The 139,936-nt window shown below is 39.2% G+C and overlaps 9 protein-coding genes and 1 non-coding gene across 12 annotated transcripts; 8 read left to right on the forward strand and 2 right to left on the reverse strand.

Moving 5' to 3' along the window:
* The first annotated feature begins 871 nt into the window (after window positions 1-871).
* LOC116260816 (cyclin-D3-1) lies at window positions 872-2,582 on the forward strand. Its single transcript, XM_031639322.2, has 4 exons — window positions 872-1,322; window positions 1,431-1,731; window positions 1,852-1,982; window positions 2,101-2,582. Exons 1-4 carry the CDS (start codon window positions 948-950, stop codon window positions 2,389-2,391), a joined length of 1,098 nt encoding a protein of 365 aa, XP_031495182.1. The 5' UTR covers window positions 872-947; the 3' UTR covers window positions 2,392-2,582.
* An 11,596-nt stretch (window positions 2,583-14,178) lies between these two features.
* Window positions 14,179-20,748, reverse strand: LOC116260445 (protein DCL, chloroplastic). Of its 3 annotated transcripts, none has more exons than XM_031638790.2 (4): window positions 20,372-20,748; window positions 16,002-16,116; window positions 14,791-15,003; window positions 14,179-14,605 (listed from the first exon to the last, which is right to left on the reverse strand). In XM_031638790.2, exons 1-3 carry the CDS (start codon window positions 20,650-20,652, stop codon window positions 14,839-14,841), a joined length of 561 nt encoding a protein of 186 aa, XP_031494650.1. In that variant the 5' UTR covers window positions 20,653-20,748; the 3' UTR covers window positions 14,179-14,605; window positions 14,791-14,838. The 3 variants fall into 3 exon arrangements, 2 of the variants coding, with proteins under 2 accessions (XP_031494650.1, XP_031494649.1); XR_004174105.2 differs by having other exon boundaries at window positions 14,180-14,605; window positions 14,767-15,003; XM_031638789.2 differs by lacking the exon at window positions 14,179-14,605 and having other exon boundaries at window positions 14,641-15,003.
* Window positions 20,749-23,836: 3,088 nt separating this feature from the next.
* On the forward strand, window positions 23,837-23,918 carry TRNAS-GCU (transfer RNA serine (anticodon GCU)). Its single transcript has one exon. It is a non-coding gene; the product is annotated as a tRNA-Ser (tRNA).
* A 3,999-nt stretch (window positions 23,919-27,917) lies between these two features.
* On the forward strand, window positions 27,918-29,992 carry LOC116261358 (F-box protein At1g47056). The gene has a single exon (XM_031640082.2). The coding sequence runs from the start codon at window positions 28,143-28,145 to the stop codon at window positions 29,799-29,801; it is 1,659 nt and encodes a 552-aa protein (XP_031495942.1). The 5' UTR covers window positions 27,918-28,142; the 3' UTR covers window positions 29,802-29,992.
* A 12,255-nt stretch (window positions 29,993-42,247) lies between these two features.
* LOC116261189 (polyribonucleotide nucleotidyltransferase 2, mitochondrial) lies at window positions 42,248-71,397 on the forward strand. Its single transcript, XM_031639825.2, is given in 19 exon segments — window positions 42,248-42,439; window positions 42,757-43,004; window positions 44,060-44,238; window positions 45,673-45,828; window positions 46,657-46,827; window positions 48,641-48,766; window positions 48,847-49,008; window positions 49,329-49,448; window positions 52,421-52,558; window positions 52,670-52,832; window positions 53,913-54,038; window positions 54,396-54,526; window positions 54,617-54,836; window positions 54,940-54,980; window positions 54,983-55,022; window positions 55,161-55,243; window positions 65,203-65,346; window positions 68,444-69,130; window positions 70,727-71,397. Coding segments are annotated over 18 exon segments (2,976 nt in total). The 5' UTR covers window positions 42,248-42,439; window positions 42,757-42,829; the 3' UTR covers window positions 70,841-71,397.
* Window positions 71,398-73,617: 2,220 nt separating this feature from the next.
* LOC116261597 (mannose-P-dolichol utilization defect 1 protein homolog 2) lies at window positions 73,618-79,180 on the reverse strand. Its single transcript, XM_031640435.2, has 8 exons — window positions 78,919-79,180; window positions 77,505-77,658; window positions 77,303-77,375; window positions 77,122-77,188; window positions 76,978-77,037; window positions 76,171-76,231; window positions 76,024-76,065; window positions 73,618-73,982 (listed from the first exon to the last, which is right to left on the reverse strand). The coding sequence occupies exons 1-8, from the start codon at window positions 79,069-79,071 to the stop codon at window positions 73,879-73,881; spliced, it is 714 nt and encodes a 237-aa protein (XP_031496295.1). The 5' UTR covers window positions 79,072-79,180; the 3' UTR covers window positions 73,618-73,878.
* Window positions 79,181-81,700: 2,520 nt separating this feature from the next.
* LOC116259944 (mitogen-activated protein kinase kinase kinase NPK1-like) lies at window positions 81,701-89,139 on the forward strand. Its single transcript, XM_050079782.1, has 17 exons — window positions 81,701-82,300; window positions 82,406-82,447; window positions 82,867-82,932; window positions 83,022-83,132; window positions 83,230-83,310; window positions 83,419-83,496; window positions 83,626-83,708; window positions 84,566-84,647; window positions 84,757-84,857; window positions 85,347-85,386; window positions 85,469-85,528; window positions 85,607-85,656; window positions 85,742-85,952; window positions 86,039-86,239; window positions 87,362-87,699; window positions 87,781-87,842; window positions 88,708-89,139. The coding sequence occupies exons 1-17, from the start codon at window positions 82,013-82,015 to the stop codon at window positions 88,809-88,811; spliced, it is 1,998 nt and encodes a 665-aa protein (XP_049935739.1). The 5' UTR covers window positions 81,701-82,012; the 3' UTR covers window positions 88,812-89,139.
* A 6,636-nt stretch (window positions 89,140-95,775) lies between these two features.
* LOC116260392 (cysteine proteinase RD21A-like) lies at window positions 95,776-98,467 on the forward strand. Its single transcript, XM_031638710.2, has 6 exons — window positions 95,776-95,936; window positions 96,153-96,631; window positions 97,066-97,301; window positions 97,380-97,520; window positions 97,612-98,064; window positions 98,189-98,467. The coding sequence occupies exons 2-6, from the start codon at window positions 96,166-96,168 to the stop codon at window positions 98,282-98,284; spliced, it is 1,392 nt and encodes a 463-aa protein (XP_031494570.1). The 5' UTR covers window positions 95,776-95,936; window positions 96,153-96,165; the 3' UTR covers window positions 98,285-98,467.
* Window positions 98,468-102,273: 3,806 nt separating this feature from the next.
* On the forward strand, window positions 102,274-103,027 carry LOC116260394 (MFP1 attachment factor 1-like). Its single transcript, XM_031638711.2, has one exon. The coding sequence runs from the start codon at window positions 102,344-102,346 to the stop codon at window positions 102,809-102,811; it is 468 nt and encodes a 155-aa protein (XP_031494571.1). The 5' UTR covers window positions 102,274-102,343; the 3' UTR covers window positions 102,812-103,027.
* Window positions 103,028-109,451: 6,424 nt separating this feature from the next.
* Window positions 109,452-111,364, forward strand: LOC116260972 (transcription factor bHLH113-like). The gene is made up of 6 exons (XM_031639527.2): window positions 109,452-109,992; window positions 110,069-110,203; window positions 110,292-110,357; window positions 110,462-110,527; window positions 110,952-110,999; window positions 111,066-111,364. The coding sequence occupies exons 1-6, from the start codon at window positions 109,789-109,791 to the stop codon at window positions 111,225-111,227; spliced, it is 681 nt and encodes a 226-aa protein (XP_031495387.1). The 5' UTR covers window positions 109,452-109,788; the 3' UTR covers window positions 111,228-111,364.
* Window positions 111,365-139,936: the final 28,572 nt, after the last annotated feature.

A 139,936-nucleotide genomic window follows, 5' to 3' on the forward strand; every position in this document is an offset into this window, starting at 1 on the left:
ACCGAAACTCAGCTCCGAAAAGAATCAGATCCAGTTATATGTGAACTTCTTGTCTTCCTACTCTTATATCCAAAATTATTTTCAGAAATTCAAGTCCAAATCCTAGACTGAGTCCCTGCCTGCTGGAATATAATGATTAGATCCAAGTCTAATCTGGCATTGGGGGATCAGACTCAATTTCATATTGAAACTAGTTTTAGCACATCTTTCATTTTTAAGATAAAAAAAGACGCAAACGTGATATGCAATCATGTTTTTTGAACATGCAAAATCAGTATTAGAAGCTAAAAAAGTTCAGACCATTAATTTTAAGGCCTCATACAATTTTATCTACATGTTTGAAAACATCCGTTTTTTACAAATTCATTATGAAACCAAAGATATTCAGACTCGTTAATTAGAGAGAGAGAGAGAGAGAGAGAGAGAGAGAGAGTTGAAATCCAGACTAATCTTTCTTTTCTGTTGATTTATCAATGAGAGCGGAGGCCAAAAAGTGAAGATCTTCATGATTGGTGGTAATTAGGATCGAGAGAGAGAAAGAGAGAATTTTATATTCTTATGCACATATATACTGAGAGATTGCGTATAAAGTATAGTGAAATTTATTGTTGTCCGTTATGATAACAATAATGGTGCATTAATATACTGTTCAAACCTTCTTTAGGGAAGTGTACTAAACGAATTGTTTGTTTTAATGTTCATGCGGTCCGTGTAATGAAGTCGAAAAGGATAATAGAGGTTTAACAATTGGGCAGTTAAAGCTCCTTCTAAGACCAAATAAAACTTTTTTTTTTTTCCTTTGCATGGTTCAGAGTGCTGACTTTTCTTCCGTTCTTTTTGTGTGTTGTTATTTAATGCCCTCTTCAGCTGTGGAGAGAGAGCGAGTGAGATAAAAGGAGAAGCAAAAAATGCCTTGAAAACAAGCTTTCTCCTCTACCCAGAGGATCATGGCTCAGCTCAATCTTTACTGTGCAGAGGATGGTTGGGATGAGGAGGAGGACTACCAAGAAGAGAGTTTCTCCTATAGCAGCCATGCCCCTTCTCTTCCACCTCCTCTTCACAATCTCTCCTGCACATTGGTGGACGAGCAGCTCTTCTCGGAACACCATGAGTTGGTTTCCCTGTCAACAAAGGAGAAAGCCCAGAAAAAGCTTGGCCGGGACTACCTTGAGTCCTTAAGAACAGACCCTGTTCTGGCCTGTGCTAGAAGAGAAGCTGTTGAATGGATCCTTTCTGTGAATGTCCATTATAATTTTACAGCACACACTGCTGCGCTCTCTGTCAATTTTCTGGACCGTTTTCTTTCTAGTTTTCACTTCCAGGTTTGTAAAGAGAGAACCCATCTTTTGTTCTTTTCTCCAAATTTTACCGCTGTTGTATATCTGAACTTTGGCACCGTTGGTTCTTCTCTTTGTTTTCTTTTCTGGCAGAGAGAGAAACCATGGATGACGCAGTTGGCTGCTGTGGCTTGTCTCTCTTTGGCTGCAAAGGTAGAAGAAACACAGGTCCCTCTGCTTCTAGACCTGCAGGTGGAGGAGGCCCAGTATGTGTTTGAGGCGAAGACTATTCAGAGAATGGAGCTCTTGATTCTGTCATCATTAGAGTGGAAAATGCACCCTGTAACACCTCTCTCCTTCATTGATCATATCATCAGGAGGTTGGGCATGAGGACTCATCAGCATTGGGAGTTCTTTAGAAGATGTGAACGGCTGCTCCTTTCTTTGATCACGGGTGTGTACATGGATGGTTATCTCTGTAAAAGGAGAGGAGAAAAAGAAAAGCTTCACTAGTTTCCTAGTATCTTTTTGTGTTTGTCTTTACTGATTTGTTTTTTGCTTGTCACTGAAACAGATTCCAGATTTACACGCTACATGCCATCAATTGTTGCATCATCTATAATGTTGTATGTGATCAATCAGTTGGAGCCTTTCAACCCCATGGAGTATGAGAATCAGCTTCTAGGTGTCATGGAAATAAGCAAGGTAATCAAATTAACGCTTACCCATTTGAAGTGTCAAAGAAAATCGGCAAAAGAACAAGAATCCATCTTTCTTCTGAATTGAAGTCCTGAAAACCTCTTTTCTTTTTTAAACCGAGCAGGAAGATGTCAAAGATTGTCTTCAACTCATCAACGATACGTCGATGGTGGGAAGGCAGAAACGCAAGTCCCCTTCAGAACCAGGCAGCCCAAAAGGAGTCTTCGATGCTTCCTTCAACTCTGATGGCACAAATGATTCATGGGTATCATCGTCCGCATCATCATCGTCGTCGTCATCGCCTATGGGGTTACATGTGAGTGCATCAAAGAAAAGCAGAATCGATGATCGACACCAAATTTCTCCTTTCAACCAAGTATTCGTAGATATCTTTCCGAGCCCACAACCCCTATAAAAGAATCTGAAAGAAAAAGAGGAAGAGGACTTCGGTACCAGCATATATGTTCTATCCAGTATCCACCACTCCAGTTGCTGTTCTGTCCATGTCTGTGTTTTCAAAAGGAAAGGAGGAAAAAAAAAAACAATTTGTTCTTAGTTATATATATAGCTATATATAAAAGTGCATAATATCCGTTCCGTTGTTTACGTTACAAGTCTCCTGCTCTTTCCAATTCTCCTGAAAAATGAGAACTTCTGGTCTAAGGCTCTACTGTCGCCACCTATCTCTTTCTCTCTTTCTCTCGCTCACTCTTACATTTATACCTAGAAGATGGGTATAAGGAAGTGTTTAGCATGATTCATTTACCATGTTTGGCTCATAATGACTTCAATAATCTCTGACGCACCTTCAAAACTCAGTTTAAATTCATTACTGAGATCGCATTTTATGAAGATGGGTAGCTTTTGTTTGCAAGTTTTATATAATGTCGGGGCTCTGTTGCTTTACATTTCCGACCCTTGCTGCTGCTGCTACTGCTTTCCAACTCTACGGATGGTCTCTCGAGGTCACTGTTACCAAAACCTCTCTCTCTTTCCCTGTCTCTCTCTGAAAGAACCCCAACCGCCCTTCTCTCTTCGTAAACTGAGAAAGCACCCCCACCATCCTCTCTCTCTCTCTCTCTCTCTACATGGCGAGTACCAACCACATGGATCGAGAGCAGATGGCCATAGAAAATCATGGCTTTGTTCTCTTGTGCAGTGAAGGTTTAGCTGTCGGCCATTACATTTTCGTTTTTATTTGGGTTGACCTCGTATCGGGGGCCCTTTTCGCTCTTTCTCCCTCTCCGTTAGTGCCAATGAATTATATGTATGTTCTTAATTAATCACGTTCCATATCGAGAAAGCATTCCAGAGTTCAGACGGCTAGGTGTGCTCCCTAGGGCCTCCTTAATCTCTGGTAGCCTGTGGAATCCCAACCTTTTTGGTCCTAAAGATCTTTGCCTGTCACTTCATGCTTTACTACTCCTGTCCTGCCAATATATAACCATAAATGTCATTCTCTACAAAATATGTAAAAGAAAATTCGAAAGTTAAAGACGCCTTGCCATTTCAAAAAGAAGGTTGGCTCGAAAAGGTCTTGAGGAATTGATTCATAAACAAAAAAAGACGAAATAGATGAACGATTATGTGACAAAATTAACTCAAATAATAGAAAAGCTGGTCCAAATTTTTCTTCTGCTTCTTCTTTTTCGATATTGGTTACAGGCCAAAGACTACCATTGATATACTTTAACTGGTTTTATTTTCAGAAATGATTTCCTTTTTGGTAATCAAAAAATCTTTATTTTATGTTAACATTAAAAAGAAAAGAAGGGGATATTTGTCACTGTTACCGCAACATTGTGGCGCCCTAAAGGTGAAAGGAATCAAGCTTCTTCAAATGTTTTCTATGTAAAGTCAGGCCAAAGTTGGTGGTGGTCGGGGTGATCGGTTTAGAATTATTGAAGTGTGCTTCCAAATTTCAACCTCATATGTTGGTGATGTCTTACTCTGCAGGACCCAACAAGCAGCAGATTGCAGGGGAGGGTCCCCACCTTAAATAATTGTCGAATAATATGATTGCTTCCATCTTTTTTGACCAAATGGACGATATCTTTTCTCATATAACAAAGCAAAAATATGAGTATAAAATGGGCATAAAGAGAGCAATCATCTGTAAAAGAGAAAAAGGAAGAAAAACAGAGCTTGTCAATACACTGTGACTGCTCATACTTTTTGGCTTGAATATATATATATATAGGACGTGATCCGTTGTTGGTAGATGTGGTGGCTGCCCACTTTTGACATCGAGAATTTATGGGTGTTCGAAAATTTTGTATGGCTTAGGAGCCGAACAAGATGGGATTCACACATCTAGGTGGCTTGGTGGATCAGCTTACAAACTCTTAAAAAAAATGGAATAATTGGTGCGCGAAGCCTCGAAATATGTCTACCTTTGTTGCTTAAAGAGATCTTAGCAATGAGTGTTTTAAGGGAGAAAGTGCTTTCAAATGTATTACATCAACTATATATAAGCAGCCGCAAGAATAGATTGAAGCAAGCGCAATGATTTCCCTTAAGCCAGTGACTCAATTGAATTTATGTATAGTCATGTAAAGAATATATATATATATATGTATGTGTGTGTGTGTATGTGTGTGTGTAGGCTCTTGTCATGATCTCGTGACTCCAGCTGGGCATACCGGTGGGCTGGTGAAAGTTCCTTCAATTCAATTTTCCATAGATTTTATTTTTTTGGACTGCAAACAGTGAATGTGTTGTACTATAGTTGACAGATGTCTCTCTTCCCAATTGTCCCAAAGTAGCGTTAAACTCTATGGACAAAATGAAGGATGGAGAAGCTTAGGCCTGTTGGAGGCACTCTCTTGGTATCCGGCACAGCCTATCAAGTAAATGACCGAGCCAAGCTCGTGCTTTAATAGGCTTGAGGCTAATTTTTTGTTTTTTTTTTTTTACCCAGGCCGGGCCTGATGTCTAGTCTCTCCTCGCATATTGGTAAAAGCCAGTTGTTTGGATCTTTTAGGAAAAAGAACTTCTCATGCTGAAGAGGAGCCATGATTGATCATGGCCTAGTGATAGGCTACCACCAAGAAACCTATGAGAAGATATTGCTATTTGCGTCGGCTTGAGAAGTGGATTTAAGGGAGATCAAAGAATAAGGACCATGCTTTTGGTGAGAATTCACTCTTTTCCAATGAAATTATAATGTCAACTGCCAATCAATTCACTATTAGAAAAAGCAGTGGCTGTGCTAGGCATAAAGGTCTTTTCTAAAACCTCAAACTACACTCTGTAAACTGGTTCATATAGATGCCGCTTATATGCATTGTTTAGTGCAAGTTCAGCATCAAAATATTCTCCAAACACAACTTGTGCACGAAATCTTTCGTCCATAAAAAGAAAATCGATCGCGAGTCTTCCAAGTATTCTTCTTTTTCTCTCCTTCAGACGAATGGAATCAAATGAAACAATGTGTCTAAATACAGTTCAGAGTTTGGCTTGACCAAAGTTAGCGACAGTGCATTCATAAGAAGATATACATGAAGGCGGCGATGGTATGCTAAGGTTTGGTTTCCACCGTATCTGGTGGGGAAGTTTTTCCTACGAGTTTCTGATACTGTGGAAAGTTGGTACTGCCCCGGCATCAAACTCGCAGCCCCTGTCGGCTTCAACGCCTCAAGCTGACCCACCTAGCTAGATGTGCAGAGACCTTGTGGACAAATATGGACAAATATGATGAGATCGATGGACCTTGTCCCATTAAATCTCATAAAAGTGAACAACTCAGATGGTAAGGACTTGTTTCTATCTTTGAAGTCTGCATGCCTCTTCTACACAGAGAAAATCATGGACTCTCTCTCGATTGAAATTTCATCTCTTTTTTGAATGAAGGGGTTAATGTGCGAGCATTTAAGGACGCAGAGGGAGAGTTGAGAAGAGTACACTGACCTCTTAAAACTTTTCTCATATGGCCACCTCACTGCTGCCATTGACTTGTCCTACCACTTTTTACATCAGAAAGGGCAAAAGATGAACAGATAAATAAAATATTAGACATGTCCAACCATATACCATAAAGAAGCATTAAGCTGGCATGAATCTCTTGGTTGAGAATTGCTTTGATTATTAAGAACAGAAGAGGAAGCATAAATTATGGGCACAAAAAAAATGTCAGTAAGGAAGAGGATATTTCCTATTAAAAAACTAAGATTATGATGAAAAGAACGTAGTATAATGAAAGATCTGCTTATGAACAAGATCTGTGTTTTTTTCTTTGTGGATGAAGAAGGGAGGAGAGCGGCTGTAATGGCAGAGAAGGCCTGACAAGGAGACCAACCGAGTTGGGGCCCAAAAACTGTGCTGATTGAGCTGTCATACTGAACCCATTTAGGGATTGCCTGTAGCACCGATCGTGCTATTTCACCAACATAGCGCTAGAGGCTAATGAATACGTACACTTCGGTCGACTCTTTATTTTTCAGGAGTGCAGATGAGAGGGAAAAGTAGATCATGTGATCAAGCTTTATTAATGGTAAGCGAGCAGAATGAAACGAGGCTTTATTGTGCTGGGTTATTTTCCTGACAAGCCAAGCTAAGCTAAGCTCAGGCCTACGATGAAACCAAGCCAATCGAGCCGAGCTCGTGCTAACTTGAGTTCAGACATACACACACATCGCGAGCAAAGAATCTGAATTATAAATTTACCTGTTTACAAGAGAAATATTTCAGTACGCAAGTCATTTGAGGTGTTTAGAATAAGCTGATGGTTAACAAACAAGGTTATAGGAGTCAAAGTGGGAGAGTTATCTTTCATTTATCTATGGCTTTCCGGGCTTATTAATTTCAAGATTAAGTTCAGATAGATTCTTTCTGAATCCAAATTGTGGGTAATTCATCTCGTTTTACAGCCTTGTTACTGAGCTACAGAAAATGAAGCAAAAATAGACCAGAACTCTGTGAACTCTAGTAGGGGAAACAGTCTCTCTTGTGGTAAGTACAACTGTTAAAACTGAAGGAGATCACTGGAGTGTTTGCTTGTATGATGTTGGTGTTTTATGTGACAAGATCTTTCATGTTAATCAACACCAAAGATTAAAAAAAAGGACGTGTTTCAGCTGCCACAGGCCAAACTGGGGGTCGGCAGAAACCTGGCCTGATTCACCATGATCAGAGGCATCCTCGAGTGCGCCCTTGTAGATCCATATTGTACCAAAATAAGAATTGACGGACACTAATTTGATGCATCGAATTAAGCCACCAATTCCAGCACTTCTCCCCAGCCAGTTCGATACTGGATCTGAGGATCCGAGAGAATTCAGACCTCTCTCTACAGTAGGAAAGAATTCAGAACTGAGGATCTGAAATCCAATAAATTGATGGACCAGGCTTCGACTGGTTAGTTGACCTCTGGGCCAGACCAATAAAAAAAAAAAAAGTTATTGGGCCGGGTATATTAGAAACCCGACTCGGCTCAGTATGTACACTTTAACCCCACCTCTCCATACTCTCTCTCTCTCAGCCGGTTTTCTTCAAAACTCTTGATGTGTCACCGAATGTTTCCAAGATATTAAAAAACGAAATGTTTATGGTTTTACATATGGGTAGACATCGAATCGAATACCCTACAGGTATAAAGATTGCCGGCCGGGCTTGGCCTTATAACTAAGAGAGTTGAGCTTGGACTGCCAACAAGGTTTTCAGGCCTGCCCAACCTAGCTTTGTCAAGCCTAGGACCTAGCCGACCCAGCCCGATGCCCACGAACCCATTTGCAACCCTGACTTACTTTTCGGATTGCCCACGAACCCAGCCGGATACAGTCTCCTATAGTCCGCGACCTGGATCTGATCATGATTATCCAAAAAGCTTTCCTCTGGGTTCTATATGTCTGCTGTCAACAGGGTACAAAAGACACCCTGTCATCACCGGCTTCTCCTCTCAGCAACCCTCGAAGCGGCCGGTACTCTCTCTCATTTAAACACTGCCCAGATTATTTATTACTCGTATCTTCGTTAGGTGCCCTCCTGTGACCATTGTCCTGCAACATTGCATACAATTATCTATCAACTCTCTCTCTCTCTCTCTCTCTGGTGAATTGCCTAACAGGCTAGCTCCAAAACGAAGCTGCCATGATTTAATCAGAGAAAAGGTTGGCACCCATTATAATTTTCTCATGTGATTGCCCAGTCAAAAAATTTTCATGTGAATTCACATTGGCAACTACGCAAGCGCAGATGTGTCATTCAACTACACACGGATGTGGAGACCTGATCTGATCTATTCACCATGATCATGTAACTGTAAATGTTTAGACAGTGAGCATACATTGCCACTTGACTACTGTCGAATACGAGCATGCATTGGCAGTGGATCGGTACTATTATTGACGACCACATTATATCAAAAGATTCAAAATCTTGTCTTGTTTGCCATCCCCGGCCCTAGCAAGTTGCATGAAGTAGATGGTATCAGGTTTTTTTACAAAAAAATGTTATTTTCTATCTATAATTTTCTGAAACATTTATGACAATATTCCATAAGAGCGCAAGCACCATAAATGGTTCCCAGGAGTTAGTTTATGATCATGCACTGCATTGATTCCTTCTAGGGAGGTTAAAAGAATGGTAGCAGCATTTATGTCTTTTTGAGGACCCCCATTTAATGGTTCTTTCAATTGGAATTTTCGGCTGAAGGCAAAAGAGCAGAGGCGAACATCATTCAATGGCCAGTGTGGCTTCTGTGCCTTCAATTTTTTCTCTGATAGATTCTCCTTTCCATTCACGAGCGCTGCCGCACCTTCATGTTCTTCTTCTACTGCTTCGAATTTTGTCTTTGGAGTTATGCAATTGCTGAGTGCTTACAGCAGCTCTTATTCCTCGATAGAAGAGGGAAATTTTTGTAAGAAATGATAGCGTTGTTCGTGGGCTATCTTCAAGACAAGAGTAATACCCAAGAATATAAATAGGAAAAAAAAAATCGGCGCTGGACAGATCTCGTGATAAATTGGAATATTACGTGCAAGAAAGAAAAAAATTCTTCAAAAAAGTTAAAAAGTTGATAAAGAACAAAATATCATTTCACAAACTACAGCAATTTTTTTATATTCTTTTCTGGTTGCAGGGAACAATACTTGTCCCCAAGGAACAAATAATGCATATTGATCTAAAGATCCGGTGTCCATGAGGGGATTCGCTAGTTCCAATGGTTGAGCCCTTGCAATCAGTGCAGGTATTCATATTCTGCTTCTGTATATAATTAATGTAATATTCACCTTGGTTTTCGAACTCGTGATCTTTCACTCGAAAGACCAAACACTATTTGCAGATATCCATCTTCTCTACGTACGATTTCTCGGCATGTTTCATAAAAGCATTATGTGTCTGTGTGTGACATGTAAAACTTGACAAGTTTGTGAAAAACCACAGGGATTTAATTGGTGCTGAATACCAGAAAAAACCACGTGTATGCATGTTCATATAAACAAATGTAAGATGTTAATTTGATCTTACATACACCCTCATGAATCATAAAGAAGAAAAAAGAATGTAGATATGTGCTTGTGTGAGTACATGCGCGTGCAGATGCAAGGGATAATGCATGAAACACTTTGCAGATCTAAACAAAACCTTGAAAGGATTCAAAATTGGACTGTGTTTGTTTCCTCATGGATCTAATTTATTTCACCGAAGATTTGAGGATCTCAGATCCATGGATTTAAGGCGGACACTCCATCATCTGACCTTAAATTCACAGTTTTTTACATGTAACATGGATTTAAAATCACACTACTAAATTCCTCTGTTTGTGTAAAGTGAAAATCTTACAATGCACACCTTTGAATTCAGCGTCGGATCTGAAATCCAAAGCTAAAGAACACTACCCAAAGAACAATATATGTGTGCATGCCTGCACACATGCATGCGACCATGCACATGGCGCGCACGCACACACACAGACACGCACAGAAAGAGAGAGAGAGAGAGAGAGAGAGAGAGAGAGAGGAGTTGGTGTCTGTGTTACAGCCTACAAGAGATGTGAACCAAGAAAGCAGAAACTGCAATGCAGACAGAACATTAAGTTCCATTTATAACAAAAGACTTACATTTCCCCTCACTCCCCAATAGAAAACAGTCATCACTTATGATGCCTTGGGGGTCGTAGGATCGGCAAATTCAAAATACCCGTGAACCCACCCACCAACACCTGACGCAAGGGAAGAGAAGTTTCTGATCCATCTCATTATATGCAGACAGGGGGAGAAACAGAAGAGCAGAGAATCACCCTTCTAAACAAACAGCAACAGAGCCCAACCTACCTATCCCAGTTCTCTTTATAATGATACTCATCGCATCTCTCCTGGAAAAGATTGGGAACAGCAAGATGTATAGACAGCAGCCCAGACTGCCCATCATTGCATTCAAAAGCCCAGAGGGGAAGAACACTTGACTCACATGATAACCATGACCATGATTAATATCATGAGCCAAAATGTCTCGGCGGGTCAGCCATTAAAGGCACCTTGGATCCTGCTTGACAGCTTTTCAAGTTGAAGAAGATCAGAGTTGCATCCCAAAGATATCTTTCTTAGCATAATTTAATGTTTCCTACCAAGAAGAAGAAGAAGAAGAAGGGGGTTAGGATGCTGCCGGCCGGCGGGATGCATGTGGGTCGACTGAAGTTGGTTTATTTAAATGGTCTTGCTTGAAAAGGGTGCTTGATTATTTTGTTGGAAGATGAGTGTAATCGATCGAGACTTTGCCAATCACCTTCCTCCATACATATGCGCCCCTAGACTTTCAACTTACTGCCTCTTCTTCTCCGGCCGGATATTAATTAATCCACCCGTCAGCCGGACGAGGAGAGCTCTTCCGGGCTGTGTTTGTGGTCCAATTGCTTGCCAAATTAACTATAGTAATCCTTTTAAAGTTACCGAAGTAATGTCCGCCTGCATATGCCACATCAAGGTCGACAGACATGGAAAACGACAGGGTCATTAAGACCGCGTGACGACGCTGCTTCCTCTTTCAGGCTTCTTCTTCTTAGATAATAGGACATAAGGACCCTTTTTTAAATTTTGTAACACTGACTTAATTAATCAGAGGAACAAATCCTTTGAGGTTTTATTTTAAAAAAAAATTACGTTCTTTTGAAACATCACGAATGTTTAGTGATGGTCCATGTTGCACATGCTGGGATCGAGATCCATGTGTCCACACGATTCATATCATCAAGATATTAGAAAATTCTATTGATAGGAGCTGTATATATTTTATATCATTGATTTTGATTTTTTGGATGTAAGATATTGGATAAGATTTTACATGTATGGAAAACCAAAGAGAAAGTTCTTCATAAGGTATCACGTGTTTCCAGGTCATCGAGACCTGTAATATGCATAGATACTAATGGCATTGATCTTGATACTTGTCTGGCCGTGGGAAGCAGCGTTTATTGCAAAGCCTGTAATATAACAACAACAATGAAGAGGAAGATGCAGATCCATGAAATCACGAAAACCATGTGATCTCTTGTTCGGGTTTAATGAAAACGATCACGAACGACAGCTATATATACATCTAAGCATCCAATTAATGATCGCTTTTATCAATCATACTGCAGGTACTTATGAGTTTTACATCCTGCCCAGACCTACAAAAAGTGTTTATTTTCATATTAAAACTTCACGGCAGCTTTTCTCATTTACATACAGATACCCTTTAAAAATTTAAAATTATACAACTAATGCTGCTTAGCTAGAACTTTTGGCTTCGCCCCTGCACCCATTTGTACATGTTTAATGATGCACGCAGGCACTTTGTCAATGCAAAACAAAAGTCCTTGTGCTTTCATAAGTGGTCAGTGATTCATTTGTGGGATCAGTTCATTCCCTCTCAAATTCAATCAAGAGGTAATTGAGCTAGCATTAACGGCATTGCCTGCCATGTTGTGTCTTTAATTGTTTTTTCCATAATGATCTGAAGTGTTACTGCAGCAAGTACAGAGAGAACTCTATTTCCGAATTCAAGGTCACCGTTAGAAGTAAAATTCTGCTCAAATGTGTTCAAGCGATTAAATGCCAATCAGTGGAAAAAGCAAAAGCATTTGCAAGGATATAAAGTGTCACTAAACAGAGTTGCTTGAATTGAGAGCACGTTGGTACGTTGTCCAAGAATAGTTGGAAACTCAAGAATATCCAAATGGGTCCCGCATTGGATTGGGTATGTACAGCCATTAAGACCCAATATACGAGGCTTGGGTGTGTTGGAGCCCTAGTCATGTGGGCATCTCTATAGCCCTTCACATGCACCGTCAATGTGCAGCCCGGCCTAACAGGCAGCATGGAATTTCAGGTAGTAGGTGTCTAACAAAATTTTCTGTTTCATCTTGTAATACACGTTCCGATGTAGCGTAGCTAGTCAGACTGATGAGTTCGTAAAAATCCATTAATCAATCAGTTGAATTCTTGTAGGTGCTACTCATTTGAACCATGCGATACTTTAGTTGATGAGTGTATTGTTTCTCGTTCATGTTCAAAAATGGCTTAAACTCCAGGAAGAAAAAGAAATGAGAAAGAGCTTGGGTCTCTTAGGAGTACCCTAAACTGACTCTTTGTAATAATATACGAGTGAAATCCAGCATGGCAGTTGGACGAGAAAATATCATCTCTATTTAAAGCCACACTCATGACAAACAGCAGGAAGCCTTCATATTAGGGAAGAAGAACGGTAATAATAATAATAATATATATATATATATATATATATATATTGAATGTACACTCCAGTGTCGGAGACGTCATGCAACTACAAAAAGTTAGAAACTGTTCTGAGCCTAAGAAAGCCACGGATTTTTCACAAATATTGGCTAACTTTGGCTTGTGCTTTTGTCATGAAACTGCCGCAAGGCTAATTCATTGCACATCTGCCTTCTTGGTATTTCACTTGTGCCTTTAGTTATTTTTAAAAGTTTAATTTGCAAAGAAAATCCCCACAAAAGTGAGAAAGCAATTACTCACTAGATTTTTCCAAGCCAAACTTGGTTGTGCATGGAACTGGTTCCCACTGTATGCCGTCTTAAAAATTCATGTATTCCATTGAGCTATTTCAATTTCGACCGCATCCTGTTTGGCCCAACAGTGAGTGAAAAAAGAAATTACTCACAAGATTGAACATGTCTTTCTCATGGTAGCCGGCCATCAATTAATTAAGTTCATTCCCGAATTCAAAATGTACCGAGTCCCAATCAAGTGACTTTTTTAATCAAACAGAAAACCTAATATAAGCCACGAGCAAAGAGTTTCACTGCGGTTCCACGAGGAACCCAGCAGTTTTTTCCAATCCCGTTGGCAGAATTATGCAGCAAAACCAGTACAAACCATGTGAGGCCTATTTTGACTATCTCCTTAGGGACAATGACAGGTACAGAGTCTCCCGCTTTATGCACACCTCCCTGTTCTGCAACGAGTTTGAAGTCTGACCTACCTTTTCAGGAGGATGACACGAGATGCTTGAAGTAGCAGATATGGGAAATATCAAGGCATGCTGCTCGCCTGTTTGAAGCTACAAATCTGACCTGGAAAATTACCTCAAAAGATTCATATGTAATTTCTTCAATCGCAGAAAGGGCAAATTGGCAGCCATCAGCTAGCATCTTAGGCCATGCTTTAACATTGTTCTGGGGGAAAGAACCATTTTTGTCTTCTGGTCCCACGGTTCTGAAATACACCTTCAGTTAACCTTGGTGATGCAGGATATGAATTTATTTTAAGTATGTTGATTACCCAAAATGTTGAACTGGTATGTTTCGTTCCTTATCCAGAACAAGTTTTAACCTCCATTGAAGAGATTGCTGAAAGTTAGGCTCCCGTCCTATAGTGCCAACAAATAATACAAACGGCAAAAAGGTTGCGCATCAAAATACCACATACCACAACACATTTTAGCTTATTTATTTGCCCGGGAGAAGTGTTTATGTGAAAAATTGGAATGGTAGCTTCCAGAGCATAGGTTAGCATCAGGCTTAATGATCAATAAAATTTGTAAATATACAGAAATTATCTCTTAAAAACAGAAACAGCATCTGGCCAGTATGTATGGGAGTCTAGAATTGGAAGGGTGTCGGTTACAATGACAGTCTGCTAATTGGAAGCAATATATTGTAAGTCCCGCAGAAACACATGGCTTTTGGAAGCAATCGTAAAGGCATAACAGTGAATTCATGAGCTGGACAGGCGACAGGCAGAAAAGAATACATTCAAGTTTCAATTCTAGACAGTATGCTTAGGCTACAGAATATTTTTGGCGATGCCATTTCTTGATAAAATCATATTTTGATAACATACAGTGTTCTATTTGCAGTTGCCGCCTGCTGGCTCCCACAAAGGTAGAAGTTATTTACTTCCTGATCTGGACACTTTCTTACCCATTTTTCAAGTTGATTCATAACGAAGAAATTGAATCTCAACTTTGATTTGGTAGACGTTACATTTTTTTCTTTGAAGCAGTCAATGTTCCATTCATGCATGTGAAATGATACAGGAGGACCTCCTTTCGTATGGTGGTTCATGTACAAGTGGAGGAGGGGAAGTTGGATGAAGTTTTCCCTCCCAGTTTAAACTTCATTATTCACGAGTCAAGGAAACATCGTTACCGATGATGAATAAAATCAATTCCTACGAAAAAAAAAATCATTTCTTACAAGTCAATATCAAGAAATGTAATCAATGTCTCAGATGAAATTGAAGATGTACGCTGCAAATGCCTAAATAGCTCACAAATGTTTAGCATGATATGGTATGTACATGTACACTTTTGCACAGGAAAAGAATTGTACCAACAGAATAGCTGCCAAACATACTGTGAGAAGTTGCAACCAGAATTTCGGTGGATGACTGAAACAACTCAGCTACCTTTGCTTAAAATATCCTTTAATAAACTTTTCAGCACAAGATGGATATTTCTCACGGATATATGCCTGAAGGCATTTCTTATATGAAAAATCTATCCATCCACCATCTGTCCGTACAACAAACAAGCACCTTGACTGTTTGAATGTTGGATGCCTATCAACCTTCAGAAAGAAAATTCAGTTATTCATTCCGAACACCACTTCATCAGAGAAGGCACCAGAAAAGACTAGGATTACTATACATTATTCATTAAATAGCAGAATTTTCTAGTTAGCAATTAAGCCAGCAAATGCAATAAATTTTCACACCTTCAAGGATGATTGCTTTAGTACTAGCAAAGCAAGGTATATGCAAGATCGCTTTCAGAATTGACACGACTTTACATTTAACTTCAGTCAGAACTCAGCAAAGGAGATTTTAACCAAGTTTCTGAATGAGCTACTAAAATCCAGTTACTGGACAATTAACTGGTCAAGAAAAGACCAGTATGAGACCCAGAATATTTTTGTTTATCCAAACCAATGAGCTGCAGAACGTTTTGTTATCTGACTAGTGAAAGAAAATATACCAAAATAAAGAGATAGAAGAATGAGTGAATTGTCAGCGGATTAGCTTAATTATTTGACAATAAAAAAAAAAACCACTTGACCAGTTCAACAAGTATCTAAATTCTAATTCCACAATCTTGGCAAAAAGATTGAAGCTTTGAGCTTTTGCTTTCCAAACTTGTGAGTCTCATATTAAGTGAAGCATATGAAAGCATTTCATCTTGAAAAGGATAACATAAAGATAGTTCATTCCCTTTTCTTCAACCATAAAGCATCAAACGAACAAACATCCTTCTACAATAAAGAAAATTATTAGGCAGCTACGTATTGGAAAACTATAGATCATCCTTCTGAAATTTGAAGATGCATAAAGAATGGTTAGTTATTAATATAAAAAAGTCAAGAGAACTAAAGATGTTTTAACCAAAAAACCAACTGGATAATAGGTGTGTGACACATGGTTCTAGAGTCCTAGACGTAGCCGCAAATATGTGGATGTGTAACGGAAAAGAGTTAAAAAAAAGTCAGAAGTCTATCATTGAAATTTGAAATACTGTTCTATGACTATAAGTTGCAAGAGAAAAATAAACAGATTCAGATTTTTCGGTTACCATAATTGAACTTAAGCCGCAGCCAATTTTATCATCTGCATTAGGGTGATATGCCAGAAGATTCTTAACCACCTCTTTCTCATCTTGAGCTGTTAGGAAATCACCATCTGCATACCTGCCATGCGAAAAATGAAACCACGAGTGAAGGAAAATGTACAACAAAACAAATAACTACTGTCATAACTGTAGGACGAAGGCAGCAGCAAAGTGTCACATAGTCTACTGTGTTGCCCTGCAACTCTAACTAAAGCAGCTTATGACCAAAGAGACTAAAGCAGTGCTAGGTGCTTAACAAAGGTCTCATGTTCAATCAACATCATCTGCTAACTAGAGCCTTCTTTCTTTAAAAGCAAAGGTAGAGTCTAAAATTTTGATCCAGAAAGTGCTATGAAAATACAGCTTCCAGGATTATGCATCTTTGTTAATATAAGAAAACCAAACAGCCAATAGAAGACCTTATTTCAATAAATGAAAGCTGACCCAACAAAAAGTTTCAGATAATTCTAGGGAAGGTGGTTATTGCTATCTAATTTTTTTAAAGAAAAAGTCTTAACATATTTCCTTTGAACAAGCTTATGTTACATATTAAGGGTAAAGGAATAAACACATAATGTCCGCGACATTAAAAGTTAAAATGTCACCTAATAGACCAAGTAAATGCATATATAAGAGAACACCTTTTATTGTTCGAACTCATCAGCTGACCTAAAAGGTTCTGAGACATCTATTCATAATGACGATTGATTTAACCAATGTTACGTGATATAAAAACAAAAAGGCAAAGCGCAAAATGTATCTCTAACCATAGAAGGAAAGGCATGCTCCTACCATTCAATCAGGATTAAAAAGTGAGGTAAGAAACAGCACAGCAGCTTCAGACACTTCCAAGAAGAAGGAATCAGCTTCTGACTATCGACTAGTATCATAAATGTGAAAGTCTTTCTATTAAGTGATCATTTCTTGAAAGTTTAAGTCTGAAGTTCAATCCTGTACCCTGAAAAAGGTCTATAGAAATGCAGGCTATACTTTTTTGCTATCAATTCTTAGACTCTGTCAATCACTTATTTCTCTAATCATCATGTAACAGATGAGCCTCCATTTATATCAGACAGAGTGGCTCATAATTACTGTCGCATTAATAAATAAAGTTTGTTAGGGTGTCAAGTTGAAAAGCATATCGTCAGCAATAAGAGTTTATCATATGCACACTTGAAAACGGTAAAAAGTCTTGCCTTGGCAAAACTTAGGCTGAAAGGGTTCAATGTTAGCTCCCATAAACAAGCCAGAGTGGCTAGCCAATTGTTTAGGTGGTGGCATTTTAGCCATTTCTTTCCTTCTAAAGGTTTTTAATATTCTAAAACACTAATTGTTTATGATTTTCTATGTGCATATTTATCCATTTATTTTACTCTTTTTGGGTCTAGGCTAACTAAGGCACTAAGGCATTTAGGAGCTTGGTTGCAGCAACTAGCAATTGAACTGTTCACTGCATGTAAATTGAGAAATTAGGCAAAATTACGATGGACATATACCAATTACCAACCATATTGTGAGTTCCACGTCAGTGTCCAACTTATGTAGGCTACCAAACTAGTGTTTGCTTGTTATAGGTGACATATCAAGGTTGGCGGTTCAGAGACGGTTTTGTCATCATCAATAGTCACAAGGACATTAGAATCTAAGTCACCCGGACTCTTCTATTTTACTACTGCACCCGAGTCGCATCGAGTCGGGTGCACACTGGACATGGGTGCAGCTCCGACTCACACCCGAGCCCAGTTAGAATGTCATATTACTAAAGTACTTATATAATATATGTTGTTCTGATATTTTCCTATGCAATACAATTATTCAAGTATGTTATATACATTAATAACTAAATTGTGATAATAATATATACAAGGTTATTCTGTTATATATATAATAAATTAAAAATAATAATAATAATAATAAAATACCCTCGCCGCACCGACGCACCTAAATTTTTTGGGATGTGCCGCTCCGGCACCCGCACCCCGCACTCCAGTGACATAGATTAGAATCATCCTCTACCAGCTCCCATGTTCATGGGCTGTTTGCTATAGGTTACTTATGAAGGTCAGCCATTCAATACATACTTTTCTCATCTTCGATAGCCACCATACTCATGGAATAATCCTCGACCCTCGTCAGTGTTCATGAGGCCTCCTTCACAAAGTTGAGATCAAACTCACATTTTCATCAGAGTGCAACAAAAAAAATTGAGATTAACCTCCCATTTTCATCAAAGTGGAGATTTCGCTAATTTGACAACATGGCATTGAAGAAATTGGAGGACAACCTTCCATTTTCAACAAAGTGGAGAATCCAATCCTTCATGTATAATGATTTGATGGTATAGCACTGAAAAGCACACGAATTTGGGATCAACATTCAACTTTGACTAATATTGTAAGTCCTCCTTCATTTCCATGAGTCCTTTCTTCGTCTTCTGAATATGCTGCATGGCACCTAAGTTGATCTACCATCCAAAGGATCATTGTTGCTTTATGACTTGTGTAATATAGATGGTCTCATGCTTTTCTAAAAATGCTAAATTGGAAGGAGAGTTCAAAATTTTCGCACCGTTAGAGAAAAACATCAGAAGCGGTTACCAAGCAAAGTCTGAGATGGAGAAAATGAAACCCACATTTTTCTCATCCTGGCTCCTTTGTCAAAGCTAAAGTTGCATCCCACCTGCGGTGGTGTGGTTCCACTTACACTTCTCACTTGACAAGGTGTAGGCTGGAGAACCTAGTGCACGGAACATGAATTCTTCTCCCACCAAATGAAACAACCAGGGGCTAAGAGCCTAAGGCAACTCTTTTCATATTGAGAGAACTTCTCTTCAAGCATAAGACCTTTTGCATGGACAAAAAAGAGCAACTCTTTATAATTTTGCTCCATAGTCTATACATTATGTCCCTCGTATTCTTAAACTTGTCCAATCTCTCAAACCTTAGGACCTTAGGACAATACCCTCAAAGAGATCCATCAAGTGTTTCTTTCTCCATTCTTCATTCATGTGCTTTTGTGCAAAGCGAATTGCAATGGGAGTTTACCCATTGCTAATCTCATGGTTATGGACCATTTCCATAATGGAGGTAAGCTATTGATATGGTAGACACTTGCACAGGGAGAGGCACTCATCTCCCATCTCTGGACGGGCATTAGGCAGCGCCAGGACAGCCTGATTGTTGGCCTGTAAAAGGCTAACTACTTCCTAAGAAAGAACATTGACCTGGATTGCCCAACCCAATGATAATCAGTCTCGGTTGGACGAAACTTCTACCAGGCCCAAATTTTGAACCCTATGGATGATACACAAAATGTAATTAACTTGAATTCACAAGTAAAAATATATGTTTATATATTTTAACTTTACTCAACAAATATCTAAGAGTAACAAACAATGGAACACAAGAAAATGGCCATTAGAAGCCAAAATAGACAACAACAAACCTGAAATAGAAGATATGACCTTTCTATTTGTTAAAAGGGGGACACACTACACTTTAAGTGAACAGAAAGAATACATTATGAAACTCAGGGAACCAAAAAAAGCCCGACAGCCTGCATATTGGACTTAAGTTGGGACCATCTCTTACCGTCACCGAGTCTAGTCCTAAGTTTATACGCAAGGCCAGGTCTTTACCGTCGCCTACCCCTGGCCAATTTATGATATTCCACCATCATAAACATCCAACTTACATGATCTATAACATAATTAGAATGCTCAAATTTGTAAAAAATAGTACACCTTGAAAAAAGGTTAAATATATGTTTCTATTGTCAAGTCATATTTCTCCATGATAACCTCAATCTGATCTGCAATTATAATCCTAATATGTTCTCGCAGCATTGGGCATGCATAAAGGTTAAGTTATGCTATTTTCGTTTCTAGTTTTATGCATCATTTACGTAAAATGAATGGTCTTGCTACAGCGCCCAAGTGCTAAGTATTGATTCAAGCATATACTTTCTGATGAACATTTATCCCCTTTGACAAACCAATACTACATAATTTAGTTGACTGCGAAAATTAAATATTCAAAATGCATCTATACACCATGAGACCAGTTTGAACCACAAAATTGACGATAACTGTTCATACTGAAACAGACTAACAAGGGAAGTGAAGAAACAAACCGTGGCAATTATCCATACAGAACATGAGCACATTGGAATAACAGAAACAAGTAAAGAAAAAGGGGCAAAAGAACGTGCATCGGCAAAGTGGGTCTCTTTCTACTACCCATAACCATCTCCATCTCGACTAAGTAATAATTCCCCAAACAAGAAGATATGTGCCTGCGCGTATTAGAGAGAGAGAGAGAGAGAGAGGTGGGCACCGGTCCGAGTGGAGTATGTCCTTGGCGAGCAGAGTTATGGGCTCAATGTCATTGAGGATCTCCTCCTCGTGCTCCTTCCACCTCTTGTACTCCGCGGTATAATCGGAATGGCTCGCCCCTTGAACAACCACCCCGGAGCTCCGACTGGCCTCATCCACAGATTCTGCGCGTGTGCTCACTCGAGATCGTTTGGCGCAGAGGCCGCCGGAGAGTAGAAGATAACGGAGAGAGGTGAGGTGCTGCGCGCGGACTAGAGTAATTGGATTGAGGAAGCGAGCCATTCCAGAGTTGGAGAGTGAGAGAGAGACGGAGAGGGAGGAGGGAGCGAGACGAGGGACGCTCCTGTGGGGCTCTAGGGCTGTGATGCACCGGGTTCGGGTTGATTTCAGATTGGACCATAAAACTCACACCCCCATAGGCGTTTGGGTCGGTCTGGATCTAAGCAAGATCTAATATGGACCTCTATCGGATGCAACCTTAACATATAAACAGTAGGTTCATTGTTCAACCAATCTTTCACGGATTAAGAAAAAAAGAAAAGGAAAAGAAAGCTACGTATTCTCAGGGTAAACCAAATTCTATACAGCTAAAAAAGCTAGAAACCTTAGTTGTTGCGTTTGATAGCTCCCAGATCTGGGGTTGACTTCAGATCCGTAGATCTTAGATCATTTTTCCGTGGATCTGTGATCCACACTACAGATCAGAGAGGGGGTCGGATCTGAAAACCACATATTTCACGTTTATAATGGATTTGAAATTCATGGCTTTGATATCTGAAGTTTGCCAAAACTGTGGATTTTAACATGAAATCCAGTTTACTGTTTAGCATAAAACTTGTACCTTTTATGTCTATAAGGTTTTATTTTGTTTCGAGGTCTGAGTGAAACTATAATACATCAACCTCACACCATTTGAATGTGAGCAGTAGCATAGCGGGCACGCCAACAACAAAATTTTTATTTATTTTTACATAAATTTTTTATAATTATTTACTTATTTATATATGTTGTGCCTTTTCAAAAATGAAAAATTTTATATAAGAGTGCCCCATAGTCAAAAATTTCTGCCTTCGCCATCAAATGTGAGCTGTCTTCGCGGCCGCTCGATTGCACCAGCCCATTAAGGCGAAATTTAAGCAACGTTAGACTTTAGAGTTCAGTTTGGGGCCATAGAAATAGAATATCCGATGACCTACAAAGGCCAGCTAAGTGTTCATCAATGATCCTCTCTTCTTCCGAGCTAATTAAATTAAATTAAATTAAAGCTCCTTCAAATTCAAATCACGTCATCACCCTTGCTTAAGTGTTCCACAATTTTATTCTTCATTAAATTTCTTAAGGCCGGCACGAGAACCAGGCCCCCAAGAAAACCTTTTTTTAAAATTGAATCACCAACTGCGCATTGGATGGCCTAAGATTGATCGCACCCTTGACCATTTCTCTCGATCTTGTCCAACGGATGGTGTGCACGCAATTTCATTCAAGGCAGATCCAATGCAACGTACTTGTATGAATTTTAAAAATGCTTCTTTATGAAACTTTAGTGACCTCTGCATTCAACTTTATTTGATCCAGTGCGTGGATGTGATCGATCGTTTGGTATAGAGCGACAGAGAGATTATTCATAAGAATAACATAATAATATTAATAATAATACTAGAAAGGGAAAAGTTGATCTAAGAAAAAATGAAACATGCCAAATGTGATTTATCTTTTTTAAAAGCATCAACGAATAATTTGTTTTGGGTTGATGGGGGAGTCATCCAAATACCAAACCACTTAGCACATGAAAAAAAAATAATCCGAAAACTTGTCATTCGATGATTGTGGAACGTCCCAAACTTTGAAAATCTCGATTGGCAGATGCTCAACTCGTGCAATTTTTTATCATTAAACAATACCAAAATTTCGTGACTCGATATTCCGGGAGAATATTTCGATAATATTGTTCTTGTTTCTTTACAATCTTCCATGATCGAGATTATCGGTTTGAGATCCAAGAACCAATTAATCCCATGGAAGTTGTTTGTTATGTTATTTCTCTAAACATCAAATCTTCTTCAATCTTTAAATGATCCATATTTTTGGGGTACTTAGTTCAGGACCTGGGTGGGGATCGGTATACCTGTTAACCAAAGAGTGCCAAAAAGCAGCGCACTTTAAAATTGAACCGACAACCAGACTTTCATCTGTCCTGTTTAGATTGTCTCGGGATCGGATCACATCTTACTTAATTCCCAAAATTACCGAAAATATATTAAAATCTGACCCAGAACCAGCTTCAATTTGCTTATCGTCCAATAATAAACTTTTATTACAATTCCTGAACAATCCGATAACCCTGAATATGTGGAAATGTGGTTGGGATCTATTCATAAACAGAATTCAAATCTAAATCAACTGATCCAATCGGATCGGACAGAGCATGATCCAGACCATTATATCTACCAGGCAGTACAAAGAAGGTATGTGATCAATTCAGAACCATGGCTGCCTAACTACTCAAAAGACAGAAGAAATGTTAATTATCTCAGTTTTGATTATAAAACAAAGTTAGGCACTTAAACAATGTTAAGAATCTAGGCTAATTTGGATGATCGAACCAATCATTATCTCTCAGTTGGGTCCACTAGTTATTCTTTTATATCCCCTCAGCCAATGCATCTCCAGAGTTAGGCTAAGTGGTCCAATCATATACATCACTGCCGAATTTTTATGATTAAAAAACTTTGATGCAGGCTTCCCAAAAGGTTATATTATAAGAGGCACTCGAGCAAATAATAAATAATTTGCCCAACTTTTAAACTAGGCACTTACATTTTTTCAAGCAAAGCTGATTTTTTTTTTTTCCAGTTATCTAAACGTCAAAACTAGGTTTTAGAAATTGGGTTTTTAACCAAATTTTCACAAACAAGTTTTTTTTTTTTTTTTTCTTTATAGTGTCATCCAAACACTACTCCTGTAAATGGTCAATATCAACACGTACAATTTCTTCGGTTTGCTATGCAAATTGACAAAATGGGTGCCTTGTGACGTCCTTTATCATGACTTCTGTTCGTTGCGTACCCTGGTCTACTGCCACACGAATAGCATTTCCTAGTGCGGTTTGAGCAGCAAATGGGGTACCCTGTCTTGTGCCCTTGAATCCACATGTACCCGTGGAGGGGGACCTCAAAGGCTTCACCAAAATCCCAAAGCCTTGTATTCTGTGGCTGGTGATGTTGCCAATTTCTTGGCCAATAATCCTACAAAAGAAAGGTCAACAGTAGCTGTTGGTTTGGTTGACGAAAAGTTCATTCGTATGGATGTTGTGTTTGATTAATTTAGAAGCAGAATTGATTTTAACAAAAGTGTAGAGATCTGCAATCCAGCTGAATTTGTGAGAGGTTTGTTTTTCCAAAGGCTGATTCAAAAAATTGGTACCAGATTTGGTATGTAGGCGGTAAAAGGATATGGGTCATACACCGACGCTTTGGCCGAGTGGTTAAGGCGTGTGCCTGCTAAGTACATGGGGTTTCCCCGCGAGAGTTCGAATCTCTCAGGCCTCGCATTTCGCAAAGCCCTTTTTGGTCTTTTTTGCTTTTTCGTCCCTTTCTGCCCACAACCATTCTCTTCCTCGTGACTAAAAAAGTTAATTTCCTTCGTTTTGGATCGCTTAACCAGTGCTGCCTCCGTCGGTGTGATTCTCCAACCACCGACTCACAGGAACCAGAAAGAGGAGCAGGATTCTCTACCAGACGTCCAAAACCCACGAGGTCCCTCTCTGCCTTAATATCGAGCTCGCCTGCTTCAACTAAGACGACATCCTTGCGGGTTTCCTGCTTCATAATATCGTTAACTTGGTGACCTAACTTTACAACTAACCGGCGACCAAGACATACAGCGTTAGGAGTATGTAAAAATGTCAGGTAAGAACCACCGGAACCGGATGTTATAGTTGGTTTTAGAATAGTCAGACTTGTAAATCGTGCTTTCTGGTGAGAAAATAAGTTTTGTTGAACTACGATGAGCGTGATTAGTTCTTACCGAATCAGTTATGTTAGATTATATATCTGTGTCGTCAAAGTTGATCGAACAACTTGCAGTTTGAATATAACATCTTATTCTACCACAACCACCAATGTATGATCGGTGAGCCCTTGTGACCGCCTGATCACCAACCTACCTCTCTATGTTGTTTATAATTTATCTTTTACTTACCTTTAATACCTGATGAAGCAAGAGGGCGAGGTACAAAGCCCCTCTACCCTTAGAGTCTAGGGAGGCTGCTTCAAGGGAGCGGTATACCATGCGAATTGAACTGATGACTAAACTTTTACCACCCTACCAGTCCGATCAGTTGTGCTATGTCCCTTAATGAGTACAGTTTTTAATTAATAAAGAGCTAATCTAAAGTCTCAGCTAAGTTATAGTAGCAATTAGATTCAACCTGCCTGCAATTTTAAAACATTCGAGTTGAAGGACATCGAGTTGTCGAGATGTGGTCAGACATGTTAGTTTGCGACGACCAAAGAGGTGGAAGACATTTTCAGACATGGCAAAGAAAAGTCACTTTTTTAATTATTTTCTAAATAAAAATTTGTAATTTTTTGCCCACAAAATTCCCAAAGAAAAAATTTAAGTTGGATTTTGTTAACATGGAAAGGAGAAAAAAAATGCTAATTAGCTACAATTTTCTTTCAACAATGTCCTGAATCATTAAATTACATTCTTATAGTTTTAGCTTACATTTTTCAATTTATTTCGACTTATATGAAAAGTCTGGTGTTCATTAAGAAAATCACAAAAGATGGTCTAATTTTTAAAATTACAGTCAAATGCTTCCAGAAATCATGTGGATTGAAATTTCATGAATGAATTCATACCACTTTCCACCACATTTGCAACTATAAAAACGGCTTCTAGAAATTTGACTATGCAGAAGTGACCCTTTGAAATACTTCTTCAGAAAAGGAGGAAGGGACAAAACAGCGGGAAATGAAGACAAAGTTTTTCAAGCGGATATTTGATTTGGATGCAATAAAATTGCATAATCTTTGTGCACCTATATAATATAAAATCTGTTTCTTGGAACTGCCTTGCAAAAAGTAACGATTTACGTGAATAGAAGCCTAAAGTCATGTTCGATCGGTCGTTTTATGGTTTCTCAAATGAAGTTTCAAAGAGTTTGAAAAAAAAAAACTCAATAAAGTCATGTAAACGGCATTAACTATAAAGAGTTTGAAAAAAAAAACTCAAAAAAGGTGAATACTTTTATAAAAAAAGTGGAATAATAAATTTTCAAAACTTGAAATCAATTTCTTAATCTTGTGTGATTTTTCATGCAAATGCTTGTCATATTTGAACAAGACTAATAGTAACACATATCTTATTACATACAAAATCTTAAATAGTTTTTTACTCAAACCTGTCGATATAGGTGTGACCTACCTAATTAAGTTGCAAGTAATAACTCCAAGTAGTATTCCACAAGCATGCAGATAAGGCTTGTACTTGATCCAAACCCTTCAACCTCTCACTTATGTCTAAGTCCAACCAATACGGCACCGCAAACGCATGCCATGTGACATAAGGCTGCCAATTTCCACTCGGTGAAGGGTTCATTGGATTGATTCAAACCACTTGCTTCAAAAGAAAACACTATTCTCAATGTAATTGGTTGGATTGTAGGCTGATGAAAGTTTGATCGTCAGTTCTATTCACATAGATGTTAATGTTATTTTCGACTGCAAACAATGAATATGCAACGCTATAGTTGATGGGTATACTGCTTATATTCAAATTCAATTAGAGTTCGGTTCGGTTCAGATAATTGAATCCCTACCCACTGAATAAATAATAAATAAATAAATAATAAATAGCTGGGAGGATGGGTTTAGACCATAATTCTCGAGTCAAAACCCGTATCCAACTCCAAATCCAACTGCAGATCTCGTCAAAACCCGACTCTCCAAAACCAACGACGACTTCTCTTCATGTATTTCCGGATCTGGGTCCCAGTCCGGTTAAGCTACGTGTACCAGGTGCAACCCGATCCATGGGCATAAAACTCTTCCAGTGTGGTCCCCGAAAAAGACAAGTAGGAAAGAAAAAGGGTAAAAAGGAGATAAACGCCGACCCGAAAAGGACAAAAAGGGGAAGAAAATAGAAGGGGTCGGTTATTTTGACCGAGAAAAAGAAAATTCTCAGCCGTCGGACAGCTATGCCGTTGCATCTGGCACGTCGAGAAGTCCTAAATGCCCTTTCCTATTTAGAATATGCCATTCGTGTCGCGAGGCTCTGAAGTGAGGAGGTTGCCGACTCCTTAGAGCCTACGCCCACATGAGGAGTGGGGACCCCAACCCAATTTGGATATGAACTTGGATCTCTTATTATTATGGCCCGACCCGCATTACTGAAGGCAGATCGAGTCGGATCCTACTTTTATTTGTACCGGATTACTAATTATATCCAGTTTGGAAGGAAACATATGCAAAAAAAAAAAAAAATACCAATCTTTTGGATAAAAACGCGAGATCCAATGTCAGATTATCTTTTCATGATATTGTAGTTAAACAAAGAAAGGATCACGAGAACATTTTCGGAAAAGCGAAAGAGACGAGTTAATGGAATAAAGAGATAGTCTTCTAACTTAATTAAATCATGCAGGAATCTGTGATCCTAAACTTCCCGGATCCACCGGCTACAGCAATCCATGATTCAAAAGCCAAAAAAAAAATCATGTAATAAACTTTCCGATATCACGGTGACAAATTTTTTTAGACCTCCATCATATAACTCGAATATTTCGAAAACGAGAAATTTTTAGTTGTGTTCCTTGTGTGTTAAATTTTCCAATGCGCTCAAAGTTTCAGTTCAAGATAAAAGCGTCCTTACGATTTCGCTGAGAACATGAGAAGACATTCCTGGTGCAGGAAACAGGTGATGAAGCGATTAGGAGACTACTTTTTAAAGTTTGAAACTTTAAAGTAGGGGAAAAAGTAAAGGGAAAGCACTGAGAAGAGGGTAGGAAACAAAAGGAAAATGGTAAGAAAGCAAGAATGAAGTGGAACTAACGTATATACTTACAGAGATAAGCTCATTAAGTACAAAAGCATAAGAAACGAAGGAGTTGAAGACTTGAGGAGGCAGAAGAAATAGAAGGAGACTTTCGGATCATTTTCAAACTCCGGCGTGTTTGAATATGGCCGCCGGCATTTAGGGCCAGTCCGAGACCGTGTCCAAATTGAACGGCCACGGGGTCCAGACTTGGATCCAAACGCAGTTTCTGCCCGTGAATCTAACGAGAATTTAGCGGGGGAGAAAAATAAGAAACTTGTAAATATTTTGTGGCGGTTAAATATTGGTGATCAATCGAACGTACTGATTTTAACTTCTGCCGAGAAACTAACTATTTGGTTTTACAGCTTTGGTCTAACGTTCGGTGTCGCCTTTTTAACGTCAGGTTACGTTTTTAATGGGAAGGAGGCATCGGTTATTAACCTTTTTCCCTAGTGGCAAAACTGACCTTTTGTTCTCCATAAAAGCTGAGCCGTAATTGAAAGAGGAGAGAGGGGAACTGTGTGAGGAGGACGGGAGAAAGGAAGAAAGAGAGAGAGAGAGAGAGAGAGAGAGAGAGGGACGGTTGTGGTGGTGGTAACTGGTGAGGGGGGTGTGAGCAGAGAGCACAGATGCGAATTGAAACACGACTTGTATGGAGATGAATTGGTTATAGAAGAAATCGGTGGTGGAGTTGGTGGTTTGTAGCGCTGGTGGGTGAAGTAGGAAGGTTAATGGGACAAGCGGCGTCGACCACCGGATTCTCGTGGCCGGACCGGCGGGATTCTGTCAACAGGCGGTCTACCAGAAAGCGCGACTTGGCGGCGGCTCCGATGACCGCCACGGTGCCGGCCCTGGCCCTGCCCCCGGCCCCGTCTATGGCAAAAGGGGGTGCAGATCCCGGCCGCTCCGTTGAGGAAGGGCCGCGGGACTACACCTCCGATCTGCCGGACGAGTGTCTTGCTTGCATCTTCCACACGCTGCCGTCGGGAGACCGGAAGCGGTGTTCACTTGTCTGTCGGCGCTGGCTACGCGTCGAGGGCCAGAGCCGCCATCGTCTCTCGCTTGATGCCCGGTCGGATCTTGCCCCTTTCGTTCCGGCCCTCTTCTCGCGTTTCGATTCTGTCTCCAAACTCGCGCTCAAGTGCGACCGACGGGCCGTCAGCATCGACGACGACGCGCTTGTCATCGTAGCGGTCCACTGCCGGAATCTTACTCGCCTGAAGCTCAGGGCTTGCCGAGAACTGACGGATTCTGGTATGGAGGCCTTTGCGATGAAGTGCTCAACTCTGAAGAAGGTTTCCTGCGGGTCCTGCACCTTCGGCGCCAAGGGGATCAAGGCACTCGTCGACCACTGCCCCGCCCTTGAGGAACTCTCCGTCAAGCGCCTCCGCGGGCTAACGGACAGCAACGGCGAGGCGATTGGAGCTGGATCAGCCGCTACTAACCTACGGAGCGTCTGCCTCAAAGAGCTCTACAACGGGCAGTGCTTCGTCCCCATGATTGCCGGGGCGAAGAAGCTGCAGACTCTGAAGCTATTCAGGAATTCCGGTGATTGGGATCTCCCTCTCAAAACGATCGTCTCCGGGGCAAAGGGGTTGACAGAGATCCACCTCGAACGGCTGCAGGTGAGCGACCGTGGGTTGGAGGCGGTGGCCGAATTGGAGGAGCTCGAGGTTCTGCACCTGGTGAAGACACCGGAATGCACGAATGCTGGCCTTATCGCGGTCTCTGAACATTGCAAGCTCCTTCGGAAGCTCCACATAGATGGGTGGAAGACGAACCGGATTGGGGACGAAGGATTAATTGCCATTGCTCGGAAATGCCAGAACTTGCAAGAGCTGGTCCTGATAGGAGTGAATCCCACGTCTTTGAGTTTGGGAATACTGGGGAACAATTGCTTGAATCTGGAGAGATTGGCCTTGTGTGGAAGTGACACTGTCGGAGATCCGGAGCTCTGCTGCATCGCAGCAAAGTGTGCATCACTAAAGAAGCTGTGCATCAAAGGGTGTCCTGTTACGGACCAAGGGCTCGGCGCGCTTGCAGGCGGATGCCCCAACTTGGTGAAGGTGAAGGTGAAGAAATGCAGAATGATTACAGCTGAAGGTGGGGAATGGTTGAGGACAAGCAGGGGAACCGTTTCGGTCAATCTGGATGTAGGCGGGGGAGAAGAAAATCTGGATGCGAGCACAAGTGATGGTGGAGCCGGGCCGGCGGAGAACGGGGAGCAACCAGTTCTCGCTGCTCCAGAGATGACTCCTGGGAGCAGCCAGAGGGGAGGGGGCTCTAAATCGAGGTTAGGGCTGTTCGCAGGCCGAAGCTTGATCGCTTGCACGTTCAGAAGGTGGTCTGGTTCTTACGGAAATCCCTCTGATGGAACAAAAAGGAATTAAAAGGGTCTGATTTTAGTGATGAAGAGGACAGGTACGCCTGTAAACCATTTGTTTCCTGATGTTTGAAAGTGTGGTGTTTGCTTGTTTTCCTTAATTGGCAAGGATGCTGTTCTTTGCCCATTTTAGTATAAACAAATGTAATCCTTTTCTCTCTTTACTGGAATGAATGAATACAATAGGCTTTCTCTTCTCTTTGCGAATTTGGATACCGCTTTGCTTGCTCACCTGATGGTTGTCGAATTCGGTACGTGATGTAGTACTTGGTTGTTTGAAAGAGATTTCACCAAGAATGTGCTTATAATTCTTGACGCGGCATTCTCTATTTTATGACCGAACTCCAAGGATCATAGTGTTCAACTTCAGTGGGGAAGGTTTGAGCGTCCCATCTCACTTCCTATTGTAAGATCCCAACTGCACACGAGGTCATTCCCTTTTCCGGGCATAATTTATTTTAGTTTGGGGAATTTTTAGATGCTGTCACCTCCGAACTGTTGGTAACATGCTTAGTGCTCCTTTTTATTAGGAAGTCCCCTCAAGGTGTCTCTGTTCTGCTACAGTGATTGATATGAATTAGATCTTTTGTACTTTATCACTGTCGTATCTTGGGTACATGGGCTTGAATTTGGGACGTTATTGAGTCGTTCAGGTTAGAAGATGGAAGCATTTCTGCAAAATGGAATTCCTCTCATTCACTTACGGTCATTTTCTTTATAGTCCAGTCAGTGGTTACTTGTGAAACACACACTCTCTCAGTCAATTCATCAGCGAGTAGTCAATTCACTCTCAATGGACTTCTTCAATAAAAGTTTGTCTCTCAGTAACTGTCTCTTCTCAGGATTCGAATTGAACACATTTGGGACCTTGTAAACTTCCGCCATTTTTGAGCTGCATATTGGATTCATGCCATCGCTGACGAGAAGCTTGTTGGAATGCTATTCCCAAGCTGGATTTGGCTATTGCTGCCAAGAATAGGCAGACGCGATACGATGATCAGGAGGATATCAATTCGGCAGCACTGATTGTGAAATGACCCTGGTATAGTATCTGATGTTAATATATTTGTTTCAATTCTCGGAGTAGGAGAAACTTCTAGCTAGTAGGTGAAGTTGGGTTTGTGTAGCAAACATCTCATCTGCTAAAAGTCCCTTTTTCATTTTTAGGTTCTGCATTACGGTAGTAGGAACATAAAGCGATGTGCCATCTAGCTCCGTCTACGTTGTTTTATCAATTGATCAGCTAATAGTTTATGGTGCTGTAATGTGCTGTCATGTATTCAGTTCGAATGTCATTGCATCCATTACTATTAGGGCGATTCTTATGTAGACATTTCTTTAGCCTTTACAGTAACTTGTCTCCCTCCTGTTCAAGTTTGCCGTCAAGTGGAAACTGGATTAATTGTGGATTGAGTTGCTAGCCTTGTAATATTAGTTCGTTTGTTTATGCAAGAGAAAGCACCATATTCATCCAAGGCCTTCTGGTGAATGGATTTCCTGTAGAGGTACCAGCATCTTGCTACCAGACCAAATTCACATTCACAGTCATCCACACTAAATCGCTCTTTGCTGTGTAAATTTCTCTGGCCATAATCATCGTCCACCTTGAAAGTTCTTACCAGATGTATACCAACTCTTATGCTCTGTCGTGTTATCTACTGCGATGACAGTTGACACACACTGCTGTCCTTTCACACCGTCACAAATTTCTCAGCTGGTTCAAGCCATTCAAAGTTAGTCTGGACACTTCCAAAAACTGAATTTCTTCATAGTGTCCAGCTTTGCATCACATGGAGCGATACTTGCTTATTGTATCAAAGTGACCATGAGCTGCTGTGTTTCTTCTGCAGTCCTCTGTCATAGTTGGTCCACCGTCCGACTAAGTTGGCCATTGGGAGTCCAACGTTGTCCTTCACGTTGGTCCATTGCCCAAATTTTGGTCGGCATTATATCTTTTCCTCGAAATGAATCCCCTTTTATCACCTCATCTAGCAAACTGTTCTCTCTTTGTCCTCTTCGTTGCTGCCTGACAAGCAGAACTCTACGGGTCCTTCAAGCGGCAGACAGCGCTTATTTCATCTGGGCTCTCTGAGTCTCTGTACCATGAAGGTGTCGCCCTTCAGGCATTATCAGGACTATTTCCCTCTGTTTCACAATCAATAGTTTCTGTTCACAACAGTACATGCCCATCCATTTTGATTCTACCGCACGTGCTTGCACATTGCCATTCATTAAGATGCCTCGGAATCCATAAATCTCGTTTGAGGCTTTTATTACAAGCCCTCTTGTGGCGCTCTCTGCTCATGAGCATTCATTTTCAGTAAATTGTTTCTTCTTTGTTCCACAGGAGCAATGCTGCAAGTCAATTGGGCGGCTTGCTTCCTTCTACCTCTTTTTCTAAGAGGCTCTCCAGAACTAGCAATTTCTTTTTTCCTTATTTATGGTAAAAAAGAAGGAAAATGATCCAAAAACGAGCATTTTTTTTGTCCTGAGGAACTGCGCCGACTCTGCAGAGATTCTTGGTTTGATATGGATTTGGCATCAGCCCCTGTTTGGAGGAAGGAGTGCTGAACTGTAGGGGATTGGGAATCCCCATGCCAACAAGTTCCTGAGAACTAGCCGACGACGTAATGGGAGTTGGGGGGCGCCTCGTGATTGGTGGCTTCTAGTGAATCGGATTTCTCGTCTCTCTCACAATACTGCTGCGGAGCTGCAGCTCCGCCGGCCACCCCCACCAGTCTCTTTCAATCAGTTTTAAATATTCGCTCTTACACATCGACTCGATTTAAACGGGCCGCACAGATGGATTCAATGTGCTCGAATCGCTGTAATCTGACATGGGCGTCTTTTTTTATGCGTGTTGAAAAATACTTCGCTAGTAGTTTCACAGAGATTTTGATTTCTTATTGTAATTTTTTATTCAATAATCGATTTGTATGAAATCTCTTCCTCTCTCTCTCTTTCTTCCCCGCAGGAAGAAACGTGAAGCCATGGTTGGCGTGTGGTTCTAAAGTCTTAGCTAGCAATGGCTGTCTAAAATTTTGTGGGGTGTAGCATTATTGGTTAGGTTGGCAGGTTAGTGAGTGTTAATTTTTTGGATTGTAAATGTAAACGGTAACAGTGCGACACTCTCAAAATCTTGAAGGGAAGCGACTTCCAGGAGGGCTGGGCATCGGGCCGGGCCGGGAAGGAGAGGGGAGAGGGAGAGAGAGTGAAGGAGTCGGGTTGGGCCGGCCTATCGGGCTCGGGCCAGGTTTTTCCCGGCTCGAACCCGGGTCTGATAGGACCGCTGTCGGGTCGCTCGGTCCGATGCCCATGCCTACTTCAGAGTTGGGCTCACTCTCTCTCTTTCTCTCTCCCTCTCTTTCTCTCTCTCTCTCTCTCTCTCTATATATATATATATATATATATGTTTGAAATATTTTTTTAGGTGGAACCCAATTTGCTGCCCCTAATTCAAAAAAAAGGCGCTTGACGCTGAATTAATTTCTTTATAAGAACCACTTGTTCTTGGAGACTTGGGCGACTCACATTTCTTCCATCGTCTGTTTACAAGTGAAAAAGATTCGCGTCTAATCTTTTTGGAAGAAGATGGTTTCTGTGTGGTGCGCGTGGAATACGAACAGAGTCTTGACGTGATGATGTTGTTGCTTGAAGCCGCCTTGTTGAAGGGTTTTTTGTGCAACCACTGGATCATATTGAAAGATCATCTATGCGGTTCGTTGTCTTCTTGGCAACATCAACTACCTCCGCCTACCTTGACCTAAACGGCTAAAAAAATCAATGACAGGTCGGTCTTGATGAAAGACTGTTTTGAAAGTGGCAGGTTTTTTTCTTCATAAAAGACAATTTTGAAAATAATGTTTCGTTTTATTTAACATTTTTGCCAAGAATAGACAAGACGACCAATTTCTTTTTTATTCTATAAAGTTTTTCTTCAAATAACGATTTCGACTCAAAATCCCATAGTTCAATCTTAGGTTCTCGACTGATTTTTCTCAAGTGGTAGGATGTGACCTTCGTGGCATGTCTGAAACTGTGAAAATGCATACTTTTATTATTTGGAAGAACATGTGTGTTATGTAGAGCTTTTCGAACCTGGAATGTCATCTTGTTATATGGTTCCTTTTGTGAAATAAAACTTAAGAAATCACGAGCTGCGACTAAAGAATTTAAGCAAATACTTTCGTTTAAGAGTGCAGCAGTTTTTCTTTATAATCGCGTATAAAACGACAATTAACTTTGTTTATATTCAACTTACCATGAAAATATGTTGGTTGTTATCATTTCACAACTTTTGACACGAAAACTGAGATGTACTAACGATGCAAAAGACGCGGACGAATATGTGAAACCCATTGGCTGGTCCACAAGGTATGGGAAATCTGCAGCAAACATTTGTCCCAATCAACGTTCAGCGCACCAAGCTTGACAAGAACAATATGAAAAAGTTTAGGGTTGATACTTGATTTATGGTGTAGTACCTCACTTTGAGAAGTTTGGTCTCATATCTAAAATTGAGAGAAATCTCGAATGGCTTATAATTACATTGAAACAGAAACTTTTAGGGGGCGAGTTGGGATCTGTCAGTCGAGTTGTTACAGTGGTATCAGAGTTAGTTCAATACTCTGGTTTGGAGTTCTACACATGCGGACATGTGTATCCTAAGGAGGTAGATTGTAACGCTCTATTTTGAAAAATTTAGTCATGTATTTAAGATTGAGAGAAATGTTAAGGAGTTTATAAATGAGGTTGTTAAGTGATTGACTATTATGATTTTCAGCCCTTTTAGAGTAAAAACAAAAACTGTTAGAGGGTAGGTTAAGATCCATCAGCTGGGTCGTTATTCATGGTTTTCAACTTGATACCTTTCATATACAATGCGAAGCTTCTAGACTAATGCCTTTTATTAGGTGGACATACGTTGTACTTGCATGATATGACTTTGAGAAACTATAAATTTGCAAATATCTTAAGCTATTTAGAAGCTCATTTGGATTTAAAAATCACTTTAGGCTTCCAAAACATGGCGCTTGAAGATCATTCTGTTCCCCTTCTAGAAAGTAATGAATTCACAACAAAGAAATGCATGTATTACAAATGACTGCCTATTTGAAATATGATCTTAAAAACAGGAAGCGATTGAGAAAAACAATTCCATGAAGCACTTCTGGTCGCATTCAAATGTTATTCCATGTATTGCCCAAATGCTATTAAGAAAACAGGATTTTCTTGCTTTCTCAAAAGTGTGGATTTTATTTATCAAAATAATTTTCTCTTGGTTCTTAAAAATATCTCTGCTCTGCGTGCGAGTTCTGCAAACTGCAAGTCTTCGTTCAAAAAGGCAAAGAATGTTTGGTGGGTCAATACCAGACTTAACGTGCTTCGTCTGTTCTAAAGCTTGCTTTGGAAAATTGAGCACCCAGGGTCAGTGGGAGAATTCGTGATGCAGGAGACTCGTCGAGTCTTCTTCTTCTTTTGTATGCAGATGACCAGCAATGCTATCAGTATCGGCATGAAAAGCATATCTTTTTTGAAAGCACAGAGAATCCGCTTTTCACTCTGTCTCATCGTATGAGATGAGCAGAGCTGAATCCCTCTATTCTCGTTATTAATGCAAACAAAGTAAGAACTACTTCTTTCTCTCTCTGATTGCGATGACCAAAACTTTTCAAGGGAATTCTTTTTCCCTAGTGAGCAGGAGGAAAATCTTACCACTTTGAATAAAGATTGAACTTCTTATACTTTGGCAACCAACCGTAAAAATTTGTTATTGGGATAAATTCATAAAACACTATATCGCGTTGTTGTATAACCTTTCATAAATTTGCCTTAATCTTTTATATTGGTTCATGAAACAATAACACTTGTTACAATGGGGCCATTTGAGAATAGTAATAGTGTGTTATTGTTGTATACATCTGTCCTAAAAAGTAGAAAAGATTAATGAAACACATTTTAAACTATTCGACTAATCTAACCAATTTTTTAGTTAGATGCATGAGACAGTAACATAACGTTATTATTTCCAAACAGTCCCTTAAAATTAAAATTTAAGATTGTGTTATTGTAAGCAGTGGGCTGGTGCAACGTGAGGAAAGACACGAAGTGATGTCTCTCTTTTTGCAGCTTCATATGGCAGGCGTCCCAAGAATAACAATTAAACAAAAAAAATCAGATAACCATGATTAAAATTTCAAAAAAAAAAAAGCCAAGATTATGTGTGCACACAATTGTTAACAAAAAGTGACTCATTCCCTTGTCAGTACACAAATGGAGAAAGTAAGAGTAAAGAAGAGGCATTTATTGAAAGTTGGGATATTGAAATAATTTAAAAGAACGGCCCACTTAGAAGATGCCAATATTAAAATCCACTTGTACACAAGCCTTGATAGATCTCATTTCGGTTTGTAAAACATAAAAGGAGAGACTAAGTCTAATCCATGTCACCTTATGCTATGAACCACAGTGATAAAAGAAAGAAGGAGAAACTTCGGCCTCTTCGGGTATTCCCCTCCCCAACCCATGTTATCTTATTAAAGCCATCCAACAATGGGGCCCTCAATCCAATTGAGGGCACTGACAGCTTTGACAGCAACTCATGGTGTGGTGAAGTTGTTATCTCTCAATGAAGGCATGGTGGTTGCATTCATTAGAAAATATGGCCTCAGAGTGACCTGATCCCTTGTCTCATTTAGGGGTTTAATAAATGAATGCCCTAAGGATGATTTCAAAGAAAATACTTTAAAGCAGAACCCAAATATTTTAATTTTGGTCTACACGAGCCGTTTATGTGGTTTCTTTCTTGCATCAAAATGAAAGTCAAACACCCTGAGCTCAAAACCGAAGGGTTGTTTGCCAGTTGGAACACTCTGTACACGAGTCATCATAATGAAAGTCAAACATCCTGAGCTCAAAACCGAAGGACTGTTTGGCAGTTGGAACACTATGTGAATTTTTTTTGAATCCAGTAAAATTAGGACTAAGTTAAGGCAGATTCATTGAACACTCTGTGAGTGTTCCATTTATTAAACAACCCTAAGAGATTCATTCGTTGCACAAATGAAAGTAAATAAAACCAACCACTTAGAGGTAGAGGAAACATAAGTGTTTCACATGCAACACTTATGTAATGATAAGAATATTCTCACTACTAGGTTGTTAATATAGAACCGCAACATTGTTATTGTTGTCAAACACCATTTTAGTTCTACTAGGTTGTTAATGTAATGATCATAATATTCTCACTACTCAAATAAAATGGTCTCCCCGGCATTTCACATCAGAACAACTCAAATGAAAAGGTCACATAGTTATGAGCCATAAAACGGTAAAGCAAGTGATAATTTCTACTTGTCTATCATCACATGCACTTGTGTACTAAACCACCGGCTAAGTTGTGCCAAGGAAACACCATGACTATTGAATTTTTCTTATCTTTATAGTTTTTTCTTTGCTCTAAAAAATCGATGCTTGCTCGTGTGCACAAAATAATGCAATTTATATATGCCAGTAATAATGCAATTTATATATGCCAGTGGGCTCGTCCACAAATTAAGACCTGTTTTGGCTTTTATAGGAAATTAATGCTTGTGGGACTCAAATCTTCAACCCCTAGACTAAAACGTAAAGAATTAATGTCTCGAATTTTTCTGGCTCTGCCACTTATGCTACGATTGTTAAGGTCAAGGGTGCGAAATTTAAACACGGCCAAATGAGATTGTTAATAGTTATATATATATATATATATCACTATCTTATGTCCTCAATTTGCCTCAAAACGTGACAAAGATAACATTGTAATTAACCCATAGGTGCAATTGAAAATGATCTGAAGGTTGCTCTTCTATTTCATGAAGTTGAATAGAAAAGGATGCTTGGATTAGAAATTAGAACAACTTTGTGAATGCATCCAAGTTGATGTGGACATGCATTTTCAAATTTCAAGATGAAATCCTTGCGTTAGAAATTAAGCAAAGTTCTGTGACGTTTTTTGTGGCAAGGACGAGCTTGGATGTTTTAATAATGAGGAACGCCTGACCTAACAAACATTGGATGAAATCAGTAATCCTAACATACTTAGTTAAGGTTTATTTGGGCAGTAAATAAGTTTTTAAAGTTGGTAAATAACAACTAATTAACTTTGCATATTGAACTAAATCAACAACTGAAACCATTTTCAAGTACATTTCTTAACTCGTTTTTTTTATGAACCACTTTTAGTTTCAACTGAGTAATATTAGTTTTATTATTTTTTCACACTACAAAAATTTTGATGCGATTTTCAGTTATAATATAAACCGTACGTGCATTTTCTAGAATGTGATCACAGTCAGGTGTGTGGTAAATGCTAACCGAAAAATGCAAGCGGCCTTTATACACATCTACGATGATAGACAAAATATTAATTTTGACATTGACTTTATAGATATATTAAATATAACCCACCTTCTTAACAGATCATGAAGGTAGTATTTTTTCTACCAACATCATATAAACTAATTTATCTGTCTCCGTAATTATCACAAATAATATTTCCGAAAAAAATGAAGAACAAAGGTTGGCCATTGCTGTCATTTTCTACTAATGGACAGGCATGCATGTGGAGAGAATGAATGATTTCACTCCCCACAAGAACCTGTGGGTTTGGTTCCAAACCGTGGCGCATGGCAAAGGCAATGGCGTGCAAGGTTTGAATTATTTGCTGTTCCGACGTCCACAGCAGTCGTTATCATCATCGTCACCCGCACCGCACAAGGGGTTGTCCTTGTCCCACCTCCATACTTCATGCATAATTTTTGGCAACCCAATAATTTGCGAGGTGCAGATCAAGGTCCAGACTGGAGAATAAAATTCTCTGTAGCAATCCGTCCTTCCCAACGTCTCCTATGCAGCTTGATGTGATGTATTGGGCTGCATCTCCAAGCCATCCAGAACGAACGGTTGAAAAAATAAGAAAACGAGTTGAGTCGAGTTTGAATGAGTCGAGTTTGAATGAGTTGCGAGTTCAAGTCGAGCTCGAGTGGGTTTGACTCGTTGAACGTCCCTACCTGCAAGGAGCTTTGACGGCTCTTCTCCCGTCATCGTTGATAGGGTAGAGTTCGCCCGAACTGCCAGGTAGTGTCGAACCTGCCGGTGTCAACAAGGGGATCAGCACATTAGACCACTTTGATAAGAGATGAAAACTACATGATAAGTTTGTTTTCCAAAGTGATTTGAACAAAATATGAGCATCATTGTCTACGTTTATTTATATAAATCATGTTTTATTTCAATTTATTTTTATACAAAAAGCAATATTTTCTACTCTCGAAATTTTGATGCTATAAGAATTATTCATTTTTTATTATTAAAATATTATTAAAGTATAAAACAAATTGACTAACTTAATCTATGGTTCTTAAAAAATCACTCTTAAGATGTAGTGTTAGATTACAGAAAAAAATACTTTAATATTTAATTTTAATGAGTTCGGTTTTTTATCTCATATATATATATATATATATATATATATATATATATATATGAGAAAGAAAGTGTTTGTGGGATTGTGTGCGTTGCTCTTCCTTGCTGTAGGTAAACCTCAGGACAAAGGACCGGGATAATTAGGTGGTTCATAAACGAATGTCAATGGACTGGTTTCTAATTAGATGTACCTTTTACAATGTAGGATTTATTGGATGTCCACATATTGAGATTAGAGTTTGTATGCAAATGTAAATGTAGAAAAGTTTATACCAGATCCCAATTTGAATTCCAAATTTAAAATCTGAATAGCCAATTTGAATCAGACTTAAATTCACAACTGAATCCAAATATGACTTTTACATATGCAACTGAATCCAACCCATGTTATTACAAATAGAACACAAACTTTCAAAATGTGTGAATATTCGATATAAGATATTTATTTAAAATTAAATACGAATGAACATAAACAGATATTTATTTAACACCAAATCTGATTGGACGTCATCTTATAAATCCAAATCTGATACGATTTCTCAAGCAGATATGAAGTTTCTTTCGTATATTACGCTTTTGAATTCCAAGTCAACTGGATTTCCAATCCTAATATGATCCACCACATCCCTACCTGTCTACATATACATTAACACTCCTCAATGCCTGCCACCCCTTCTTGAGTGTGCCTGGACCCCTAGAGTTTAGACAACCAACCTGAAATTTTGGTTTTTAGATTGGATCTAAGTTAATAAAGTTAGATTTTTAGATTGGATCTACGTTAACATAATCTTTTTTTTTTTTTTTTTTACACATGATGTTCATGAATTTTTTTACCAATCATATACATTTGAGTAGGGGTGAACACCAACTGAGTCGAGCTCGAGTTCAGTCAGCTCAAGCTCGGCTTGAGCTCGAGAATAGCTCAACGGAAGCAGCTCGAGCTCGACTTGGCAGTTATGTGTTGAGTTTGAGTTCGAGCTTGACTTGGCAGTTATGTGTTGAGTCCGAGTTCGAGCTCGACTTGATTAAGGTTCGACAAACTCGTTTGAATAGAATTGATATTCATCATTACGTGATGAGCTTGACTCGATTAAGGCTCGACAAACTCGTTTAAATAAAATTGATATTCATCGTCACGTGTTGAACTCGAGTTTGACTCGATTAAAGCTCGAGCTCAACTCGGCAGTTACGTGTTGAACTCGAACTCAACTCAATTGTTTGAAAGAGTGACTCATGAACTCGAGCTCGACTCGTTAAACAAATGACTCGGCTCGAACTTGTTCACGAGCTGAGCTTTAATGAGTCGAGTAGCTTGACTCGTTATTCACCCCTAGATTCGAGTGCGCCTTAAGACAATAGAGGGCCGTCCACGAGAACGGTTTCTTCAATATCTTTGGAGTCCAACCTCCAATTATGGGCCTTCTAGTCCCTCATCATCTTCCTGGCCTCCAAAAAAAGATCTCCGGCCAGAATCAAGGCGTACGCAGTTTCCCCGATTGGTTTCTACCGTTCAACAGCTCCGGCGGCCACCAAGATTCAGAAACCCTAATTTCCGGTTGGAATTCTGTCGAGGCATCATGGATGTCTCTCCACATTAGGGACAATTTTATGCCAAATCAAGTTACTTGCATGCAAAAAATTCCCTCCTTATTGTTTAAAACATATTTATGTATAGTATTCAGCTCTATAGTTTTTTATGTACAAATACATATGCAAATGTTTTATTGTTGTCAGTATTGAACACTTAATAGTTAGAGCTTCCGTTTTTCAAGAGATTAACAGTCTAAACGAATCTACGGTTATTCTGTTTAACATAAGCTTTTAAATAATGAGTTATGTGGGGTGTATTTTCCACCTATCTACGCCTCTGCAGTGGCTTAGCAACATGGTGACAGGTATGGACAGTTGTTTACACTAGTCTCTTAAAAGTTCTTTATTTTTAAATAAAAATCTTAAATATTTATCTTGATATATATATATATATATATATATAAAAGTGCTCTATATTTGAGTATTTTTAAACAAGTGCATCTCTAACCAATTTTTTGGACTCCACGACTGCACCGTTGATGTGTAGTCATCTCCATCTCTTCCAGTCTATGCAGAGACATTGTGAGTTCATCATGAATTATGGAGACCTTTATAAATGTGGTGAAATGATGGAATACATCAAGTGGGCATGATCAAACACACACAGATTGCATCGGGTGGTGTGCTGTGAGGATTTATCCTTTTAAGCCTCCATACACATTTGTTAAAGACTGTGTATTCTTGTTATGTAACACGTTGTGACTTTATGTCAAACGTTAAATTGTTCAATTTTAAAACAATATCCATAATAACACAATGTTTTAGAAAGCAATAACTTTGTATTGTTGGAACAAGTGTTTTTCGAACATTCATTTTTAGAATACAGCGTTATTCTTGTCAAATAGCTCCGTGCCATAAATTAGAAAATAGACTTTACTGTTCCTAATTTTCTTAAAACAAGCCAGCCTCTTTTATTAAATGGATTTACTTTCAAAATGCCATCACCATTTGTTCGTTTCGATGATAAAAAAATGAATTTGATAAGAATTTATTTTTGACAAGACCTTAAAAAAAGAAGTGAATAATCTGGCAACCCCGCGTGATTAAAAAAAAATTCTCATCGTATCACAAAAGCAAAGTTTTTCAAGATTATTGAACAAATCAATTTTTTAAAAAACTAGTTTTCATAAAATTCGAGTTCATCACCCAAACGCTACCAAGTCAAGCGAGGTGGTGCAATGATATAAATATTTGTTCATCCTTTGAAAAATTGTCGAACGATGAGGTGAGGCGATACTAGATTTCGGTGCGTATCACAAATTCCACAAACTTATTTTGAATAAAAACCTTGACATCCGCCCGCTGATCTACGTGATGAACGGTGGACATTGAAAATCACCATTAAATGGTGAGATGCAGTATCACCTGGCTGGAGACGTAGACCCCCCGCCCTTTCTCCTCGTTCAGTCTCTTAAGCGCCGACCCGCCTTTTCTTTCTCCATTTCGAGAGAGAGTGAGAGTGAACCAAATGATGTCGCGGGAAGGAAGCACGTTTCACGTTTCGTTCTCTGAGAGAATCATTGCCATCGACGTCGTCCGCCTTCCTCTCGAGGAGTTCCGATGAAGCCGCCTTTCGTGTTTGCGTCAAAGGCACGAGAACTTCTTCCTATTCCTAGGGTTTTCTTCTTCTTCTTCTCTTTCTCCCCGTAGGTTTTTCCATTTTCGGTTCCCCCTGAACCTCCTGTTCTACTTGGCATGCTCTCCTGTTCTTTTTTTTTTTATGTTCATTTTGAGGAGAGTATGTTAGAGAATCAGGGTTTCTGCTTCTTTGATTCTTTTGGCGGCTCCGCTTTAGGTGAATTGCCCTTTCAGTTAAATTGATTGTTGGTAGGATGTTTGTTTGAAGGTTTTCTTAGGAGGGTGGGTTCGAAAAACTAACCGCGTGTATTGGCTTGCTGTGCTTTCAGTATAATCAGAAACGGCTGTAGTAGCTATTAGAGTGATCCTTGAGTCCTGACTGTGGAAAGAGGACGTGCAGAGATGTCACAGTGTAGCTTCCTAAGGTTTCGGAAGGCGCTTCGGCACCTACATTGCAAAGATTTCTGGGCAGCTCGTCCCCATCGTTTGGGACTCGCCAGTTATAGCTTCTGTAGTGCTTCTGAAGCAGTTACTCAGGTTTCGGTAGCGGAACCGTCGTCATGGCGTCATTTGCCTGGTTAGTTAATTGTTTTTCTGCAGTTTCGTTTTGCATCATATCTGTATTTGTTTTTGGAATGGCTACATTCCAAGAATTGAGTGTATATTTAGTTCATTAATGCCTGTGGATTGATTGGTCGAGGTAGTTATAATTGTTTTGTCGTTGTGAACTTGTTTCTCTGTTTTTTGCTGGTGCTGTATGGCATAAGGACAGCATCATGTAGATATAAAATGAATTAGTTTGTTAATAGCAGTTCATCCAATATTTGAATGGTAATAATAAGTTCAGTGCATGAAGTCATGCCTTGTACTGTTATTAGGCTGTTGGGAAGTCCAAGTCACAACAATGAGGCTATAGGATTTTTTTTTTAATTCATGTCCTATATAGAACTAAACCTATTAGCATTCGATCATGTGGTCGCTGTTATGGTGCCTGGATGGTTCAGGAGGGTTGAAGTGGTTATAGTCAATGTTGTAAATCATAATTACGATTGACAACTGCTGGTCATATATGATAACCATAACGGTGAAAAACTTTCCAACTTGTCTAATATGGAGGAGGCTTCTAATTCATTGCAGAAATATTTGCGACGGCATAGGTTTGTCTTATCCTTGGCATGCTAGAACTAAGGGATTTATAAAGTAATTGCATCTTTTTAGAACAGAATATCATGGCAATATCTCTCTCGGTAGCTGCTGCTGTTTTGAATTTGGATTATGCTGAACCTCGGCCATCTGGATCCTGAATTATGAGAATTTTGCATATTCTAGTACTGCACCTTATGCAAAAAATCCCCCGAGAAAATGCAAAAGATGTAGGACTGACTTCACCTAGTCTGCGCCACACTGAATTGAACCAACGGAACTAAAAATAAATGCATGATAGAATCATATTTTGCTGATTGTTCTGCACCATGCAACTACTGTCTTTTGACCAAATATATGGGTGCCTCAACTTTCTCATCATGTTGTATGGCTAGAAATCAATGTCATTTATGTGGAATTTATTTTCACATTTTCCTGCAAAACATTGTACACTACACTGTATGCCTGTTATTTCTTGTTATTTTTCAGACATTGGTGATGTGTATTCTGAAGGAGTCGAGGTAGGATCTCGTCTTATCACCTTTGAAACCGGAAAACTTGCCAGGTTTGCTGCTGGCGCTGTTGTGTTAGGGATAAAAGAGACAAAGGTGCTGTCTACTGTCGTATCAGCAGAGGGAGATGGAACCCGTGATTTCTTGCCTTTAACTGTATGATTCTATTGATTCTACATGATTAATCTGTGTCTTCATTATATTTGTTCCAACTTTCCATCATTTGGATATTAATAACATATTTGTGTACTTGTTCTATAAATTGCTTATATATTTCTTACTAATATCATGTTATTAAGTTTCTGTCTGCTATTAGTAGCATATCTCTTCAATCTATCTAGCATAAGTGTGCCTTATGGAGGCCAAGAGAGTTTGGAGCTTAAGTATCAGTTATATATTTAAATCAAGAAGAATTTATTGTGTGCGTTTTTTTTAAGCAAATTTCTGAAGGGACCCCTTTTTTGCTAGTTTTTTGAAGTGCTAAATTCTGATTCAACCCTTAAGCTGACCTGCAAGTTCCCCAAGATACAGATTAGGAGTAACCAAGATGATTTTCTCACTGTGGCCATCAGAAGCAATAAGTAAATGAATAAATAGATAAAATAAACTATGGGTCTACCTCCTGTCCATTATTGTCTACCACTCTTCATGCCACCAAACGTTGACACTATTAATGCCTAACCTAGCTCAGGTTTCTTGTTTAGCCCTTGCTTTTCACTGAATGCCTCATATGGCACACCTACATCTGAAAGGGTCTTCAGATATAATCGTTGGGTAGGGCCGGTAATTGGTTAGCATGTACCTTGAGACTCAAATGGATGGAGCTGCTCAGCAGCTCCTCATAAGTTATACATTGACTTTCTTGCGTTCTTATTCCCTCTAACAATAATATAAGCATAAGCAACTTAAATAAGTCTCTAATTTTCATTAAGATGCAAAATTTTGGGTTAAATTTATTGAATATTGATGCTTGCTGAAGTGCAGAATAGTCATTTAAAACATGGGTTTCACAGTGAGTCAAAACTCAAAAGGGACTATCCCTGTGACACAGGTTTCACTCCTTATCCTTGCCAAAGGAAAAGAAGGTTAAAAATCAGACTGTTTCCCCCTCCTCGACAATCAAGAACCAAAGTGCAATGGACATGGTTAAGTATAGATGTATTTAGTTGTTTCAAACTTTCAAGAGTACCCATGCTCGTGTTTATCTCATCTTTCATGTTGTCACTTGGGTGGGCCGCACCCTGAGCAAGATTCAAACTGTTGATACCTTCCTGTTAATGGTCGCTTTGCTGGAAATATGTATATTTGTGTGTGTGTGTTTAAGTATGAAGAGTGAGAAAGGGATGAAAGTAATGTATTTTATTACTTTTCGTCTTGCCATCTTGTGTTGATAAGTGAAAAGCTAAATTACTTTGTTATTCTAAAATGATTTAGAAACTAAATGCCCAAAGGCCATGAAAACATGGTAAAAATCCTTTATTGATTCTTCTATGAAAAACAAGTATCCTGTTATAATGGTGAATGATTCAGCATTTGCATAGTGTGATGCCATGAAAATGTTTACATTGTTGATTGTTTTTTCATCTAAAGGTTGACTACCGGGAAAAACAATATGCTCAAGGAAAAATTCCTAATACATTCATGAGAAGAGAAGGTGCACCAAAAGAGCGAGAACTCTTATGCGGCCGAGTCATAGATCGATCAATCAGACCTCTATTTCCTAAAGGCTTCTTCCATGAAGTTCAGGTTAGTTTCCTTTATTCGTCTTCTGTATAAATAGCCGGGGTGTGAGAAAGAATAAGAGTGTATGTTTACTCTCCCTCTCTATAAACACACACACACACACACACACACATACACCATCAGCCAGCCTATGGTTGGTGGATCATTTTGGGTGTGTGTGTGTGTGTTTTTTTGAGTTCTCTTCTTATACTTCACTCTACTTTATGTTTCGTAGAAAAAAAATCATGATTCTTAGCCCAAGAAATTGTGAGCTCTCTTTGATTTTCTTTGTTATGGATTGGGATCCTGTGGTTTGAAGCTTGTTACTTGTTACATAGTCATGTAGACGAACATCCTTGAAATTGATTTGGCCATCTGTTTACAGCGTCAAATGGTTTTGGACTACGGGAAACAGAGGCACATAATACTTGAGGCATGTAATCACTATATGTATGTTGGATACACATGCAGACTAACATAGGTGGTTGGAGAACACTACACAAAATTTTCATCTTTCTCTTTTTCCTAAAATTATTAGTGTGTAATCTCTGCATTTCTTTGGAAGGATCAGCTTTGGGGCCATCATATCTGATAGATGCATAAATATTGTAAAGCATCTAGTACCCAATTGGCTATATCTTTTTATGGTTTCAAATTAGAAATCATGTTTTTTTTTTCATTAGAGAAATGTACCAACATTAATTTCCCAGTGTTCAGCAAAGAATAATAGTTTTCTTTTTTTTTTTTTTCTTTTTTTGTTTTGGGATCACTAGATAGATTTTTTTATATAATTCATTTTGGATTTTAGAGAGAGGGAGACAATTGCTTTATGTGACTGTTGCTGTTTTGTAGGTGATGGCCAATGTTATTTCTTCTGATGGTGAGCAAGATCCAGATGTGATGGCTGCTAATGCATCGTCTGCTGCTTTAATGATATCAGATATACCTTGGTGTGGTCCGATTGGAGTAGTGCGTGTTGGGAGGATTGACGGAAAACTGGTTATTAACCCAGACATGGATGAGGTAATTCTTAACTATCCATATATGAAGCATGGAATCACATGGAAACAATCAGCCATATTATTTCAAGTTCTGATATGCCTGTGAACTTTTGCATCCCTGTCCTTCTTCAGTTTGTTAAGACTGTCAATATGTTGCACTAATTTATAGTTATGTTTGGTGAAACTTTTATGTGCCTTTTGAAAGAGATTTGATGTTTCTTGAGATTGTGAAGAATCTATACTGAGATGGTGACCTGGATCTGGACGGCCTAGATCCGGTTTGCACAAATATCCTCCTCTAAATTTTTGTGGTCTCTCACTATGGACAACTTTGTCTTCAACGTCCAAAACCTCCACTTTGTCAAACATTTTGTATAAAGACGGATAAGAAGATCTGAATAGTTTGAGCAACAAAAGAAAATTAAAAAAAAATATAAATATATAAAGGAAAGGTGGAAGATTAAAATAAAAGGAGTATCTTGGAAAGAAGGTATAAAGAACTGAATGGGCATCAAGATTTACTGATTCTTTAGCTGATCATGGCTTTGACCATGATAATTGAGAAATATGTGGCAGAGATATTCTGTGGAGAACTGAAGGAGAACAGATTCTTTGGGGGCTGTAATGAGTCACAATTCACAAATCTGATTGAGTAGAATGGATGTTGCATTGACACTGATATGAATGTCAAATGTGAAATAGGTGCATTGTTGGAACACTTGATGGTGCTTTATCCTAAGGAAACTCTCTCTCTCTCTCTCTCTATATATATATATATATATATATATATATATATATATATATTTGTGTGTGTGGAGAGTCTGGAGACAGAAAGTTTATTACTCTTATGTGCTTAATGTCAACAAGATCTTAAGGTTCTATTTCCAAGTCCTTTACAACTTCAAATGTAAATGAGCTTTTAACTGTGTTACACATGAGATATTTGGTATTGGACACTCTGGGTATGACACACTTAGGGGTTCTGCACACACAACATGTAGATACTTCTATATTCAAAAAGCTGCAGTGTTTATGAAATGTCAGTGTCCAAAAGTGTCCAACTACCACCTTAGCGGCTCAGCCTTGAGAAGTATCAATGCGCCAATGTATCAACACATTTGGCAGGAGATAAGACGTATCTTCAAGTTCAAACATGCCTCTCTTATCAATGTACCCTAATCACATTTTTACATCTTTAGTTGTCGTCTGGATTAATTAGAAGCGGATCCAATCTTGACCACAAGACATGCCTCTTGTGACAATGTACCTCACATTTGTACATTTCTGGTTGTCATCTGGATTAATCCAGAATCAGATCAAGTCTGTAGATTCTGGACCACATTTCCTGTGATATATATGATGTGGCTACTGTTTTTCTGATTTAGAATATGATGTAGATTGTAAGGTGATGGTGCAGCTCCGAAGGTTTATTTGGCAAAGAAGGCCATGTCATGTTCTGCGGCTGTGAATAAAAATGTGGCAGATGCTGTTAAAACTGCTATCCAGAGTTTCAGTTCTCTTCTAGTCACCTTTAGGCTGGACAAAACTATTGGAGAAATTGATAGGTTGATTTGAGAAATCGGTGGATCCGAGCCTCTTTTGGCAAGATGATGCATATTTGAGAATGATTTTAGCTACATAAATTTAGAATATGTTTCGTCGTGTTGGTTGACATATCAATGAATAGGCCCTTTTGAATCCTCTACGGCAGTGCTAGCTTGATCAATGTGGTGATTGCATTATTTATGCCTATTCTAATTTGCTAATGTTTCTTTCCACATGTAGGCTGGTCTCTGTATCTTATGATTTTTCTTTTTTGCTTTGTATTGTTCCAGCTTAGCTTAAGTGATCTCAACCTAGTATACTCATGTACACGTGACAAGACATTGATGATAGAAACCCAGGCTCGGGAGATCTCAAATCAAGATTTGATTGATGCTCTGCATTTAGCACATGCGGAGGTGGGAGACTTGCTCTTGGGAACATCATTGCTGTTAGACTGAATCTTATGCTAATGAACTTTGATATTCTGATATATCAGGCTAACAAATTGATTGATCCCCAAATAAGACTTGCCAATAAGGTGAAGAATCAGAAGAAGGCTTTCAAGCTGTTCACCATAATGGATGGTACACTTGAGAAAATCAGAAACTTGTCGCAAGCATCTATCGAGAAAGTTTTTGCTGACCCAACATATGGCAAGGTGGTCTGTTTACTATTATTGATTTTTAATGACTCTACTTTTGTTAATTTATTTAATCCTGTGCCTAATATGTGATTGTTGTTTTAGCATCATCCTTGTTGTCATCGCCATATTTGACTAGCTCTTTATCTATTCCATGATCCTTTTTCTATCGAGTTGTAGATTAATATGCTCCTTCAAGGCTATACCTTGATTATGTAGTGGTAGAAGTATGTTAACGTTGGTCTAAATGATGAGATGTATATTTGCTTATTAGTTTTATATTCAGTTAGTTACTAGGTCAGCATTGGCTTATGCATGAATTTGTTCCTTACTGACAGTTTGAGCGTGGAAAAGCTCTGAATAAGATTACAGATGATGTGAAGAAGATACTCGAGGAAGAAGCTGATGAAGAGAGCCTAAAAGTTCTGCCAAGGGCAATTGACACAGTCCGTAAAATGGTAGCTTTTACAGATATCCCTGTTTTGTACACTGCAGTTACACATCTGATGATGGAGGTTTCTCGTTTTCATTAGTTTTATGGAAATGCTTGTTGTATTTATTGATTTTTCATTATCAAGTAATACTAGGTCTGCACAATTAATGATTTAATTACTTCATCTGAAATGTTGGGGCCTTACTCCCCTTTGGAAGTTACCACAGCCCATTTTCCTCATTCCTGACTAAAATTGTCAGACTGGGAAGCATAAGCAAGAAGTCCATATGCAACATGGAAGCAGAAAGCGAGGCATTTAAGAAAATTTCCAATCGAGAAGCTACAGGTCCACAGGTGGCTTAAAAACTTGGTACTAAATTTTGCATTTCATACAAAAGAGATTAGGTGTTACTAATTATATCAAAGTATAATGTCATAATATATTTTCATTTAAGACAAATGAAAATTAGCCAGTTCTATTTGTAAATTTCATCCTTTTATTATCAATAAGTTAGTGCTAGCTAAAGGAGACATGCTTATCAGTGTGCCGACTTGGAAAGGTACTTCCACCTTCGGACAACAAAATTCCTGAAAGAAAATGACACTTTGGTTTTGGGCATAATCTCATGGAAATGGGGTTTGTCTGTGACCTGAAAAAGGGGCCCAATATGTGGACGGACTTGCGAAGATTAGTGTTGTCTCATTTTCAAAATAAAATTTTGTCATGAAACAACCAGTAAAGTACATTTGGCATCTTGGCTATAATCCAAGCTTGGCGCTCAAGCTGGTTGCTTAATAGGTATAGGAGTCGAGATAGAAAGGAGGATGGGCAGGTAAGTTGCTAATAGATGCAGAGTGTGTGCAGCCAGAGAGAAACAGTAATCAATCTTTTTATCATGAGTTTGCCAGATCAGTTTGGTCTTGTATTGCAATGTTTTTATGGTAGAAGGACGATCCCTAAGGAAACCTAGTGAATTAAGTTTGAGAGGTGGAATTTTTACAAAATCCTCTAATTTGTCTACCAATGCCATGTGGTTGAATGCATTCACACCATGTATCAAATTTCTCCATATGTAGATGTGTCTATGTTGATAAGGAGGCTAACGTTATTGCAAATAGTTTGTCTAGATTAAGCATGGTGGTTGGAAATCAACTGTGGGAAACCTAACCTCTAATGCATTTCCTTCTTCGTTTCATTTTGAAAGGTCCTTGCACTTTTTTGTTTATCTTCTATAAGAGCCTTTTTTTTTTTTTTTAAACTGCTGTCTGGGTTCTGTCTAACCACATTTCGCCAATCCACCCAAGACAATAAACCCTAAAAGACATAGTTACTGATTTAGGAGAAGTATATGGGGTGTATGAAAGAGCATAGGAGGAGCATGGGAAAATACAATAGAAAGTGAAGGAACATGAGGGATGCATGATAGGAATCATAAGAACAGCTAATAAGCTTGAATTTGGTTCTTTATGTTGAAGAAGTGAGGAACACCTTACTTTCAAGTGAGCTTTCCTCCTATATCCAGTACCTTGATCTTAACCAAGCTTCGAAAACAAAGGACTTGGGATGTCGGTGTATTTTGCAAATGTTAGTATTTTTTTCCCCCATCTCACTGATCCTCTCTGTATTTCTCTCACTGTTTGGCTATGATTTGGGTAGAAAAGGATGGATGAGTATGGTGCTTCCCAGGTCTGAACTTCTCTGTATGTGGTAGCAAATTGTAGTTTAAGATCCTTGCCTGATTAGTAGGCTGTGTTCATAAGAAGGTAGGTATGGTGCTTTTTGACTCTGTGGATGTTATCTTAGTGAATCCTAACATATTGATGATTATGACAATGATTATTAATATGGTGATATGGGAGTTAGGTGCTCTTCGATTTCAGTATTTTTCATAACTCATAGGGAAGTTCTTATTTATGCAAGTACTTTGTGCAGAGAAATGCATTTCAACTCTCAAATGAACTGAATTGCTTATAGGAATTCTATTCATCTTGGTCATATGAGGCACGGGTCTCTTTTAGTTATAACTATCTTAAAGTACAATAATGTAAGGAAAAAAGTGTTTCCAATCTGGAAAATCTTTAAATCCCATACATAATGAAAAATTAGCTTACTAGGCATTATGAGAGCAAGAAAATTTTCAGAATGGAACTTAAGTAAATACTTGGTTTGCCAAATGAAATATATTCCATCAAACAAGATGGAAAATTATATTTAACAGATAGTATTTTCTATGTGCATTTTAGTTAGAATCAGAGGAAACCAATAACTATGAAGTGTATGAACTATAGCCTGCAAAATGAAGAGGATAAAAACCTATATATTGGTCAAAACAGCACCTGAGCACCAACTAAGCTCCCTAAGTTCATGTTTGGTGCCTAGGTGCCAAGGCACCAACCAGATATGAATCGTCAAATTTTTTTTTTTTTGGCATTTTATTTGAAAAAACAACATAACATGTGGGATTTTGTAGTTGTTTTTCTCACAAGTAATTTGTTATTCCTTTTTCACTTTTAGCGTTACTTTACATTTTTAACCTCTTTTCTTGTATTTTTTGATTGTCAACGAAGGCTAGATCTAGTCCCATGTAGATCTAAGACTTTGCTTTGAGATGCTTGTTTACCTAGCAACTTGGTCACATTTTTAACTGTTTGACCAAAAAATGCAATTATTATCCTTGAATAGTGTGCAACTCTCTGAAATGAAACACGTGATGGAAGTGCACTTTACTGATAATACGATTCATAATTTGACTTTTTAATGGCTTGGCTAAAACAATTTTTTGTCATGTTGATTCGTCAAGTACTTGAGCAATGGAGTTTATTTGTGAACAATAATCTCATGGAAAGCTGACTGTTGAAGTATCTGTTATATGAGACTGAACCCTGTGTTCCGGATCTAATCTATGTTTTCAAATTTCATGAGTATAGCAATTGTTTAATTTACCTATCTACTTGTTGGTTTTATAAATTAACAGAATTTGTTCGCTTTGATTTCAGGTTGTTCGTCAAAGAATTTTTGAGGAAGGTAAAAGGGTTGACGGCAGACAACTCGATGAAGTTCGGCCTTTGTATTGTGAAGCTGGCCCATTTCCAGCCCTGCATGGGTCTTCAATATTTTCACGTGGAAATACTCAGGTATATCCCATCCATTAGTTACATATTGAAAACTGAAAATTTTTGTGTCAGTAAACTACTTTTTTTTGGCCGTTTGAAATAATTTGTATGTTCAATTGAAAACATGAGCAGGTTTTATGCACAGTGACACTTGGTGCACCCAGTGATGCGCAAAGATTGGAATCTTTGGTCGGGCCTCCAACAAAGCGCTTCATGCTCCATTACAGTTTCCCACCATTCTCAATTAATGAGATTGGTAAACAAGGTGGCTTGAACAGAAGGGAAGTTGGGCATGGTAATTTTTGCTTTCACTCCCCCCTCCCTTCTTTTTGATTTTTAAGTGACAAATGTGATCATGACATTTTAAAAGAAGAGCTTCAACCTGACATAATGACAAAGTGGTCAACAAGATGCGCTACTGTCAGTTCAGAATGACAAAATGAAACTACAATGATATTTTATTAGATCCAAGAGACTTGGTGTAGGTGTGTGAGGGCTCCTTTTTTAAAGGCAATTTTCTGGAGTTCCGGCTATTATTTCCCCCCATCACCAGATCTGGGCTGTCTGCATATTTATGTATGTATGCGGTCATGAAGTTATGTGGTATGAACTTGTTTTTACATGAATAGGAGTGCACATGTTGGCCTGCAATGCTATTTAGTTGGCATATCCTTTTTCCCTCTTCTTTGACCAGAACATTTGACCCCAATAAAAGGTACTTGTGGAACAAAAGTTTTGGGTGATTTATCTGGCATGTTTGGCTTAGCTACAGGAAGCACAACACAGAAATAGGTGATCTGGTTTTTAAGAACGTCCATCAAAGCGCACGATGTTTAGCTTCTGAAATGTGGAATCTTGTTCTCCCCCTGCACCCACTCTGATTGACTCCTAGCATTTTGTGTCACGATAGTTAACTATCCAGGTAGAATAACTGCGAGCTTTGTTTTTTTTTTTAATGGTATTGGTGATACCGTGAGTTGCTTATTAACAATCTTCCTGAAAGTTGCATGAATTTGTGCCTTGCTTTCTAATTTCTGCTCTTTAAATATGAATTATGATAATTTAATTTCTTTTGCATCTACCATGTAATCCTTTCCCCAGATTTTCAAGTTTTCTGATATTTGAGTGAGTAGGTGTTGGAAAGCTGTTTACTCTATGGCTCCGTCCAAATAATATCTGTTTAACTTTTAGAATATCTACTAAAGATTTGGATCTTGAGTTCTTGGCTTGAAATTTGACCGTTTAATAGTCTTATTCTTTCTATTTCTTAGTGATCAACACCTTAAGCTACCATGTAGTAGGTATATAAAGAAGGAGCTTTAATTGGATGTGCAATCTTCTCAAATATCAGTCTTTCTATTTTGGGGGTAATTAGGTACATTAGCTGAGAAGGCATTGCTAGCTCTGCTGCCACCAGAAGATGATTTCCCATATAGTGTTCGGATTAACTCTGAAGTGATGGCATCTGATGGATCTACATCTATGGCAACTGTTTGTGGAGGTATTATTCTGTTTATGTGATTTTTTTAGCAATGTGTATTTGATCTTCCAACATCTTATTGTAGTTTAGTTCATATGCATGTTTTGCACATTTGACTGGTCTTGGTAATAACTTATGTCAGCAATGGTATGCATGACATCTTGTTCAAACTCAAGAAGTACATTCAATTGTTTGCATTGTAGTGTTACTTAAGTCTTCAAATTATTATAAATCTAGAGTCATTGCTTGGGTCCTATGGTTATATCTTGTCCAAGTATTGGATGTTACACATATGTACTTTTACTTTTAAGGCATTTTTTTATTTTCGCCAATGTGGTTGCTTTGCTGCTTAACAAGACTTTGCTCATGTTTTTGCAGGCAGCATGGCATTGATGGATGCAGGTGTTCCATTGCGGAAACATGTAGCTGGTGTTTCTGTTGGCCTAATTAGTGACGTGGATCCTTCTACTGGCATTATTAAAGATTTCCGGATACTGACTGATATACTAGTATAAACATGACTTGATGCTTATTTCTGTTCTCTGTTCCTCTTGCAGAGTTATGAACCAATATGAACTTATGTTTTAAAATTAATGCAGGGCCTTGAAGATCATCTGGGTGATATGGATTTTAAAATTGCTGGAACGAAGGAGGGGGTAACTGCCATACAGTTAGATATGAAACCTGCTGGTATTCCTCTCTATATAATATGTGAATCCTTAGAACCTGCTTTAAGAGCTCGCACGCATATCCTTGACCATATGGAGCGGGAGATAAATGAGCCCCGCAATCAAGTAGATGGAAACTCTCCACGCTTAGGTTGGACTTCATTATCTTTAAATATTATGTTTTTTGTGTGATGACATGTGGCACATTTTGTCAGCCTAAATGAAATTTTCTGAGCAACCTTATATCATGGCAGCAACACTTAAGTACAACAAGGAATTTCTTTGGCGTTTGATTGGGCCCCAGGGTTCTCAATTAAAAAAATTGAGCAAGAAACAGGTACTTGTTCATTCTTAGTGTAAGATTGTGCGGTATGTGGATAACTTCTTATTTTGGTGACTCCATGGTGAAGGTCACATATGATGATATGAATATGTATTTTAGTAATTTATGCTTGCAAATGTGACTCACCTGCAGGTGCACGTATTGCTGTCAATGCTGATGGAGGAGTCACCATACTTGCAAGAAACCAAGCAATCATGGAGAAAGCTCAAGAAAAGGTAAATTTTCAGTTTTTTCTAGTTACAGTCACTGTTCCTTTTGTTTGCACTTCCTATCCCTGTGGATTTGGTTGAATTCCTTCATTTTTTATTTATGGAAGCTGACTATCCATGCTCGTTAGATATCAACCTCTACCACTGGTTATTCTTTGGAATTCATATTTGTGTAGAGGTCTCTGAAAAGAAGTGGTGTTTTGTGTTCATATATTGGGTTCTATCCAATTGGTTCTGATCAGTCCCTGTTTGTGTTGTACTAGTTGGTGCATCATTAATGGCCCTCTTGTAATCCTTGTATAATGTCTAAAGGTATTTCAGTACCCTGATAGTTGTATAAGTTTATTTACATTGTGGAATAGATCTGCAATCCCTGCGGCTGGAATTTCTGATTGCTTTGCAGCTCCTTCTCTATGTCTTCTCTCTTCTTTGTGGGTGGTCACTAGTGGCTCCCTTGTAGTTCTTTTAAAACATATAAGAGCATTTCAGTACCCTAGTAGTTGTAATAAGTATATATACATTGCAGAATTGATCTGCCATCTCTGCCGCGGGGATTTCTGATTGTTTGCAGCTCCTTGTCTAAGTCTTCTCTCCTCTTTGTGACTTGTGAGTGAATGTTGAATGAAGCGAAATTTCGCAGTCTCAATGCTCATCGTTTAAACATGATCAATTTATCATTTGCTTGGTTTTGCCTATAGCAAGAAGCTTGGTTTCATCTCATTGCCAAATGTGATCTTTAAATATTGAAAATTTGGCAGAGGATTTTCTTGAAATATGTGTAAGGATATGAACATATCATATGACAATAATATAGATGTGTCGTGTGAGTGTGTTGATGGTTGTACTTTCTTATATTTGCTGTTTTATATTTTTCATACCATAAATTAATTAGTATTCTTCATAAATCTTCTATGTAAATATGCGTAAGCATGTAGCCTTGTTATGTAGCCTTGTTATGCTGGGGAAAAGTGCTGTAACCACATTTAGTCCTGTAACAAATGGTCTGGTTTAAAATAAGCAGCTATCAGGAGGATTACCATTATTAGGAGAAAATGAACAAGGGAGGTTTCTTTAGCGTAGGAACACTAGATCTATGAAGAAGGGATGTCTTGGCAATATCAAATTCCAGCTCCAATTCCTTGAGAAAAACATAAAACTGAATCTTCTTGAGTTTGTTTTTCTTTTAGCAAAATATCATGAGAATCATGCCACTGCAGTTCAAAAATAGATAACTGATCCCATTTTTGAATTGAGATAGTTCACCATAGCAATCTTTAATGGATTTCTCCCCTTGTTGTAACTTTGAAATTTTAACTTGAATGAATATTCCATTTATGGGCACATCTTTCATTGTATTCATTTCTTTCAAGAATTCCCATTCATAAGCATGCTCAAACCTGGCAAGTTGAGCACTCATGGATGATTCCTACTATTGAGTGGGAATCCAATTAGCTTCTTTTTCAGAACCATCAATGAAACCCCAAAGTCCTTTTCCACTTATATGATGCTTCATAATAGAAGCCCTTGTCACATAATTCATAGATGTCCGCTTCCATGATAACAGGTGAAAAGAAATAGAAGGAAGTGATGAGCACACCCAGTTGAAGGTTGAGTCTGATATGATCTCCAAGAACAGTCTTTGAACCATGAGGTCTTCCAAGACCTTTACAATTTTCAATCAGTACTACATTATTCTTCTCTTCAGTATCAGAAAAATGCAGAAAAGTCTAATAGCAGCACCAAACGAACTGATGAGATTCTTGCAAAATATCGTCTAACTGTTGGTGGTCACAGCATCAATGAAGCTCATTCTTTCCCACAATTTGGTACAGGAAATATTAGGTCATACAGTACCAGGCTTTGATACCATGTAAACGGCATTGATATAGATGTAAATCTACATTCAAAAAATCTGTCTATCACCAAGGATATAGATAAATATTTCCCACTATAATAGCTTCACAACCTATGTCACATGGGTGCGGGTACGGCACGGGTTCGGATACGGCATTTTTTGAAAATTGTGGGTACGCAGGTACAACAAATCTTTTAATTCCCAAAAATGAACAAATGAAAAAAAAACATTAGCTGTTCTACAAAACTGGTCTCACAGACTCACAATCTCACAGTCTGTCAATTCTCATAACTACACATCAATGAAGAACATTGAAAGAAATAAAAAAAACAACTGGTTGCTGAAATAGCTGATAGATCAAACCAACCATGATGAAATGAAACCAAACAAAAGTGGCAGCCAACAAATAAACACATATAGATCAAACAAAAGGTTAAAACATGTTGAATTAGAAAAGTTTTATGTTTTAGGAGGCTCTTCGTAATATTAAAGAGTTATAAGACCTCTTTAATATTTTCGTTGTTTCTCATTGATTTATTTTGTAAATCTCTTTTCTACCCTAATCTCTTTTATAAGGGAGATTAGGGTTAACGTAATAACAACTTTTTGGGTTAGCCATACGGCTGCCTCTCTCTCTATCTCCCTCTCTCTCGCTCTCTCCACATCTCACGACAGACCTTCTTATTTCACCGCTGCAACATGGTATCAGAGCAGGCGTGAATCAGGCTGGCGACGTGAGAAACAAAAAAAAATCTGTTGTCGACGTTTCTGAGGCGTAAATCAGGCTGGCGACGTGAATCAGGCTGTCGACTTCTCCTCTTCAGGCTGTCGACTTCTCCTCTTCAGGCTATCTCTTCCACCGTCTCCTTCCCTTCTCCCTCTTCCGTCTCCTTCTCCTACTACACACGACACGACTGGGTTGAGCTGACTGTTTTCCAGCAGCTGACCCGTGTGGAGGAGTCTATTGACGCTATGAAATCTGCGTGAATAGACTCCAGCTATGGGTATCTACATATATATATTTTTTTGCAGCTGGGTGGGAGTTTGCGATAGTTTATGTTGAATGCTTTCGTTGCTATTCATGATTCGTAGAAAATAAAACTGTGGTACAGCAGCGTTAGATGCAAGTAGATACGTTGTTGGTTGCTAAAGCCATTGCAAGCAGTGTGGTTTTTTTTAGGCATCGGATTTCTGGATTTTTCTCCATCGTGGGGTTCTTGGACAGCAGTCTTCTACTTGTATTGCTGGTGCTTTTGGTCTTCTATTTGTATTGCTGAAATGTATTTATTGTGGGACTGTTGGACAGCAGTCTATCGTGTGGAATAGTGGTTTGCATCTAACGTTGCCGTGTGGTGATTGGACTTATGCTATTGTTGATCAGTTGCAGTCGCTATTGATTTATATATACATTTTTCTTCCGCTTGCTTGGTGGGTGATCATTTGTGGGCAGACTTGCAATGGCTGAAATTAATAGATCTGATTTTTTCTCATGAGGTTAAAAGTGGAGGAAATCCATTTTCTTATGGTTCTACTGTAAAGTTAGATGGATCTAACTATGAGATTTGGTCTCGTGTGTTTATGATGTCTGTGATTGGACATCAGAAGGAGCATGTTATAGAAGAAAACGAACCTGTTGAAAATAGTGGAAAATATGGTTCATGGAAGGGAGATAATAATATTGTCATGTCATGGATCATGAATAGTGTGCAACCTCAAATTGCATCAACTATTGCATACTACACCTCGGCCAAGCAATTGTGGGATTTCTTGAAACAAACTTACTCAAATGACAAGAATGTTAGCAAGATATTGCAGGTAGAGAAGGAACTACTTAATCTACAACAGGGTAACCAAAGTCTTGCTCAGTACTTCGCTTCCCTTAAGTCCATCTCTGAACGACTTAAAGCATTACGTCCTCCATGTCCAACATGCTATAAGACCCATGGTGAACAGTCTATGGTTGCGAAGTTCCTACAGGGTCTCTCCTCTGAATATGCAGTAGCAAAGGCTCAGATGTTGACTGGAGCAGAAATCCCTGACCTAGCTGAAGCCTACAATAGACTCAGTCGTCTTGCTGTGACCCTCTCTTCACCCTCTAGTGATATCCATGCCTCTGCCCTGACAGCCTCAGGAGGTCGTGGACGTGGTTTATTTAGGGGAAGAGGCATGGGCCGTGGGTCAGGAGGAGGTCGGGGGAGATTTCAGTGCACCTATTGTGGGAAAATAGGTCATTTGGAAGACAGATGTTGGGATAAACATGGTCGTCCTACCGCAGCGCCACCCTTAGGAAGAAATGTTACATCGAAGTTGGGGACTAACTCTTTACAGTCTTCTATTGGATCGGCCCAAGCAGCGTCATCAGTGGTAGATGGGTCTTTATCTTCTTCTCAGCCTGAGACAGTGACTGTGAGTATCAATAAGTTAGAGTATGAGGACTTTCTAGCACACAGATCTACTCAGCCGTCGGCCTCCACAGTTATGAGTGACAGCGCTATGTCTGTTGACACTATCTCATATGATACAGGTACTACTTGGATTATTGATTCAGGGGCATCGAGGCACTTTTGTAGTAAACCTTCTATGTTTACTGTGCTACACTCATTACCTCAGATACGTCATGTGAGACTTGCAGATGGTAGATGGTCACCTATTATGGGTTATGGAGATATCAAGATTTCTCAGTCTATGACTATTCCAAATGTGTTATATGCTCCTAAGTTTCCCACAAATTTGTTATCTGTTGGACAATTGATTAATGATTTACATTGTCGTGTTACGTTTGACTCTGGTTTATGTTCATTTCAGGACTTGCAAACTGGGAAGACGATTGGTGGAGGCTATGAGAAAGGGGGCATCTACTTCCTGTCGGATCCCGTGGGTATTGCAGCATCATCGATCACATCGTTGTCCTCCTCTTTCCAGTGGCATCTCAGACTTGGTCATCCATCTGTCTCCAAGCTCTGTCATCTTCTTCCACATCTTTCATTACCAGAGTCGTTCCAGTGTGAAGCCTGTCAACTTGGCAAACACACTCGTAGTAGTTATTCATCGAGTCTTAGTCCGTCTAGTTGTGGACTATTTGATCTTCTTCATGTTGATATGTGGGGTCCTAGCAGAGTTGCTAGTAGGTCAAGATTTCGTTATTTCCTTGTTATTGTAGATGATTATTCTCGAGTCACTTGGGTATTCCTTTTGAAGGAAAGGTCTGAAGTCGTATGTACTCTCAAAAACCTTATTGTTGAAATAAAGACCCAGTTTGGTATTCTTGTTAAAAACATTCGCACTGATAATGCTCGAGTTCAAGGCATCTACCTTAATGAAGTTTTACTCAGATAATGGCATTTCTCCTCAGTTTACATGTCCCCATACCTCCCAACAAAATGGAATAGTTGAGCGAAAACATCGCCAACTTTTAAATGTGGCTCGTTCCCTTATGCTTCATACTAATCTACCTGCATATTTTTGGGGAGATGCTATTCTTACTGCTTGCTACTTGACCAATCGTTTACCCTCATCCTCAATTGATAACCAGGTCCCCATTAAACTTGTGCACCCACAAAGACCCTTGTTTCCAGTAGCTCCCAAAGTATTTGGTTGCACATGCTTTGTTCACATTCTTGGACCCACACGTGACAAATTGGGGGCCCAAGCCATTAAATGTATTTTCATTGGCTACTCCAGAAACCATAAAGGCTACAAATGCTTTGATCCCTTGACTCAAAAAGAGTATATCAGTGCGGATGTCACATTCTTTGAGTCTCAACCTTATTATAGCCTCACTCCTATATCTACTGAGATGCCACGGTCACCAGACCCACTGCCTATTCTTCCTATTCCTTTGGAGTCGTTCCCTTTTGAATCTCCCTCTTCTGTTGTGTCCAAGTTTCGTGATCCTCCGCTGGTCTACACACGTCGACAGGACCCTTCTCATCATCCTTTGCCAACCGTTTCTCAGGAGGTAAGTACATCTGAAGTGCATAGCCCTACTCATTCTGATCCCTATCAAGACTTACCTATTGCTCTTCGCAAAGGCAAGCGACAATGTACTTTACATCCTATATCTCATTTTGTGTCTACTGATGGTGTTGGTAAAAATATGCAACAGTTCATTCAAGCTCTGGCTGCTCATACAGTTCCTACGTGTCACCAACAGGCTTTATTAGACACCCAATGGAGACGGGCTATGCAAGATGAGATGGATGCCTTAGTGCAGAGAGGCACTTGGGAACTTGTTGATCCTCCTCCTCGTTGTGATATTGTTGGCTCAAAGTGGGTATTCACAGTGAAATATAATTCTGATGGTTCTATGGAACGATACAAAGCTCGGTTGGTTGCTAAGGGCTACACGCAGACCTACGGTGTGGATTTCTTTGAGACCTTCTCTCGAGTTGCTCGGTTGGGAACCATTCGTCTTATCATTTCCGTGGCTGTCCACCATGACTGGCACATGTATCAACTGGATGTCAAAAACGCCTTTTTGTATGGTGATCTCGATGAGACTGTCTATATGCAACAACCACCGGGATTTGAACGACAGGGGGAGTGTGGCAAAGTATGCAAGCTGAAGAAAGCTATTTATGGACTCAAACAGAGTCCTCGTGCGTGGTTTCACAAGTTTTCTGAGGTAGTCTCAAAGTGTGGCTTTGTGAGATCTCCTCTTGATCATTCTTTGTTTATCAAGAAGGCTTTCAGAGGTATAACCGTTCTCGTGGTTTATGTTGATGATATTATCCTGATAGGTGACTCTGATCAAGAAATTTCTGATGGTAAAGTTGTTTCTTCAAAAACACTTTGTGACGAAAGATCTTGGTCCTCTACGATACTTCTTGGGAATAGAAGTTGCTCGCAATAGGGAGGGTGTTGTTCTCTCTCAACGGAAGTATGTTCTTGATTTATTGCAGGACACAAGGATGCTAGGAGCTAAACCGGCTAATTTACCTATGAATCTACGTATACATCTTCATGATGACCAAACAGAATTAGTGGATTCTCGATCTTACAGATCCCTTATTGGAAAACTACTCTATGTTACTGTGACAAGACCATACATTAGTTTTGTAGTGGGAAAACTAAGTCAATTTATGGAAAAACCAAAGAAAGTTCATTGGGATGCTGCCTTGATGGTGGTTAAATATCTGAAATCGTCTCCTGGCAAAGGCCTTTTGTTCACGAAATGCAAGACTCTGGAAGTGGAAGCCTATAGTGATGCTGATTATGCTGGCTCAGTAGAGGACAGAAAATCTACCACAGGATTTTGTGTATTTGTGGGAGGCAATCTTATATCGTGGAGAAGCAAAAAACAAGGTGTGGTGTCAAGATCTAGTGCAGAATCTGAATACAGAGCTATGGCTCAAATAGCAGCAGAAATGACTTGGGCTAGATCTATGCTATCCAGCCTAAGTGTGTCGATTCCACTTCCCATGAAGATGTATTGTGATAATCAAGCAACCACACACATTGCAAACAATCCAGTTTTCCATGAAAGAACTAAACATATTGAAGTGGATTGCCATTACATTCGGGATCTCGTTCAAGCATGAACCATTGCCACTATTCATGTTCCTTCAGAAGATCAAGCTGCAAATATCTTCACCAAAGCTCTTCCTATTGGTGATTTCTCTAGATGTTGTGACAAGCTGAGCATGTTTAATATGTATGCTCCAGCTTGAGGGGGAGTGTTGAATTAGAAAAGTTTTATGTTTTAGGAGGCTCTTCGTAATATTAAAGAGTTATAAGACCTCTTTAATATTTTCGTTGTTTCTCATTGATTTATTTTGTAAATCTCTTTTCTACCCTAATCTCTTTTATAAGGGAGATTAGGGTTAACGTAATAACAACTTTTTGGGTTAGCCATACGGCTGCCTCTCTCTCTATCTCCCTCTCTCTCGCTCTCTCCACATCTCACGACAGACCTTCTTATTTCACCGCTGCAACAAAACACATATAGGTCTATAGATTGTTCAATCTTCAAACAAAAACATTCCCAAATCAGAAAAATGAAAAACCCCAAATCAAGAAAACAGAGCTCTAATTTTTAATAGCGCAAAGAAAAAAAAAACACTTACCTAGCCACCACAGGCTGCCGCCGTGCACCGCTGGACGTGGCTGTGCATCGCCGGACATCGTTGCCACTACCAGTCATTGCAGGGAGGAGGTAGATGAAGAGGGAAAGGTCGATCTCTGCTGCTCAATGAGTTTCATAAAGATAAATTGAATTCTTATGGTTTGGGTCGGGTCTGGCCCAGACCCAATCCAAACCATACCCAATTGCCTCATCGTACCCGTTTCCGTGTCCCGGCATACCAGAGCGGGGTACGTGGGCCAATCCCACGTACCCATGTCACATAGTTTACAATTCTTACGAAAGGGACAAAAACTGTGCATTTAAGGCACAAAAACTGTATTAAAAATTTTTAGAATTTAGGATTTAGATTTTATGTAAATACACATATGTGATTGGTATATCATATATGTACTATCATATGTCAATGTCATATACTTTTGAAAGTTTGATACATACATACATATATATAAAACATGTGTGCTTAGGTTTTTCGTGTTCTTATTTCTATTTCTTTCTGTATTTTTCTGCCCTTTTTTATATTTTATATATATATTTTTTCTGTTTCAGGTAGTTAGTGAGCTAGCTGTTGGCTGGCCCCAACGGCTAGTTTTTCTAGCTGTTGGAACCTGGCCCAACAGCTATCTCCATTTACTTTTCTTCTTTATTTTAGTCTCTGAAAAAGGGGCTTGTGCCCCATGTTTTGGTAAGGTCTTTGAAGCCAGGGTTGTATTAACTATTATGTTTTGAGGTTCAGCAATATACTTTATTTTCTCCTTTAGCTTGAGTTTTTTGTGTGTGCCCTTGGTGAGCTGGATATCTTCAAGTGACTGTTATTGGGGAACTTCTGTTTGCTTTTTCATCTCTGGTTTACAAAATAACTACCAAAGGCTTCCAAGAACCTCACATAAAGAGAGGTCACGAGACACATTATGTAGATGAGAAAGAGAGAGAGAAAGCCATTGGGTACCCAATGGCTAGAACTCTAGCTCTTGGGAGCCTAACAGCTCTCTAACAGCTGAATGAGTTCAGCTGTAAAAATAGAAAAAAGAGAAAATAAAAAAGGGAAAATACAAAGAAAAAGAAAATAACAACAAAAAGGAATACAAAAAGAATCCTCAAACTCTAACAAGTACAATAGATACCCAAAGAAGATGAGCATAGACCAGTGAAGGAGACAAGTTGGGGGAAAGGCTTATCATAGAAATTCAAGTTGAATGTGATCCAGGAGGAGCTGAAAGCACTACATGGAAAATAGAAATTGTTTTACCCAAGTACCTCTCCCTTCTCACATCTTGAGAACGGGTATTTAAAATGCACAGGATTGTAAATAAATGGCCTTGTTTAAAAATAATTGGCCACTGGGAGGATTATCATATCAAGTTATGGACTGTAGGTCATGGATCCAAAGTCTGAACCTGATGAGGACTAAGTGTTAGTCAAAGGTCAAACCGAAGGGCTGGCCTGAGTTTTATGTTAATAGAAAGGAGGTGCTTCCCTCAGGGAAAACCTTTTTTCTTATTTCTCTCCATGTGCTATGATCTTTGATAAAATTATTACTGTAAAAGGTCCAAACTTCATAACTGCGCTAATGTGATGTAGGTTATACAGTTGATCAGTTTAGGGTACTTTTTCTTTTAAATTTCCATGATGACATTTTATAACTTTTTTGCACTGGGTTTTGGTTCTTTCTAGACTATGTATATGTGTGTGTGTGTGTGTGTGTTTTGTGTGTGTGTGTGTGTGTGTGTGTGTGTGTGTGATAATAGGATGTAAAGCTACTAAATTGTACATATTTGATGAGTAGGTTTCTTGTGTTGGGTCTTGTGTCATGCTCCTGCTTCGAAATTGTTGTAGTCCCTTAAAAAAGTAATGTATGTGCATAATTTACATCAGAATTTTGATCTTTCATGCATGTTGTTCCTGACTTGGCACTCGATCCAGACACACGGGTGCATGGGTCATCATTTGAAACATACATTTTTATGTATGTCTTTGCCTGCAAACCTTATTTTCTAGAGAGTTTCTGATTAACATTTTTGTTTGCAGATTGATTTTGTAGTTGGCCGTGAAATTGAAGTTGGTGGCATTTACAAAGGAATAATCGTATCAATAAAAGAATATGGTGCTTTTGTAGAATTTAATGGTGGTCAACAAGGCCTTCTACACATTTCTGAGTTATCACATGAGCAGGCAAGTAGTGTGGACTCTGTCAGCTTTTATTCTAGATTCCTAGGTCTTTAAAATTTCTCTGTTTTCTTCAGTTTGTATCTTCATTTTATTTTTCTGTAGTTCTACTTTGAACTTTGCCTCTAACAATAGCAATTCTCTACGGAACTTGACCCTTCTCCATATGCGCTGCAAGGTTACCAAATAACTCTGCCTCTGCGGAACCCCCCACCCCCACCCACTGATTATCTAATTAGCCTAAGTCACTTTGTGCATACATTTTGTTGTACTGAGACTGTGCTGGCTTGGATGGATTAGTTTTGGAACTTTGTCCAATTTTCCTGTGCGTGGCATTGATTAGCTAGGGTAAATTTTGAACATGACCCATATATCTATCTCACCTTTTGAAGCATTGTATAGGCTACAGCTTATCTGTAAGTTAATTGTCCTATACGATTGGGCAGAGCTAAGGTAGTGCTGCATAAAGAAAGCTAACTCATCCTTTCAAACGTTATATGCAAATGGTACCAATCTGGAATCTGGTCGGTTTCATAAGTACTGCATTAGTTAAGGCAGTCAAGTTCTGCGCCAAAAACATTCAATTATTAGATCTTATCATGTCTGAGAATATAAGATATAAACACTCTTTTTGAGGTTTTGCTATATTAATTTCAATCTGAAAGATAACTGATCTTTTGCATGGCTTTGGATGATATTGTGGCCATCTAATTGAAAGCATATATCTTTGATTCTAGTGCTACTAATTCATTGTCATGTGTATATTTTGTTTTTATACGTTTTTTAAGCTAAAATCTCATATTGATTGTTTATCCAAGCTGCAAACTATAACTTAAGGCCGCGGTATCTAATCCTGCCCAGCTACCAAGCAGCAAACTTCTCCTGCTTGTTCAAAGACTGATAGTGAGGGGCCTTTGATTGGTGATGAGATTTTTTAGATTGCTAATTGGTGGCCTTGCCACTTAATCTATGCGCTCATTACATATAGCCCACAAATCAGATGGGCAACTGTTTGCAACTCCCCAAGCTGAACTTGGTTAGTGTTACTGCTATTAAATGTGATGTTTGTATTTAGATAAAGTGACACTGCTATTAAATGTGATGTTTGTATTTAGATAAAGTGATGCTTTCGAAGAGCATCAACTTGTTGATTTCATTATGCTTGGGGTTCAATGTGGTGTAAATATCAAAATGGTGGTGCTTCCCTCTTTTGACATTTCTCAGGCCATTAGTTTTTTAGTTTTACTCCCTTTTTTTTTTTACCTAAGCTGGATTCATCATGTCTTTGCATTTTTGCCTATGAGGATACAAGAAATTCAAAGGAAAAATAATCTCATAATCTCTTTTTTTGTCCCTTTATAGTTTACTTGGAAAACATGTAAACTTGAGCAATGATTGATTTAGTGAAGAATGATTATCCATCTTTATTGATCGATCACTGTAAATAGTAAATATGAACTGCACCATTGTAAGGTGAACAGATAGCAGTTGTGCAACTTTATGTGAACATATAGGGGGTGTTTGGATGACACCCCCCTTAAAACCAGGTTATAAGGAAACCAGGTTTTGTGTAAACCAGGTTTTGAAACCTGCTTTGTCTGTTTGGATGACAACAGAAAAACCAAGTTCTGACCTTTTAAACCTGGTTTTGTTTGGATGACAATAATCAGGTTTTATATGAAGCCTCTGGAAATCCGAATACAGTTAATGACAGTTGGATCAATCACCCATTATACATAATACAATTACAGTAGATCATAAACTTGACTAAAAAAATACCAGTTGATTATTCTTGCTTTTACTTGGGGCAACCTGTAACAACAATTATATCATATAATTATCCACATAGACATTATAGAAGAGACTAGTTATTGCAATTAGGGTGAACTACATTACCAACTGCAAACAAATGGACTGTAAAAGGGAAAAGAACTCAGAAGATGCTGATCAAACCATTCACTGAAATCAATGAGTGAATAATTAACCACTGAAACAACTAAATGGCCTAGCTTTTTTATTTGGTTGCATCCTTGCGACTAGGATAAGATCACCTCCCATGGATAACAAGCTTTACATTAATGTTCTCCCCGCATCCATCTCACTTCCATCAAACAGACGTTCACTCTGGTCATTATCTCAATTCTCAATCTCATCTTCACAAATTTCAGCTTCTACGGTAATCTCAATATCATTTTCCATTAGATGTACAAGAAACTTGTTGTCTTCCTTGACTTCATCTGGTACCCTTTCATAATGTTTATATGTGAGTAGAGCAGATAACCAAGGTAGGGTCGTTAACATTTTAAGACCCAAATAGTAGCTTGCCCTCCAGCACTCTGCCATATAAAGGGGAGCAGTTTACAGACTATTGGCCATATAAAGGTTGCAACATCATCACTACATAATTCAGAACCGATCAAAAACATCAATTAGAAGGGGCCAAAACAAATCAACCGAACAAATCGAGTGGTTTTTTGGAACTTTGTCGCCAAATAATTCAGAACCAATCTGAAAAAGAAATCAAACAAATTGAAACAAAACAACCCAAACACAGCAACTGAAGGCACAAAAAACATCAGATATGATCTTTTCTACTAGGAACAGACTGGCCTCGATGGGCAGAAAAAGGACAGGTGAAGGTTTCTGAAAGCAGGAGAGAATCTCACTGTGAGGAGAAGGGATAATATTTAAGAATGGATGACGTTGATTGCTTTGGTTGCCATAGCGTGCTCTTGAAAGTGAGAGGTTTTTAACAGGTTCCGGTGATGCAAGATTCAACCGGCAACCTGCCGACGTTTTGGGGTGAAAAACCTAGGGGAACCAGGTTTTTCAAAGCCTGGTTTCAACCAGGTTTTGAGTGAAACTGGAAACCCAGTTTCGTTGTCATCCAAACCCCCAAATGGGGTTTGTGGGGCAAAACGAGGTTTTGCCTCTCAAAACCCCATTTTGGGTGTCATCCAAATGAGGCCAGAGTGATTGCTCGTGCCATAATCACATGATGTTACTGAGCATGATGTTGATATCTTTTGATCCTTATTTTTCTTCTTGTTTATTTGTCATTTGGTCTAAATGTGCATTTCTTTTTCCCCTTTTTCTGTCTCAGGTGTCTCGAGTTACAGATGTGGTCTCATTGGGACAGGAGCTCTCACTTATGTGCATTGGACAAGATGTGCGGGGTAACATTAAGCTATCTTTAAAGGCTACTTTACCCAAACCTAGATCTCCACCAGGAAACTTGATGGCTGAAAATTCAAAGACAGCTGTGGATGAAATACCAAGTATATTATCTCAAACCGATAAAGAAAATAACATGTCTCCTCATGGCTCATCAGTGAATAAATGTGAGGGTCACCCCACCAGCTCCTATTCACCACCATCAGTAGTTATTCGAAGTGTGGAGGAATGCAATCAAGAGGATGAAAACTCTGGGTTCACATTGTCTAAGCCAAATAAGAAAAGTAAAACTACACCTCCCAAGATAAAGACAGAAACTCAAGTACATACAGACAACGGCTCATCATCTAAAGATGCTCAACTCTTTTCTGGTAACAGCAGCCTGAAAAATACAGCTATCAAGCCCAAGGAGCACCAGGAAAAAATAGTGAAAACTGTGATTGAGAAAGGGGGCACCACACTATCACCAGATATTCTGCAGCCTGCAGGACGTAAACAGGTTAGTCCAAATTCAATGAGGATTGGGGATGAGTATGTGGCTAAGATTGAACAGATTCGTGCACATGGTCTGGTCCTTCAGCTGGGAGGTGGGGTTCGAGGAATGTATCGTTTTGAGGTACTTGGAGAAAATTTTTCCTCCTCCTCTATACAAAGCTCTTATTTTCTGTTCCAGCTTTTCAATGATGATTTTCTCCTTAAAACTCTGGCTTATTTCCATAACCATTTGGCTTTGTTTACGTAATTTTCGCCATTCCGTTCTTTAGAGATTCTATTTTTTCTCTTTGGTGTTGCAGATTATGTACTTGTAAACTGTATGATACTGTAGGCATTGCATTTTAGGTAATGAAGTTTGTGGAGCTGTAGGATATCTGTCAGCTTTGCCATCATGTTCTTTTTTGCTATATCATGTTCGTGATACTCCTGTTAGCTTAATATGGTAGTCTTGTAACTTATATTTTTCTACCCTTGCTCCTTCCAAGGACAGGTTTACTCGTGGATTTGTGGCCGTTCATATAGCATCAGGGTGTCAACCTCATCTTTACATACTAGAACAGTGGATGACAGGAGGAATAGTAAATCCATTTGCAAGTCCCTCAGAAAATATTATCAGAACTATAGTTGATGCATTTAATATTTAAGAAAGCTTATTTAGGTTCTGTCCCTAGCGAAATGTTTTCATGAACTATGAAATATGTATATCTTCTGGATATTCTTAATGGTGACACACACAGAGACTTCAGCTTTGATGACTTTATAGTTTATACGTTTCCACTTAAGTTTGTGAAACTCTAAATTTGGGAAAGTAAAATCTGTTTGTTGAGTAGTTTGTCAGATATAGGTGTTCAGCATTTTAGTCAAATCATGTGTAAAATTGTCCTTAGTAACCGTTTACACTAGGTCACTAGAAGGAGCAGATTTGGTGGGTGGATATGCTTATTGTACCCTAACAAAAATAAATGACATAGTAAGTAATCCTGAGGAGGTTAGTGCAATGGCTTGGGTATGGGGCTAGTAGGCAGCCAGTTCCTGGTTTGAGTGTCAGGAGTGCCAACCCCCTGTTTTGGGGGGAGTGTTGTGGTGGGGAGTTTATTGATATGCAAATTAAAGCACAAAAAGGTAGCACCTTGAGGCATCAAAAGTAGGCCTGGTACCTTGGAGAGATGGAAGAGTGGGTCTTCAACTCTTTGCCGGATGGTAGGATGTAATACTTGTACTGCAACCAGAAGCAACATGCAAAGGAAGCAGGTTTTTCCAAACAAGCTGGACGCAAATAAAGTGCACAAGGTGGAGGATAGATCCCTCTATCCTTAGCTCTACTTCTCTTAAATTTCAAATTTCCTTCTTCAAATGCACCCCTCGTATGCTTACAAAATTCAAATATCCTTGTTTTGCCACGGTTATTATCTCACTTTTTATCATGTGAAGATAAATTTTTAGCATAATTGAGCATAGGTGCATTTGCACCCATAGTAGGAGAAACTGCAGCAGCGAAAAATTTATCACCTACAAAATTTCTTGCTCTCTGATAGGGCGATTTTGTATGTTCACATTTTTCTTGTTGGCTTCTGAGCGTTTCAAAGCCATTTTCACATATTTCTGTTGCATATGGACTTTTCCATCTGAACTTTTAATGTCTGTGGGATCGTGTTTGAACACATTAGACATTCGTGTTCCTTTCATGCTCATGTTTCTTGCATTTATTCAAATGCAGGTAGATGGGAGGAGGGATTTTCAGATTGGTGAAGACCTACACGTCAGGTGCTCAAGCTTCTCTGCAAAGGGAATTCCAGTTGTGACTTTATTGGAAGAGTCTGCATCCGAATGAAGGAAGGCTATTCACGTCTGCAGTTACCGCAGCTGGATGAAGTATTACATAGGCCATTGAACTCCAGGCACCTTGTCCAACCAAAGCAAGTCATGCTCATAATTGACCATCTTCATCCACCGGCACTGGTATGAGCTTCAAAAGGATGTATGGCCTCAACGAATGGCAACCTTGGAGGATGAACAGAAAACGTTGGCTGATATTCTCCACGTGCCAACTAATCGTCAAAGGCAGCGATTCATTTTTGTTGAAGAATTTTGGCGGCACGTTGGTAAGTTGTAGAACCTTGTTTGAGGAGCGATCCAGCAAATAGTAGAGATGAGATTGAGAGATGAAATTTTGGTAAATGTGGGTAGAGAAGAAGTAATTTGAAATCAAGTCATATAATAATGGGCACTTATATTAAATTAAAAATAATATTCGTCGTCATGGGAGCAGAAAAATTAACACTAGCCGCAGGCTGAGTTTTTGCAATTTTTTTATTAATTTAAATTCCATTTAGAGTCCCATGTTTAACTTGATACTCTAATTTAAGCCTTCCTGATAAGGTATTTTCAGCAGGCTCCCACCAGAGAAGCATGGAGGCTTGGCACTGGGCGGTGGCCCCATCGCGCTCTCGGGCCCGGCCTGTAAATTGGGATGGGGCAGGCTTGGGTCTGATTCCCGACAAAACACATTGTTATTAATATTATTATTATATTTAATATTTTTTTTTATATTTATATGTATAACATAAATGTTTTTAATTAAAGTTGGACCGATTCGGGATCCATGATTGTCATGGCCTGGTCTTGGAATGTCAAAATGGAGCTCGTGCTGACCGCAGTCCAACTATAAGTTGGGCTGGGGCCGGGGCCAGAAGCCCTCGCATCCCAGCATTGAATTTGTAGCTTCAAAAGCTTTAAAGTCTCGTTCGCTTATTTGTCTTATCTGTTTTGAGATCAGCAGGGTAGAGTGATGCAAATTCTTGAACTCTTAACCAACCCTCAGGTCAGGTGGAGAGGACTCTTGTTACCCCTGATGCGGATCCTTATTTGAGTGTCTTAATTTCTTAGAAATAGCATTTCCATTGAATTTTGACGTTTTAGCCTGTTTGTGTGGGCAAAAACATTAAATGTTCAGAAAAAAAATCAATATTGGAAGGAAATAACTTGGATTTATATTTTCTGTGTGTTTGGACATAAGGTATATAAAAATCAGTTTTTTGCTTTAATGTTTTGAACAAGGTAAAAAGTCAGAGAAAATCAGAATTGGATGTCACAGAACAACGCGTTTCTTCTCTCTTTCGTATCTCTTCACTCGTTACGTCTCTCTCTCTCTCTTTGTGGCTCTCATGTTGGTCCCTAAATGCCGATCTGATTATGCATCTTCATTTGATATTGTTCATATGCAATTAGATAAGATATTGATTCACAATCTTCATGAATATTGTTCGACGTGTATGCTTATTTCATTTAAATAAGTCAATCTACGGACTGCTACAGTCAATTTGAATTCCGTATACATCTAGTCCATTAAATTTCTATTTGCAGTAGCTTTGAAACCAGATCCACCTTCGAGCTCTGCTGGTATCAGATTGCCTAAGTATAATCAACTGGCCACATAGGGGAAGAAAGAAAATTTGTCACTTTAAATACCGTATTTTTGAAAATTCATTTTATTCATAAATATCATATCCCTCATGCCCATTTGAGTTTAGCTGATGTTTATGTTGGGCACCGCCACTAGCGTTGAGAATAGTAGAATAAGGCATTGAGAATAGTAGAATATAACTAAGGGAAAGGTTGTCCGGTTCATCTCAGACCACAAAATTGCAATATCACCAGATCTGCTTTCACATAAAATTAAGAGTCGCTCTCCTGGAGCCTTTATATGGGCATTACGGAGATGCACGCAAAATTTTGGGCCTCTGGATGCAGCATTATCGCCACTACTAAGCGTAAAGATGTGTTAGTATATTGAAACTTGTGAGCACCTAATTGGATTTTATCTAAGCAAATTATTATTGCGTAAAAAGACCCAAGAGACCATAGTAAAGGGGATATCTGGCCATTAGCCATGGTTTAAGTTTCTGTTGGCAGATAAAGCTGGACCTTATGAGGAAGCAACACGCTATGCGTAATGGCCTCGGATTTGAGATATAAGAATACCACAGATCCACAGGGATCCTAAAACCCCGTACTCTGCAGTCCAAAATTTCACAATGTACTACGGATCAGATCGACAGTTGTGAAATCCACTGCAGTTCACCTAACACAGATTTGATATAATACGAGACTGTCAAATATAGCCATAAGGTTTTACCACTAGTCTAAGGCATTGTTTGCGAATGGAGGTTAGATACCATTCAAATCATTCCATTAACCTGCCGCAAAATTTGGAGTAGATTTAGGGTAGTGTTTCATGAATCTAGCCAATTTTGAGGGCACGTCAATGAAACTGTGGTATATAGATATAACAAATGATTCCTAATGATCCCAGGACTAAAATTTTCCCTTTAATTATCAAAAAGAAAGTATTTGTACTTAAAAATGCTTAAAGCCGAGCCCTATCATATTTCTCACGTACTCTATTGTGCTCTTTATTGAACTGACAATAGAATGAGAAGCACATGCAGATAGGAGAACCTCTAGCGCCTTTCACCGGTGCGCCCACGAGTATAAGACTGGATTTTCGAGTTCGAGTAAAGTATAGGTACATAAAATGCTCAAAACCGAGGTACATTCTTCATGTTCTCGGCTACACTTTGAAGGATATATTGACAATAACAGTGAAAAGAACCATAAGGCTAATTAGCGACATCAGAACTTAGATTCCTAAAAGCTCAAACCAAGCATGGCAGTCACAAGAACATGAAAAATTTGAGGATCTCTAGCAAGCAACACTTTTGAAGATCTAATAAACAATGATACATGGAACCTCACCAACTAGAGTCGCCAATTTTTTGCTTCAAGAGGCAGACAACATTCAGCTTTTGTTAAGATAAAGCCATATTGAAGTGTTGTTGAGTTCCAACATCCTGAAGAAACTTTGCAGCTTCACATTGTCTTCTTCTCCTTCTTAACAGCTGGCTTTCGGTACATCAGTATCTGACTCACTAATGTTCCGTTCAACACGATACCCATCACAGATCCCAATATCACTTGATCAGGTCAAGGGCATAACTGTTGGGTTGTTCAGGCATCGAGAAAACTCTAGATGGATGGTATCATAAGAAATGCAAATATATTCTTGTACAAGTTCAATCAAATAACTACATATTGCAAGCATAACGTGAAATGCTAAAGCATTGGCATATATGGCGGCAAATTCCAGTACTAAGTAGAAGTGTTGTTGGCAGCAAAATCACATGATTAAATGAGAAAGAAGATGGCTCTACATGCTGTGACAATAATGATGTGGAAAGACGTGCAAAAAAACATAAAAGCTCCTCAACCCCATAAACACTCAATTCGCACAAGCATATCTATAACTTTAAAGAGGTTGTTTTTATTTCTTTTAAGAAGGCAAAATAAGCAATGATTTATGCTGATAAGAAAACTACATCTGTCTATGAGAACCATAGATTCTGAGATACAATTCCTTATCTGAAAGGTTATGAAAATGTTGGAACCAATACCAACGAGCGTAGAGAAAACGGTTGACGACGGGCTCAAAAACAGAAGAGGAATTATTGGAGTTCACCGACAGTTCCTGATTGGCAGCACTCACTGAATTGGTTAAAAGGGGGAAATAAGCTTTCCATGGGGTTTTAGGGGAATAAGAAAAGAAAAGACCACAAGATGCACAACTGCAATAAGCTAAAGAGGACACATATTGCAGCAAGCATTAAAATATATGAACCAGCACGAGTGTTCGACCCAAAGCTTTCTTATTATTTTTACCAAAAGCATTTTCAAGTACACACGAATCAATAAATTTATAATTTTATATGTAGTTGGAAGCAGACAATGGACATAAAATGTGCAACAAATGGCTCGTTCCTTCACTGGCACATGAACTTTGTTACCAAGTGCTAAAAGAGTTAAGAACATAACAACACCAGCAGACACAATGTCCAAAGGGGGAAATGTGACACTCTACAAGGAGACGAAATATTAGTATGAAACAACCAGTACAAGTCAGGAAGACCAAAAGCCATTAGTGACATCACGATATTCTCTCCACACAACTGTAGAAAACTTGGTAGAACAAGTAATTGTATGCGTATATAACATATACACATACTAAAATGGGCATACATTATTTTTTGACTTAAAAAAATCAGAATGGAACCTCCAGGCAATTGACATACATGAAATAAAACAACACTAACACGAAGTAAATGGTGTGGAACTGAAAGTAAAGAAAAATAGTAGTTTGCTTTGTGAGACTAACTTATGCATTTATGATCAAAATAGGCGCTCTTGAAACAACAGTCAGATACACAATTGTGTCATCCTTGAAGACCACATGACTCAAAAGGATAAAGAAAACAGAGCACATAAAGAGTCCAAAGACAAAGGTGTGTACATCATGGATGCCTAAATGGTTATTATACTGCATGAATCCTTGGCTTAGCCAGAAAAGCAGTTTTATTTATTTAGTCGGACCATGTTTTCACTCTCAATTCCTGCCTTGGTGAAAATCAGGATTCCGATTCACAAACAATTTTTTAGGAGCATACTTTGTGAAATGCATACCAGGAAGTGACTAACAGGCTATTCATAGGCAAAAACTCTCAACTTAGATAAAGAATTAGACTTGTTTAAAAGAAATCAGTTCCATGTAACAATTTTCATGACCTAATGTTTAATTTTATGCATATGAAAGGTTTCAAAGTCCAAGTCTGACGAGAATATAACCTATTTAAGAACAGGAAGTAATGATAAATGGTTTACAGTTGAACATCTATACAGACTGATTGAAAACTGTAGATTGTAATGATTTCCCATACCATAAAGTGAACAACACCTCAAAGGACTAAAACATGTCAGGATAGCTTAGATGATGGGATAAAACCCCCATCTTTAATGAATTTGATCCATACTGATGCAAGTCACCCATCAACTCAGACATCATAAATTAAATGCAGAAATGTGCGTCCAGAAAATGAAAACAAATATAGCATTAGTCATTGTTTATCTAAGAAGCATCTAGATCACTATGGGCATGTGCTTTCATGTGAAGAGTTCAAAGGATACTGCTTGTTGGAGCATTCTCCTGAAGACTTGTGAAGACCCTTACTGCAACAGGAAAGAAGCGAATTGATGAAATCTGTAAGGACGATTTTCAACCATGCAGCTGCACATGGCCGAAGAAAATGAATATAAAAAGTACCATAGGGATACCTGCAGACCCGCCAAAGTTCATGAAGTTCGTCAGAAAACTAAGCTCTCCAGTACTCTTGTTCTGCTCAGTATGGGTATATCAAAAATTAATGCTTGCATAACCAGTATAACCTATTATCTAAAACTAAAAGAAGCAAGTCTCATTCATTAACATGCAGAAAGTTAACTTCACATTATTCTTGCAAAGGAAACACTAAAACCACACATAACACAGTTGACGCATGACTGGAAGTTTTACTGAAAATACAAACATGATCAGGTATTTTTCAGTTATAGACCGTTATTTTATATGCCAACAGCATATTTCATCTCCCCTTCTCAATATATGTAATGATGTTTCCAAAATATTACCTACTTATCAGGAAAATAATGGAAAAATACCATATGGTGAACAGAAAATATTCTCCTACATTTTTGCCAACAAACTACATATAACGCTGACCACAGGGAGTAGAAAAAGGAAGCGATCTACTGTACACATGTCAAGTTGAAAATATAGGCCATTATAAATTTATAATACAAAAGAAGGCAGGTCTATGCATCATCTTTGTAAGCATGTCTGAACACTTCATCTTGATGCCCTAATTATGTAAAGAGCCAGGATAAAAGTGGATGACGAGATGACCTTTTGACAGATAACAGAAGATAAAAAAATCCCCTGGAGGGATTGCAAACTAGATCGTCAGGTCTCCTAGTCATCACGTCGACCTTTTCTTGGATGACAAAAAATGTACTCACATAAAAGTTCTTTACAGAATAATTAGTTTGCTACTGCCAGCACATTCAACTAGAGGCCCTTCAACTTACCTTGTAGTTTTTCCATATTTGAGGTATACGGGCAAAGAAAAAAATTGCATGCTGAGAGGCCTGTCCAAAAGCCAGAAATACTCATTTAGCAGTAAAGAGCTTAAACTACTAGCTTGCTAGGTACTAGCACAAGATTACACTCACATAAAGAACTTCAAAGAGAACAGGATGAATCTGGCCCGCTAAAACAGTTGGTGCTACAGCACAATATCTGAAGGTAGCTAAGGAAAGTTAATCAAAGAATCGTGGCCAACACATTTGATGGACTTTAATGCTGTGTTGATCAACTCTGAAAAGGAACATCTGCTCCAAGAAAATAGGATACAACGACGCCTTTATCCAAGTTTTAGCCCCCAGTGGTTGTGAATAATAATAAATTATAGCAACCAAAACAATAGCTGTCAAAGACATCAACAAGAATTGGTCATAATTAAACCAGTATATTGTCATCAACACTATGAAGTAAGGTTCCTTTGAAATCTTTCACGAAAATGAACTCGAAACACTTATTTTCATTCCAAACATACCTTGCAGTAAAAGAAAAACCAACTCCCCGTATGCAGAAAACGGGAGTCCTTTATGTAGACAATATGCCAAAGCAACAGTAAATCCGACAACCTCAAGTTCAAATGCTACGACACTGAGGCCTCTAACGCTTCTGTGCTTCAAAATAATATATATCTGCATAAGAAGTTAACCACGTGAACATCAAGCGAAAGGAAAGCACTAAAAAACCACAAAATCACATCCCACAAGTGAATGTAGATATTCACAACAAATCAAGAAAAAATCAACAAATTTTTGCGAGCTTAGGCAAAGGAACAAAGGGGGAAAGAAAAACAAGTAAAAAACCAGCTGATGAACTATCAGGCCACCATTATCGTACAGGCTTATTCATAGAATGAGCGCTCATCTCAGCCCTACAAGCTGAAGAAAATTGGTCTGTGAGCTTTGGTGCAAAAAAAAAAAAAATTACAAGTACGTTCCACATCGTTGGCATATCTATTGCATCCTACGTGACGGGAACACCTAACGGTAATATCCCATGTTTACTTCAGAAGTCTTGGAATGCTTATGACACACATGCTGCGTCTTGTTAATTCACTTGCAACTACAAATTAGGAACTTAATTTTTAATTCCTCATAACTCCATTTCTCAAGTCCAGATAGCACGAACCGTGCCTGTTCAGTTGGGATTTAAATCAGCAATCGACCTTTTTTCCAGCATTGGACACTGAAGAAACAAAAAGTGAGAGCAGTCCGAGTCGCCTAAGAATTCCAAATCCAAAATCAGACTCCCTTGGAATTCCTACCTCTGCGCAAAAGGGATATAATTCAGGATATATGTGTAGTCAAAACACAACTTTTATTTAGTTAGTGGCTGTACGAAGCGAATGGTAGCAGAGATTTCATGCATAAACACATGCTCCAACCAATTCCAGAGCCGGAAACCAGCAGGCGGAGGCTAATTACATCAGAACATTCGATCTGAAGATCATTCTGTTCTATGCAAGAGTGCTTCTTTCACTACACTGCCATCCTAGAAGCATCTATTTAGCTGCCTATATTAAGAAAAATATGCAAGTTTTAAGAATGAAATGACGAAGGAATAAACCAGGCGAACATGAGTTCTAACGAGATTCGTCCTAAAGGGGGGAGGGCTCCAAAATAGAACTAAAAAGAAAATCTCCACTCCCATTCGCCGCTTTCCTCAGGAAAAGATCCAATCAACGCCTCAAACCGACAAAAGAAAAGAAAAAGAAAAAACGAATCCCGCTCCCGATTGACGGAATTCGGCCGCTCCGGAATGCACTCGGCCATCGTTTGCCACTCGCATGCTCAATGGCTCCGGATAAATTGTCCGATCTCACGGTTAAAGAACGATCGGCAGAGACAGAAGAATTCTGGAAGACGGAAGGAGAGGTACCGACGGGTGATTACCTGAGGGAGTTTCACAGTGGTCGAAGCGGCGACGATGCAGTAGCCAAGGATCTTGGCGATGAGGGGCAGTAAGCAGTCATTCTCCGGGAGATGTCGCTCCGCGAGAGAGGCCAGCACGCAGGTGAAATTCATTCCCAGCAATTCCACCTCCATTGTTGGCCAAAATCAATCGCTTGGAAAATCTTTTCCTTCGTGGGAACCCGAACGGTCAAAGACAAGAAGGCGCGCGCGCGCTCCCAATCGCCTTTCCCCCCTTTATACCTTTCTTCCCTTTGACGATCATGGTTGAACTCTACAAACTTTTGAGCTCACACATTTCGGCCAAATTCCAAGTGAGCTCTACAAACTTATCTCACTTTGGACACCTTGTGTGCATCTAGGCGTTGGTTTTGAGACTCATCAAATCATAAAGGGGCGTTTGAATGCCCCTGACCTAAGTGCCTTAATGTTTGAGATATATGGATTTTAAATCAAACTCTCCTCCATTTGATTTTGAATTAGATTTTTCTTTTTTCAATATAAAAAAATGAATCTGAAGATTTCAAGTGCAGATCTTCAGTCTGGCTTTATATTTTTTGTTTGTTGCATCATAGATTTTATCATGAATATTTTACCATGCTAGTAATATATGTCATATTAAATCTACATCAAGCTTATGGATTTTAACTATAAGTAATCAAACACCCCCAAATCTACATCTAAATTTGGCCCTCTGAAAGATGATAGGGGAACTTGTTGTGCAATGGCGGAGCATACTGGTTGCCCACACAAGCTTTACTTATTTTTATGTTAATAATCTCATATATTTTGTTGTTTATATATATAAGTGCCTCTTAAAACATTAAGGTTATTGAACTAAGTCTCTACCAATCAAAATTTTTGGCTCTGCTAGTGTTTGCATGTCGATTTCCTAGTATTTTTTATTTGCCAAAAATTCCTATTTCTGGTTCCCAATCTTTTATATTTGGTAGAGCATATTTTTACTTAATTTACTTTTACTCGTTTAGTTGTTTCCTTGTTACGTTGTTTTTCTATTTGAACGTTAAAAAATAAACCGTTTCAGCATATACAAGAAAAACAAAAACATAAAAAATATAAAACGGAACTAAATTTTGCATATACCATATGAATTGCTTTAATATCAGCAGTATGAAGAGACACAGAGGAGTCCCATTCTCTTGCACTAAAAAATAAAGTCCTTTAAATATCTGACTTTTAAATCGTCCCAAGAAGGAGGAGTTAAGTTAGTATATCGAATTCGGTTCCAATATCCGATCAAACCACTTTAAATTAGTGAGGGAGTGTTTGATAAAAGAAACCTTGTGTTCTTGGAACATATGTCTATTGACTATATGTTTCAAGAAATAAGGTATAATTATATACTATGGCGTTTGAATATCAAATCTAAAAATGATATCTGCTGTCACACCATGTTTTACGAAGCAAGAACAACATGATATTCAAGACCATATACTTGAAGAACAAGTGTACCAGAAACAAAATATTGTTCTTCTTACGATGTGCTCTTTATGATATGAACAAAATTTTGAAATCTAAATAAAAAAACAGATGGGTCATGTTTTCGAAGCAACATTCAATCGCATTTGGATATAGATTTGATTTTACATAAATACGTGACAACATGTTGTGTATCCATGTTCAATTCGTCATTCCAAACTAAAAATTAACTTCATTTTCATATGCAGGAATAAATTCAGATGCATTCGACATATTTTGGATCGGATTCAGTTGAAACTATAAATATCAGTTCATATATAGCCCAATTTAATTAGTAGTTTGACAGCAGAGTCACTTTGTGAGTGTTTTATAAATCTGCCGTAAAGATTATGATAGATTCATGAAACATGAGAATTATTGTTTTATAAACATGTTCGAATATTTGAAGCAGACCCCAAAGAGACAAGGGAGGAAACAAAATCCAGGTATAAGGTGCTCATACCAGTCCCATTCGATAAATACAAACATGCCAATCATGGTACTGTCCGATCATATTTTTTCATACACTATAAAGTTTGTAGTTTGTACCGCTTAAAACTATTTGAACAGGCAATCTAATTGCAAAAATATCGTCCAACACAATATTTAAATATGGGTACCCTTTAGATACGAGTATCCAACTTAAAAAAATGTGGGTACTAGATACAACATGCTATATACTTAAATAAAAACTTCACATGTTAATTAACAACAACTCTAAAAACAAAAATGAAAACTCAGTTAAAAAAAATAAATCAAATAAAATTAAACAGTTTTGATCTAAAAAGTGTTCAAATACCAAATTTAAATGTGGGTTCAGCGGCCTGGTACGTGAATTTTATTGAAGCATCCATGTGACTTAAATTGACAGATAAGAACCCTTGAAGCATCTTGGTACATAAAATATCAACCACTCAAAAGGCATAAAATGGACATGATTTTTTCAAAAACAAAGTCTTTGGTATATAGGAAAAATAGAACATGAATTCAATGGTATGAGCTTGATATTTATCGAAAGAAAAAAAAAATTCATAAAATTAAAAGTTAAAACTCGATGGTACTTCAATCCGACCAGCATCGATGTGGCACTATTTTCTAATGGTTTTTGAAAGAAGAACAAATAAGACGCCATTTTGACTATTAGTTTAGTTTATTTCCGAAAGGACCGCACCGATCCGTCCGGACCCCACTCTCCCTCTCTCTTCCCTCTCTTTGAAATTCAAAACGCTCCTTTAAAAATAGTGGGTACAGATCGGCCCTTGGATCCTTCGATCCAACGGTCCGTACTCCCCCAACTTCGTGACCGTTACGCGCAGAACAGCCCCACCCAATAATCCCATTTTCCTTACACAGAGGAACCGCCACATCGCTTCCCTCTTCTTCCCCCCTTCACTCCCCACTCCCACACCACCACCCATTCCGTAAGCAAACCCTAACACTGAGAGCGTTGCTGTTAGGCCGATCGATCGATCGATTGCCTTCTCTTTAGTCTTTTTTTTCTCCGATTTCTTTGCGATTTTCTCTTCGAATTTCTTGGGTTCCTTCCATGATACCGCTGCCGTTTTTCTTCATTTCGAGAGACTAGGGAGCAACGCAGATGCAGGAGATTTTCGGTTCGATTCGAAGGTCTCTCGTCTTCCCGACCGCGTCGACTGCAGCCGACGACGACGGAGGACTCATGAGAGGAATCAGAAACTGCGTGAGGCGGTCGCGGATCGGATTGCTCCAGAGATCCCCACCACAGCTGCCACCGCCGCGGCCTCTTACTGAGGATGCCGCTCCTCCAATCCGGTGGCGCAAGGGAGAGACTATTGGGTGTGGAGCGTATGGGCGTGTCTACATGGGGATGAACCTTGATTCCGGGGAGCTTCTGGCCGTCAAGCAGGTTTGTCAGTTGTTTTTTTCTTTTCTTGAAATTGGGTTATTCGTGGCCTAGGATATTGTTTGTGTTTGTCTCTTGATTATGTGGTTTTTAATTCGTGTTTCGTAGGTCCTGATCGCGGCCAATAATGTTTCCAAAGAGAAAGCGCAGGTAAGAAAAATTATCCATCTTAATTCTCCTTTTTCCTACTATTTCCTGCTGTCGACTTTTTATTGATTGTTGCTTCCGTTTTTTTTCCAATTTAGTTGGTGATCATAACCTTCGGATGCCTGGTTTTTCTTTGTGGAAAAATAGTTTCCCTATTGATCTTAAAAAGAATTTACACACTATACTTCTTGTGCAATGTCTTCATTGTCCTTCTTATCGCCTCATGCTAAGTAAATGACGGTGATTTCATTTTACTTATTATAGGAATTTCTGTAATTGAGCTCATTTCTCGTTATTTTTCTACTACTAGCACACTGAAGGTCGCGGACTTTTTCCTCGAATCTTGCAATTCTATAAGATCGAGTTCTAGGATATGGTATTTTTCAGGTCCACGGTTTTTTTATTTCTCTTTTGAATTTTAGGCTCATATTCGGGAACTGGAGGAAGAAGTTAAGCTTCTGAAGAATCTTTCCCATAAGAACATAGTGGTGAGTGATGCAGTACACGTTGCTATTTTTTTAAAATTCTTATTATGTAATCTGATGTTCTTAACCTGTCATTTGCATTGGTGTATCAGCGCTACCTAGGTACTGCTAGGGAGGACGAAGCTTTAAATATTCTTATGGAATTTGTTCCGGGTGGATCCATCTCATCACTGCTCGGAAAATTTGGCTCCTTTCCAGAACCTGTAAGCAGTTCCCCTTCCCCTGGAACCTGGACATTGAAACCAAAACCGCATTAATATTGGTCTCTCTCATTTGTTCCTTTCTTTTTGCACATAACAGGTTATAAGAATGTACACGAAGCAACTCCTTCAGGGGCTGGAGTATCTCCACAGAAAAGGAGTCATCCATAGGGACATCAAGGTTTTCTAGCTGTTTCAAAATGTTCTTTTGGAGGAACTAGATGTTTTTCCTATATCTTCAAATTTCTAATTCTTGCGTTGGTTCATTGGTCACCGAATTGAATTTCAGGGGGCCAATATTCTAGTTGATAACAAAGGTTGCATCAAGCTTGCCGATTTTGGTGCTTCCAAGCAAGTAGTCGAGCTGGTACTTTTATATGTTGTGTTTCATTTTTTCGTTGATGCAAGTGTGCACGCCTGTCTTTTCCACCTTTCTATCATAACTTTGCATTGTGATTGGAGCACTAGCTGATTGTCACTTTTTGGAACATGACAGGCAACCATATCAGGTGCCAAGTCAATGAAAGGTACTCCATACTGGATGGCTCCGGAAGTTATTCTTCAGACTGGGCATGGCTTGTAAGATCATCACTGCGCCTTTATAATGCTCTATAATGTGTTATTTTGTGCTTTTCTGAAAACTGTCTGTTGCATGATTTGGGTTCAGATTCACTATTACAGTTATTCCTACATACATAAAGAATGTCACGTGTTGGATATTAAATTGTCTGGGAGCAGCACAATCTTCTGGATGTTGTGCTGTTTAAGTCACTTTAAAGCTTCAGATATGTTCATGTTCAATCCATTCAAATCTAGTACAATATTTTTCTTCAGTGGAACTTGGAGGTCTCCTTTCTGTTGGCCTGTCTCTGAGTCTGAGTATATGTGCTTACATTTGTTTATGTATGTTTGAGTTATTGTGTTGATTGCCCCGGTCCTTGCATTTGTGATAATGTAATTCATCTTCTTATCCATGCGCAGATGACTTTAATTCTGAGTGTGGTTCCTACTTGTACTCTTCACTGATCTCTCCCATCTCCTAAGGAACTTTGTTGCCAAGGGAAAAACTGTTACCTATCTACTTGTTGAACTAGTTGATTGTTGCAATAAAATGGACAAGTTTATGTTTTGTTTATGAATGGGAAGTATGAAAATTGAATTCAGGATCCTTTTGCAAAATCCTGTGAAGCAGTACATTAATTTGCTAATGCCAAGTGCAAAAAGAATATGGCCGGGAGTTTATTATGTACTCAAGTTATAAGTGAAATGTGTCAAATATTTATCACATAATAGAATATTTTTAATGAAACTTTATGAGCTTAGAAAAGGTTGTTCCTTCCTTCCACTAGCTTGAACTTTTACATTGCTCAATGCTGATGCTTGAATGGGTGGAATCATACTTCCAGTTTATATATTAATAGAAACTAATTTTGTAGCTCTGCTGATATATGGAGTGTTGGATGTACTGTCATTGAGATGGCAACAGGGAAGCCTCCATGGAGTGAAAAGTATCAAGAGGCATGTGTTTGAATATTGTTAAGTCGTATGTTTGTTCTTATAATACGGAAAACAACAGTATGGACTTGTCATTGCATATTGCTAATTTGTCTTTACTATCTTCTTTCAGGTGGCTGCATTGTTTCACATTGGGACAACTAAGTCGCATCCACCCATCCCTGAGCACCTTTCTCTAGAGGCACAGGATTTTCTGCTTAAATGTTTGCAAAAGTATGCAGATCCTTTGCCTCATACCTCAGACATAATTATATTTTGCTTTTACTATCTAATTTGGGCTACGCTTCTCCATAGTATTCCTCTTAATTCAATACTTTGAAATTTTCTCAACATGGACACACTTTTTCCACCTCTTTTGATATTAGAATTTCTCAATCATGTATAATGACTGTCTTTTCTTTTATAAGACCAATTTGACAATTGTTTTCTTGCCACAATTTTGTTTCTGGTATGACTCTTTTGGTGCTATTAGTCTGGTTTCATGTTTTCTTGCATACCTAAGCAGCAGCCAGTGACAAGAAATTTTTGGACTATGTTACACGAAATCACTTTACATAGAGAGTATGGTTAAGCATATAAGCGAAAAAAGTCCCTGAGAACTGTAGCAAATTGATGTAGTGTTTTGCCATAGCTGTTCAGAGATATGGCTTTACCAGGTTCAAGACTAATTCATTACTCTGTGACTAAATGACATAATGGCAGGGAACCAAACTTGAGGCCTTCTGCTTCTGATTTATTACAGGTGAACTCTTTGATCCATTAACACATTTCATCATATTAGTTTGCTGTTTGAGTTTGGGCTTATTGTTCTCTTGCCCTTGCAGCACCCATTTGTTGTAGGTGAATGTCAAGATGTTCATCCTTTTGCTCGTTCATCTGTTATGGTAAGTGAACCTCTTATTCGTGGAACAGAAAATTATCATGAATTGGCTTTTGACACGATGGAATGTTATTTTTTTTAGGAACAATCCATGAACTTCTTGCGGCAGTCAAGTTCATTTTTGAAAAACTCGTAAGTTATTTGTATGAAATATCTTCTATGTTCTGAGTAGTTGTGTGCTCTTCAAGATCAATTAATAAAAATTTGCCTATGGTAGATTCAACCTGATGAACAGGTCGAGCATTAGTAGCATCCAAGATGTCCCAAATCTCGGCAGTGTTAGGTGCTCCACTGTATATCCGGAGAGAAAATCTCGAACAAGTTCCATTTGGCAGACAAGAACAAGTGATGATTTGTGCCGATTAGGTGATGAAGACGAAGATGTGTCAGTAAGGCTTGATCCTGTTCCAGCAGATCATCTTACAAGGGTAACATGCACTCAAATTTTTGGGAAGCAACTATTCATTATCATTATGTGCCTGGGAAGTTTACTTTTTTCTGGTTTTGAATCCAGAGCTTCAATCCCATGTCAGAGCCATTGGATGATTGGCGGGATGATGTCAGCAAGTCTACGAAAGGAACTTCTAGTAGACCTGGAGTGGCTGCTGATGTTGAGAATGAAGTAGATAATTTCAGCTTTCCTTGTGGTCAGCTAGCATATGAGGATGACGAAGAAGTCACAGAATCTAAAATAAGAGCTTTCCTAGATGAGAAGGTGCATACATCTCATTTTCCATAAGGCCTCTGAATTCCAGGAGGCTATTCTGCATCTAGTACTAACTAAACTAGCTGCAGTAAGAATCCTTACATGGCAATATCTGCTATGTGGTGGTCAGCATATTCAAACTTAGCTTTTTGGCAGCTCTTTAATAAATTGATAGATTTGAGAAATCACAAGTTCTCTCTACCAGTGTCTCATATTATGTCATATGAGCATATATGAGTTATTTCTTAAAAAATTGGGTATATATATGCAAAAGAAGTTTTATGCACGTATACAAGACTATATATGTGATTGACTATAGTGTAAAGTATGGGTGGCATCAAATGTTCATGGCCATACCTGAGGTGCACCTGCACACAAGTCAACTCAGGTAGGGTGGCCTATATGCTGGCATAGCCCTCATTTAGGTTGAACTTTTTATGCAAAGAATTCATTCAAGAAGTCTTAAAAATATTGAAATGGGAAAAGTTAGATTGGATAGCATATTATCTGCTTAAGTAGTAAAACAGTAAATCATATTTGCGGAAAAGGAACTTTTGATTGCATGACTTGCTAACAATGTTTACTCATCAATATTCTATGGTTGGCCTTTTTCTTATATATTATTGAGAGGCTTCTTACATTAAAAACAACAAAATTAGTGTACTCTTAATTGGGAGATAAAAAAGTCTAATTAAAAAGTAGTATTTGGTATGAATCTCAAAGAGTGAACTAAATGTTTGAAATTAACATGAGAGTCAAGGATGAAAAAAAAAATCCAACGTCTGAAAACTTAACTTTGTCATCTTTCTGATTTTCCTTCCTGTCCTTCTTGTTGTTTTACGCTCTTCCTATTGTGAACTTTTATCCTAAGAAGCAGACCTTGTGAAGAAACTGGCAATTAAAAGAATGACAAGCCGGTTTACTTTCTCTTCCAATCAAATATACTGGTCTATATCAAGTAAAGTCACGTTTGGTTCAATATCTTATTATCTAATGAAATGTCATGGCTATAATATTTTTAAATAACCAAGAGTTAGAGAGCCTACTCCTGACAAACTTCATAAATACAAGTTTTCCTCATCATTGCAAACTCATTTTTTGTTTGATTATGTGATGGCATATGTTATGCAGGCCTTGGAACTGAAGAAATTGCAGACACCTTTGTATGAACAATTCTATAATACCATGAATACTGTTTCTCCAGCAACTGATGGAGCTGGAAATGAAATAAGTGCAAGCACTTGGAGTTTGCCTCCCAAGAGCAGATCGCCCAGCAAGGTGATGAGAAGGGAATCGGTGGTAAGAGGAGACAGTCCAAGGGGTGCTACAAGCCCTGCAAGCTGCAGTCGTCGCATTTCAACCAGTGGAAACTGTCATAGCAGCACTCCTTTATGGGAGGTTCCTCCCTCAAGGCTGAACGAGGGAATATCTATAACTCAAGCTGGGCAGCAGGGACCAGCCATTCCTAGGTTGGTAGATAATTATAAGTTACTTGAATGTTACTTCTTATGGTGCCTGCCCACCTAAATTTGGATTGTTGTTGGTATTAGCTGTTCCGAGCAGCAGAGGTTGTGGAAGGAGGAGTTGGACAGGGAGCTAGAGAGAGAACGAGGTATTGGCATTGAAATTTTATCAGTTTATGTTTCAGTTTCTATTTTCGACAAAGGTATGGATAATAGTATTATTTTCTATGTTGGTGCATAATATTGTAATTAACTACTCTTATTATCTCACCTTTTTCTATAACTTTCTATCCATTTGGAGCCCCCAAGATGCATCCCACCAAGAATTTCCAAGTACCCAAAGCTCCTTCAGAAAAATACTGATGGGATTAATATGTAAGCTGAGGCTGATATGATATCACAAACTTTTGAAACATCAGTAGCATGCTTAACTGTTGAATTCTGATGATGAACTGAGCTTCTTACTTTAAAATTTATGGGAAACAAAGGTGCATACCTAAAGCTGCCATTAGTTACAAATTATGGCTTTCCTAATGGCGTTAGAGAAAAATACTGATGGGATTAATATGTAAGCTGAGGCTGATATGATATCACAAACTTCTAAAACATCAGTAACATACTTAACTGTTGAATTCTGATGATGAACTGAGCTTCTTATTTTGAAATGTGAACAAAGGTGCATGCCTAAAGCTGCCATTAGTTAATTACAAAGTATGGCTTTCCTAATGGCATTAGAGAAAACTCTCAGAAATATAAACATGCTCATCTGCCTACTTAGCAACTGCAAATATATAAATGTACATGAGTCTGCCTGAAGGATAATCCCTTTTTAAGTTTTTATGTCAAACACTGTGGACCACAAACGCGGTGTGTCCAATCAAGCAAACCTCCTGGTACGTGCTTGACATTGAGGACACATACACTGGTTGACCTGATCTGCTTTCTGTGTATTATACTATGTGGAGTATCCAAGTAGTTTAATAATATGTTTCATTCTTTTCTGGATGTGCACAGAAAGGAAGAAGCGTTTGGCAGCTAATGGCAGGAAAACATCTTCTCCAAGGGAGATTATTCTGAACCGTCAAAGAGATCACTCAGGGGCACTTACATCTCCATGAAAAATAACGAGGGGGCTTGACCTCTTCTTCCTACTTCCTATAACAACAGGCTCAGACATTATTGTGGAGTGATGAACGTGGGAGCTGTTCTCACCGGTAGTTTTGGCAAACGGTGGCACAGCATCTTATGCCTTGTGTTTGCTTCTTCATCCGCCAAATAGCAAAAGTTATGTGCATCAATCTCCTGAAATTTTAAAATCTATTGTGTGGGCAGAGCCCTTAATGTCAGATAGCAAGCACTGCAGTGCTCAAAGGTTTTCTGCACAATTATCTCTTGTAATATCTTCAAACATCTTATATGTCTAAAAGGTTTGAGAGTTTTTCTTTATTTTGAGAAAGTTTCCATAGTTCTTGAGGAAGAAGGAACCGGTTCCATGACTAAGACCGCCTGGTTGAAAGCTGTGTGTTCTGTCTTCTGCTGCCTTTATAGCTAATGTTTTTTCCAAGAGCTACTCAGATTTCTTGTAGAACGTGGATCGGCTGCTGTGCTGAAAATGAAAAAAAAAAAAACATACTGAAATCTCCAACTTCCATTTGCCATTGGGGGTCATGAAGGTGGCACCGCTCACAAGAGATGGTGGTCATCACTAGCAATGGATGATGGTGATTCTAACCAATTACAAGCTGCTAGTTGCCCCAACGCCACCAAGTCCCACGCATAATGCACAAAGGGACAGGGGCGAGACAAATACTTCGCTTGTGGTTTTTGCTGAGTGAAGTAATTCACGGCCACGTGTTCCCCTCCAGTAGTGGATATCTTCTCGTGATATTTTGAGACAAGTACTTCAATTTGTCTTTTTTTGGTTTATCAACAGCGGGATAAACACCTTGTTGCCTTTTTGCTGCAAAACCCCTTGGTGTTATACTAATGAACGTTCAATTACTGCATTTTTGGTCGCTTGTTTTAGACCTCTATAAATCCCGAGTGCTTCTAAAGCATGATTTTCATGGATAATTCTAGTGGGACGTGAGCTATCAAGGACTTTACTCCGGAGGAACCATTTCCTCTCAAGGCCAGACAGGTAAAGCATCAGTAAATAGGTAAAGTTATGCACATGGCAGGCGATCCTTCCCCATCACACCAACTCCTTTGTGGAAAAAGAGAGAGAGAGAGTCATTGTTCTTCCCCCCTTAGCTGATACCATCTTCATCTTCTTTCACTTTTAGGATATCATCTTCATCTTCTTTCACTTTGAGGAGGAAATTCAGCGGGTGGCCCCTGGTTGGTTTGGAATCTGCAACTATGGTGACAACCCACGGAAAAAATCCAGTGATGACGTTTATATGATACTTGTATACCAAACCGGCCATATTCTGAAAACTTTTGTCTACTTCTATGCTGTTATGAATCTCTTGGGTATCTAATCAGGTTGCTTATCAAAACTCCTTCTTGACCAACATGTGAACCATTTCTTTTGCTTGCAATACTCTATTTAAACATCACCATGTACACGCTACCTGCTACAAGAATCCAGGGTATGGATGCCAACCATGGCATACCAATCAGCTTAATCCATACAAGAATATCTAATATGTCTAAGCGGATACATTTTTTTCTTTGCAAACGAAGTCAAGAACTAAATCATATTATGAGGACCAAGATTGTAGGCGTGACAAGGTAAGCAACGTCGCTGAGTCATTCACTCATTCAAAGATTTCTCTATCTCATATATAAAAAAAAAAAGTTAATGTCGACAAAACATCAAAAGTATCGTTTTAGTGATCCACATTCACATTGAAACAAGACAAAATGTTAAGGCCTGCCCAAATGACACGGAATTTTTTTCCAATTTTTAAAGCTTCGTTAAAGACGTAAATACTAAATAAAAATAATTACTTTTAAAAATTTGAAGTAATTTATGACGTCAGCTCGGAAGAAAGGTGGTGGAGGATCCCGAGCAGCACCCAAGGAAATAGGGCATTCAAGCCCAAAGATTCCAACCGTTTGCCCCTCTTGGAAGGTAGCCGAACGGCTGGGCCCACCTTGGGTATCGATTCACGTAACCGCTAGCGGTGCCACAAAACAGATGGTATCTGTTGAATCTTATCGCCTTCTGCGGTTTCGGTGACCCCAGAATCCTCCACCGGTTTCGTCGCCTTGGGCTGTGGAACCTGACGTGGGCCGACTGCGACCACCGCCAATCCCATTATCTCTTCGCCCTCTCCAAGCCGTTCCTTTTCCCCACTTTAACTATTATATATTATATATATATATATAATCAGGTATATATACATATATGAAGCAAATATAATTTATGCATTATATATATAATAAATATCCTAAAAGGGTAGAATTAACCATACCTTTATATACAAATATACATCGTTTGATTTTAAGAAGATTATATGGTGCAAATTAAATTAAACAAATAAAAACCAAGCTATATTTGCAAAAAACAGAAACCCCCTTGAACATTTTTTACCTTCTTTTGCTGCACACTTCTGTTTCTAAAAAAATAGAAATTGATTTGTATTCTTTTTTCAACTTAATTTCTACCATCTGATCTATAAAGTCAGCAACATGATTCCCATCTAATAGAGTGTATTCTTTAACTTAGATAGAGATTTTGAGCATGAAAGTTTGTTCTTTGTTGAAGTTTTCAATGATATAGCGAACAAACCAAAGTTTGGTTTTAGACAGCTTGGGTTGTAGAGATGACAACTAAATTGCACAAAAGATTTGGAAAATTTATCGGTTAAAAATTTCCGTTCTTCGCATCGGATAGCGTGACGAGAGTAGGCCGATGACGACGGAAATGGCATTCGATTATTACTCCAAGACGAAAGAAGTGGCAAACATGACCCCAAGAGGGCAGAGTTAGCTTCTGATCTTAATTCCAAAGAGGAGTTGCTGTCGAAATCTATCCCAATCAGCCGTGAATATTTATTCACTTCAAAGTTTTGTATGCGTCCTATTTAATAAGTCTTCGGTTCTTTTTCAATTGGTTCAATCTTGTAGACAATTACTTGCTTGGTTTTCATGGAAATTGAAGTTGCGAAACTGTAATCGCTCGCCTCCGTCGATCTTCTGAATCCTTTTTTAAGACGATCTGCATTCCAAAGCTAATTTTAGAAACATCGACGGCAAATTCTGCGCAGGGATGACGGAAGGCATTAAAAATAAGCAGAGGGGAGTGAAACCACGAGTTGCAGAACACACTTTTCCTGCCAATTGCCATGAATTCTTGGATCCTCCACCGGAGAAAAAAACAAAGAAAAGAAAAAGAAACCCGGTGGATTGCAGACCTATTGGCCCTCCTCCGTCTGTCCTTTCGACATAATGGGGAGCATCTCTGCAGCAGAGATGTAGATCTCACTTATGAGGTCTGCGGCATTGGAAGAATCATGTTTCTTTCAGAAAATATCTGTAAAGATGTTACAGCACCGCCATGGGCAGCCCATCTCTCTTCTTTCTTTGATTGGGCGAACTTCTTCCAAAGATGACTTCGTGAATCTCAGAGTCACCAACTACTCAATAGGATAGTTTGATTCGTCATGAAGATGAAAGAAAAACAAACGTAAATCATTTGTCGCCCATCAAAATGGATCATATTCAATCGACGTCTAAATTTACCCCTAAAAAAATTTACTTTGTTGGAGAAAAAGATTGTTGAATTTGAACGACGAGGAGAACGCAAACAATTGGCCGCGACCCTTCCGATCTCGTGCATCTCGTGGGCAGCAGCCAATGGACTCGATTCTCCTTCGCATAAAATTGCAAAGATAATTGAAATTTGCATTCTAAACGAAGTGGTGCCGTTTCCTAATAGCTCTCTGTAAAAAGATGGCCGAGTAAATATTCCAAGCAATCAATCAAATCAAGAGAAAGAAACCAAGAAAGAAGTCAACAAAACCCACGCTACTAAAGACTGTGTTGCTTCACGGAGGAGGTAAAGGCCACAGGCGTCACTAAACAAAAGATGGAAAAAGAGATTTTTCTTTTCGGGAAGGCGAGGTGTTGTTATCTCGGCCGTAATTAATAATAATACTTTTTTTTGTTTATTTTCAATATATTTTTTTTATGAGCAATAACTTTATGACTTCCTATTTTATGAAACTGACAACTTTGCCATTAGCGCAAAAGTTTTGGCGCTGCCTGTGCCAACAAAGAATGAGCCTGTTTCTTAAATTATAGTAAAAAGGTAAGCACGTAAATGGAATTTCATTTTAAAAGGGCCGTCCACATTAGACGATGAGGATGGGAGTCTGTGTGGACCTCGTGAAGGGCAAGCACTCTTATCGGAAATTGATTCCTATCTGGTTTTTTTAGGTAAATTAAATACGGTGGTTGGTGAACCACCGCTGGCAAGATATCATGTTTTTTAAGCATTTTAAAGTTATGATGGATGACATTAGAACTTAGTAATATTTTAATATTAGTGAGCTGAAAGTTAATTAAAAAGATGTTTCTTCGGCAAACATTTGCCGCTCTTTAAAAAAAAAAAAAGAAAAGAAATGAAAAAATCTAAAGCTTGTTTGGATAGAAGTTTGGATAGAAATGAGAAGAGCAACTGTTTTCTCCTTTATCTCAATCCTTTTAATTTTGAAATAATTAGATTTATATTAAGTTCTCAATTTTTTTTCTTACAATTAAATATGTTCTCTTGTTTCATTTTCTTTTCATCATTCTTAATTAACCAACCAAACAAAAGATTAACTATCATTTTGCTTTCTTTCATTTCCTTTTCCTTCATTCAAACATGTCCTTAAAGTCGAGACTGTTTGAGGACGTAGACAGAATGAAAGAGTATTGCGATTTACAAATTACAATCCAAGGAACGTAGCATCTATGGAAATCAAACGGCATGCCACTTACCTAACCAGTTATGTAAAGCCTCTTGACGGTATTATAATAACATTTTAGAAAAAGACATGAGTGACCTGGTTATTGGCATATTTTTTGTTTTGAAAAATGTTTTAAAACCAAGTTTTAACCACAATTTAAAATGTTTAAGGGGTAAGTTCATCTCCAGTTTTTCTTCTTCAAAGATTCCTTGCCATTAGATATTCTTTCAAAACTATGCTAGGTGAGCAAATTTGTCAATTTCGAGGCAGTGAAGTGCACTAGTAGAGATTGTCTTGGGATAAGATTCCATGCGATAATTATTGACAAAACTCTAAACCATAGGGTGCGGCTATAGGCTCGGTTCATTGAGCCCACTTGGCTCTTTATTGACAAGATTGGACTGGAAATAAGGGGGTGGTTCTTGTCGAGAGAGTGTCAATGGTGCACGCTAGATGAGGCTTGCACACGAAAGCGCATAATAATTCTCAATATCAATGACTTGAGAGTTGAATCCTTTAATTTGCATTTGATACCCTCGGATCTTAAACCCAACGCTGTATTAAGATCTTAACCAAGTTGTGTTTTGTAAATCCTTGCTACATGTTAAAAACCATGAATTCAAGGTTGGATGAAAGGTAGCCTGATCTTAAATTCATGAATCTAAAATCCCATGATCTTAGTGAAACAAACACAATCTGTTCACATGATACACTTTCACAAAAATTTGTTTTGAAAAGATTGGTTTTGTAAACAAAAAAAAAAAAGTTTTCTAACCATTTTTTTGAAAATTGGTTTGTATATTTCACGGCACACAATCCAAACAGTAAAAAAAAAAAAAAACTTTTGAAAGCAAAAGGTTGTGTTTTGCCTCCAAAGTGTCTTGGAGCGTCATTCAAACACCGCCTAAATGTACACACACATTGATATTCTCTATGCAATCAAACAGAATACTTTTTGCACTAAAAGCAACTCTTTCTGTTTTTTCCGCTCTCAGATCTTTGATACTTGCAAGAAATCGACCATTCAATTTATATGCAAACAAACAATCAAATGAATATAAGTATAGAACAACACATGCATGTACATAGGTTCCATATTTTCATAACAAGTAGAAAGATCATCGCATTGGTTGGTCTAAGCAGATGAGTTGAAGAGCTTCAAAATCTATCATGTCATGATATACTAAATTTGCGTGACCGTAGGGATCGAGTTGCAGCAGTTAAGACCTGGAACGACTTTAATGCACCAAATGCGTTCGATCGACGTAACCAGCAAGTTTCATAATTAACAAAAAAATATCAAGTTTTCTCATACACATGCGACATTTATCTTAACACAGTGAACTAAATGTGGAGTCAAATTCATCAAAACATAAATATTATTCGTTTTCTTGTGACATGTCATAGATGTGCTTTTTAACATATTTGAATGGTAGGTGAATCGATAACAAGAGAACACGTCCCTCGTCTAGATTCTCAAATGGGTTTTTTGAAATATAAAATATAAAATAAATTATTCTTTTAAAAACTCAAATAAATGAAGATTCAACGTTAATAATGGAAGGCATTATTTTTTTGATTTCTAAAAAAATGGTCTGCCTACTTTGGCCAATAAAAATTCACAGCCAACGTGGATGCAGGAAAGGGTGGCCCCACCCTTATCCCCAAAGGAGAAGAGATGGACGAAAAGCCCCATTTGTGGAGTAATCATCCACGGCGTACCAATTTTAGCCTTTTTTTTTTTTAGTATTTTTTCGTCGTCGTATGGACCAAGGAATTTTTTTTTTCTTTTCAAGGCGACTTGGTGGTATGTTAATTCGTATAATGTCATAACAAGTGGTGCATTATTTGATGCGAAATTGCTTCAAATTGTTACTTATTTCTACCATTAATGTGATAAAATGAACTTTTTTGGTTATGATTTATTTATAATATTATCTATATTTCACCAAATTTTAAAGAAAATATAACCACAACAGTGAAAGTGTAAGAATCCAAAGATTGAATTGAAGGGTAGTAATGTAACTCTTGTAAACGGAAAGGGGAGAGGAGAAATAGAAATTCCTAGAAAAGGAGACCCGTGAATATAGGTAAGGTTAAAAATGTAACCCTGGTCAATGAATGGTTTGGTTTTGTTATTAGTGGAGGAGCTGTGCAGGCTTTAAATAAGGAGGTAGGGGGGCCTGCAATTTAGGCCCTCGTCTGGTTGGGGATTTCTTTGGGGCGTTGAAGGGGAAGAGAGGCGTCTTCCCTTTGTCTTCCTTTTCTCCTCTCTCCGTTTATTGTAGGGCTGGTTCTGCAGGACTCTGTGAAGCCGTAGAAATCGTTCCTTCGATCCAGGTAATTGTCTCTTTCTTGTTGTTTTTGGCTTTGGTTTCTTTGTGTTGCATAGTTTCTTACTTATTGTCCAACTAGAGGAAGGTGATAACTAGTTTGTGCTTTTAATGTTTAGGATTTTCCCTTTTCATCGTCTTCGAAGAGCACCCTTTCTTTCTTCTCATACATGATCTCTTGGGTGTGTTTTTTTTTTTTTTAAATACCTTTTTGGTGTATCAGATAGTGTGCCAACATGGCGTCCAAGGCGTTGATTCTCATGTTGGTATGTGTCGTATCGGCCCTGGCCTGCGCCGCGGCCATGGACATGTCGATCGTGAGCTACAACGAGCGGCACCCGAGTGGCCGGAGCGACCAGGATATTATGAGAATCTATGAGTCGTGGATGGCTAGGCACGGCAAGGCCTACAACGATTTGGTGGAGAAGGATAAGAGGTTCAACGCTTTCAAGGACAACCTGCTCTTTATCGATGAACATAACTCCGGGAATCACTCCTACAAGTTGGGGCTCAATAGGTTCGCGGATCTAACTAACGAGGAGTACAGGAAGATGTATCTGGGTACCAGGATGAGCATGAGCAGACGGAACGCGAGGCCCGCGAGCAAGCGTTACGCCGTCAAGGAAGGAGAAGAGCTCCCTGATGAAGTTGATTGGAGGGAGAAGGGTGCAGTCACGGCTGTGAAGGATCAGGGCAGCTGCGGTAATCATCTCCTCCTTCTTCTTGTTCCTTCCATTTTGCAGTCAACAAGATGGTTTAGATGTTTGTTGTACTTAGATCTCAAAACAAATGATAGCCAAAGCCAACTCAAGTTTCAAAGAGTTGTTTGTGATCATTGTAGATAGCCTTATTGTTCCTGATTTTTCTAAATCAACACGTAATTTCAGTTTTTTACGTTAATTTACTGAAATGCTTGATTTAATAGACTACTTCGGCTTCTATCTGTTGTCGTCGGTGGATCTGAATTTGATACTGTTCCTAGGATCTTAATTTGGCACTTGATTTGTTACATTTTTTTTGCTTTTCTTTGTTTGATATGTGGAGAGCTACTTGAAGTTCTAGTAAAGCATTTTATCTGTTGTTTCATGTTCTTTTGGTGTTGCCTCATGTTCTCTTTTTGGTGATCCTATTCTTAGGGAGTTGTTGGGCGTTTTCTACGATTGCTGCGGTGGAAGGTGTAAATCAGATTGTCACCAATGATCTTGTTTCTCTGTCGGAGCAAGAGTTGGTGGACTGCGATACCTCCTACAACCAAGGTTGCAACGGAGGCCTTATGGATTACGCCTTCCAGTTTATCATAAACAATGGTGGTATTGATACTGAAGATGATTATCCCTACAAGGCCCGTGACGGATCCTGTGATCAATACAGGGTAATGCATGCTATACCCAGAACATCTTTTTCTCTGTTCCTTTTTCTTTCTCATTGATCGGGGGGTTTTGAATTGCAGAGAAATGCCCATGTCGTTACCATTGATGACTACGAAGATGTGCCTGAGAATGACGAGAGGGCCCTGAGAAAAGCAGTTGCTAACCAGCCTGTTAGTGTTGCGATTGAAGCAGGGGGCAGGGCTTTCCAACTCTATGAATCTGTGAGTTTCCTATCCTGCTTTTTTTTTCCCGTTTTCCTTTGCGAGCAATTTTACACCTAGAGCAGGTCTGACTTATTGTCTGTTTGGGTAGGGCGTCTTTACTGGGACTTGTGGAACAGAGCTGGATCATGGAGTTACCGCAGTTGGATATGGAACGGATAATGGCGTGGACTATTGGATTGTGAAGAACTCGTGGGGTGACAGTTGGGGTGAGCAAGGGTACATCAGAATGCAGAGGAATGTTCCCGGAACTCTAACTGGAAAGTGTGGTATCGCCATGGAGGCTTCTTACCCCATCAAAAAGGGACAGAATCCACCTAATCCTGGTCCTTCACCTCCAACCCCCGTGAAGCCTCCAACTGTTTGTGACAATTACTATTCATGTCCCGAGAGCAACACTTGCTGCTGCATATACGAGTATGGCAGGTACTGCTTCGCTTGGGGTTGCTGTCCTCTTGAATCAGCCACTTGCTGTGAGGACCATTACAGCTGCTGCCCATCAGACTATCCTGTCTGCAATGTGGATGCTGGCACCTGCCTCGCGGTAATCATCCTCTGGTCACGAATTATGGATCATTTCGTTTTATATTTGTTGTTGTCATGTTCTTGCTTTAACCTGTTCTTCATTTTGTGATTGATTGTTGAGTTTTTTTGACTACTTGATGCAGAGCAAGGACAGCCCGTTTGGGGTGAAGGCAATGAAGCGTTCTCCAGCCAAACCGTTCTGGACTTTTGATGCTCGCCGCAGCAGCGTCAGTGCTTAGGTGTACCAGGGCACCTAGTTTAATTCCTGATGCTGCCAACTCTTCCCTGTATGAGAAAAGATTGGTCTGTGTCTGCATTTAAGGAAGATGGGATTAGTTCTGGATTCATAGGTCAATTGAAGATTGTAAATATTTATGAACTAATTTCATATTGGTATAATTGAAGCTTTGAAGTTTATCTTAGTTTTTCTCTCGTCTGCTCATGATGAAAATGCTGAAAGCAACACCAGTAATCACTTCTTTTCCCTCCACGTGCAAAGATGACTGATATGGACGAATTCGATGCCTTCGCATCTTCAACTTCTCGATTACTCGTACTGTACGTTTGCTCTTTTTCGTAGGATAGACCTCCTCTTATTGAAGTAGGATAGGCCTCCTCCTTTTATTGAAACACGAAAGAATCAATCAAAGAATGCGAAATGAACAGCAAACTCAAAACGGTGTAGCAACTTCGCTGCTACTTGTGCAGAAGGCTCGGACCAGACGATTGCAGTTCTCCGCGCAAGCCTCCACATCCCCTCAAGACCCAGGTTGCAATTCTGTGCGCAAGCCTCCACATCTCCCCTTCAAGACCCTGTTGAGGAGGTCTCCTCCCTTCCACGACAAAGAACTCTCGAATTTGTTTCAAGAAGAGGTTATCATCAAAACGACAGCCTTTTCTAAGCTGTGAAGGCTCAGAGATAATGTGTTCCCCTGCCATCTTCTAATTCCGAAAGCTGTCATGTAACTGCCTCTGATTCTACAGGAGACAACTTGGAATCACCAATGGGTTTCAGTTCTCGACCTTTCAACAGAAAATGATTCAACAACAGTGTGAATGTGTATATTAGAAAACGGCGAAAAAGTCCATTCCAAACGGTAATGGTGCAGGCGCTATTGGCCATCCCTTCAAGCTATTAGTAAGTTGAAGACTGAAAGCGTTATAAAAGCTGGCATAGAAGCCCGAAGATGATAGGGGGCATAAGATTGTCTCCTACGCTGCATGTATACTTGTAGGCCTGCATTTGTTAAACTCCTGTGTTGACTGCATTCATAATCTTTGCTTCATATGATTCGCCTTTTTCTACTAAAGGCAATCAAACTCAAGGCGAAGAACTTCAAAATTTTCTTGGTGATCATACATCTTTTACTTTTAGAATTGAGGGGAACAAGTCGGAGAATATACCCGACTGTACCCTTGCAAGAGGTTGACAGCAACCAAACAACGAAACTTTTCTGACCCACCTTAACAATATAAGCAGCATGCCAGCATCCGTCTTGTTGATCATAAATGATATAATCACCTGCAACCTACCTATTTCCTGGTACCAGACACGAGACTAGTGGCGAACACCTCTTATCCTCAAAGCTTTCTACTTATGGGCCCTTTGTCTGTAAGCTGATGCTTTTTTAAATTGAGAAAACTGTATTAACGCCAAGAAATGGCCGCTGTAGAAAATTGGTAGATAAGAGTCACTTCATCTGTTAACTTGCATGATAACATCACCACCGTCAGCTATGGTGATCAATGATCGCCATCATGTCTGCTGTTGTTATTAATGCCATCAACCAAATCTGAATTGGGGTTGCAAGGTGTAGCTGGATGGACGGACCTACCGGCTGAGCAGACAGCGCAGTGGCTCCTACTAGAATGCCTCCACCATATCAGAAATGCAATGCGGTCACTAAAGAAAGTCGAATGGTGTAAAGGATGGCCGGCAGCTGGAGAAAGGCATCTTCTTTCTGTCATTCCGGAAAGGAATTTTTGCAGATACTGGAATCTCAACAGTCACTCATGGAATCCGTTTACTGAAACACCTGTATTGAACTAGAACCTGTTTTTGGCTTCCATTTTTGCAGTAAATACTTCACTTATTTTTGTGCAATAAAGGTAGGGGCCTACCCATCAAGCAGCGTTCTCCGGAATTGGCGTTGCAAACGGGTGGCCTGGAAAGAAGTTTTGTCATTTTAACTATCTTAGATTCAAAACATCTATAAATAAATACACGCATTACATGAATAAAGTAAGTATAAAGACTTTGTAAACCCATTATCGCCTTTCTTAGAAATTCTAGTTCCCGGTTGAAATTGCGGCCAACATGGACAATTAGAAGGAAGTATGTGCTTTATTGATGACCTTAAGTAGTAGCTCCTCGGCAAACAACAGTTGACGAGTTAATGAAAGTCGAGAGTTCAACCAGTGAGGTGGATTGCTGTTTGCAAAAACCCAAATTAAAAATAGGAAAAAAGAGAAAGTCTTTTGACAAAGAGAGATTATGCAGACTGCCAACAAAAAATGTCGATTAACTTCATGCTTAAATTATGATGTGTGATTAATTTTCCCTAGAAGGACCAAATTAACAGCTGAGCATGCATGATTTAGGGTGTTTATCTAATGCAACTCTAACATAAGTAATCTTACATACAAACCTATTGAATAGCACTTGAGTCCTGAGTTGGATATCCCAAACCAGGGCACCATTGACACTCGAATAGGTGAGCACTACTAGTTCATTCATCTCTCTGCAACTCTTCCACCTCTAGAATATATGTCTGTGCTTCGGGTGAGTGGAAGGATGAATCCCCACTACCCACTGAGAGACAAAGTTCTCCTCCTTCTCCTTGCCCTTTACAGTGCAAAAGATCTCAAATCAGGCCTCAAGTTCTTGAGATCTGCGCTGCTTCGTGCTGCTGATGGCATCTTTTGGTTTACACAGTAGATTTCATGTAGCGTCGATTTGAGATGTTCCGGTTGGCGCAGATGGGTATGTTTCATAAAAGAGAGAATGACGAGACATTACAAATGCTCCAACCATTAAAACCATCTGGAAGACCATAGAACTTAGAAGTTAGTTGTTCAGGACACAGGGCTATGCTTCAAAGGAGCGATATGAGTCGTCGATTTGAATATTGAGTTCGACCAAGAACAAGAGACTTTGGGCTTGCTGTTCTTTTATTGTATGAGGACAAAAAAAGAGTCTAAAGCAACTCCAATACTACCAACAGTGATGTAAGATTTGGATTTGGATAAAATGTAGGCGTTACTAAGTCCAACATGATTATTCGTATGCAAGGCAACAGATCGAATTGGTTGGTGAATCCGAATCCATTTTCTTTGGGCTTGATCCAACTGAAGAACAATTATTATGGATATGAGTTGTTCTAGTTCGCTTATCAAGTTGGTCATATGTGGTAGGGGCTTAGCATGATATCTTGGGTTATACGAGCCATTAGTTGGCATCATGGCTTTATGCGGCAAAAACAAAACAAAACAGAAAATATCGTACGTTTCTTGCTTTATTTTAATATTTTATGATGTACGGGGTAATTAACGTTAATGCTACGCAGGCTCTTATTAGATCATGCCAAAAAAAAACACCTCAATTTCTTAGAGTTTTTAGTTGTCAACATCAAACTCATAGGTCTATGTCCAACTTCTTGGGCAGGTGAAAAAAATCTGTTGTTGGTGGATAACTTCTGAGAATTTAAAGAAAACCAAAAAAATAAAACCATTTTTGTGGACCAAGTTCAAGTTGGTGTATGTCGTCTTATGTGGCTTAAGAGCTAGCTCTGGTTTGGATATGGCACTGCAAAAGTGGATCTGGATATCAATCTATGTAAGATCTAGAGACACGTATCTATCTACATCGGTATCATTTCGGGTGAAGAAGGGCCGAAGGGGGTCCTCCAGATTGTTTCAGGACTTGGGTAGACCTGTGGTACATTTGTTAACTACAATACCATATTATCATTGTTTGTAATTTAAAAAGATAGCATGTATAAGAATCAAACTAAAAACATTTTTTGTTAAAACATAAATTGGTAATTGAAGAGAAAACGAAACCGTGGTCTTCAAAGCAAAGGTTTCTGCGCATCTGGTGTGATCATGACATAAAGTTTTCAGTTCCTCGGTAGGCGATCTGGTTTGTGATCCAAATCCATTGGAGTAACACACGTGCGCATGGCACGTTCGAAGCTCCTAATAAACCTCACACTTGCGCTCTTGGCACCCATTAATTCTCTTCCTCATTTTGCTCCCTTCCCTTTGCATTACATCACAGAGGGAGAGAGAGAGATCCAATGGCGGAGGAGAAGCAGCCAGTGGCGGAGGAGAAACCGTCGTTAATGGCGTCATCGTTACCTTCGTTCAACATATGGCCGCCGAACCAGAAGACGAGGGACGCGGTGATCCGGCGACTCGTCGAGACCCTCTCCTCCCCCTCCGTCCTCTCCAAGCGCTACGGCGTCATGGACGCCGAGGAGGCCGCTTCCACCGCTAGGGTCATCGAGGAGAAGGCCTTCCTCGCCGCTTCTGACATGCCTCCGGCTGAGGCCTCCGACACTACCGCCGACGACCCCGTCGCCCGGGGAATCGAAACTCTCCAAGTCTACTCTAAGGAGATCAGCCGGCTCGTGCTCGACGCCGTCAAGTCCAGAGCCTCCTCCAGCGAAAAGCCGCAATCTTCACCTCTGGCGGATGACGTCGCCGCTCCTAGTGAGGATCCTTCTCAACCTTCTCCGGTTTTATCTGAATCTTCTGAAAATTGAGCGGCTCCCCTCGATCTTTAGGGTTTCCTAATTTTGATGTTTATGTAAATCAGTGTTGTAAACGAGGTCGTCGTGGTTTCTTTCTTCTCCTTTTCATGTGTGAGAAAAAGAAAATAAGGAGGGCGAGATCTCGTCTTCTGTTAAGAAGTATTAGGTCCTGCCACTATTGCAAACTATTTTGAGGTTCTTTTTGCTATAGATCCAATGGTTTCAATATGATTAGAGAAGTCTTGATTGTTCTGGGAAAAAATTAGCATGGTTCAATCAGTTCTCGATTGATCTGTTCTTGCTGCACTATGCATTGTTTAGATCTATCTTGCGCCTTTTCTTGCAATTGAGTTCCCTCGAATTTGCGTGGGGAGTGAACAGAATGCAACTCTGTATTCAACGCACCGTGTTGCCACTGATCATTCTCGTCTATTTGCGTGGAAAAAGGTACTACATGGCATAGGACCAGATTCTAATGCTTTAATGGACTAGATTCTAGAATGCTGATGCTACTTAAGTTCCATTTCCGTTAGAAAAGTAAGGAAAGTACTTTATAAAAGGTCCAATCCGCATATATGGGACGCCCTTTGCATTAGCATCTGTATTGTTTCTCCTTCCATAGGTCGCTTGGTGAAGAAGCTGCTAGCAAACGATCTAATGTCAGCCAGGACAAGTTATCTCAGTTCATGGTCACTTTAACTCCACGAAATAATACCACCGTGCTTTCAAGTGCTTGTTTTATGTTTATGTGAGGACGATCATTGATAGACCGTTTCAGCAATTGACATTTGATTTTCATAGATTGATATTCTTGAGTACCCTGAGATTGCGAGTTTTTATGCTCTTATGGATTCACTAGTGTTGGTCGTGCTTCAGAAGAAAATTCCTGTACTTTCTAAATGCTTCATCTTGTCGCTATCATGCACAACGTCTGATTTTCAATTCAGGCTGTGGTGTGCTTGTGAATTAATTGACATTGTAGAGCTAGAAATTTAGCTGTTGATGGGATGGATACAGGGTAAATAAAACTTTATTGCGATAACCTTAAAAAATATAAAAACACACAGACAGATAGACAGATATGGATACAGAGTAAAATAAAACTCTATTGTCATAACCTGAAAAAAATATAAAAACAGACCGACAGATATATATATATATATATATATATATATATATATATATATATATATATATACTTTATAGTGCCTTTAGCAACGATTTATAGTCTTTTTTAAATTTTAACTTATCCGGCACACGGCAGCATTGACTTTTCTTCTCTCTCTCTCTCTCTCTCTCTATATATATATATATATATATATATATATATATATATATATATATATATATAGATGTGTGTTGAACTTATTCATTAATCTAGAAACTTCTGTGTATTTGATGTTTACGTGATATATAACCCTAAGGGACTGATCTTTTATGGGTTAAAACTAAAAGGAGCGCACATTTGAAAATCTATTCAATAAGGATGACCTTGAATTTTGACAACAGGAGAGAGACATTCAAAGAAGGTTGAGGGAGTAATGTTGAGAGAGGAAGGGGCTTGCATGTTCTTCTTGTTATTTCACTACTTTGATTTCAGCGGGTGCTACCATTGGACTTAGAAACATTTTTTGCACTTTTTTTTTGTCAGGGGGGGGGGGGGGGGGGGTGGTGGTGGGGGAGAACTTGCCACCCTGATACAAAGTGCTCTACGACTGCATTGATGTTTGATAGCATGCCATAAGCAGAAGCTTTCTGTTTATTCATATTTTGAAATTTGTTCTCTACACGGTTAAAACTATTTCTTTTGACAGTTAGAATTCATGGCCTTATGTTGGATTCATAGAGGGAGGAAGCAGCAGCTATTACTCAATAGCACCTTGATCTGTTATATCTTTCTCTTGGCTCAATGATTCTGGGATTGTAGAGTAACAATTAGATGACAAATTAAATGATTCTAAATGAGCTTGATAGAAGCTGGCTTTGGATTCTCATGTTTTAACTGGGATTGAGATTGATCTTCAGCTTGTATTTTGCTTCAATTTCTTTATAAGATTTAGAGTTAACAAGTACTGAAATTAACCTACCTTCTTTTTCTTCCCAAATTGCAACATGCAAAACCCTTGTGTTTGGGGTTAGATGCATAACATTGTCGTTATTTATTAGTACTATTGTCATTATTATTATTTATTACATATTATGGCTAATAGATTCTATGTGTGCATGATCCTAGTTCTCTTCTAGCTTGAGCGTGAGACTTTGTGTCTGAATTCATACGTGTATCTATTTTAAAAGAAGTATCAAGTGACTGCCATGGATTTTTCCTTGGTCCACTGCTTGCAGCTGTGAAGTTTTTTCTATGAGCCATTTGCCTCTTAATTCCTTGTCTTTTCTCCCTCAACCACTTCGCCTTTTAATTTCCTCATGCCGTTCTTTACTTTTCTTTTACCATGAACAGCATTATGAGAAGGGCTAGTTTCATCTATTAGAATTGGGAATGTACTTACTGATTTGGTTTCATGATAGGAAGATCTAATGTCAGCCTTTGCTTTGTGTCCTTTTGTTTCTTTAGTGAGGACTTCTGGACCTTTTCTATGGCTTGTTTTCCTCTGGTTGTCTCCATGAAGCTTCTTGTTTTTCTTCTTCTTTGTCTTCTCTCTCTCCCCTTTCCTCCGCACCACCACCACCACCTTCCCCCCACCCCCAAAAAAAAAATCTGCCTATCTTTACACCACTGCTCAAAGTTTTGACTTCATCTTGCTTGCTTGGTTTATGTTTTTCTTTAAATTTTAACATTTAGAACTTTCAACGGATTATTTCTTGGATTCTTGTGTGCATTTAAGCGGAGATTATATTGAAGAAATCAAGAAGCGGACATATGGGGGGATGTATGACCGACGTTAGGATTCCGTACGTGCCTGTGTATGGGTTTGTTTGTAGCCACAAAAGTTACTCGCGTCTTCAAAGACTGACTTGGAGAAGATAGTAATCGCAGTAACAACTTGAGCTCGTAAGTTGAATATAAACGATCAGATCGCACTGTCAAGTGAAACTTGAAAGTAAACTTGGTCTTGATGTCAGGAAATGCAGCTTTTTGAAGACAGGAAAACAATTGATCATGCTTTAACGAGACAATGTCAGTGGAGACTGAAGAATCAAACGATAAAGAAGTATCCCTTGCAATTGCAAAACTAACCAATCTACTAGCAATCTCTTGCTTGGTCCATCTATTCAATGTCTGCCTATTTTTGATCAAAACTCTCTTTTCCAGAAAGCCTGTGGTACGGGGTTGACTAGCTAGGATCATACGATCCCACATTTGCATGTGTGGTTTGAAGGGGGCTTCTTGGTGGGGTGAGAACCTGAGTGACAACCTGTTCCGCACTGTCAACTTTGTCGGGCCTCTCTCTTTCAAACACTGTCTCACCAACAACATCCTTTTTTGTTAGAAACCTTTGGGTGTCTAGAAAGATATTGGGAAAACTGAGTCTGCTAAAAATAGCGTTAGAAATTTCTTCTCATCTTTCAGGACACTGGTGAGGTACACCCAGCTTCCTGGTGTTGGGTAGCAACTCTATCATCTGATTGAGCGGGTGGTAATCCCACCCCTAGAAGAGGGTCAGAACCTATCCCTTGCCTTAAGATGATTACCACCTCTTAAAAGAGGGTTAGAACGTACTCCTTGCCTTCGGGGTCTAAAGCTGTGTCGAGGTCGGGGAGATAATAGTCTCAGCCCTAACTTAGCTTAAAGGGTCCGCATTGTTATCTTTTCCGCTCTCTTTCTCACTATGTCTTGAATAGTGAAGCTTAGATTTCTAGCTCGGCCAAATATATTTTGGAAGACCTGCGGATGGGAGACGATGCATGCATGGTGGTGTGGAGAGATGTAGGGAAGAGTGGCGACACGACACAGACCAGATTGGGCACAGCGTCCTTCCATCCTTTGACAAGCCCCAAGGGCCAACGGACGTGCTCTTGGTCTTGGGAGCGGCGTAGATGGGGACAGTGGCTGTGGAAGGTGTGAACACGATGGCCACGGAGGCACGGGACTTGCGATGCCAAGCTCGGCCACGGATATTAGTATTTTATGCAACTTGTCACCTGGCAAGATGTAGGAAAGGCTTCGGGAAGGAGAACGTATCCAAAGCAGGAATATCTTCTTTGATAAGCCCCAAAAGCGAGCTCTCTTCTAGTTGCATTTTGTTCTCTCCATCGATACGATTTATTATAATAAATTTGGTTCTCCATTTGTTTAATGCCACTCGCGTCAAATATGTGGATGTGTGACTTTTTCGTATTCTGAAACATGAAATGTTTCTAAAGTATAAACCAGGAAAATGGCTTCTCCCAATGCATTCCTAACTTTTTCTCTTCTAGTTGATGCGTGTGTGCGTGAGAGAGAGAGAGAGAGAGAGGAATGCCAATGGGTTCGGGTTATCTGCATAACCAAATCTGGGTTTGAATCCAAAAACCTTGAAGAAAGTCCTGCCCATTTGGCCCATCTAAATATATGAATATATGATTAAGGTATTCAGATGCAGATGCGGAACCCGGATGTCAATCTGTTTGAGTAAGGTTTGATTAAGTTTGTCTGAGACCAGCGTGAATCTGAAGTTTGGAATCCCTAATCAGGTAGCTGCAAAATTTCTGATGCTTCATGTCATAAGTATGGTAAACGGCACCACATAAGCTTTTCTTTACAGTTCCAAAGACGTGTTCCATGTTTGTTGTATGTAGGATTCAATCACTTCCGTTGCTTCTCTATCTTAACACTTGAGCATGTTTGAATGAGCGGACGAAATCAGGGGCGAAATATTCCAACAGAACTCTGCAAATCCAATGAAATTTTTTGAGTTCGAGTTGTTCGAAACATGTTATAATACCTTATGGTTTTACAGGAGTAGTAGGCGCGCTGCATTTGAGAAACTATGTGGACGATGAGCCCTATATATGAAAAATGAGAGGCACATCTGGACATCAAATGAAAGAAAATTTCATTTAACGGGCGGCGCCTGCCCAGAATATTAAAGAACAAGGAACTCATTTCGTTGAAATTCCTAATTCAAACTTGCATTCCCGATAAATGGTCAAAGAAGGACAAAGTCAACTTTTTGTTTTAAAAACGGCCGCATTTTCTAACTTATAGTTTATAGAATGGTTGCGTCGTCTGCTGTTGATTTTAGCCGACGGAAGTTACGGTCACATATTGTACCCCTAAAAAAAAAAAAAAAGAAACCACTAAATTAAACAAGTCAAGTCTACAAGATGGTGCCTGCCGAATCGATTCTGAACTGATTATTACATAAAATATTAAGAACAAATAAAACCACCGTCTCATCTTTACATAAATTTCTCTACCACTTAACTATTAATTATTTAAATATTTTTGAAATTGAAAAATATAAACTGAACTGTTCGTTCCGGTTCCTCAAGACAGAGTTCGCCTGATTCTTTATATCATATTGCCAAATGATTCCGACGTTGATAATATTTTATTGGAGATAATCAGGCTGCAAACCGCCCCTTCCTCTGACAGCCACGACTTTGAGATGTAAGCAGTCCCCATTGGGTTTGAATCCAGTTTTTACCAAATCTGACGTAACGGGTCCTCTTTACTTGAACTTGGATTTGGATTTGGATCGCAGACACCACTTTAATATGTAAACAGTCCTAATTGGGTTTCAATCCAGTTTTTACCAAATTTGACGTAATGGATCCTCTTTACTTGAATTTGGATTTGGATTTGGATTGAGACTCAATTCTAACAAACCTAACTTTGACATATAAAGAGGATTGCTTGAGTAAGGCTTGCACTTCCTTGACTCATATTTTGAGCCTCAGAAGCACGAGATTGAACATCCACATGTAATCAGGTTGGATCTTTATTGGGTCTCAGCGTGATATCTAAATTCGAAACTGTACTAACATATATTTGATCTATAGTAACAAGATTATATATATATATATATGTATAGCACAATGCATTGCTCGTTTTGGAATCAAAGGGTTCACAGGCGCTGTTTTTTTCTTCTCTTTTTTATTTATATATTTTTTAAGGTACGAGAGAAAGGGGTGCGTCGGTCCAAATTCCAAAGCTGGGGAACAAGACGAAGGAAGCAGCAGAAGAAGCTTCCTTCTCTCCTCCTACATCCCTTGTTTTTCTATGTTTACGAAATTTCATGAAAAGTCCTGACATTGGCTTTTAGTTCGATCGCACTGCTCCATTTTCCTTGTATCTTCCTGAGCTTTTTCATTATTATCCCTGGTTTCACTCCAGACCCATTGACTTCGAGCTTCCGAAAAAACAAAAACGCTTCTTTCTGAAATTCGAGTTTGTGATCTCTTGTCAGCTTGGTGGCACTCAAGAGCCGCAGATGTTGAAGGAAAGAATTCACGTCTGTCTATTTATTTGAGCAAAGAGCATAATTAATTTGGAACCTTTTGATTGTAAGCAGTGTGCCCTTGAGGCAAAAGAGCTTATGAGAAGTTACAAATTTTCTTGTGAATTTTCTGTGGGAGTGTCGGAGTTTCCACTTGAAATATAGGAAAGGAAAAGTTTACAACTCTTTCTACTCAAGTTTTTGGTGATAGAAGAGAAACGACAGGTCTTGCTTGCAATCGCTAACTTTCCGTTTACTGACACTCCCGCATGTCACTTACTGCTTGACGAGTTGGAGGCTTGTAGGGATATATGGGCAAAGAAGTGGGCTGTAAAGGAAATTTTCACTCCCTTCAACCAGAGCCCGGATACTTTAATGGCCTCTCGCCCTCTCACTCTCTCTGTCGCTCTGTTCCAGACTTTCAGCAACCTCCCATCCTTCTCAAATGACAGGGCATGTTGGTTCATCTCCTGTAACCATCAGTTCTCGCCTTCTCTGAGATAGAAGTTTCTGATAGACCGCTGGAGCTGTTTTTCCGACTAGCTGGGGAGGCCCTCCTTCTCTCTTTCTTCTAGTTCCATCTACTTTGTGTAATATATTCTTCGCCAAATGGCAAGTGCCGGCGGAAGCGGGTTCGAGTTTTCTGGTGAGGGTTATGAGGGTCTCGACATGGGGGAAATAATGGGGGAGGAGGATGATTTTATTTACGGGAATGCCGGTGAAGATGTGGGGTTTCAGAGAATGGGGATGAGCGGCAGTGATTCGTCCTCCACGACGTCTTCGAGCAGCAATGGTCCATCGGCGTCTTTGGTGGTATGTAATATTGGATGCGACATTTTTCTTTTCTTTTTTCGAGAGAGGAAGAGACTGAACAGCTGTGGTTGTGCAGAGGACGGAAACGGGAGAGCCGGCGGCGGAGCACAGAAGAAGGACGGTGAGCTCTGTTTCCTGCGGCTCGCCGGAGAATGGTAAATGTCCGGCGAGTTCGAAGAAGGCCAAGACGGTGTCCGGTGGCCATTTGAAGGTCGGTATCTGGAGGGAAGATTCTTTTCGCGACTTTTTCTTTTCATGTCTTTTCTCCTGTTTTGTTCATCTTTTTTGGGTGGTGGTAGGTGAAGAAGGAGAAGCTGGGTGAGAGAGTTACCGCGTTGCAGCAGCTTGTTTCGCCGTTTGGGAAGGTAAAATAGAGTGGGAATCGTTTTATCCGCGGTAAAATTTTGGAGGAAAAGATGAGCCATCCCATCTTCTTAATTCTTCTGTTTCATGGTTTACTTTTCTGCAGACCGATACGGCCAGTGTTCTTCACGAGGCGATGGGTTACATCAAATTTCTTCATAACCAAGTTCAGGTGCAGGCCATTAACTTCCTTCTCTTTCTTGGTCTGTACTACCAGTGCATGCTTTATATCACGTTTTGGAATTGAAATCTAATATGGGAAAAACTTTTTCAGAGAACAAGTTGTCACATTCATAACTTTTTTCTTTATTCTCGTGCATGTGAACATATAATTGCTAAGAATGTGAAAGAAGAGAAGGAGAACTTGGAAGGAACATAAATTTTATGTTTCCCAGGGACGGTGAATGTTTTCTAATAAAAATTTGGAGGAACGTTTTTTAATAAAAATTCATAGAAAAAGTTTGCTTTCTTCTGTATGGGAGCATCATGAAGAAATTCATATCTTTTTCTAATCAAGCTTCATCTTTCTGATCGGTTCTTTGCTATAAAACGTACACTTTAAGTTCAACTTTTTTTTTTTTTTTTTTTTGATTAAGGTATTGAGCTCGCCGTATATGCAACGAACACCCACAACTCAACATCAGGTGAGTATTCTCTCTCTCTGTGTGCGTGTGTATGTGTGTGTGATATGATTTTCCGAATGTTGGCAGGAGGGCGGGAGAGAGGGAGGGGAGGAGCTCAGGAACGAATTGAGAAGCCGGGGACTCTGCTTGGTGCCTGTTGAGTGTAGCCTCCGCGTCGCTAGTAGCAATGGTGCCGACTTATGGGCTCCAGCGATAGCCAGAAATAGTCGTAACTCGTCCAGTGTCTGAAACACCTCTCTCTCTTTCTCTGTGTTTCTGAGAATCTAGTTTTCTGGTAGAAAGAGGAAAGTGGATTCGACGGTTTTGTTGTACAAAAAGAAGAAGGAAAGAGAAGACAATAAAAGAAAAAAAATAGAATCTGATCACCACCTGTTCTCTCTGTGTTCGTTGAGGATCTGCTAGTTTTTTGGTTTTAGGGAAGAAGAGTTTCGGTGTTACGGATTATTAAAGAAAGGAAAACTGAAGAAAGAGAAGGAGAAAAGAATAGAAAGAATGACAGGGAGATGGGGATATGCATATCTTCAGACGACCCTTCTCCTTGTACGTATTCTCTCGAGGAATCGTTCGTCGATATAATGATATTCAAACCCTCTCAGAAGAAGACAACAAAGAACATTTTATTTTCAACTTCTCCACCTCTCCCTTCACCACCTTAATCATTTCCATTTCTGTCGGGTTGAGAGGAGGGACGTCGTGGCTATGGACGACGCGGTGTTGAATCATTTGAGCTCTCTCTCTCTCTCTCTCTCTCTTCCGTGCGCGTTGAAAAGTATATAATGCGCTTCGCTCGTGCTGCCGGTGCAGAGCTGCGCCTTGTGTTGGTTTCTTCTGTGATTGAACGATTCAGTGACGTAATACCGCCGCTAACGGGGCCCCTCGTCCTCTCCACGACCGCCGACTCCTGCTTGCTCTTCGATCTCTACCTCTCCACGCCATGAGATGCCATAATAAAAATTTATCCAATGTACCAAGATTCTATATATATATGTATGTATATATAAGGTTAACTGCTTAGTATGAAGACATGCTAACTAGCTAAGAGAGGGAGTTGGCCTGACTATTAGTGAAAGTTATAGAATGATGCTGTCGGTAGATCGAGTTGTGAGTGCAGAATATCAGAAAGTGGATGAACACGAAGGACGTCCCTGTAGAAATGGATCAAGGAATTGATTCTTTAGAGGAGAGGAGAAAGAAGGCCGAGTACTCCTTCCTACCTACCCTGATGTCAGGCAATCTACCTTTGGATCTGGAGTACCGACGGGACTCGAATCCAATGGCCGTCCTTGCCTGTTCCACTGCGTACGTCGAGAAATGTTCCTAAAGCGGCCAAGTTCGTGCTTTAGGTGATTCTCTAGTACTGCCTGGCACGACAATACATGCAATGACTAATGAAAATTCATGGTGTATCCCTCCAAGGCAGAAGAGCGAGAAAAGGTCCAACTTCTATTTGCTCTCATGCCTGAACGATGAAGATTAGACTATTGCTTAGGGAATTGGGTGCCTAGTGAATTTTAATCAAGTTATCTAACTACGTTTTTTCTTTCCTTTGAGTATGTGGACAAAAATCCTGATGGATTTTTCTTTTCTTTGATGCATAGGTGCTATAAGGTTTAAAAGAGCCATCTTCAAAAGGACACCCTCCAAGTGTAAATTTTAAACCACCTTCAACTTGAATGTCTTTAGTCCAGCCACCATAGTTGGCAAATTCATAAGTCGAATCCGGGTGATGATCGGGTCACCGAGTCAAGAGTTTTAAAATAACCTGAATTTGACGAGTGAGGGAACAAGTCGGACCAACCCTGACTCATGGCTAGGTTTTCTAGCCATCCAAGTTGACTCGAGCAATTCTAGAGCCATCTTGGTGAGTCGGGCAACTATGCCAGCCACTACCCAGGTTGACACAACTTCTCTCTTTAGTATGAAAACGACGAGGAATATATGAGAAATGGAATAAACAAACCAGTAAAAAGAGTTATTCATAGATTGATGATCCTGCTGCTAGCATGTATATGGTACAATGAGATCGTAGTGGCATAAGAATCAATTTGATCCTGCTGAATCAAAGGGCCTAGAGATCTATCAAATGTCTCCCATAACTTGATCTTTGGCCGAAACCCATTAATCATGTTTAGCAAGGTCTGTTAACAGACGCAAACTTTTGAATTCCCATCCAGAAAGAGTTGTGTTTGCCCTGTTGAAGTAGTTTGATCCATTGTGAAATTGGGTCATGATTCTTAAAGAGTAGAACAAATATTTCATCGTAGCGGAGGGAGGGGGGAGCCCGCCTAGGCCATGGCCCCACCGTAGCCAATGAATAAAAAAAAATTACATTAAAAAAATATAATTTTTAATTAGATCATGTATTTTTTAAATTTAAATTCAATTTGATTTAAAGATTGGACGACCGAAAAGAAAATTCTGGCTTACCATGCCGTTTAATCGTACATGAACAATTATCAGAGCACTCGACGTGCTCTCTGCTGAGGTGTGGAGTCATTAAATTTTGGAAAAAAAAAAAATCCCTTGGATTCCATGGGTCCAGTTCTGCCCCTTCGAATATTAGAAGCGGCGGGAGAGGGAAGTGGATACAGCCTTCCTTCGATAACCTCAATTCAATTCCCCTTGCCTAGAGTGAAAACCAGGTCACATTTTCTCAGGCTGCCGCCGCCGGACCGCCGAACCATCGGTGCCCGCTGGACCGCCCGTTTATCTGCCGACATTAGGCCGCACATTTACATTTATGATTATAGAATGGGATTAGTTCCCTTCGCGCGCCTTCTTGTTCAAGCTCGGACACGCACAGTCACACGCGCTCGCTCTCTTTGTCATTCGTCTTTCGTTTTCTATCTCTCGTTCTCTGTTATTCGTCTTTTTATATCTCTCTGAAAATCTTGAATCACAGCAAAAGGTCGGGTATAAATTTCGATGTAGATGAAAATAATGAAGATTGAGGTTCCGAGATGCTATGAAGGAAGAAGTAGAAGAACATCGAGGTTCGCTTTCTCTTTTGGGTGAATTCCGAAGGTACAATCCCTTGACAAATTGGCCTTCGAGTTCTGTAGCATTGTAAGTTTCTTTATATGGCATCGCTCTTCTTCTCCTTAGCGTCCGTAATCTTTTGCCCGTCGGGTACCCGGCCCGGTGCCCAGCAATTGGTTTTTGCTACCGTGAAATGCCGGGGCTTAGCGTTGGACAAGCGGTGAAAATTACAGTGTTAGAGCGCGGTAAGGGGCAGAGTCGGTGGAGCAGTGAAATGTTTGAGGAAGGTGAGGATGACGTCAAGACATCGTGCCCCGTATGCTTTGGCCGAGACAAAGGGTCTTGTCATTTTTTAAGTTTAAGTTACGATTATAAACTTTTAATAATTTTTTTTTGTATCTTAGTTCATTTAGAAGATTTTTTTATATATTCACAATATTTTGTGACATTATTGTCTTCTTGAATTGTGGTGCTTTATCTTTTACTTTTTACTCGCCATTTACAGAATTACGTTTTGTTGAAATTGGTTTTTTTTTTTCTAATACAATTTTGATAACTTACAAAATTTGAACTGAGTTTTGGAGTTAAAAACGAGGTTTGCGTTCAAAACATGGTTTTGGGGTGTTTATCCAAACGCTTCCTTAAATTGTACACTATTGTGCAGATGGTTCTTGAAAGTTTGATTCTCCAATCAAGTCGCAACTTCTTGTGTTTACATCTGATGTTTGTATTCTAATTCATAGGTTTTGATCTTTTGAGAATTTTTTTGCGAGCACAGTGGCTTTTATGCATTTTCTTCAATTCTTTTAACTAATAAATTTTTGCTGTTTTTTTTTAGTTTTGTTTGTGACTTGATTAAAATTCTCAAACTTGTGAAGTTTGATGTATGGTTTAGCAATTTTTTTTGTATTTTTTTCAAAGTTATCCTATAATTATAAATTTTTATGGACTTTTATGTACTTTTTAATTGAGTGCCACTATTTGCTCTCATTTTATTATTGTATTTGTTTCTTTTTCACTTTTATAGAGCTATATTTATGACTGGTTGTTAATAAATTGTATGTTTATAATTTCACGAATTTTTCAAGTTCCAAAAGTTAGAACATTTTGCTGTTTCGAAATATTGTATTTTTGTCGTTAACTTTTAATTTAAATTTTCTCTCTCTACAATTGTTTGTGACATGATGAAAGGTTTTTAGTCTTTGATATGGCGTTTGTCTAACCAAGTCTTTTGAAAAATGAAAACTTATTTTCTTGTAAATACAGTATTCTAATGAGTTTTGAGAACTTAGTTTATTTGTTTGGTTAACAACCTGAAAGCCTGATTTTCTATGAAAACTTTTGAGGGGAATCAAGTTTTCACTCCCTTTTATAGGACTGGATTTTTCCAAATATGAATTTCATTTTGAAACACAATTTTGATATCACCCAAACGCTCCAAGAACCTGGTTTTGGAGGCAAAAATTGGTTTTGTCTTTATAACCTGATTTTGGGGGTCATCCAAATGCCCCCTAAAATCGTAGGCTATTGTGCATATGTTTGTAGAAACTTTGGAACTCTAGTTATGTGGTAATTTCTTTTGTTATTTGTGATGTCTTTGATTGATCTTTTGAGAAACTTTTGCAAACGTTTTTCATTTATATGGAACATTCTTGGACTTCTACGTTTCATTCTTGTTGTTTTTTACTTTCACGAGAATATGTGTTTGTGACTTGACAAATTTTTCCAAAATTGTGAAATTTCATTCACGGCTTCTCATCTTTTATCCATTTTTTGTATTTTGTTCAGATTTTCTATATAATTATAATTTTGTTGATTTTTTTTTGTGTTTTCAATTGAGTACCAACTTTTGCAATAATTTTACTCTTGTATCTTTTACCTTTCACTTTTATGGAACTATATACTTGTGATTTTGATGATCTTTCTTAGATGCTTGAGAAAACAAGATCATAAAGTTTCATATTCCTCCTCAATGGTTATTGCACAATATTACGAAGTACTGATTATGCTGTAGCCTGTGGCTGGGAAGGCCTTGATATTCCTCGACTAGTTGCTCATTGTGAAGGAACTGAGAAACGGAGAAAGAAACATATTGAGTGAAATTTGGGGCTTCGTGACCCTGCCTTTGCGTAGCGTTCAGATAAAAACAGGCTACTGGCAATGGTAGGACTGCCAGTGAGTCATGATTACCTGATCATCCGTCTCATACTATGGATCTAGTAAAGAAAATGGTGTCTAGCTAGTGTGCCATTTTGAATCTAAGTTCGTCCGAAATTCTGCCAAGATCTGAGCTTACTAACTGCAAGTTAAAATCGTATCTTCATTAAGGTTCAGTGAAGCCTGTGTAGTTATGCATATAAACTGTAACAGTAACTGGATCCAATTAGATGCTGCTTATGATAGGTCACTTGGCAAAGCTTTTGCATCCATACCGAATCTGAAAGTTCCGCATGGAGAAATCAATACCCATTTCCTCATTCTATGGCGAACGGTCTTTGCAAATAATAACAAAAGTGGATAACAACTAAAAGGCCTCTTTGGGCTGTCAAGAGTTTGGCACCAAATTTTGGCTCCATGTCTTGAGAATGGCTTCAACTTTTTCGAATGAAGACAAGACGAATGCTGCCATTGTCTCTTCTTTTTGGGTCTCGTACGCTGCATGTCCGGTTCATTCGACCTGATTCCCATTTTCCATTTGCTTTATAATTTCTTCTGATTGGCTAGCTTGGGTATGGCTAGAACTCTATCGGTTCAATTGGGCAGATTAGAAAACACACCCTATACATTTCTAGAATGTTCGTCTAGAGTCCGCCAGACCGTCTCTTCAAATTCTTTTGTAAGATCTTGTGATGGGATTTGCATCTGTAATTGCTGTTAGATATATTTCCGTCCGAAACTATTGTTAAAATTTTAACTGTAAAATGGAAAAAGAATCTCTGACGGGCACCTACCTTCTTGTCTTCTCCATGGATACCCCTGGCAATGACTAACGCTGAAGCAAAAATTGTACTAGATTTACTCAAGAAGAAAGCCGTTAGTTGTAAATAATTAAAAAGATCACTTTCGTGAACGTATCGATCCGGGATTAATGAGGTTCTTGTCTCTCGATACGTGGTGTCGAAACAACCATGGATGGACTAATTCACCAGCCCAGTGGACGGACCGGACCGCATGTCATCAATGTCGTTCTTGCTCTACAGTGGCCGGTTTACAAATTGCAGTATTAAATGATTTCAAGGATGAAGATTTTCGTTTTTGAGGTGGAGGTTTGATCTGAGACAGACTGCTACCCCAAACTTTCTTTCGATTGATGCATGCGTTTGAATTGCATTGATCTTAAGACCTCAGGTTCGTGATTGGAGGTTTTAAAATCTTAGCTTCGAAGCTCTTGTTTGATGCACTCCCTCAGCCTTTTGTCTCTCCTCCCCTCTCTACCTTCATGCGTGGATCTGAAATCCACATTTAATAATTTAGATCTGCGGTTTTTGAATCTACAGTTTGATAAACTCAGATTTACTCAGGAAATATGACCTCGAATCTGTGATCGAGGCGATCAAGGTTATCCAACCATGGAGATGGTCAATTGAAAAAAATTGAATCCTGACATGATTTTGTTATTCAAGTTTGGCAGCCACCTTTGCTCGTGAAAATGATGCCGTCGTCGTCAACTTAAATCCAACACTTTAAGTCATCTCATTGTCAAGATGGGCAAAGTGGAAAGCGTAATTTACGGTACAGCAAATGCAGATAATTTTGACGTTGATTAATACTCAAAAGGTGGACAACTTGTGACGACGATTCAGCGACATTAGCTGCGGTCATGCTACTGGTGATTAATTCATTGCCACGATGATCTAAAAGCGTCACGCCAGATCTCGGGTCCATTTCTAAATGTTTAAAAGGTAATTTTGTTGATGAGTTTCCATTGTCCAAGTTATGAGGTGTCATAGGCATTTCCTGGGTAAGGAATTCCTTGCTTGGGAATCCCATTTCATGATTTGTTAGTTCCTATCTTTCCATGCAGAATCCTAGTGTTCCAGTGGCTGTACATATATTCTGAACAAGGGTGGGAGGCTGAGAGCCTGTATCCCAGCGACTCTGATTGGAACTCAACCCTCTCTCTCTCTCTCTCTCTCTGAACTCGTGGTTCTTATGATCACCTCTTTAATACAATTCCCATTTTTCCTATTACTCTCTTTTGAGGGCAGAAGAAGTCATTGCTGCTCCTTTTTAAGAGATCATCTCTACCGTTACATGGCATCAAAAAAAAACATTTTCGAATAACCTTTTTCCTTTCCGTAAAAGCCCCTTGTGTTTTTTGTCATTGTCCCCACAAAGACTTTTGAGTTTAGACTCTTACCCGTATGTTGGATCGATCGGCTACACAGAGAAACATATTTATTCCGGTTGGTTCCCTTTTTTTTTTTTTTTTTTTTTTTTTCTTTTTTAATGCCTAGGGGTTCCCTTCAGGTGTGAATGACTGGCTTACTTTTGAGATACCCTGTGTCTGACTGCACAGAGGACCAAACAAAAGGATTTGACGTTTTGAGATGTTCAGTCTCATCTATCTCAAAACATTGTTGAGATCCTTGGGCACTCTTGAGAGTTTGACAGGACTGGTGTGTGAGATAACTCATCCCATGACTGACCGTCTCATCACCCGAATCTCAGGGGCCTCATCTGACCGGTCGGACACCCAGAAAGAGAGATTGTGCAGCCACATGATCAGGAAGAACGAGGCTACGTGAGAGAGAGATTGTGCAGCCACAAGGAAAGGAAGAACAAGGCGATTCGGTCAGTCGACACTTTCTTGCTTCTGCCTCGGTTGCCAAGAGAGGTTTGTGCACAATAGTTTAGATTAATTTGTGCACTGTCGCTGCCAGTCAGGGACGCAGAGAGTCAGGGATTTTCTCAATCATGTATCTGTCTCCGCATCTCACCACACATAGAATTCAAAATCATCGCGAGAAATTCAAACCCCCGTTTTTGCACACAGTAAACCAATACTACCCTGAGAGATTCAAGGAACCATTCTCGTGGACAGGTTTTTAGCAAGAATTTTGATATATTCATCTGACAGAACATCAGAGGTTACAACTTTATTTTTGCTGCACCTAGTGTGAGAAGAAAAATTCGAAAACCAATATTTACGTGACTAGAAGAATATATAATTGTATATAAATCTCTGCAGAAAAAAAAAGGAAAAGGAAAAGAATACATAACTTAGTGCCCAGGGCCTCTTCTGCTCGGGCCAGCAGTAAGTTTATACATGAGACCCCCAACTGAATGTCTCCGGGAGTCGTACTGTACAAACTGACTAACTTGGTCGCAGTGGACGGACTCTTCTGGCGCCGCAGATCTTCTTTCCTCACTTTCCATGAGCACAGGGACTCTAGTTGATCCTCCAATTTGCGATATAGAGAGAACCAACATGGCCAGAAGAAGGAAACGCTTCACCGCGAAGCCCATTTTCTCAAAGTAAAGGAGAATGAGAATTTTTTTGATGGAAGGGAATTGAAGGCAAGAAATGTTTATATGGAAGGGCTCACCGGGAGACAGAAAGTAAAAAAGAAGGGCAGGAAGGCTGGCTTGTGCATTTGACTTTGCAAATCTCGACAGCATTGAGGTCTTTGTTTGCTTTCACACACATCTCAAAAGAAACATCTTTCCGGCTCACAAAAGAATGCCATTGGAGTCTTGTTTTTTCGATTTAGGTGAGTGAGACAGAAGCTTAGGGACAGGAGCTCCGCTCTTTTGGAAATTGGTTTTTGAATACTTCCTACTTACTCCATTCTCTTGGTCTTTGTCAGGCGTAATGGTATTTAAAATATCGGCTTCTTTTCCGAAATGGTTTACCATTCATCAGCAATCGACAATTCTGTTCCTTCCTTGTTGTAATAGAAAAAATCTATTCCTACTTTCTAACTTTAGCGTTTTGAATTAGTTTGTCATGTTAGATTTTTTTTTTTATTTAAAAAGTTTTCCTTTCGGCCAGATCATGTATCCTTAATGAAAAGAAAAGGGTACGAGCTTGTAGAATGACCTAGCTAGCTACAAGCCTTTTCATACGCGGTCAGAGGTGAAAAGCAGGTGGTAGGAGGAGAATTCTGAGAGAGTTAGGTAAAGATCCAGGCCTTGCACTTTCCATTATAAACTTAATTCATTTTGTTGTCCTCGTAAGGAGGAGAGAGACAAAATGCTTGTGTTATTTAAGCGGACAGAGCTTCGAAGTTTGTGAACTTATCGCTTTTAAACCGTCGGGTATAGTGAGTTGGAACTTCCGAATTTTTTGATATTGCCTCCGTAAGAATGAAAAGAGAGTTCCCTACACAAATCCTTCAACCTAAGCAGAAATACATGTCTAAGACACAAGCACTTTGTCGAGTACTCAACATCCAGCGCTCGCACACTGCTTTGTTCTTGACAGTCTGATCTGTCTGATCACCACAAGATGGTGGATTTTGGTCATCTTATTAATGTCTTACTGAGAACTTTCCAGGATGGTGATGGCGAAGGGCCAAGATCGAGGGAGCTTATTGCCAGATGGATCAAATGCTTCGCTGTCAAGAACTCAAGTTTTCGTGGAGCCAGAAATTTCAGGCTGAAGGACGCTAATGCATCAAATTCTAACTTTTAAGGGGCAACCCATATCTAAATTATTAAATGGCCATCGAGATATTAATTGATATTGGAAATAAGCAATTTTATATTGCCAAGTGTGGGCAATTGACCACACCAGCCCATATATAGGCATGCCACTTGCTCAAGTCAATAATCAGCATCCAAATGACCAAATGCCATGAACAAAGAAACTAAAAGGAAATCGTCTATAAGGATTGAAAAATAGAAAAGATCACCTTTTTAAATTAAAAGGACAAAAATACTCTTAAAAAAAAAAAATCCCTTGTAGAAAATGGTCAATGCCGACCGCTCTCAGCAGAACCTCTAATAAAAATAGTGATCATTAGAGCGATTTTGTGTTCATACGAAGCAGACGTGGCACGGGAAGTTGGAAGCCACAATGGGTTGCCATCGCTGAATGGTCGTCGTTGATGGGAGGTGAGACTTTCAGGCAATTTCCTGTCGGTGACAAAAGAAAGAAAAACAAGAAGCAAGCAAGGTTGTACAAAGCAGCTGCGATTAATGGTGACACCATCTTAACTGAGAAGAGGCACTGTGTGCATGTTTAATTCGTGAAATCCGTATGCTGAACGTAAATTAACTTTATTGCCTGGATACAACGTGACATAAGACCCAATTTTTTTGACCAAGAACGTGGAAGTACAGGAAAGTTCACCAAAAGTAGTCTAAAATTTCGGAGACAGCAATCAATACGACGCGTTGTTCTACTGATAGGCAGTTTATGCGCCAAAAATCCTCGCACATTTAATGTAAAGTTTATGCTGCTACAGGTGTTCGTACTTTAAAACAAAAAAAGGTTGACATTTGTTACAGGACATCTTTCAATATTCTTTCTATAGCATTTAATGAGAATGATCACAAAATGGATGGACGAGGCCTAACCTACAACCTACCAACTTGCGTTGCCAAGTTAAATTTCAAATCATGTCAAGAGTTCAATGGATGCACGTCTCTTGAGCAATCTTGTTATAGACTGTGAGGTTGATCCAAACTCGCCCTTGCCTATATCCACCGAAAATGAGAAACAGGAAGGAAAAGAAAAAATCAATATATAGCGATTGAATTCCAACAATGCTGCCACCGTCGTTCATCTTGTGACAATATATATGCAGTTTCAAATAATAGGATCGTTTGTACTCTTATAATTACATGGAAGTGAATCAAATGATTTCCATCTACTTTCCTCATTTATTTTCTTTACCATCCCTTCGTGAACACATAAGTTTCCACAGTAACTTACATCGAATTTTAACAGTGGCTGCATATTTATAGATACATAAAATACAGAGACATATAAACACATGCAAATATAATTGCAAGGTTGACTTCTTGGGCTTGCGCGTAAGCTATATCAAAAATGTGAAAGTTGGTTTCGCAGAGAAAGACCACTCAGAAGCGCGAATGACAACTAAGTGGCTTTAGAACCCACCAGGGTAGCAAACTTTTTCGGGAAAGTTTATCTTCCCTTTTTGAGATGCAGCAGGTAAAGTACAGAGGTGCCAACTCTGTGCAGGTAGTATGAATGGACATTGTCAATCGCATATTTGCATTCCTGGCAGTCATGCAAATTGCGTGGCAGCATAATTGCGTGCCTATCTGATCCTTCTTCCGCAGGAGATTCTTACAGCATTGGGCTCGGCATCATCTGATTCGAAATAGCTGCGAAGGTTCCAGTAGAAGCTTTTTATGTTCAACAGTACGCATGCGTCCCTTCCCTTGTACACCTAGGCATAAAATGCTGCTACCCATTACTTCAGTGCAGCTAAAGTCCTGTTGGGAGCTTGATTTTTCATCAGATAAGCTTTTCCGAAAGTCAGTCTCTTACATGGCTTACAGTTGTCTGAATAAGAGGCTAATGTTTTATGTTGTTCCTCAAAAAAAGTTGAGCATATCTATGTCTGTAATCGACACAGTTAATTTGGTGAGAGTCATGTCAATTTTATATATGCTTCTTCCATTATTGTTTTTTTCGAAATCTTGAGTTACTTTAAGTTAGATTAGTTGTTTTGAGTGAACCCTGGTTCGATCTAGCCAATATTGTCCGGTTCTTCATACCATTTCTGCAAAATGATCTTCACCCGATTGACTTCGTTGCTCGAGTGGTAGAACATATATAGACACCTTCAACATTTGTTTAGATCAATGTCTATGTCAGCAAATCTGATTCAAACAGATTAGAGCTGCGAGCATTTAATATTTTAAGCTGTAAATAATATATATACTAGATAAGGCCAAGGGTATGCACTGGGTCTCAACTTCGGTGTGGAATTTGCAGAGGAACAGGATGACCTCAGAGGAATTGTGAGACGTAGGTGGTAGATGAACATGAGATATGGCGACACATCGTGTGTAAGAAGAGCACCGTCAAGATACGTACTAGTCATTGAACGGCAAAGCTAGCTGGAAGACAACTTTCCCTGATCTCATTCTTTCATCTCTTTGACCACTATGAAAATACGTGTGGATATTATCCTCTTCACCAAATCCTCTTGAAGATTCACTGATGATATTGAAAGTCTTAAGAGATTCAGATCGCTACAAATTTGATGGGTCTGTGGCGTTGGGCCCGCTTGATATATGTGGAGAAATTTCCAGGAAGGAGGTGGGGAAAGAGGAGCAGATGTTGGAGAAGGAAAACAAGAAGGTGGACCGGAGACCCGTTTCGTCCAAATTAATCTCCCTTTACACTTATGTTTGTTGTTTGGATTTCGCTTTTGTAACTGAACCTTGTGAAGAACCTTTAACAAAATTAAACTTATCTTTATTGCTAATTGATGTAGGATGTGTATTCATGGTCGAGCCGATATCTATTCAAAATTTTGCGTTTTCTCTTAGGTTATGTTTGGATGAAACCATAAGAAAGATTATAGTTTCATGAAAAACAGGTGTCGTGAAAACATAGCTTTTTAGTCGGTTTTTAAAACTATGTGTATTTGGGTAAGTAAATAAAAATGACAATTTTTGTGAATAAACTGGAGCAGGTTATTCATTCCCTTTTGAAAATGTCATTTTGTCAGTTTACAAATCCAGTTTCTACTACCGGATGGCGTTTAAGGTGACATACCTAAACATGGCCTTAATTTTTTTTACTAAGTTTGGAATTTTATTGATGATCCTTTCATATATTCTCATAACTTAAGCCTACTCTCACATCAGGCCTAAGGCTTCTAATCTGGCAGTTCTCATCCTGTCAGCTTTCGTTCTTCACTAAAAGAGAGATTTGAATCCTCCCTCAAAAAGACATGGAAAAAAAACACCTAACCTTGTGGCCAGTTTCCTTATATGTCCCTGAAAATTCTTCACATTCTTGAATATAACTTAGTTTATTAGTTCTCGCTCTCTATTAAAGAAGAGAGCGAACCAACTGATATGGTAATCGGCCGCTTTGTTTAATTCAAATGGGAGGTTGATAACAGTAGGTACAGAGCTTGTCGTTGGAGAAAATGCTAAATTTTAGGTTCACCAGGTGGAAAGTAAAGATTTAAATTGATTCGTCCGATGCCACCGTACTCCTTTGCAGGCAGACAAACATTCTGCGCATTGGACTCCTTCCCTGCAAATTTCTTATACATTGAATATGCGAACAGGAAGAAATTGGAGCAGTAACTTCAATTTTTTTCAATAATTACCTCGAGTTTAGACGATCCATTTAAATTATTTCAAGTTTCAACTACCCAGCATATATAAATGGTATTGAACTAAGTCCAAAGTTCAATGCCTGATAAAATTAACCGAAGCTGTGAGTTCCAGTCTGTGACAAGCGTGGCACATTCAACTAGGCCAATTTCATGGGATCTAGCTTTTCCTGGAAGCGGCACATATAATTATGCAAAAAAAGAAAGAAAGAAAGGTATGCATATTCATGTTTCACATTGGATTCTTCACTGTTTTACTTGACTAAAAACAGAAAAAGAAAAGAGTCTGATCTCCATCAGTACACATCTTTAAACAGTACATAACTCTTGATCAGTTGCCCGGGCCTTTTCTGCTCGGGCCAGAAGAAAGCCTATACATAAAATTCTCAAGCAAACGACTCCTGGAATCAGACATCGGCGGGCAACTCTTTTTGCCACAGTAAATTATCTCTTCCAGCGCCGCAGGTCTTCCTTTCTCACTCTCTATGAACACAGACACTCTACTGGATCCTCCAATCTGCAATACGGAGAGGATGTACAAGGCTAAAAGAAGGAAACCGGCCTTCTTCATCAGGAAACGCATTCCCACGATCGGCACCTTCCTGTTCAAGAAGACAGAGAAGATCAGAATTAGCAGAGGCGTGGATGGGACGTAGGAAGGGGGTGATGTATTTATGTGCTGAGAAGGAGACAGATAGTAAAAGGAAGAGGAGAAGAAAGGCGGGGCTTGTAATCAATTTGTAGTTTGTATCTTGACTTTCACATGTCCCGACACCATTTAAGTCTCGATATTCTTTTGTTTGCTTGTTATATGCTTGACTACATCCAGAGAGCCGGCGAATCAACCCACTTTTCGGCTACACATGAAGCTTTTGGAACTAGGAAAAAGAGGTTGTCTACTTTTTAATTCAAAGAGGATCAAATGGAGACGAAATGTCATTGCCTCGTAAAGCGATACTCTGATACTGTTGTCCCTTAATAGCGTCCTCATGTTTCAGAAGTAGGGAATCTCATTTGATCCGACTGTACTGTGGACTTTATGGTGTTGGCGTTTAGAAAGTAAGGCTTCCACGGTGAACGAGAAGGCAACTGCGGCAATATTTTCCTCCGCGGCCGGCGGCGTCACGTGGTGATGGGGAGATGTCGGCCTCCCTCCTGCCTTGCCACCGGACCAACCAAAATGAGATGCATGTTTGACACGCATCCTTCTACCTTCCGGTCAGATTCTTTGCACCATCTTCTTCGCTTTCAAGAGAAAGTACGTACTGCACTAACCGCACAGTGCTGTATCTGCATGACTGCCGGCATGTGTGCTGAATGATCTACGGCGAGCAGAACGCCTGCTTAGAATTTTGGCCACCGTTCTGTTCTTTTTGTCTCTAAGAAAAGGAAAAAATAACAAAACATAAAATCCCACGCTGATTTGGAATTCTCCGTTGGTCGGTGAGGGTGTGCATGAGGCAAGGCCTCGAACGGATAATTGAAAACCTAGCGAGGCTTGGGCCGCTTTTGTGTACAATAGTCCAAATCAATTGGGTTTAGAAAATTGGCTAAAAAGCAGTAGTTATTTAATTTTAAATTTTGAAGGGCACATGTATATAAATGATTTGATGTTTTAATATAAAAAATAAATACTTTTTGTGAATTGCGTATATCCACACTGACATTACCACCACCATGCTTCAACAAGCTAAAAGTGTAATATCCGTTTCTTATTAATTTAATACTTGATATGTGCAAAACAGTACTACCTAATAATAAATGCTGTTATTATTTAATTAATAATAATGAATTTTATTTATAGTAATTTATATGGGCGGGTACTTACAAAAGGTTGGGCCTCCTACCCATTTAATTTTAGGCACTAACGGGCGTGAAATTAAGACCTCAGATCCGCAGATCTGGTATACTCAGTGAGTGAGTGCACTCAAAACCAAACAAACTTTTATGCAATTAATCGCAATCAAACAATTATTGTCTAAAAACAATTACCATTAATGAAATTACGACAAAAAATAATATTGATCAAACCGGTTATAAGAATATAAATCTGGCTTGGATTTCATAATAAATCTCCAAATGGAATCTAAAAAGAAGAAGAGCAGCAATCTTATCGCTTCAGGCAGCAGCTTCGATGTAAAAACTGGATACCCAGAGGGTAGCATTTTGGAAAAGAGAGAAAAGGCGGCGGCATGCGTGGGAATGACGCCCGCACGTGCTCCGGCAGGAATATTTGTCGGTGCCGACGACCGGTCAGCCAGAACGGAGTCAGGTCGGTGTCGAGGGTTGACCGTACACGTATCCGGAAATATGATCATCTGAACGCCCTCGTGTGCGTTGAACAAGATAAACAAGTCTCCGACGTGATTAGGTTTTGACTTCGGCCGGGCGTCGGTGCAATCCGAAGCTGAAAAACTCTTCATTTTAAAATATTTTTAAATTGTTTTCAAAACTTGACAATACTTCGTTTTGTTGAGCTTTCTAAGGGCATGCGATTATATTTGATTGAAGATTTTAATTAAAACAAAGCTGAAAGCAAAAAAACTTTTTCAGTCAAAAGATTTCTAAAAGAAGGCCAAGTTTACAAGGTTTTTCCTTTCTCACCCAGCCGTGCTCACAATTGAACGGATCCACAGTCTCGTGTTTGTAGATGTTAATTGCAGCAGTTGGAATGCATTAGGCATGAAAGTTGCCCATTATGGCCAAACTTTTTTCTCCTTATGTAGTTCGTTATAAATTAGCGCCCATACTGTCACTATGATAACAGACCAATGCGCAAATTTGACTAAAGTGGTCGCACTCAAACACGTATTCAAAGCTTGTAAAAGACTAGACTCTGTTAAGTTCAGAACGAAAAACGAGCACGAAAAGTTTATACAAAGAAAGGAACATGCGTATGTACTTTCCCAAATTTTGTAAGAAAATTCGGACTCGATTTCAAGTCAAACTAAGGAACATCCCAATAGTCAGATTTAGTTGCAGCTATATCTTTGACATTTCTATTCTTTGGTTGTATTTGATATCTTTGGAGCTAAGATTCGAGGCGAGCGAGAAGCGGCCGAAATCTATATCCAAGCATCCGTGGTTCAATATTAAAAGTGTAGATCTAAAATCCATGAAGTTTGTTTAAATGGTAGATTTTAAAGGAGCAGTCATCTAGAATCCAAGGCTATCAAACGCAAATGGTGATGCAAATGGCATCACCACCAATAAGATGGCAACGGCATGAACACATGGACCATAGTTAATGGATAGTTCATGGCCCCATCAACCCGAAGCCACATGGCGTTAGATAAGAGAGTCCATCTGGCAACTTGGATCTACTCCCGTCCAAAAAGATGCTTTTCGGCTCCCGGACCGTGTTCACCGGTCGCAATATGTGGCAGAGCCACATGTAGTCTAGTGTGGGCAGTTGCCGGCACCAGGCCCTTACAATTTCTTTATTTTTACAATGACATCTTTAAATATTTACTTGTATATAGTATTTATGAATGAGTGTCCATCCAATCAATTTTTCTGGTTCGGCCACTAATGTCAAGCAGGTAGAATCTGGTGACCCCAAACTTTCCCAACCCGATCATTGCTTTTACCACCTACCCATTTCCTAAATGAAGACTTACGAGTGTATTAGTCTTTGACATCTTTTTCCTGGTATAATTTCCCTCTTGCAATAAAAAATTGCTTCATTTAAGTTAGCCGGGAAGGAAGGATTCATGAGATAAGGTCACTCTCTTCAATAGCAAAAGCAACAATATATATGTACAAATAATTTTATATACATATTTTTCAGGACAAAAGATCCCCATACATAAAGCATGCTACTGAACACTACAAAAGGAGGCCAGGAGTGACAGAAATCAGAACCCCAAAACGGAGCCAATCAAACACACTGGTGTAAGCCCAGGTAGGAACTGGCCAAAAATTTCCAGCAGCTAATTTCCAAGCCTATGTAGCAGGTAATTGAATTGAAATCATATACTTGGAACTCATGAAAACAACTAATTCCAATTAGAATTTGAAAGCGGTAGGTACCTATATGAGTGCAAGTCAGTGTGATGAAATTTTCAGAGGAAGAGGATAAAGACTGTCGACTTTTGAAGGGGTGTGGACTTCAAATCCCCCCAACAACCCTTGAGCTGGCTAAACTGTCATTTGACAACAACACAATTGGACCGAATTAATTTCTAGTTTCATACTTTCGGCATCCACATTGATTTCAACTGATCATGATTTATTCCACCATGTTCGAACTCTTCCCAAACATGAGCTAAACATTGGAACACTTTCCGTAATTGCAGGCATATTGATCAGTTCTTATGCCATTGGGCAAAAATAAGTCAGCAATGCATTTTCTTTGTTATGACAAGCAAAACCACAGAATCTTGCCGACATATACAAAAAATTACCATCTTTGGAGGCGTATATATACTTGCTTATGGGGTCCTACTTGGGATGCCTTTTCATGAAAAATGAATATTATGCATTGTTGTCAGAACGCTGCTGCTTTACTTGACACATATCACATGTTCGTCATATTGATGCTGAGTTGCCAGTAAACAGAGGGAAAAGAAAACAAGTTGAGATTTTGGAAAGCATGATTTTTGTAAATAATTTATGCGCCAAGGAAATTAATGTTATGAAATGATCCTTCCAAGAGCTTTTGGAAATTAAGAATAACCAACCAATCTAAGAACATAATTAATTTAGAAAATAGAGATAAACAATTGTGTTTTTTTTGCCCATTTAATTCGAACTTTAGTTTTCTTCAAAGACTCTTTCCCTCGATCCGGCCATCAGCCTTTCCTTTCTTTTCTTTGCTCTTCAAATTTCTTTAAACTCTGTATCTTCCATTCATGTATTCCGTGTTATATTATATATATATATATATATATATATATATATATATATATATATATATATATATATATATATATATATATATATATATATATATATATACATACATTGGAAACATGTGAAGCGAGCAAATATAAAGATTTCTTATAATAATAATCAACCATGTAATTAATTTGATTTTATAAGGCGCTACGTGTAAAGTTCTATTTATCAAAGTCAAAGCCTAATTGTCAAGCTGTATTTCCTCAGAAAATAGCAACTACAAGTGACTTCTTGTAAGCCGTAAGGAGACTTTGTCATCAAAATCTTCACTCAATCTAACGTTATATAGATGTTAGGAACCATTTTCATAATCTTCTTTCTCCAAGATCATAAAATCATATGGGTTGTTTGGACGACACCCGCAAAACCAAGCTTTGGTGATGTTTGGATGACATGAAAACTGAGTTCTTTTTAAACTCAGTTTTCACAAAACTGAGTTTTGATATGGTGATGAAAAACTTGGACTTCCCCAGATGTTTCATTCAAAACTCGGTTTTGTTAAGACAAAATGACAGAGTGTAAGGTTATGCAATTTGTTAAAACCGTAGATAATGAAATTTATGTTTGAGAATGCCCTCAACGTTATAGCTAAAACATAACTTTATGGAATGTTTTTGTTTCTTCTAATACATGAATTCTCAAAAGCTCATATTTTGTCATTCAAACACAAACCAGCTTTTGAAAAATGAAAACCTGGTTTTTGCCTTGTCATCCGAACAAGCAAACCCAGCTTTAAAGACTCATTTAAAAACCAAGTTCCAACAAAACCAGGTTTTGGAAAAACCAAGTTTTTGAAAGTGTCATCCAAACACCCCATAATCTTTTTAAGCCATGAATTGTTCGGCGCCATAAACCATTGAAACCCTTACATTTCAGCATATTACTTGATCATAGTTCCTAAGTTTATATATTATTATAGCTTTTCTTTAATGTCTCTCTCCCTATGTAATTCTGAATTACCTCCCGGCACACAATCTTAAATCTCCTGTGGTCCGGCCAATTCGCTTGACGTGGACGGGTCTGTCTCCTCTTTTCTCCCACACGTTTCGCATGTTCTCCCGGTCAACCGACTCTTTCTCCGTTTTGGGTCTTTCTCCCCAAAACGGAATTGGACTAATCAACGGACCGCCGGATCCGTTTGACTACTTCCTTGAAATTCCGTCAATTTTGCCGACGTCCGGTCGAACAAAGACGGCAGTGACGTATCTCGCCGGCCATTCGCGCGCACCTAATTTCCTACTTCACCGCGAAATGCATAACGTGTACATTTTCCGAATGAAGTGTGCACTATGCATTGGATTCAAATTAGTGCAGAACTTTGACTGAGTGTAAAAACGCCGGCGGCAGCCCGCAAAGTGGCAGCCATGGGAGGCAGAACTAGTCCATTGCAGGCAATTTTCAAGAGAGAAAGTCAATGGTCGTAATCAACGAACTGCACGAGGTTTGCCGAGGAGTTCAACCATATGGCGTTGATTTTCCTCCAGTTTCCACTCGGTTCAAAGGTTGTTGGTTTTTCTTTCTTTTTTTTACTTTCCTTGAATTCCACCCTCGAGAACTGTTACGGTGCTAGGGATCAATGCTTGGGGCAGATTTGGATAAATTCTTCGACTCCTTTTTCAAGATCTTGATCTTGAAGGTGTTGGTCTATATAATATGTACTTTATAGCCACACCGGTTTCTCTTGATGACTAAACATAGTTGGTGAATATTAACTAAAAATTAGATGAACCCAAGTTCCTGAGTCTTCTTTCCGTAATACAAACTCTCATTCTTACACATCTTCCAAGCATAATTGGTCTACGTATAAAATTTTTGTGCAGATAGAACCTTTACAATGACATTGAGGATGATCTCTGCTCCAGTAAGATGATCAGTTGCAAGATTAGAAAAAGTACTAGACTAGACATTCGCATCATTAATGAATGCCCTCATCCAGTTATTTTTTAATACAGATCTGGGGCCTTTGAAAAAAGTAAACCATTCGACAGAATTGTAGTTAAGAGTCTCTCTCTCTCTGTCTCTCTCTCTGTCTCTCTCTCTTCTCTACAATGCCATGGACAGAATTGAGGCTGTCTGGATCGAAAAGTCAAGGTCTTCAAAGGGTTGCACCTGCTTCACGCATCTGAACGAGGCGAAGAAAGACGCAGCTGCGGCGGGCGCTAAACATCGATCGTCCTGTTGACGGAGGTAGAGGGAAACCAAGTCAAGGTTTCCCCTCCCCTCGACACCTGTTCTCCATATAAAACCTCCCCACCACCACCTTTCCTCTCATCTTCAACAAAATCCTCTCTCGCACTCCCTCTTCCTGCACACCAGATTCACCAAATCTTCTTCTTCTCGCTCCGTCTCTCTCCGGAAGAAATTAAAGTTCTGAGCCATGAGGAATCAGAAGTTGATATTCTCTCTGAACGTGATCATCCTCCTCCTCATTGTCGTCATGGTGTTCGTTTCGGATTCGATGTTCGTCGAAGGCGGCCGCCCTCTTGATGATCATCCCCCAGCCGATGGCATCCTCAGAAGGATGGCGTACGAGGGCCCTAGTCGCGGAGGTGCAGGCCACTAGCCGTCTCGACGAACTACACATTCTTCCTTTATTTTTTTGTTCTTTCATTCTTTTGTATGATCGATTTTGTGGATGCAATAGACATGTAATTACTTATAAATATACAGATTTGAAAGATGTTAAACCTTTACCGGACTGTTTATATCTTGTCGATATATAGTTGTGATTAATTAATATAGAAGGGATGCACATGCATTTCCTTTTTAGTCGGTCTCTGCCGGAGATATGATTCATTGCTTTGGTTCTTTTAAATGTTAATGTATGTCTTTTGTATGCAGAAATTTGAATAATTGGCAGTTAAATAAACAAAGGAACATCAAGCTTAATCGTCTTTTTCTTCGTACCACCAATCAATGAGTCACTCTAATTTATAAGATCTCCAGCCAAAGTTATAAATATTTTTCCTGCTTTTGATGGCAAAACATGTTGCTTTAATAATTCTCCATGCCAATGTTTAAAACACGGTCGTGCTTGCCACGTTAAAGGTTCATGAGGTCGTCAAGTTTTTGCTGCCATTCATGGAGTAGATTGCAGATCAACCAGAACCAACGTTTAGGTATTTGCTGCAATGAATGGAACAACGTCAAGACCTTAGACAGTGTTTTAGTTACCACAAGAAACACTTGCCAAAAATCATACTAATAATTGATCGAAACATCATCCATTCGAAGGCCTTAAGCGGGGCCGCCTAGCTATAGCCAAGCTAGTATGCCAATGTTGCAGGACGAAAAATTTTGTAACAGGTAGCAGGTTTAGTTGGCTTGACGCTTGTTGCCTTGTTCCTGGACCTTGGAGTTATTAGGCGTGCCCCTGTTACTTTTACCTGATTGACAAGAAAGAAAGCAAATTTGGTGGTGGAATGCTGCGCTGGTTACTAATAAGCCTTATATTAAGTGACCATAACGATCCGTTCAACACAAATATAGTCACGAGCCATGAAGTTTTGACGGGTGTAGCATAGTTGGTCGGGTTGATGGGCTGGAGAGAGTTCAATATTTTTCTAAACTGCAATCATTGGCATGAGTGACACTCGAGTTGAAGGGTATATTGTAGGGCCACTGAAATCCTAAAACAACCCTTGACCTTAGGTGCAGAAGAATGGGAGATGGATTTCGCCTTTCATGAATTGTCATTTGACAGTTTATATTTGTAAAATATAAGTCAGACTTCTTTCTCGGGCATCAATTTTTATTCTAGTTTATCCCAAATGACTTCTAATGACTCAGGCAGTGGTGGAGCCAAGATCTTTTATTTAAAGGGTATTTGAGTCATATGCCCCAGATCTGGTGTAGGCATCCTATGTAATCTTGAATTATCCTGTGTCGTTATTAACCCTTTCAATGAAATTTTTTATGGGCTTGTGTGGGCAATAGCAGACACCAGCCCTCATGTATCTCTGCCACTAAATTGAGGTAGTGTGAACAAGGAAATCAAATCTCCAATATTCATTCCACATAATCCTGATCAACCTATATATCTATCTTGATCTCCTTGAAACATTCTTTTTTAAATATATAATTACGGACATATATATATATATATCAGTAATTATATGTAGGTAATTATATACAGGGGGTTTGGTTTGGTTGCGTTGACGTATATGTGCGAGAATTATGAAGGCGTTGAGTGTAGCTGACAAATCATTTGGTTGACCATGAGACGAGGGGCAGAGTTTTCGACCGCTTGTGATGTCAAGTGATGCCTTTGCATGTGTAATCTATAACTGGAAACAGTGGCATGATTAATATAGTTAATTATGTGACTACTTGAACCCCATTTAAATAAACGGTACCGAGTCAAGTGTGGGCTGATCATGTTCAACTTCACTTCCAGTCATAAATGGCGGAATTAAGCGACCATTTTTACCAGTTATAAAATATTCGCTTCTGTTTTGATGCGGAAGTCACTCATTTAAACTTAACGATCCTAACAAGTTGCAATGAATCAAAAATATATCCAAAATAGTAAGCTATATATATATATATATATACACACACACACACACAATGTCATTCATCTTTGTAAGGGAAGAAGACATGGTCATGGGTGATGAAAATGTCTACCTGGTGAATTTATTTATCCTTGGATGTCCGTAACATTAGCAACCAGGACAAAATAAAGTGGGTGAAGGCGCTTGCTAGTTTCTGCGGTGAACAGAGTGAGGAATTGAAGTGTGCATAGTAATATTAAGCTTCAAAAGTCGTTGCCTAAAGCACAAAAATGGCTTTCAACACTTTGGAATCAATGGACTTGAAGAATCTCCACGTATTTACAAAGAAGAAGAAGAAGATGAAGTAGAAGAGACAACTCCCCAAATATGCACAGTCCTCTCATTGAAGACCCTTAATTAACATCTTTCACCTCAGGCAAAACCATAAAAAGAGAGCCTTAATTAACATAAAAAAATGTATGCAAAGGGAGAGGGAGTTAATATTAACATAGCTGCTATCAATCACAAGATTAGTGATTGAAGAAACTACAAGCAGCCACATAAAAGATTAAAAACCAAAGAAGACAAGTGGCAGGAAGAGGAAGAAACACCGTCAGATCCTCACTAGGATAAGACGTGGCCGCTAGAATGGTGAAAACTAAAGAGACTATTCATATAATCGTGAGTGGCCGCTAGAATGGTGAAAACTAAAGAGACTATTCCGCAACAACCCTCGAGGGGGAAAGCCCCCCCTAACCTTTTATTCCAACAACAAAAAATATATACAGCAAAAATTGGTCATCACTCTAACTTAGGAGTTAGAACGAGCCAAGGAAGGAAACAAACTAGGATGGAACCAGAAGCTGAAAGAACTAGATTTACATAGCTTGAGTTACAAGAGACAAAATATCATGATTAGGTTGTTATTGTGAAAGAAGTTGTCATAGATGCTTTGCCATCTCTGAAATGGTCGACGCCCTTCGAACCTGGCCCCAAGTCTTCTAAGCCAAGGCTTGTTGTTAGAAATCAACAGTATCTTCTGAAACCTGTCCAAACCACCAACCATCAAGTGTTGCCAGAGAATGGTGTCTTCAGGTAGGTCATTGATGTCCTTCCACCACTGTACTCTCTGGTCAAGACACAGTCCTTTCAAGTTTGTAAACAGAAAGACGACCAACTTTCTACCACTAGAAGTTACGGAGGCAACTAAGCATGACCTGTCAATAAAGGGGGAGACTTGTCAGGAACAATTCTCGTAGCCAGCCAAACCTGAAGGTCTTTCGTGTCATCAATGGAGTCCGTTAAGGTAGCATAGAAGCCATCGAGACAAACCTGCCAGATGACATGAGAGTCTTGTTGAGGAAACATGGTTTCTTCATTATGGATTGTGGAATTGCGTCTACACAATATTCTCTAAAGTATAATGTAAAAACATATTTTCCAACATTTATCCACCCTCTTTTGAAACTACAAGAGAACCAATGTTTTAATTCCATGACAATGGTTTGTTGGGGGAAGATACATCTCTTGAATTTAGAAGCAAGAAACTCCCAAATTTTAGAAGAATGCAGACAAGAAAGAAGAACGTGGTGAACAGACTCTTCATCTTTGAGGTAAAGAACACATTTATTGGCTAAAGAAATGTCACTTTTCTTATATCTATCGAAGGTAGGGAGATAATCACTGCAATCCAGCCAAACATACCATTGCGCTTTAGGATGAGCTTGGGGGAACCAAATCAACCTCCTCTAAGGCTCTTCGACATATTTCTTTCTCACCACCTCCCACACGTCGAATGTTTTGATGTTGGATGCGAGAGAATTTAGCCAAAGAAAGAGGTCTTGCCGTGGTTCTAAATTAGGTCGCTCCACACCCAGGCGAAAGAGAAAATCCTTGAAGTTTTCAAGAATAGGCAAGTCAGAGTCAAGGACCTGCTTAATGGAAAATTTCAAGGAGAACTCAAAAGCAGATCTTTCCAAATGATTCAACTGAGAAATGAAGGGAGAGTCACCCCAGTTGTCTGTCCAGAACCGAACGAAGCCATTACCAATAGGCCACCTGACATGTTCTTGAATTTGAGTCCAGCTCTTTCTAACACCTTTGAAAAACTAAGACTCCTTCTTGAGGCGCTTTAAGGTCCAAAGGCTATGGAAAGAGAGACATTTCTTCTTGATAAAGTTCGCCCAAGGAGCATCATCCTGGCAGATGCGTAACGTGATGTGGTTAATACAAGCTTTGTTCCAATCATCAAGATCCTTTAACCCAACAAACCCCCTCCAACAACGGGCGATAGATAGTTTTCCAAGCAACCAGGTGCACTCCTTTCCTAACTTCTAGGATGCCCCAAAGGAAGTTAGCCATAGTAGCATCAAGTTTATATTGAATAGTCTTAGGGATCATGAACACAGAGTACCAGTAGTCCACGAGGCTAAAGAGGACATACATAATCAAACAAAAACGCCCTACATAATAGAGGAGCTTAGAAGACCAAAGCGAAAGCTTTTTTTCCACCTTCAAGACTAGAGAGGCACATAAGTTGTCCTGCATATTACCCGCAAAGAGGGGGGTGCCCAAATAAGGAAGAGATAGAGAACCTTGCCGCTAATCAGAGTTGTTGATGAAGAAGAGAGGAGTTCTTTGTTTCCCCAAGGATATAGCATGAGATTTATGTGGGTTAACACATAACCCAAAAGAAAGCTTGAGGGCATCAAGAGGTTGCATAACCTCGTTGTAAGAGTGATGGTCCCCTCTAAAAAAAATGATAAGATCAACAGCAAATGTGAGAAGCGAGGGACAGGCCCCTACCCAAGGGATGTAGAGAGGGGTAAAGGACTCATTCCAACGTCTGAACTCTAAATTTCTAGAGAGCTTTTCCATAACAAGGAAAAGATACAGAGACATGGGGTCTCATTGCCTTAGACCTCTGCGCATAGGGTGAAAGTCATCTGGGATCCTATCAATGAGAACAACAAAAGAAGAAAAAGAAACACACATAATAACTCTATCAACCCAAGCAATGTTGAAACCCAAGTCGAGAAAAACATTCTTCAGAAAGACCCAGCTTAACCCCTTCATAAGCTTTGGAGAAGTCAATTTTAAAACATATATTACTCTGACGCAGACCCTCAAGCGAGTGGATACGTTCATGAGCGAAGATGATATTCTCTGTGATTGATCATCCAGGAAGGAATGCACCTTTGTCCTTGATGATGACTTTTTGCAAACATCTTTTTATATGGTATGAGAGGAATTTAGATATAATCTTATACAGCACGTTGCACAAAGCAATAGGTCGAAGGTCATCAACTCTACAAAGACCTTTCTTCTTGGGGATGAGGGCAATATAGTTACGATTAACTTTCTTAACCAATCTCGCGATGGATAGAAAACTATTGATAACATGCAATAAATCATGGTCAACAATGCTCCAATGTTGTTGATAAAAAGAAGCTGGGAAGCCATCCAAGCCCGGTGCACTGTTTCCATCCATGGAGAAAACCACATGCTTCACCTCGTGAAGAATGGCCAGGAGAAGCACTGTGACATTATCCTCATTCGTCTGCTTCACCTCGTGAAGAATGGCCAGGAGAAGCACTGTGACATTATCCTCATTCAGCAGACGAGACCCATCATCCTTATCAGTCAGACAATAGCTAGAGCCCTCTTCAGAACCAAAAAGGTCACAGAAGAAATCCTCGCAGATAGGTCTGATGTGATTCACATCATTGATTCTAGTCCCCTCATGCTCCAAGGCACATAAAGAATTTTTCGTTCTGCGGTCTTTGACTATTGCTTGGTAGTAAGCCGTATTACGATCTCCCTCAGCCATCCACTTGACATGAGCTCTTTGCCTCTATAAGCTGTCTTCATCTTCAAGGGAAACTTGCAATTATTTTCTGATCAGAATCTCGTGACTTTTATCGTTGTCAGTAGAAGCCAATTCAAGGGATTGAACTTTGTCAAGTTCAACCCTTAAAGCTTTGATGTGGAGAGAAATGTCACCCACATAATTCCTAGCCCAATTAGAGAGATTAGAGCGAGTGAATTCCAGTTTCTTAATCATCCTCACAAGGGGGCAACCAAAAACTCGCGAACTCCAAGCCTCTTGTACCAGATACTTGCATTGTGGTCTACTGGCCCAGAAATGAAAATACTTGAACTGAACAAACCATTTAGGAGGGATAGGAATGAACCGAGTGGACACTTTGAGAGCAGAGTGGTGGTCATAAGTCATTTTGGGAAGAATTTGCATATCAGTAAAACTGCCTCATTGAGCCTTCTAGACATTATTAATAAACGTCCAGTCTAGCCCGCACAAAATTTCACTCGCACCGTGCCTGTTGTTGCTCCAAGTGAACCTATGATTAGGGTCAGACAAAGGAAACATGTAGCAATTCGAAGCAAACCAATTAAAGGAAGAACAAGAATTAAGATTAGGTTGGCGACCGGTTGTATTTGATCTGTCAAACATGGCATTGAAATCCCCTATGAATAACATCGGTCGTTGGAAATCAGACAAAATGTTCTGCATAATTATGAGCGCCCAAGCTCTTTCTGCGTAATGCGGAGGAAGATAAATACCTCCGACAAGAAAGTTGACATGAGACTGTTTATCAGTGACATCTAGAAGAATCTAATACCTATGCATATTAAGTACCGCCATAGAGTATCTTTGAGGTTTCCACACACAGAGGATACGTACCGCACCATCGCGCATATCAGCATTAGGCATAGTAGCATAAGAGCCAAGCAAACCAGAGTTAATGTGGAGTCGTTCAGCATTTATATGAGTATCAAAAATCATGCCTAGTAGAAAATCTAGCTAAGCCGCGAATATTCCATGCTAAACACTTCATTGAAGGGGGGAGAAACAGTTACCTGGTCAAAAACAATACCTTCACCAACCAGTAGGAAAGTCACTGGTCTGGGATGATGGGGAGGTGTCTGTAAGGGCCTCAACCCTGCCAAGGCTTATGCGCTTACGTTTCCTGCTGGCCTCGCTGGTTTCGAATTGGCAAAACTACGATTTGAGGTATCCTGTGCAACTTTCCTTTGGCTAGACAATCTATTGCCCCTTCCACGGCTATGAGTGATTCCCCTGTTGAGAACAAAACTTTAAAGTTACCCGCTTGTGGATCAACAGTATGAACCTCCGGCTGGACATCACAGGAAGCTTTAGTTAGGGGATGAGATTTGTGGTTAGAGGGCGATTTGAATGAAAATCCGGGAGGTATTTCAGTAGGCAAACTTCCACTCTAATAGAAGGGGTTAACCATGTTAGTCTGGTTCTCTGTCGCATCCCTGATGATAGCTTTGCTATTAGATCTCTTTGTGGTATTCACACGAACTTCATTAGTTTTATCCTCAAGAGGCTTGACGTCGTTGATGGTAGAAGGGCTCCTCGTTGATTCTTCATGAGATTCATCTAAGTCCATTAGAATAGAGAATTGATTCTTGGATGTGGGTACACTCTTTTGCCCTTGTGCTATAGGCCCTTTGCTTGAACTGGATGCCTTTAACGAGTCTTTGCCTTTTTCCGCTTCATGTTGGAGGTTCCCCTATCCATGGGAGTCATGCTTGGGGCATTTGTAGGGTGGGTGAGAGTTGACGCCGCAAATCCTGCAAAACTGTAATATTCCTTCATAGACTAAGGGTTGGGCGAGGGTTTGGCTATCCTTTAGCACAAACTGAAATTAAGGGGGTAGTGGGGCACTCAGTGGAAGTTCAACTCTGATGTGGGCAAAACTCCCTCTATTAATATCCCTAGTTTGAGTATCTATTTCCAAAAGTTCGCCCTGAAGACCCTTGGCTATATTGTTAAAGATCTGTGTAGTCCACATGTTCAGAGGAAAATTTGGGAGGCGAATCCATAGTGGGGCAGAGGTCGCAGGCGGCATGTTTGAGAGATTGCCCTGGCAGCCAACGACAAGTAAGAAGAGTCCTGCAACCAACACTTCATGCTTGCTTTTGAGTGATGGAGTGTAGTTGTTGTTCATCCTCAACCCGAATGAGGAAAGTGCCACCAACGACGATGGTGAACTTCGGGTTAGCTTTCCCTGCCCATTGTCTGGTGAGTTCCTGAAAGACAAAGGTGAAGTTGGTGCACCCATTTGGGCAAGAGCCTTGTAACCGAGCCAACGCTGCCCATTGGAATGGGCGATTCATCTCATCATAGGCTTCTTTAAGAATGAAAATTTTGAATCTGCCATCCTGAATTTCCACCTCCAGAGGATGCTCTGGTTGGCTGCCAGCAGAAGTCCCTCCAAAAAGCAATGAGGCCCATGAACGA

This window comes from Nymphaea colorata, chromosome 9 (assembly GCF_008831285.2).
Source record: "Nymphaea colorata isolate Beijing-Zhang1983 chromosome 9, ASM883128v2, whole genome shotgun sequence".
NCBI classification, from domain to species: domain Eukaryota; kingdom Viridiplantae; phylum Streptophyta; class Magnoliopsida; order Nymphaeales; family Nymphaeaceae; genus Nymphaea; species Nymphaea colorata.

Bases quoted from the DNA above. Each gene is read 5' to 3' on its own strand.
- LOC116259944 (XM_050079782.1), top strand. From the start codon at position 82,013: ATGCAGGAGATTTTCGGTTCGATTCGAAGGTCTCTCGTCTTCCCGACC. The intron at 83,133-83,229 runs GTAAGCAGTTCC...TGCACATAACAG, and splicing joins TTGGCTCCTTTCCAGAACCT to GTTATAAGAATGTACACGAA. The intron at 85,953-86,038 runs GTAACATGCACT...TTTTGAATCCAG, and splicing joins CAGCAGATCATCTTACAAGG to AGCTTCAATCCCATGTCAGA.
- LOC116260392 (XM_031638710.2), top strand. From the start codon at position 96,166: ATGGCGTCCAAGGCGTTGATTCTCATGTTGGTATGTGTCGTATCGGCC. The intron at 97,302-97,379 runs GTAATGCATGCT...TTTGAATTGCAG, and splicing joins GATCCTGTGATCAATACAGG to AGAAATGCCCATGTCGTTAC. The intron at 98,065-98,188 runs GTAATCATCCTC...TACTTGATGCAG, and splicing joins ATGCTGGCACCTGCCTCGCG to AGCAAGGACAGCCCGTTTGG.
- LOC116260394 (XM_031638711.2), top strand. From the start codon at position 102,344: ATGGCGGAGGAGAAGCAGCCAGTGGCGGAGGAGAAACCGTCGTTAATG.
- LOC116261597 (XM_031640435.2), bottom strand. From the start codon at position 79,071: ATGGAGGTGGAATTGCTGGGAATGAATTTCACCTGCGTGCTGGCCTCT. The intron at 77,038-77,121 runs GTGAGTGTAATC...GCTTTTGGACAG, and splicing joins TTCTCTTTGAAGTTCTTTAT to GCCTCTCAGCATGCAATTTT. The intron at 73,983-76,023 runs GTATCCTTTGAA...GACCTGATCAAG, and splicing joins GGAGAATGCTCCAACAAGCA to TGATATTGGGATCTGTGATG.
- LOC116261358 (XM_031640082.2), top strand. From the start codon at position 28,143: ATGGGACAAGCGGCGTCGACCACCGGATTCTCGTGGCCGGACCGGCGG.
- LOC116260972 (XM_031639527.2), top strand. From the start codon at position 109,789: ATGGCAAGTGCCGGCGGAAGCGGGTTCGAGTTTTCTGGTGAGGGTTAT. The intron at 109,993-110,068 runs GTATGTAATATT...GTGGTTGTGCAG, and splicing joins GTCCATCGGCGTCTTTGGTG to AGGACGGAAACGGGAGAGCC. The intron at 110,204-110,291 runs GTCGGTATCTGG...GGGTGGTGGTAG, and splicing joins TGTCCGGTGGCCATTTGAAG to GTGAAGAAGGAGAAGCTGGG.
- LOC116260816 (XM_031639322.2), top strand. From the start codon at position 948: ATGGCTCAGCTCAATCTTTACTGTGCAGAGGATGGTTGGGATGAGGAG. The intron at 1,732-1,851 runs GTGTGTACATGG...TCACTGAAACAG, and splicing joins GCTCCTTTCTTTGATCACGG to ATTCCAGATTTACACGCTAC. The intron at 1,983-2,100 runs GTAATCAAATTA...TAAACCGAGCAG, and splicing joins GTGTCATGGAAATAAGCAAG to GAAGATGTCAAAGATTGTCT.
- LOC116260445 (XM_031638790.2), bottom strand. From the start codon at position 20,652: ATGGCTCGCTTCCTCAATCCAATTACTCTAGTCCGCGCGCAGCACCTC. The intron at 16,117-20,371 runs GTGCCCACCTCT...TTCGCATGGCAG, and splicing joins GACATACTCCACTCGGACCG to GTATGCAGATGGTGATTTCC. The intron at 15,004-16,001 runs GTAACCGAAAAA...TTCTTTCTGAAG, and splicing joins GCGGCTTAAGTTCAATTATG to GTTGATAGGCATCCAACATT.